General features: G+C 49.0%; 5 protein-coding genes, 1 non-coding gene and 1 pseudogene across 25 annotated transcripts in view; 3 read left to right on the top strand and 4 right to left on the bottom strand.

Annotated features, from left to right (window-relative positions):
- Positions 1-208, bottom strand: part of PPP5C (protein phosphatase 5 catalytic subunit) — a 22,150-nt gene extending 21,942 nt beyond the window's left edge. The window contains exon 1 of the mRNA XM_045987223.1: positions 1-208. This exon is cut by the window's left edge and continues 1,373 nt beyond it. The gene's annotated coding sequence lies outside the window, so the exon portion shown is untranslated.
- Positions 209-294: 86 nt separating this feature from the next.
- HIF3A (hypoxia inducible factor 3 subunit alpha) lies at positions 295-29,200 on the bottom strand. 11 transcript variants are annotated; one of them, XM_045987216.1, is made up of 16 exons: positions 29,155-29,200; positions 23,966-24,156; positions 22,795-22,940; positions 21,070-21,154; positions 20,667-20,779; positions 20,317-20,525; positions 18,509-18,615; positions 18,168-18,315; positions 14,599-14,717; positions 13,440-13,630; positions 12,403-12,507; positions 8,156-8,430; positions 7,112-7,229; positions 6,383-6,542; positions 5,995-6,076; positions 295-3,741 (listed from the first exon to the last, which is right to left on the bottom strand). In XM_045987216.1, the coding sequence occupies exons 1-15, from the start codon at positions 29,178-29,180 to the stop codon at positions 6,003-6,005; spliced, it is 2,067 nt and encodes a 688-aa protein (XP_045843172.1). In that variant the 5' UTR covers positions 29,181-29,200; the 3' UTR covers positions 295-3,741; positions 5,995-6,002. The 11 variants fall into 11 exon arrangements, 10 of the variants coding, with proteins under 10 accessions (XP_045843172.1, XP_045843170.1, XP_045843177.1 ...); XM_045987214.1 differs by lacking the exon at positions 29,155-29,200 and adding an exon at positions 25,912-26,156; XM_045987221.1 differs by lacking the exon at positions 22,795-22,940.
- A 10,513-nt stretch (positions 29,201-39,713) lies between these two features.
- Positions 39,714-40,074, bottom strand: LOC123931662 (annotated as a pseudogene).
- Positions 40,075-75,931: 35,857 nt separating this feature from the next.
- Positions 75,932-80,294, top strand: IGFL3 (IGF like family member 3). 5 transcript variants are annotated; one of them, XM_045988518.1, is made up of 4 exons: positions 75,932-75,982; positions 76,989-77,039; positions 77,127-77,406; positions 78,301-80,294. In XM_045988518.1, the coding sequence occupies exons 1-4, from the start codon at positions 75,958-75,960 to the stop codon at positions 78,323-78,325; spliced, it is 381 nt and encodes a 126-aa protein (XP_045844474.1). In that variant the 5' UTR covers positions 75,932-75,957; the 3' UTR covers positions 78,326-80,294. The 5 variants fall into 5 exon arrangements, with proteins under 5 accessions (XP_045844474.1, XP_045844472.1, XP_045844475.1 ...); XM_045988516.1 differs by having other exon boundaries at positions 78,226-80,294; XM_045988519.1 differs by having other exon boundaries at positions 75,933-75,982; positions 77,139-77,406.
- A 9,341-nt stretch (positions 80,295-89,635) lies between these two features.
- On the bottom strand, positions 89,636-139,955 carry CCDC61 (coiled-coil domain containing 61). 6 transcript variants are annotated; one of them, XR_006816208.1, is made up of 19 exons: positions 136,147-139,803; positions 132,814-132,972; positions 132,478-132,560; positions 127,372-127,529; positions 126,129-126,290; positions 120,540-120,750; positions 120,366-120,448; positions 119,551-119,720; positions 119,362-119,437; positions 118,909-119,048; positions 118,747-118,825; positions 118,514-118,568; positions 117,746-117,824; positions 117,424-117,648; positions 103,175-103,332; positions 101,445-101,707; positions 91,569-91,701; positions 90,452-90,702; positions 89,636-89,936 (listed from the first exon to the last, which is right to left on the bottom strand). XR_006816208.1 is itself a non-coding variant. In XM_045987682.1 (14 exons), exons 1-14 carry the CDS (start codon positions 136,277-136,279, stop codon positions 117,551-117,553), a joined length of 1,683 nt encoding a protein of 560 aa, XP_045843638.1. In that variant the 5' UTR covers positions 136,280-139,804; the 3' UTR covers positions 117,350-117,550. The 6 variants fall into 6 exon arrangements, 3 of the variants coding, with proteins under 3 accessions (XP_045843638.1, XP_045843639.1, XP_045843637.1); XR_006816207.1 differs by having other exon boundaries at positions 90,452-90,673; XR_006816209.1 differs by lacking the exons at positions 89,636-89,936; positions 90,452-90,702; positions 91,569-91,701 and adding an exon at positions 100,212-100,252.
- LOC123931933 lies at positions 95,788-95,891 on the top strand. Its single transcript, XR_006816353.1, has one exon. It is a non-coding gene; the product is annotated as a U6 spliceosomal RNA (small nuclear RNA).
- Positions 112,115-116,843, top strand: PGLYRP1 (peptidoglycan recognition protein 1). Its single transcript, XM_045987684.1, has 3 exons — positions 112,115-113,179; positions 115,615-115,736; positions 116,550-116,843. Exons 1-3 carry the CDS (start codon positions 112,890-112,892, stop codon positions 116,726-116,728), a joined length of 591 nt encoding a protein of 196 aa, XP_045843640.1. The 5' UTR covers positions 112,115-112,889; the 3' UTR covers positions 116,729-116,843.
- Positions 139,956-140,794: the final 839 nt, after the last annotated feature.

The following is a 140,794-nucleotide window of genomic DNA, read 5'->3' as shown; positions in this document are numbered from 1 at the left end:
ATAACTGTGCCTATTGTAGATGATTAGAGGAAGGTTTGATAAGATCATGAGAATAAAGTGTTTGGCAGAGGCCCTGACACAGAGTAAGTACTTTTTAAATACCCACTCCATTAAAAATACCCAGAGTGTTGGGGCGCCTGGGTGGCTCAGTGGGTTAAGCCTCTGCCTTCGGCTTAGGTCATGATCCCAGGGTCCTGGGATCAAGCCCCGCATCGGGCTCTCTGCTTGGCAGGGAGCGTGCTTCCCCTACCCCCCTGCCTGTCTCTCTGCCTACTTGTGATCTCTGTCAAATAAATAAATAAAAATCTAAAAAAAAAATTACCCAGAGTACCACTGACTGCCTGGAGCTTCAAGGGGAGGGGCTCACTCTGCTGGGTGGGCAGGGAAGGTTTCCTGGAGGAGGGGATATCTGAACCAAGATCTAACTTATGAGTAGATGATGACCAAGTGAGGAGGAAGGGAGAAAGGCATTGAAGGCAAGGGAACAGTGTCAAGGCTTGAAAGTGTTTCCTTTTTTTTGAAAAGATTCCTACATGACAGTATGCATGGCTGAGCCCATACAGCATGTGGCTTTTGACCTTGGGCTCATGAGTTCAAGCCCCACTTTGGGCACAGAGATTACTTAAAAATAAGAAAAATAACAACACAAAAAGATTCCTACATGGAACATAGGAGAGGGGTTATAAGAGTGATCTAGAGACAGGACGCAACCGGCACACCCATCTACACATGAATCTGTAGACACACGATCTTAAACACACAGGGAACATGTCACACAGATATCAGTACAGAATGATAGTGTCAAAACAATCCCATATGTGTAAGGATAATTGCGACACCACAAACCTCCCATACTCAGGAACACAGAAACCCAAAGTCACCAGAAACACACATAAAGCAGAATCATTTCACTCGGAGGATACCAACAACATACAGGTAGGCGGAATTATAACTCCCCACCCCCACAGGTTCATAGAATTATATCACAAAGACACTTATGTAGAATTACATCACCAGACCCACAATGTTACATAGACCCACGTAGGAACACAGAGTCACACGTACACACAGAATCACTGCCACACAGGACCCATACACCCTGAAGCGACCCCACAGATGAGTCAACACATAGAGCTCTGGTGCCTACCAAGGCGAGGTCTTTATGGTGGTGTAGAGATTAATGGGTTTCAGAGCCAGAGTGGCTGATCCGGTCCCTTTCCCTCCCAACCCAGCCCAGCTCTCTCCACTGAGGGCCCAGGTCACCCCCTGAGGGAAGGAGGGACCTGACCCTTCTTCCCCATAGCACCAATCTGGATAGGCCATCCCATGACAAAAGAGAGTGAGAAGTGCCTTCCAAAAAGGGGATGAATTGGGCTGGGGGGGGGGGTGCTTTCGTGTGGGAGACCCAAGAGTAGCACCATCGTAGAAACAGGGTTGGAGGGTAAGAGTGACACACAGGTGGTGGCAGGAGTACTGAGGAGTCCTGGCCTCTCTCCCCACCTGTGATATGCAGATCGGGCTGTGCGTGTGTCTGTGCGGCTGGGGAAGTCTCCCGGATTGTAAGGGAGCCCCAGGTCCCCCAGCTACCTGGGGTAAAGTAAAGGTAAGTGCATCCCTGGAGAGCTGAGGGTGGGGAGGAGGGGGATTCCAAGACAGTGAATCTGTAGGGATAGCGAGGCTTGAGCATGAGGTCCACTACTGGAGGGACCTGGAATGGGAAGACTACAGATAGAGGAGGAACTGGGGCAAGTGTAGGAAGCCCAGAATAAAGAGGAGGATGAGGTCTGGAATCAGAAAGTCAGAGGTCATAAGATTCTGAACCAGAGGAATCCACAGGGCGATGTCTAGATTCTAGAATCAGAAGCACCTGGAGGCTGAGTTCTTGGACCAAAAGAATTTGGATCTGAAATCAGAGACAGTTGGAGGCTGTGAGGCCTAGAATCAGAGGAATTTATAGAATAAGAATAGAATTTGAAAAATTGTGAGGAATGAGTTCTAGAACCAGAGAGATCTTGGGAGTCACCAGACCTAAAATCGGGAGCTGGGCATTGGAGGGTCGAGAACCAGAAAAATTTGTAAAGGCAAGCTCTATAATCAGAAGTCTGAATGCTGAGTTCTTAATCTAGAGTAATTTGGAGTCATAAGATCTGGAGAGCAAACTGGAGATTGTGAGGTCTAGAACCAAGGGAATTGATAAGGTAAGGTCTGGAATAGGAAGACTTCTGAAGCCAAGTTCAAGAATCAGAGAGAAGTGAGATCAGCAGATCGGGAATCAGAGGGTCCTGGGAACTGCAAGTTCTAAAGGCTGTGTGGTCTCGAACCAATGGATGGTGGAGGTCACGAGTTCTAGAGCAGAAGAGACCTAGAGCACGGAGTCTGGCCTGAAAGTACTATAATGGTTAGAAGATCTACATACCGCTCACTTTACTTCTTTTTGATGGGAAAAACAAGTCGTGAAGGTAAAAGTTGAAAACAAAGGAGCTGGGCATCATGACACGTACCACCAAAACGATTCAGAAATTAGGAAGTCTGGATTTGGAGCCAGGTGTATTCCAGATCAGGAAGACTAGACCCAATACGAAGCTTGGGTTTTGGGGTCCAGAGTCAGAGGCAGTTGCTGGTTGTAAGAGCTGGAATCAGCAGGAGTCAGAGCATGAGACATCTGGTACAAGGGAGACTTATTTACAGGGAAAGGTCTAGAACCAGAGGAAGTCCGAGTGAGTGCTAGAACCAGAGCTCTGAAGCCGTGAGACCTAGAACCAGACAACTTTGGAGATCGTGGAGGTACAAAAAGAGACAGTGCTGGAGGTGGGGAGGTCCAGAACAAGAAAGAGCTGGACGTTGTGAGGTCTGGAATCGGGTTTGGAGGATGTGTTGGGAGAGGGGCAGGCTAGAAGAGCAGGTCAGAAGTTGTGTGGTCTAGAACCACAGAGAGCAGGAGGTTGCCTGGTCTGGGAGCAGAGGAAGCTGGAGGCTACCCCCGGAAATGAAACCAGTGTCCAGGCAAGGTTGGGGCAGCGAAAGTCCCCACTGGAGGGGCAGGCAGAGAGGGTTGGCCACTTGGAAGGCTAAGAGACTGGTAAGAAGTTGCTAGGGGTGAGGTTTGCCCCAAAGCTCCCCCCACCACCGCATTAACACCTGAGGGAGGAGGGGAGATCAGAGTCCCGCATTCTTACGGACCCTAGGCCATTCATAGTGATTCAAAACCTATCATGAAATCAACAAAAAGAAAATAATAAAAGACGGATGGAAAAGAAATGTGACTATGGTTATCAATACTCCCCAGAGCCCAGAAACACAGATCTGAACCCCAATGTCCCCCACCCCGAGTCACCCAAAAATCAAGCCAGGAGAGTCGGAGAAAGGGATGAGGTCACCAGTATTGAGAACCCCAAGGGAAGTCCTGAGAGAAGGAGGAGGAGGGCTCCAGGGGCCCCCTCCCAGAGGTCACTGAGCTGAGACCACCCCAAAGTCCCCAGACATGGGGGGCAGAGGGGCTAGGGCTGAGGTAGGCCCACGGTGGGCAGGGGCCGCTGAGAGGAGAAAGGGAACCCCTCTCCCGGTACCCCCATCCTGTGCATTGGCTGCCGGCATGGAGTGTGGTTGAGGTCCTTTCTGGGGAGTAGAAGGGAGAGGGGCTGGCTCAGTTGGCCTGGGCCAAGCCTGCTGCTGGCTGGAAGTGGCTCCTGGGCTCGGCTGTGTCCTCATCCGGGTAGAGAGAGAGCAGCGAGGGGCCCAGGCCTGTGGGGGGAAGACGGAAGATCAACCAGTGGGGAATTACTACCCAAACCCATCTTCCCCTCCTGACCGTTAAAAGTGTGGGTGATAAGACAGGCATGCCTGGATTCAGATCATAGTAAAATCTTGGGCAAGTTCTATTCTCTGAACCTCAAGGTGCTTAGGATGTCTAAGGCAGTAGTTAAGAAGACTGGACCCACATGCGGCCTGAGTTTGAATCCAGGCTCTGCTCTTTACTTGCTGTGTGACCCTAGACAGGTGATTTCACCTCTCTGTGCCTGGGCTACCTCATATGTAAAAGGAGTCAAAAATACTTCCTTTCCAGGGCCGCTGTGGGAAGGAAATGAATGAATCCACGTAGAGTGCTTTGAACAATAGTATTGGTGAGCGCTCAGCAAGTGAGCTCTTACTATTTATCCAGGAAACAGGGAGACCTAGACCTACCCCACTCGTGAGAATTTACCCAGTCAGAAAATACTGAGCACCTGCTCTGTGCCAGGCACAGGGGCCACAGCAGTTAACAGGACAGACAAAACTCCCTGCCCTGGGTTCCAGGGAGGGGCATCAGTTCTGTCATGTACACGGTAGGTTTTGCACAAAACCTGGCACAGAGTGAGTGCTAAATAAATATTAGCTCTTCCTTTACAAATATGTACTGAGCCCCTGCTCTGTGCCCAACCACTGCCCTGCCTCCCAGAGACAGGAGAGTAGGGCTGTGACAAGACAAGCCTGATCCCTGCCCTCACATGGCTCATATCCACAGGGAGAGGACAGCCAAAAATAAAATAATGACATCAACACCCACATAAATATGTTCTAGGATGAGTGTTCTGAGCCATGAACTTAGGAAGTTAGGGAGGGCTTTATGGAAGGGGTAATATTTGATCTGAGATCTAAAGGATGCTGTAATTAAGCAAAGAATAGAAGGAAAAGCATTCAGGCAGAAGGATCAGCATATGCAAAGGTCCTGAGGCCGTCTCCTCTAGGGAGATTACATCAAAGTCAGCACAATGCCCTATAGAGTCCCCCCCACAATCAGCCCCTCACCCTTGTCCTCTCTGCTGCAGCTATCCTGGCCTTGTTGTCCCCCAACTAAGATATATTCCCACCTCAGGACCTTTGCATTTACTATTACCTCTGCCTGGAATGCTCCTCCCTCACTTCCTTCAGGTCTTTGCTCAAATGTCATCTTCTCAACGAGACCACTCTTAATTGCACTACTTAAAATTGAAATCCCCCACCCCAAGTTCCCTTTCCCTTTGCATGCATTATTATTTTCCCAGAAGCACTCATCTTCCTCTCTCGCACTCTTTCTTGTATTTGTGTCTTTATTCTGGACTGTGTCCCCACAATGTCAGCCCTGCAACAGCAGGGATTTCTGTTTTTGTTCACAGTTGTGTCTCCAGCTCCTAGGACAGTGCTTGGCATTGACTGTGTGTTCAGTAAATCTTTGTCACATGTATGAGGGACAGAATGAACCAGAAGACCGTAACTGTGGCTGGAACAGAGGATGTGGAACTGAGTGTAGTCTGAGGGAGGCAGTGATCAGACCCCCAGAGACTAGAGTATAAAGTGAGGAACTTGCTTGCTCTTTCTCAGAAGGGCACTAGGGACCCCTGGATGAGTTGGGAGCAGAGGGAGGCCAGGGTCAGAATCATGCTTTGGGAAGATCTCCTAGCTGACACTTGGGAGGTTTGGAGTGGAGCTCTGGCTACTGACGATTGTGCTGGAAGGGGAGGACAGGAAGCTAACTGAGCCCAGCAGTGGTCTCACTCTGTGGAGGGGCTGCCGCACCAGCGTCGCGTGAGGACAGACATTTCTCGAACATTTACTGCCAATCCGGTCTTGAGCTAAGCTCTCCTGTGCTGCCCCTCCACAGATCCTGAAAACATCTCCTTAAGGTAAGAACTACTATAATGGGTCCTAACTCTTTCCCAAAGCCACACAGCTGGGAATGACCAAGGCAGGGCAGGCCCAAAGCGAAATCAGACACAGACTTTGGGAGGCCCAGCGTGGGCCTGGGCTCAGCTCCCACCCCAAGGGACACCTCTGGCAAGCCCCTGCCTCCCTGGGGGCCTCTCTTCCCCCACCCTCAGTGCCGCTGAGAACAGAGAAGAGCTGTCTGTTTTTATACCAAGGTCACATCCAGCCACTGACAACGCCCCCCTCCCACCTTCTGGATTGTCCCACCCCTCGCCTCTCAACCATCTGGGGCACCTCCTTGGGGAGAGAGGGCCCCAGGGCCGTGCTACTCACGCAGGGGCTCACACAGTCCCAGGAGGTGGGTGCTGGTGTCCTGCCGGCTCCCTGGGGCTGGCCCTCCGGTCAGAAGGAAGCTCTGCAGGAGAGACACAAAGCTGCCACTATCACGGTCATGATCGTCAGTGTCCCTTTGCTGGTGGTCCTGCTTTCAAATGCTCCTCGTGCCCTGATGTGAGCGTGCTGCCTCCTGCCTGGACTCTGACCTGGGCAGCTGCTCGTCCTCTCGTGTGCAAATGTGAATGCAAAGCATAACGATCATGGCGACAATATCTTAAGAGCATTGGTGAGGATTCAGCAAAATGTAATCACGCAAGAAATACCGTGCATCGTCTGCCGCAGGGTAGGCACTCGGCAACTATCAGCTGTGGGTACTGCCACACACCTCTCGTGTTCAAACCCCTGCTCCGAGTGAGTCGCCGGAAAACCATGGAAGGTGCTGGGGGAGGCTGGTGGCAGGGGCGCAGCCTAGGCCGGGTTTTGGAAAGGGCGTCCTGGTCGCCGTCGTGCAGAAAGGACAGCAGGGGTGAGATGGAAGCAGGGAGCTGGGGGAAGGAGGCGGACGGGGGGTCGTGCCTTTGCTTCGTTGTTTTTATACTATTTATTGGCAGCCGCTAAGGATCGGCCTGTTTTCACTTGCCTCTCGTGAGTCCTGTGAGATATCACCATCCCACTTCCCAGATGAGGAAACTGAGGTTCATGGCAGTCCCATCACTTGCCCAAGGTCTCGCAGTTACGAGGTGGCAGACCTGGGACTTGACCCCAAGTCAGTCGGACTGTTGTCTGAACTCTTAATGCTACACTACTAATCCAAGGCCAAGAACTGTTCTGGGTTTGAGAGGGAGGCGCACGGGAGAAGTTCCTATACATACTAACCTTTGTCGTTTCTCCCCTTTACCCTGCGTCATTCTTCTGCTTAGAACTCACCACCAACTTACATAAATTTGCGGAGCCCTTTCATACCATGACCTGAGCTAGCAATCAGGGTCCTAGCCTCACCTGGATGACTGACCTTCTATTTGACCTTCAGTCAGCCCCTTCCCTTCTCTGGTCTTCCCACCCATAAAACACTAGGTTCTGAGGGCCAGAGACTCCCACGAATCCCCCAACATACCAGGCTGAGGGGAGGCAGCAGGAAGTTTTCGGCTTCTGCGCTGGGGGACCATTTGGGGGGTCTCACTCCTAGCAGCTCCACGCCCTCGGCTTCGTCCTCTGCGCTCCGAGCCAGGGTCCTGGAGGGAAACAGGTCAGAATCTCACCACACGACAAACCTGAGCAGGAGTGGGCCCCACTGTAAGCAGGTGATGAGTACTCGTTCACTCTCCCAAGTGCCTGTTTATTCCTTTACACACACATTCACCCATCCTTCTGCCCATCTTCCATTCATCCACCCATCAATCCGGCCACCCAGCCATCCACCAATCGTCCATCCACCCATCTACCCGTCCGTCCATCCAGCCATCCACCCACCCACTTACCATCCATCCATCCACCTACCATATTCATTCATTCCCTCCCTCCCTCATTCAATAAGTCTTTATTAGATACCAACTGTATATCCAGCATTGAGCTGAGAGCTTTGGGAAATAATGAGATGTATCCATAAAACCTCAAGCGGACAGTAAAGGGACCATTCTGGATACTAAATGGGCGCACGCCTGCCATGTGGAGAGCAGAAGTTTGAGCATTAGTAATTTAACGTCTCTGGAAAGAGGGCGTAGACCCTCTGAAATTATATGCAAAATTGTGCATGCGTATGTATGTGTAAATGTTCTTGGGAAAGAGTCCATAGCTTTCAACAGATTCTCGAAGGCGTTAGGAAACTTGGTTCTAGACAGTTTTTTTGACACTGTTGCAATGTCCTCTTAACTGTGACAAAAATTGTGATGAGGCCAGATATAAATATGTTCTAAAGGAGAGGGCCCCGGTGGACTGGTGGGATCTGGATCAACGAGAGGAGTGCAGGGCACTCCAGCCGGGCACAGCCAAGACAAAGACGGAGGTTGGAACAAACATGGCACGGGCAGCGGACACCGAGGGCCTGGCTGGAGCAGAGGTCAGAGGAGGAATAAAGCGGAATGTGGCTGATACAGGAGGCAGGAGCAAGACGGGGGTGGGGGGTTCACTCCCTTTATATCCTCCCTCTACTGTGGCTCACCTCTTCCGAGCCCCGGCCGTGGGGGAGGGCGCCAAGGGGTCCCCTCTGGAAGGGCTGGAGCAGCTCAGCCGGGGGTCACTCCCCCAGCGGGGCAGCAGGGAGGAGGGCTCGGGGGCTGGGGGTGACAGGCCATGGAAGCTCCGAGCACGGGGCCGGAGGACAGCGCCTGGAGGTCTGTGGAAGGGCCTGGGCCGCTGCTCGCTGGAGCTGAGCTGGAAGTCATCATCCATGGAGATGTAGGGGGCCAGCATCTCCAGATCCAGACCATCGACGTCCTGCGGGAGGCAGGAGGAGGTTAAGAGCAAGGGCCTCGGCCTCAGATGGGCCTGAGCTGGACTCCCAGCTCCGCCATCTCTGAGCCGGGCGCCAGAGGTCAAGAGTCTGAGCTTCGCTTTGCTCATCTGTAAAATGGGTGGAAGGACTCTGTGGCAACCAGTCACCAAGATGGCTCCCAAGGAGCCTCGCCTCTTGCTGTTTGCGCCCTCGTGTAGTCCCTACTGCAGGGACGAGGGTTGATCTGGGCACAATAGGATTTCGAGGGGATGACAATGTGGGACTCCCAACATCAGATTATAGAGACTGTGGCTTCTGTTTTTGCTGCAGTCTCTCTGGGGTCATGTGCTGTGGGGGAAGCCCTACAGAGAGACTCCCGTGGCAAGAAACTGAGATGTCCTGCCAGTGGACAAGCAGGCCATCTTGGAAGTGCATCCTCTGGTCCCTTTCGAGCCTTCCAGTGATGGGAGCCCTGGGTGATGACATCTTGACTGTGACCTCAGAGCAAAGGCCAGCCCGTTAAGTGGCCCCCAGGCCCCTAATCCCCAGAAATTCCTAAGGTTGTACATGCTCTAGGGGAATGGGTTACCCACAAACAAATGACAGTAAGATCTTCATCCTGAGAGTGGGGTGCTGCCCTAACAAAAGCCTGAAATGCAGGGCGGCTTTAGCACTGGGCAGTGGGCGGGGGCTGGAAGGGCTCTGAAGAGGCTGTTGGAGCCTAGACTGCCTGGAGCAAACAATTAGTGGACACGTGAGGCATGAGGAGCCAGCCAGGGAGGGCATAAAGGGATGTGAGGAACATAGGACCGGAAGCCCGAGGAAAGGGGGTTTTTGGGTGGTGGCTAGAGTTTAGTGTTGCCTGCGGTTTTGTGGAACTCGGAACAGGTAACTAGTGAGCTTGGCCATCCAGCTATGAGCGTCCCAGCCTCAGTGCTGAACGGCTGCCTGATTTCTTCTCGCCCTTGGAGTAAAGGCAAGAGGAGAAAGGAGCTAAAGGAGAAAGGCTACACATGAAGGAGCTGAAGGGAACTTGAAGGTCTGGAAGATTCTCAACCTCCCTGTGAAGTGAAGAATGAACTTTACCCAAAATGAGGTGTGGCCTTTGCCCTGGCTCCTCGGGATTTGCTGAGTGACAGAAGCATCCCTGTTCCTCATGGTGAGCCCCTGGGGCCACACCGCACACTGTATGCCAACGAGATGACTCAGGCTGGGGGCTGGCCGTGCCCAACGGCCAACCATGCGATGAGAGGGCCCCGCGAGATCAGCCTCACCTCCAGGGGAAGCGTGTGTGTGTTGGGGAGGTAGAGATGAAAATCAAGGTCAACTGCATGGGCAGTAATTCAGTCGCGCCTACATAATGCCCCTTCGGTGAAATCTCTGGACACCTGGGGCACCTGGCTGCCTCAGTAGGGTCGTGTCTGCCTCTTGGTTTCGGCTCAGGGGATGATCTCAGGGATTGAGCCCCATGTCAGGCTCCAAGTTCAGCGGAAGTCTGCTTGGATAGTCTCTCCCTCTGCCCCTCCCCCTGCTCACGCTCTCTCTCTCTCAAATAAATAATAAATCTTAAAAAAAAAACAAAACAACTCTAGACACCACAGCTCGGATGAGCTTGCTGGTGTGGCAATACGCCATGTGTGCTGCCAGGAGCATGACATGTCCCGGGTCATGAAAGCTTTGCATTTGGGACCCTCCTAGTCCCAGATTCCACACTATGCATCTCTTCATTTGGCTATAATATTCTTTTGAAGTAATAACTATCATCTTAAGTCCAGTGCTGTCCTAAGTTCTAGAGCTACTGCCAGCAAATTAACGGAGACTAAGGGACTCATGGGAATCTCTGAATTTGTAGGTGGCTGGTCTGTAGTGAGGGCGGCCCTGGGCACCATAGCCAACGAGCTTGCAGCTCCTGTTAGAAGTCTTGGACAGACTTGGCAGACAGGAGGACTGTGGCCTTCACCTTGGGTTTGGCTGAGCCTGGGAACTCCCCAGATGGCAAGGCATGCTAAAATTGAGCAGGGAAGAGCGCTCTTGGGAGGGCCTGGTCTAAAGATGAAGCCCAGGGTATGACTAAAAAATTCTTTGTTAAGACTTCAGAAAGATCAAAGGCGTTGCCTAGAATATCCCTCAGCCAGACAACAGCGCTCTGGAGTTTAAGGATGTGCCTCACAGATTTTCTCAGTCAGACAATGGGGCGTCTGTTAAATTTCTGGGCACTGTCACTCAACATCTCAGCAAATGCCCAAAGTAAAGAAGGGCTTATCTTGAAGAGATCGTGGGCTTTACTTTTGTCTAAAGGAGTGAACTCCAAAGAGATTCATGCAAGACCCACACATTTTTTTTTTAAAAAGATCATTATATAAACAGAAACGTTGTCAGCTTGGACTGGAGGGGATAGAGATGGAACTAAATGAAAAGAGACCTTTGGGCCACCAAAGTTCCTTAGCGAGAAAGCAGATCAGGAAAACCCTCTCAGCTGTAAACACATGTTACCCCTTATGAAACAGCAAGGGGGACTCCAAGTGAGGAGCCCAGCATCTACACAGCGGAGCCAAGAACCATGGAGAAGAGAAAGGCTCTAGGAAGTAGGAGGGATGAGTTCTGATCAAGGAACTTCTCACAGTTGCCCCACTGGATTTCAGAACTCCTGGGGACTAGTGACTCCTGTATGCGCTCCAGTCCTCTTCCTCTTTCTGAACAGGGAATACATGGCCTTACTCTGTGCCTGGCCCACCACTGTATGTGGGGCATAAGCTGGCAATCACTTGTCTCTTTGGTTCATGGGCCAACAGAGGGAGAGCTTCACCATGCCCAGACCCGATGCAGGTTGACAAGGTTCCAGATGTTGGGCTGATACTGGGAAGAGACTTTGGGGGCACTTGGGAGGGGGTGAGTGCATTTTCCATGAGGGAGGGGCCTGAATTATTGGGGTCCCCAATGATGTTTGCCTTCTGGTGTATGCGGATGCCTTCTGCATTGTATCAGGGTTGGTCTGTATGACCAATATAATCGTGAAGTGATGGTGTGTTGCTTCTGAGATTCGGTTATGAAAGACTGCATTTTCTGTCTTGGGCTCACTCTCATTATCTCTTGGGTTCCCTGCCTTTGGGGGAAGCCAGAGAGCCTACGTGGTAAGGAACTGAGGCCTCCAGCCAGCGCCAATGAGGGACCGATGCCTGTCAACAACGATGTGTGTGAGTTTGGATGTGGATCCCCTAGCCCCACACGACTGTACCCCTGATGGAAAGCTCGACTTCAGCCTCACAAAAGACTCATCAAAAACCACCCAGCTGAGCTGCTCCCAGATTCCTGAATCTCAGAAATGGTGTGACACGATAAATGTTAGTTGTCTCAAGGTACTCGGTTTGGTGATTTGTTTTGGAGCAACAGAGAACTACTACATCATATCACTGCCATTCATCTAGCCGCTCAATCATCCAAACATTATCCTTCCACCCACCATCTACCCAATGAACCAGTGGCCTATCTAACTACCCATCCAAACGTCCATTATCCATCCATCCATCTGTCTAACCATCACCCATCCATCTATCCCCCATCCTCCACCTAATGAATATAGTGGTCCGTCCATCCATCCATCCATCCATCCATCCATCCGTCTAACCATCACCCATCCATCTATCCCCCATCCTCCACCTAATGAATATAGTGGTCCGTCCATCCATCCATCCATCCATCCATCCATCCATCTATCCGTCTAACCATCACCCATCCACCTATCCCCCATAATCCACCTAATGAATATGGTGGTCCCTTCACCCATCCCTCTGTCTATCTGTCTAACCATCACCCATCCATCTATCCAACACCATTCACCTAAAGAATACAATGGTCTTTCTATCATCCATCCATCCAGTGGTCCCCTCAACCATGTTACCACCCTCTCTAAAGCTCAGTTATGTCAGCCCTCAGAGCACAGAGGTAAAGATTGTTCCTTCTAGGCCAGCCCTTACCTGAGCTACATCTAGATCCGACTCCACAGACTCAAGGTCCTTCCCTGAGGCCACGAGTTTGTGCGTGTTCTCCATGTTCAAGTGTGGTCCATCTGGGAGATCAGCCTGTGGGGAGAGAGCAGACGCTTAAGGAAATCTGGAGTCTAGGAAGTGTTAACAGCAAGAGAGTCTGGACATTTGAGAGCAGGGGCAGTGGTGAGGGTTAAATGTCACACAGCTAGGACACCAAGGGGGTCAAATGGCGAAAGCAAATGAATTCTGGACCTGGGTGTTTGGAAGGTGGAGGTGGCCAGGGATGGATTGACAGGGAAAACTCAGAGATTCAAAGACCAAAGCCCAAGGCCAAGATACTCAGGCCCTCTTGGGAGTCTGGAGTCTGGGTCAAATGATGCAGAGTCCGCTAGCCCAGGTGTAAAGGTCACAGGCCACAGTCTTATTTCTCTGGTGGAGAGAAGATCTTGGGGGAGGGGCAGCTGGGGAAGGATGAGGAGAGTCAACAGCAGATAACATGGGCCCCTGAGTCAACGGTCACGCTATCTGAACTCAAGTACACAAAAAGTAGCTTCTGTGGTATATATGGCATCTACAGGGTATCGGGGTCTACTAAGCGCTTCCTGTGAATGATCTCAATGAACCCTCCCAGCAACCAATGAGATGACTACTTGCTATGATCCTAGTTTTATAGATGAAGACACTCAGGGCCCACGTGTCCAGGGAAACACAGCTGGGAAGTGGCAGATTCAGGATTTGAATCCTGGTCTCTGTCATTTAAGACATCAGACATTCTTGACTCTTTGAGAGCCTGGATGATCAGTCACAAGCAAGGAGGGAGGGTCACCCATGCCAGTCCCAAATAGCCCAGGTTTTGGTCCAGATCACAGTTGAAGAATCTGGGATCTAGGTCTTAAAGGAACCCCATCTCACCCCAACCTTCCCACTGCACAGAGGGAGAAACTGAGGCCCAGAGAAGAACAAGATTCAAGCCAAAGGCCGAAGTAGCCTGAGTGTGGCTGGTTTACTTGGGAGGGACTGCTTACCGGAAGAGGGCTTTGGGGGCGCCGTGTGGCTGGGGGTGCACTGGGGGTGGTGGCTCCTGAAGTCCCGTCGAGGATGGGTGCCAGGAGGCGACGGAGGTCGGGGCTGCAGAAGCGCCGGGGGTCAGCGGCCAGGGTGGCCTCGCTCAGTGAGGGGGGGTGCAGGAAGGCCAGGATCCGGGGACCAGAGGCATCTACGGGACACACAGATGGGGAGGACACACAGGGCTGAGGGGCAGAGCCCTCCCCACCAACCCAGAGAGCCTCGCTGGCATTTTCCATAACCAATCAGGGTGGAGGCTGCTCACAGCACTGAGGAACTGAGTTCTGGGGAACCGCTGCTCTATCCCTTCAGTTGCTAGATTGTGGGAACACCCTGGAGGGTCCTACATGGGCCAATGTGGGGTGGGAGGCACACAGTAGGCTTGGGATAGTAGCAATTGCCCAAAGATGGGGAAATGTTTTAATATCTAAAATCAACACGGCTAGACCAAGGCACACGCCTGACCCGATTCTTCTCCAATGGCACAGAACAACAATCAGCCACTCTGCTCTGGGCGGGGGTGGGGGGGGGTGCGTGAGCTTGCATATTAGGAGAAAAGACAGGCCCCAGGCCCCCAGAGAGGTTCTAAGGTCCCTGGAGGTGAGTTCTGAGGCAGAAAAGTAAAGGCTATCAGTGACCCCACACCACACCCAGGAGCATGGGCTGCCAGCAACAGCTTGGAGAAGGAGACGGCTTTGAGGAGCCATTAGGAAGAAAAAGCTCACCCAGGATTGGGTGGGTCAGGTGGGGGAGAAGGAAGAGGGAGAAAGGAGCCCCAGGAGGATCAAGATTATTGGATGCCAGTGAGCAGTGAAGTGGGAGCAGGGAACCAGCTGAAGGGTGGGGGCAATGGGGAGCCACAGCAGGATTCGGAGCAGAGGAGCATCAACTGAAGCGATCATCCCAGGGACACAGGAGAAGTAGAAGGACCGAAGAAAGAAGAGTCTAGCATGTTCCAAGAACACTACGGGAGCTGGTGTGCTCAGAGGGTGTGAGAAGGGGAGGGAGGCAGGAGTCAGGTCACGTAGGGCCTGGTGAGCCCCATTCTTAAGGCATTTGGGCTCTTCCCTCAACCGTCCCGGGGCCACAATCCCTCCCAGCCCCAGCCCTGCCCCATACCAAGGCTGTCCCGGAAATTTGGGGCATCCTTCTGGGAGGGGGGGCCCCGCTGAATGGGTCTGCGAGAGTGTCTCTCCGTCTGCTCCAGGGACAGCACCACTCCGGTCTCTTCCACCCGGCTGGGGTACAGGGCAAAAAGGGGAGCAGAAGTCAGGGAAGGTCCTTGAGCCCTGGCCCAGGCAGCCCCCTTAGATGATGTCCCGTCACAGGAGGCGATCTCAATCAGGGCAGGAAGGCATTGTGCAAAAATAATTTGCCACATTTATGCATTTCTTTCATGGATTTAATTTTGGTTGAATGCTTTTTATCATAATAGCATTTAAAATAAAGTTATGTGTGTCTTCCCAAGCTCTCTCTGTGGAAGGAGACAGAAGAAAAAAAAAAAAGAGTTGGCATTTAGCACAGCTTGGGTAGAGAGGGGAAACGTGTGGGGGGAAAACAAGGGACAGAGAAGGGGAGAGTCAAAAGGCAAAGGAACAAAATATTCTCTTTATATTTACTTATAAACATATTCTTATAATGATTGATGAAATATATATATTTAACATTTTTACATTACCAAATATGAAAAATTCAGAGGGATATATTTTAATGAATAAGATTTTATTTATGAAGTCTCTATTCATAGACATTTTTCATATTCAAGGGAATGGATTTATAAATATATCCTTCTTATGTCCCCGGTGCCTCCCTTCCCCCCAGTCTCTAGCTGCTGAGACAACCCAAATGTTCTCAGTCCAATCAGCTTTTGGAGAATCAGTCAGGGGGACTGAAAACCAGCCCCCCAGGATGGCACATGGGTGGTCCTCCCACCAGCTCTTTGAGAAGCTATGCCCCTCCCCCACCCTCACCAAACCCCTTCTGGGCTGGACACACCCCAGTTTAGGCTGGACCAAAGCCACACCAACCCCTTTGAAAAACACAAGCCTGTCCATGTCCCACATGTATACGCACGGTTCACACGTGCACACACAGGAACACAGAAACAGGTATATATCCAGACAGATGTGCATGCACAATCTGTACTCTCGTGCTCACACGTGCATATTCTGCATTCGTTCATCCCATAAACATGTCCTAGACAACTAGTACTGTCTGGTGGCAAAGAGCAACAGCTCTGTAGTCAGCGGTCTAGGGTCAACCGGCCTTGCCACTCTCTGTAATTAAGAACACACAGATGAAGTGTGTGTGACCTCGAGTCTGTGGCTGAACCTCTCTGTGCCTCATTTTCCTCTTCTGTAACAGGCAATATAATAATACCTCCTCCTGGGTCCCTGCATGGCTCGGTCAGTTAAGCGCCTACCTTCAGCTCAGGTCATGATCCCTGGGTCCTGGGATCGAGTCCCGCATCGGGCTCCCCGCTCATCGGAAAGTCTACTTCTCCCCAGCCAGCCCCAACGCCTCCCCGCTGCTCATGTTCTCTCTCTCAGATAAATAGAATCAAAAAAATAATAATACCTCCTCCCCAGGTTGTTAGGAGGCTTAAGTGGGCTAATACACATAAAAGGCCTAGAACTGAGAAGGCACCTGGGGAGCGCTACCTAAGTATCTGCGATTCTGGTTTCCTGAACAATTACTAGGTGCCAGGCGCTGTTCTAGGTGCTGAAGATTCAGTAGTGCCCCACGTAAATGAGTTTTATTCTTTTTTTTTTTAGATTTATTTATTTATTTGACAGACAGAGATCACAAGTAGGCAGAGAGGCAGGCAGAGAGAGAGGAAGGGAAGCAGGCTCCCTGCTGAGCAGAGAGCCTGACGTGGGGCTCGATCCCAGGACTCTGGGATCATGACCTGAGCCAAAGGCAGAGGCTTTAACCCACTGAGCCACCCAGGCGCCCCATGAGTTTTATTCTTATAAAGCAATTGCTCACTGCAATGGAGGAAGGCTTGGGTCTGGGAGGGGAGGGTTTTTATACCACAAAGTATAAGCACCTGAGCACACAGCTGCACACCACACAACACCTACACAGAACAAGGACAATTAATACCATAAGCTCCTTATTTCACTGGAATTAAGCCATTCCTTTCTCTCCCATCTCTGCCAAGAAAAGTGAACTCTCCGGGCCTGCTCTTTGCTTAGAGTACAGAAGACTGAAACCACAGGGCCTGGCCATAGAAAGGCAAATCTTCACAATGAGCAAAAGGAGTTTCCAGAAGAGGGAGGGGCAGGTCCCTTCTCTTTCACAGTGACAATGGTGAGGCCTCTAGTCACATGGACAAGTTATTCAAAGGCTCTGATTTGGAAAGGTGTTAAAGTGAGAACATTCCACAGATAATTAGTCTTGTTTTCTCACGGGGCTTGAACTCCGGATTGTGAGATCGAGACCTGCGCTGAGATCAAGAGCCAGACACTTGACACTTAAGCGACTGGAGCCAACCAGGTGCCCCTCCCCACTTCCGTTTCCTAAGAGAATCTGTTCTCGATCAGAAAGACGTAGGGAAACCCCTAAGGCTTTAGAAATTGAGAGCATGTCCTGGAAGAGAATTTTCAAAGAAGACCTGTAATTCTCTCTGTCTTCTGTGCTAATTTGCTGCCCCTCGTCACAATGTTGTCATGGTGAAAACTTCTAATATGCTGAACTCAGTGGAGGAGAGCCTGTGATTTTACCCCGGCACATCCATTAGAATGGTTAAAATTAAAACCAAAGAAGACAAAAACAGAGGACACAGAATGCTGGCAGGCATGCAGGAACCCTTACTGACTATTGCTGGTGCAAAGGCAAAATGGTGCAGCCTTTTGGGAAAATGACCTGGGAGTTTCTTATGAAGTTAAATACACACAGACCATGCCTAGGTGTTTACCCAAGGGAAATGAAAACATGATCTCACAAAACTTCCATGAGAATGTTTACAGTAGCTTTTTTTGTCATCACCCGAAATAGGAACCAGTCCAAGTGTCCTCCAAAGGCAAATGGACAAACAGACCCTTGTCTGTTCATATTCATAGCAGAGGACACCACTCGGCATTAAAAAGGAGTGACCCACACACACAGCAGAGATATACTTTAAATATGTTGTGCTAAGTAAAAGAAGCCAGACTCAAAAGGCTCTATCCTGTGGGATTCTATGAACGGAACATTCTGGAAAGGGCAAAATGCTAAAGGTCAGAGGGCAGCTCAGTGGTTGCCAGGGACTGGGGTGGGGTGGGGTGCACTGGATTTCACTATGACAGAATGTTTTTGGGTGATTCTCTGTAGCTTGACTGTGGAAGTGACTCCACAATCCCACACCTTTGTCAAAACTCATAGTACCGTAGACCAAAAAGTGAATTTATTATATGTAGATTACACTTCAATCTTTTAAAAAGCAAAAGAGCCCCCACGATTCTGCTAGAATTCTTACTTTGAGTATGGAGCCCTTCTCAATTTCAGTGAACAGCACGCACACGTGCGTGGGTGTGCACATGCCCACGCCCGTGTGTGTACGTGCAGACACACCTGTGTGCATTCGGTCACACGTGGTCTGCAGACACAGACATGTGAGCACTTGTTCTCACCGTCATGTGCACACACACATGCCTCTCACACCCATGCAGACCAGACCCACGCACTGCACACCCCCTCCCACTTACCTGATCAGGAAGTGGACGCAGACGATACTCTCAGACTGGGGACCCCGGCCCCCTGAAACCACTGTGGCCTGGGTCTGGGTCCACAGATAGCCACCACTCCGGGCCAGGAAGCGATACTGCCCCGTTACTGCCTGGCCCTTGCTCAGCACTGGGGAAGGGGATGCAGGACGGGTCAGGGCCACAGAAGGGGCAAACGGGAAGAAAAGGCACTGGGGACAGGGGCTTGGGTAGAAAGGGACCGGGGAAGAGAAGGTTCCTTGGGACATGGGGTGTAGGGAGCTGGTGTCAGGGCATGGGAGGCTAGGGGGGCCTGTTTCAGAGTGCCAGGAGGTCCCACGTACAGGTGTGGATGCTCTGGCCAACGGCATCCGAGTCCAGAGCGTGAATGTATTCGTAGGCTGAGCAGCCGATCAGGTCACTGGGGCTGTAGCCGGCAACCTCCGCGATCCTGGGGTGGGTGCAGTGGGGCTTGGTCAGTTCGACTGGCTGAGGTGGAGAGTGGGGCTGGGGGACACGGGGATGAAGCCAGCAGGGCAGAGACAGATAAGGTGGTAACAGAGGGAAAGGGAGAGTAAGAAACAGAAAAGGGGGGGGCGCCTGGGTGGCTCAGTGGATTAAGCCGCTGCCTTCGGCTCAGGTCATGATCTCAGGGTCCTGGGATCGAGCCCCGCATCGGGCTCTCTGCTCTTCAGGAAGCCTGCTTCCTCCTCTCTCTCTGCCTGCCTCTCTGCCTACTTGTGATCTCTCTCTCTGTCAAATAAATAAATAAAATCTTAAAAAAAAAAAAAAAAAGAAACAGAAAAGGGATTATGATAGGCTGAATAACGGCCCCCAGAGAGGTCTGCCTCCTAATCCCAGGACCTGTGATGAATGCGACCTCACAGGGCAAAGGGGACCCCCGCAGGGCTGATTAAGGGCGGGGTCTTGAGATGTGAAACTTCACGTGGACAAGCCTGGTGGGCCCTGTGTGGCAATGGGGGCCCTTACAGAGGGATACGGAGAACAGGACAGCTTCTGTTCTGTTCTCACGGAGGCAGAGGGTGGGCCATGTGTTTTGAAGATGGAGAAAGGGGCTCCAAACCAAGGAATGTAGAAAGATTCCAGAAGTGTTTAAGGCAAGGTGACTCCAGAGGAATGCAGCCCCTGACTTTAGCTCCACCGGACTCATGTCAGGCTTCTGGCCTCCAGAGCTCTGAGATGGTGAATGTGTGCTGTGTCGACCCCCTTGGCTTGTGGAGCCGCAGCAGGATGGACGGGGGTGATGGGGATGGGATGAGTAAAGAAAAGGAGGAGAGAAAAGGACCAGGGAAGAGAAGGGAAGGAAGAAAATCAGAGAAAAAGAGATAGGAAGAAATGAATAAAATAAAATAAAATGTAATAATGATGATAATGATTAAAAATACACACTTCTGGGGCGCCTGGCCAGCTCAGTCAGTGGAGCATGTGACTCTTGATCTCACGGTTATGGGTTCAAGCCCCACTTAATACAAAAAATTTTCTTTCTTTCTTTCTTTTTTTTGTTTTGTTTTAACACACCTCTGTGGTGTTCTGCACCAGGTAATGCACTGGTGCATCGTCAGAACAGCTGCCCTAAGGAGGTTCTGGTACCACTCCCTAGGACAGACCAGGAGAGCACAGCACAGAGAGGTGCCCACGTTTGGCCAAGGGCACACAGCTAGGCTTTAAAACCGAGCCAATGGAGCCCAGACTTGCCATTCCCAAGCACAACATCAGGGCGAGGGAAGGAGGGAAGATGCAGGAACATGAAGGGCCGAAGAGAGAGAGAGGGAGAAAGGGAAGGGTGGGGGGCAATGAGTAAGGACCGTGTGCCGAGTGCTGCCTTCTATGTTGGGCACTGTGCTAACTGCTTTGGGTGCACTGACTCATTTAAGGAAAGCAACACAAGGACAGGGAGGGAGTAACAAAGACTCAAAGGGGACAGGAAGAGAACCCAAGGTAAAAAGACCCACAGAGAATGCCAAGATGGACAGCCACACAAGACAGAGATAGATGGCATCGGAGAGAGACGGAGATGGACCAGAGGAAGAACTGGGGGGCGAGAGAAAAACCGGGGAGGGACCCAGGGGCAGAAAGGAAGAGGAGGAGCTGAGCCAATGGAGGGGTGGGGTGCAGCGAGGCCCCGGCCCACCTCTCATCACAGTAGGTGAACTTCATGTCCAGGCTGTGGCGGCTGAGGAAGGCCCCCCGGCCCAGTGGGGGCTCCAGGCTGCCCGGGTGGGGGATGGCTTCACAGATGAGCACCAGGCATTGCAGGGGGGGCTCCAAGTTGGGGCTTCCTGCTGGGGACGTCTGTGCAGGGGGCTTGTAGGCCCTCATGTGTCCAGAGCAGTGCAGCACCTGGTTGGGGTGAGGGGGGACAAGGTGGGGAAGCACGTGGGCCTGGGGCTCCCGTGAGGCTGGGAGGTAGGTCTCTGGGGACCCCACCGGGAGCTGAGGAGGAAAAACCCGGAACCCTCCTCCAGGCCGGGCCTTGCCCACCTTCCAGGTGGCCGCCTTGAGGTTGAGAGTGCGCCCGCGGCCGGTGAGGGTGCTCTTCATACGCAAGGAGAAGCAGCGCTCGGTGGGGGCCTCCAGCTTCTTTTTGGACAGGCCTGGGGAAGGCCCCAGGGAGGGGGGGTGAGCAGGGCACCAGGTGGCTCTGGACAGCACCCAGTTCCCTCCAGCACCCCGCCAGCCTCATTCCCAGAGGGGAGACCTGGAACCCAGAGGGCCTTCGGGTGGGTGAGGTGGGGGCAACGCTCTTTCAGAGCCCCCAGGGCAGGACCACGGCCCCTCTTTCCAGCTTCCTCAGTCCAGTCCTCCAGAGGAGGAGGGGACACGCTGAGGGAAAGGGGGAGCCACAGCTTTTATAACCGGGGTCAGAGGCCTCCAAGGAACTCACTCTGCCGGGGGGTCAGGGCATCCTGTAGCTCCTCTTGGTCACAGGGATGGATGAAATCAAAGATACTGTGTCCAATAAGCTCAAGCTGCCAGGGAGGGAAGCAGGGGCAGTCTGGGGGTTAGAGCACTTTCACCGAGTCCTCCTTCCTCAGCCTCACCATCCCTGCCCTGGTTTATAAGCCTGGATTACTTCACTAGTTTGTTCGTTTGTTCGTTCATTCATTCATTCATTCGTTCACTTACACACTCACTAAGCAACCCTCTCTTTAGCACCTGCTATAGCCAGGCCCTCTTCCAGATGCGTGGGCAAAGCTATGACCACACAGGAAAAATCCCTGCCTCTCAGAGCTTACTGGCTGGCAGGGCAGGTGGTCAATAAGGAAACCAATTAAACAAAACACAGATATAAAATAATATGTACATAATAGGAAGAAAACTGGAATAAGGCCATGAAATGACAGCATGCTATCTTAGACACCATAGTAAGAGCCCATGTCTTGAGGGGACACTGAAACAAATCGCTGAACCAAGCCAGTGAGGTGGTCCTGTGGCTCTCTGGAGTGTTCCGAAAGAGGGAACAGCAAGTGCAAAGGTCCTGAGGTGAGACCCCATTCAAATCCCACCTGGTCGCCAAGCCAAAGATTTGACAAGTTATTTCAGTTCAGGAAATGGGCATGGTGCTGGCAGGAGGGGACTCCGATGGAAGGGGACCCACACAGCACCCAGTCCAGTAGTGGTGCTGACTCGGGGAAGAGGGCTCGCTCTCCTCTGAGAGCACTTCCTCCAGCTAGATTCAAATCTTGGTCTGCCACTTCCTAGCTTTGGGGCCTTGGGACATTCCTCTCTCTGAACCTGAGAAAAGCTCAAGCTAACAGAGAAATTGGTACCAGGAGTAGGATAACAAGGCGGGAGAAAGGAAGAGATGACAAAAAAGAACAGTAACTGTCCTGTGGGGCATGCTGTATGCGTTAGCTGAAATCAGTTCTCACCTGTGTGTCCTGCCTTCCCGTCCCCAGGCCCCTGCTCATTCTCCTCCCATCCAGGGCCCTGCACCTCTCCCTGTGGATGGACCCTCAGCCTCCAGTCTCATCCCTCCAACTCTATAACTCTGTGTGCACCAAGTGGGGGGGGGGGCTTTTCCAATGTAAATCCAATTCTGCCTCTCTCACAGCCTCTCCCCCGCCAAAAATCCATCTATGCTTCCCTAGTGCCCTGGCAATAAACCTAATTTGGCCCTAAATTATCCAGCTCTGTTGATCTCTCTAGACCTTTTTCTCTCACCTTTCCCACTGTACTCTGCACTTAGCCAGGATAAACATCTTTACACCCCTCCCCCCACTCCAATGCTCTGTTTTATCTCACCTCTGGGTCTTTGTATATTCTGTTCCCTCAGACATGTGCAGTCCCAGTCTTCACTGTTCCCATCCACTACCCAAACCTTCAGACTGGCTAAGTCCTTCATTAAGGTTTCGGCTCAGATATCTTCTTTTCTAGAAAGTCCTCGACACGCTCTGAGGCGGGCTCAGGCAACTCCCTTCCCCGGGCTCACATGGCCCCCCCTAGGTTGTTCCATCCCTGCCCTGACCCTTCTGCAGCTTCTGGTGACACATCTGTCTCCCCTCTGTGCTGGGAGCCCTGGAAAGACAGGGCTAGGCCAGTCTCCGTCACCTTCGTATCCCGGCATCACCTGCACGGGGCCAGGCACAAAGCAGGCAGCTCCTCTCACCTGACTGAGGCCCAGGTGTTTGCTGACATTCTCCGACAGGTAAGCCATGTCTCCCTCGGCAGTGAGCACCATGACGAAGCCCTCCAGGGCCTTCAGGTAGCAGGCATCCAGAGCTTCGCCCCCTGTTCCCACCTGGTTCCACTCCCCTGGTGTCCGGGCCAGGGCGGAGGGGGGTGTCTCTAGTCAGCCACGGGGCCACCCTGGCTAGCCTCCCTCTGCCTTCCCTCACTCTGAAGAACTTACAGGTGTCCCCAGGTGAGCAAGAATATATGCCCGTGGTTTGGGAGTCCCAAGAAAGGGGGCAGGGTTTTCCAAGGAGCACAGAATTCTAAGGAGGTGGGGGTCTCCCACAAGAATCGAATTCTAAGGGGGGGGGGTCTCCTAGGAGGACAGGCAGACTTCTAGAAGGATGGGATTCCTAGGGGTCAAAATTGAAGGTTAAAATTCTGACCAGAGGGAGTCAGAATTCTAAAGGGGGTGGGGAAGGCCTCCCAGGGCTTCAGAATTTCAGAATTCTTGGGGCAGGACCTTGTAGATGGGCAGAATTCTAAAGAAGCAGGGACTCCCAGGTGACAAGGATTCTAAAAGGGCAGAGCCTCCCAGAGAAGTAAAATTCTATGGGGCCGGGAAGTCTCATGGGCAGAGCCTGCCAGAAGATGGCTCCACATTCCTCATAAATAAAATCTTTTCCGGGTCCTGGAGATTCCAAGCGCGGGGGGTGGGTGGGTGGGTGGGTGTGTGTGTGTGTCTGTCTGTCTGTCTGTCTGTCTGTCTGTCTGTCTCAGAGCCTCCTGCAGAGTAGAATTCTAACTGGGTGGGAATTCAAGAGGACCGCCGTGAGGGGAGGGGCGACGGACCTAAGGAGCTAGGAAGGGCACGCTCTCAGGTGGTCATTAAAAATTGGGCAGCTAAGCCTCCCAGGAATATTTATCGCAAGAAAGTCTTCCTGGGGGGCCAAATCCTAACGGTTGAAGCACCCAAGGGAGTTAGCGGGCTTCCCATTCCTTAGACTTCCAACTCGAAGGAGGTGGGGCTTTTCAAGGGGCGGGGCCTCACACGTGTCCGACTCGGGAGGGGGCGGGGCCTCGTCCGGGAAGCGGGCCCCCTCCGCCGGGAAGACATTAGGGGTTGGGGCCTTGCCCAGGTGGGCGCTCCCGGGGGCGGGGCTCACCTGCAGCGCAGAGGCGGTGCATGCGCAGGTAGCTGATGGTGAGGCGCATGATGGAGGCCTTGTCCAAGTGGGCGCTGACTCCGCGCGCGAAAGGCAGCGTGTGCGCCAGCTGGTACAGCACCTCGGTCTCCTGGCTGCGCCGACTGCGGGCCGCATCCCGGGACTTTTCCTTGCGCAGCTCGGTGCTCGACCTGCGGGCATCGGCAGCGTTCACTGGCGGCGCCCCCGGAAGGGAAAGAGTTGGATGGGACATGCACGTGGGGCGCTGCCACATGGGGCCCCAGGCTCAAAGAGGGCAGGGCCGCGACCGTGCACGTCTCGCTGTGTGGCCCGGGTGAGTTCCCGGAGTTCTCTGGGCCTGCGAGAGTTATACTCTGGGGCAGCTCCTAGCCGCGGATTTTATCTGTCCCTGCGCCAGCCCATGCTGCCCCCAGCGCCTCACTCTCTGAGGCGTGCCCAGGGCCGCTGTCCCCTCCCTGACTTATCTGCTGTTTGTTCCCTGGGCTGGGGACGCCTGGGAGACCGGGAGGCCTCCTGCTGGGAGGGGGCTGGCAGAGCTGGCCCCAAGCCAGGGCAGGGAGGGATCATGAAGATGACAGCAGCCTCCCGGCCCCCTGCCCTCCAGCCTCCCTGAACCCCCTCTCCTGCCCTTTCCCCTCCTCAGCTGAGCTGAATCCTCAGAATCTTAGAACACAGATCTCAAAGTCCAACGACCCACCAACAGGGGCCCTGCTGATGGGACACAGCAAACCAACCCCAGTGTTCTGTCAGGCCAACAGCTAACCACTCACCCCTACCCTTCAATCCGCTTCAAATACCTGACTTCTACGGGTGGGATGGGGGGGTGGAGGTTGAAGGATGAGTATTGTTTTGTCAGAAATATCTGCCACGTATCCAGCTTCTTCCCTGTGCCAAGTGAGTAATGGACATTAAACCCACTAAGAGCTCAGACAACCCCAGCAAGAAGGTAATGACGTCATCCCCATTGAACATGTGAGGAAACCAAGGCACAGAGAGGTTGCAGTGTTTGCCCCTAAGGAGTGAGGCCACGTTTGGACTGTGGTCTGCCTGAACTCTTCAGCCTTCTCTGTCCTATGGCCCTGGGTTTATCCCCAGGTTAGTGCTTCTCCCTGTCTTAAATGTCTGAATACAAACAACACAGTTTTTGAAAGAAAAAACAATTGGAGTATATTATATATAGTACAGTATGCATCATCTTCTTTATATTTATCATATTGATAAAACCATTAATAACAAGTTATGATCTGCTGACCGTGCGTCTGGCACTGTTCTAAGTACTTCACCTATGTGCACTCACTCAATCCCAGGAGGCACCCTAAATTTCCACTTCACAAAGGGGACACCGGGGCTCTGAAAGGTAAAGTCCTTTGCACAAAAAGTCCCAAAGCTAGTAACTGGCAGAGCCAGGATGTGAACTCAGGCAGTGGGGTTCCAAAGCCTTTTCTCTGATTCCCTCCTTGTGACCCACCCCAGGGAAGCAGAACTCTAGGAAGAGAGGCTGTCCCTTCCAAAACCAGAGGCCACTCCTGGGGATGGCATCAACCTCGGGGCCCCAAGCGGGAGATCTGCAGCCCCACCCACGGGCACAATCTGGGAGAGCGAATGGGAGAGCGAGGGGCTGTCCTGTCAGGCCGCAGAGGGAAAAACTCCCCACATCCAGTGGGAGGCACAGAAGGGGGCAGGCTGGGTGGAGGGGTGGAGGGAGCCAGCAGTCACCCCCATCCCCTCCCTGCTAGCTGGTGGGAGGCAGGGGCCTCCAGTCGGGCTCTGCCCAGAGGACATTCCGTCCTGTCCTGTTCTGTTCCAGCCCTGTTTGTCTTCCTGCCCAGAGGGTGGGGGTGGGCGGGCCTCACGGAGCGGAGCCGGGGCCCCAGACAGAGGGAGAGGGAGTGGGAACGGGAATGGGGGTGGGGCCAGCCCCCCACCTCCCAGGCAGCTGGGCTCTGTAATCCTCTCCATGGCAGACTTCTTCCATAGAAGGAGCCAGCTGGTGGCTGCCGCGGGACCCTCCTTCCAGCTCCCAGCCTGATCTCGGGACGTTCTTCTGGCAGGAAGTGTGGGCCTCTCGCTGGCTTCAGCTGGCTTCAGAGACGCCTGGGTCTCCCGCCTTTCGTTAAATGAAGTAGGGACGAGTTCGACCGGAGCAGAGGTCCAGTCTCGGCTCCACTATGTATGAGCTGTTTAACTCTGGGACAAACTGCAGGCTCTCCCTGAGCATAAAAACACAACCCCATGGGGTTGTTGTAAAGATTACACAAATTCATATACGTCAAGGACTTAGAACAGGGCCTGGCCATCGATGAGTGCCATGAGAAGGCTCCACTTCTGATTACTCCCTCTTTGTCCACATCGGGAATGGAAGGCTTTGGAGTCTCCTGCACGCTGGAGAGACCCGTGGGCTTTGGTGGGAACCCCGTGGTGTGGTGTGTGTGCCATCACACACACGACCTTTACACAAGCACCTTGGAAGTAGACCAAAGTGTCATGAGAGTAATCACCATCGCTTTGCGGGACTGAGCACTCAAGGAGCCAGAGACCCCCTTAAATCCTCCCAATGGCCTGATGCAGCAGGAAAAATGATCTCCCTTCCACAGGGCCTGAACCTGAGGCTCTGCGCAATGGCCTCACTGGCCCAAGTTACCCCACTGGTAATCAGGGCCCCCACCACAGGGCAGCTGCGGTCCACCAATCTCAGTGAGTCCCACGGAGCATCTACTTCTACCCAGAACGTTGTCTGACTTGAACACAGTTTGTTGTGACCTGTGGGGTATCCTGCCCCCCGAAGATCAGTTCCCTCACTGCTCCTTATTTTGATGTGGTGCAGGGAAGGGGCGGTATGATTCCCACCCCTCCCCCCCACCATTTTCCAGGATATGTCACTGAGGCGCAGAGAGGCAGTCAGGGGCCCCAGGCTACACATTCCAGAAGCAGATGGATGAGCTGGGATCTGAACACAACTTTAGGGCCTGTGCGCTTAAATGCCATGCCTGGGAGGGCATGTTCCCCCCAGGAGCCCCTGCCCTGTCCCTCCTTTGCCCAGTAGCCTCAGTGCCTTCCCCCGTCCCACCTCTACTACCTCCGGATTTCCCCAGCTGGCCAGTCTCCCCGGCTGGCCCCATGCCCAGCCCTGGTCCAGCCCCCTGGCACACTGCCCAGGTTGGGACGTGCAGCTGGAACCCTGCCACCCTTCCCCTGTGTTCCAGCAGAGAACAGGGGGCGGGGCCGGGGCCTGGAGGCCCCAGGGTGAGGCCTGGGAATGGGGGCTGGGACCCAGTGGCCTGCCCCCCCAGCCCCGGCCAAACCAAGAGACAGAGAAGCCCACCTCTGCAGAAATTGCCACCCGAGAGCAAAGGCACGGAGAAAGTAGGAAGACGCAGAGCCATAGTCAGGGCTGCTCCTAGCCCTCTCTCTTCTGACACTGAGCTGGGTAGTGGGGGTCTTAAAAAAAGTGTAAAGGATCTAGGGGGCCTTAGGTTGTGTCTGAGCAGGGACCCCTCTGGGCACTGTGAGGCCAGAGGCAGGGTTTGGGAAAGGACTTGGGGTAGGGTCAGTCAGGAGGACTCTCTCTGCCTCTGCCTCTGCTCATTCCCAAGGACATGGTAACCCAGTGGGGTGCCTGTACCCTGAGTCCTATCTTCCCTTGGAACCCTCTGATCCGGGGGGCACCCAGGCCCTTACACCCATCAGGGACTTCCCAAGAACATCCCTGCCTGGGGTGGGATGGCGGAAGCCTGAGTTGGAAGAAGGGAAGGGGGTGAGGCAGTACGGGGGCCCACTCACCATCACCCAGGCCCCCTTTGGCCCAAGTGCCATCCTAGGGGTGCAGAAGGGGACGGAGCGCGGCCGGGATCCGGGTGCGAGTTATGAGTGGGTGGTGCGCAGCACTGGGATGACACCACAGGAAAGGGCTGGCCTTGGTGGGGAGGGGGGAGCGCCCCAGCTCAGCCAAGAGGGGCCCCCACCTAGCCAGGAGGGGGCGCTGGGAGGGGCTGGGCTGAGGCTGGCCCAGAAGGGGTGGGATGGAGTTCCCTGGCAGGCCCAGAGCCAGAGACTGGAATAGAACCGAAGGGGGGAACAGCAGTGCGGGGGGGGGGGGGGGCAAAAACATGAGGGTGTGGACAGATCCAATCAGACCTGGGAAGCCAGGGAGGAGGGAAGAGGTTTCCTGGATGCCTCAGATTGGACAAGGGAAACCAAGGGCCTGTAAGCTTTTTCTGGGGCCCCAAGAAAACATGGCCAGATAGACCCTTGGCCTTGGACCCAGAGCACTCAGCAGCTCTGCACCTGCTGGGCGGTGATCACAGAAACTACCCCCTGGCCAGGAGGACCCAGCTGAACACTTAGGCAGGGCGTGCTCCCATCAGAGCTTGCACTGAATCGAGTACAGCACCCTCCATGGGGATTCCCCAAATAAGGCTTGAATGGTGTGCCCCTGTCCACAGTCACAGGCACTGAGTGGGGGTGGAGAGGGAGATAAGGGGCTAGACGTTGGGAAGTCGGTCGGGCTTGTCTCTCTGTTATTGAAAGGGGTGACTCTACCTTTCAAAAGGGTACAGAAAGGTCCCTGGGAACGGTCCCAAGTAGCTGCTGAAAAGTGACCCCCTCTGCTTATTTCTAGGGAACCCAAGGTTTGAAAGTCTGTCAGGGACCATCCAATTATACCGGCTCTCTCTGCTCCTGAACTCAGAATCTGACTTCCCACTCCAAGGGACTCTCTGGATCTGTGAAGGCTTAGTCTGGGGGCACCCCATATACCCTAGGATCCCCGGGTCCCGTAGGAAGGAACAACCTCAATTCTGGCAATTCGGAGGCCGGTAGGTTCATACGTGGAAGGAGAATGCCCTCCGCAGAAGCCCGGGAACTACTCGAACACAAGCACTCCAATTCCGTAGGGGCCCTAACCTGGAGGGAAAGCGAGCCCGGAGCAGCAGGAAATTGGGGATCACCACCCCGAAGTCACTCCAGGCTAAAGGGGCGGGGCGGGACAGCCGGGGATTTGGGGAACCCCCCTCGCCTGCAATCGGGTAGGATGGTGGGTGCGGCGGACATGTGCCTCCAACCGCGCGGCCCGGGGCCTCCTCGGCTTCACCCGTGCATCTCCCCCAGCTCGGGGGTCCCTGCAAGGAGAGCCCCTCGCTTCCCATCATTCCTGCCCCGAACCCCAGTACCTGGCACGCTGTAGCCCCAGAGCCATGGCTCGCCGTCGTCGCTCCCGAGCCCTTCGAGGCCCCTAGCCCCCTCCCCTGGCCCTGCGAGCCCCCTCCCCAGCTCCGCCCCCCGCCGCGCCCGGCCCGCGGCTCCGGTTGGACGACGGGTGTGTCACTTCCGAGAAAGAGGCGGGACCAGGCGAGGACCTGAAACTCTCGGAGTGGGGGGATAACGCGGCATACACCGCCCCCCCCGCCACACCCCTAGCCGCGGACTTCCTCAGCAGTGTCGCCCGCAAGGTCCGCGGGTCGCGCCTCCTGGCCCAGCCTCTCTCGCCAAGTTCTGACACCAGCCCTCTCCCGAACCCACCGAGCTCACTCGACCCTGATACCGCACCCTCTAACCCTCACCTCCAGCCCACCTCTCCATTTTCCCACCCCCGGTCGGGCCCCTCAGACCACCAGGCCCACCCCTTGCAAGTCGCCCAACTCTGCCTTCTCCACGTCCTCCTCCTTATCCACTGTGAACTCCCGCTTCTCCCCACCCCCACCCCTGCGCTACAATCCCTCCCCCTCTGTACCCCACCATTCCCTCTCGGTCCGCAGCCCCTCTGCCCCCATATCTGCAGCAAGTACCCCTACCTGACCCCGGTCTTCCAGTCTGGCACTTTGTACCCCAGCCCTACTTCCTTGCCTCCCTAACTCCCTTTTCAAGTTCCCACCATTGAATGATTAAGTTTCTGTCAAGTAAATATGTAAAACCCAAACACACCCATTTTCTAAAAGAGCAGAGAAACGGTATCTTTCTACTAGTGAAGTAAGAAGAGAGAGGTACAAGGTCACCAAGGAGTGGCTAAAGCATTAGGATCGGCTAGGGAACAGAGAGAGAGAGAGAGAGAGAGAGAGAGAGAGAGAGAGAGAGAGTGTGTGTGTGTGTTGTGTGTGTGTGTGTGTGTGTGTGTGTGTGTGTGTGTAGGGGACGGTTTACTAACCCACAGGGGACAGGTATTCTAGATGCAGCTTTGGACAGGAAAAAGGATACTATAGCCAAAGTTTGTAGGATTTGCCCTCCCCAGCTTTGCCCTCACTCAGCTTTCTGGTGGGGAACCACTTCTTTCTGTTCACCCTCTATTTAATTTGAATAGGGCTGGTCATAGCCCTCCCCTCACCAGCTCCAGGCACAAAGGATCCAAACCTAACCAGTTTATTCTGTCTCCCTGGTCACAGTGATTGGTTCAGGGAAGACATGTGACCTAACCTAAGCCAGTGAGAACCAACCCTGAGACATTTGCTGCAACTAAAGAAAAAGGTTATTTCTGCTGGAGTTTCCCAGCTGGTAGGAGGTGAGCCCGTTACCAGGAAAGAAGTGGCTTTAAGAGATCAAAGTCAGTACAGAAGAAAGCAGAAATGAAAATCTGTGAAAGACACTCCTGACATCAGCACTTGGGTACCTGGATCCAGCCATACTTGAACTCCACTTTAATATCAGAATAATTATGGGTTTTTTTTTAGGCTGTTGCTAATTTTTTAAAAGATTTTATTTATCCATTTGACAGAGATCACAAGTAGGCAGAGAGGCAGGCAGAGAGAGAGGAGGAAGCAGGCTCCCTGCTGAGCAGAGAGCCCCATGTGGGGCTCGTTCCCAGGTTCTGGGATCATGACCTGAGCCGAAGGCAGAGGCTTTAACCCACTGAGCCACCCAGGTGCCCCTAGGCTGTTGCTATTGTTGTTAAATATTACTTTATTCATTTACTTTGTGCTTAGATTAGTGTGAATTGATTTCAGCTGCTTTCACTCAAAAGAATCTTGATAAGCAGTGAAAATATCTCCTACGCTCTAGTGTGGAGACAGTGGAGTATGAGAAAACAAGAGGCCTAAATTAGAAAGGGCTTCAGGGGAAGCAGTGTGCTCCATGAGGAAGGAGGGGCTATGCAAGACATAGCAGAGAGTCAATGCGAGGATTTATAGCACCTGAGGAAAACTGGCACTTCCGAAACACACACTGAAACAGAATTTACAAATACACACAGATGCACCAGGCACCTATGATCTAGGTTAGCATTAAGCTTCCCTCAGTGGTTCCTTGCAGCTAAGGCAAGAGGGGGAATGTGTTTGTTGAAATGGTTTTCATTTTTTGCTGAATGGATGTGTTGTTTGTTTCAAGAAACAAGATTTGTTCCTGAAACTCAACTTTAGCAGAGAACTTTTTGTTATTAAAAGGTAGAGTGATCAGAGTCACCAGGGACTGTGGGAGCTCCATGGAGTTGCCTCCCCTAGCCTCTCAAGAATAGGATAAGTAGCAGTGAGGAAGGTAAAGAGAGGGCTAGGGGAAACTATTCTGGACAGAGGGAAGAGAATATAACAATGTGGAGTCTTGGGACCGTGGGGGCACCTGAGTAGGAGACCGCCTGCAACCTGGATCGTAACGAGAAGAGGTGGGAGGTGATGGACTGGTGCATACAGGTGAGCCCCAAGCAGGTCTGAAAGGCATTAAAGAAGATAGGGCGACGTCCTGAGGGCACTAAGGAGCCATGTCAGAGTTTTGAGCAGGATAGAGACACAGTGGGTGCCTTATAAAAATCCTCTAGTTGCTCTGTGGAGAGTGGAGGCATGATGGAGTGAGACAGGAGGTCGGAGAGCAGGAAGGAGGCTGGGCATAAAGACTGGGGCCAGGGTGAAGGAGAGCAGATGGACGGAAGAATCGATGAGGTTCACATAGCAACACCTCACATATCAGTATCAATCAACTGTGGCACGCCCAGCTAGAGAAGGATGAACTACTGATAAACATACAGCATGGACGAATTTCAAGATCCTTATGCTGAATGAGAGAAGCCAGACACCAAACAAAGCACGCTATGTGATTTCAATTACATGAACTTCCAGAATGGGCAAGGCTGATCATGGAGGGTGGGGGGGGGGGGGGCGGGGTGGTGGAAATCAGGACAGTGGTTCCTTATCTTGATGGAGTTTGGGTTACAAAGGTATATGCATTTGTCAAAACCCAGCAAATTGTAGTCTTCAGATTTGTGCTTATTGTTGTCTGTAAGTTTTACCTCAAAATAGAAAAATATGAAGGGCAAACTAATATTGATAGACAAGTAGAACTCAGGGGACACGGTGCTAAATATATAGGAGGAGCTGTTGTAGGCACTAGGACTACCGTGGTGAACAAGACAGGTCAAGATCCCTGACCTGCCTTCATGGAACTTACACTCTATTTGGGCAGACAGACTATACACAGAAACATAAGTGAAATATATAGTACGTTTTATTGTGACAAGTGCTATAGAGAGATGTAACCCAGAGAATGGAGGGCATAGTGATTTTTGGCATTGGGAGCTATAATTTTAAACAGGTTGGTTATGGAAGAGCTTAATAAGAAGGTTTCATCTGAGCAAAGACTTGAAGATAAGGGGGAAACCCCGTGGATTTCTGGGAGAAGAGTGTGCTAAGCAAAGAGAAGAGCAAGTGCAAAGGTCCTGAGGTTGGACTGGCCCGGTAAGTTCAGGGATCAGCAAGGAGGCCAGTGTGGCTAGAGCAGGGGGATGTAGGAAATGAGTAGGAAATGAGGTCAGAAAAGGTGGTGTGGGGTCTGAGGTGGACAGTGGTGTGGAAGATCACGTAGGATGGGTTTTTAGGCTATGTGTGGACCTTGGCTTTCACTCTGAGGGATATGGGAGCATGGGAGGCTTTTAAACAGGGACACGGCATCTAAGTTAGGTTTGAATGAAGTTCTCGTTCCCTTCAGGTGGGAAAGAATTGGAAGCCCTCCCACTTACAACACAAACCACCCCACAGAGAGATTTATGTTGCTCATGAATTGCCATCTGACAGGGCTCAGTGCAGATAACCCATCTCCACTCCACTTGGCATCAGCAGGGGCAGACCAAGGGGGTGGGCTGGAATGATCTGCAGCTTCCCCACTCACTGGCCTGGCACTTGTTGCTGCTACTGGGGGGAGGGGGGGAGGGGACCTCACCTGTGGGCTATGGCTGGGACATCTACCTGTGACCTTTCCATGGGGTCGCTTGGACCTCCTCACATCATGGCAGCTGGGACCAAGGGAGACGAAGAGGGAGCAAGGAAACAGGCAGGAGCCGTGTCTCCTTTATGACCTGGATTTGGAAGCCATGCAGTGTCACCTGCATGCCCCTTTCTCAAGTCAGTCCCGAGGTCCTGCCCAGCTTCCAGAGGAGGGAAGAGACTCCACTTCCTGATGGGAAGGGGCCAGCTTGCACAGGGAAGAACAATGCAGAACTTGAAATATTCCTGTGGCCCTTTGGGGGAATATCTGCCAAACTCCTCATAAGACAGTATCTTGGAGCTCTGCCTAGAAGCAGCCCCATGGGGATGGAGTCTTGAGCCTTGAGATACCGGAGAAGGACGGGGGATAGGGTCCCTGAAACTGCGTACACACCCAAATCTGGTAAGTCAGTATCTCTAGCCACTCTCTTCCGTACATCTGCTCAGACATTTTATCCCTAGTGTTCACCTCCCTACGTTCACCCTCTCTGCTGCCAGGGATGGGAAGGAGTTGCTCCAAACCTCCTTTTTTTTTCTTTTTTAAGATTTTATTTATTTATTTTTTGACAGAGAGCAAGCGCACAAGTAGGGGGAGCAGCAGGCAGGGGGAGAAGGAGAAGCAGGCTCCCTGCTAAGCGGAGAGCCCAATGCGCAGCTCAATTCCGGGACTCATGACCCAAGCCGAAGGCAGACGCTCAACCGACTAAGCCACCCAGTCGCCCCTTTTCCTAACCTCTTTACAGCTACCTCTTGTGATCTGATTCTCTCTCCACTCTCCCTTCCCCAGGCTCTGACTCCTAATCACATGGGTTTATAAAGGCCAGCTGGCATTCTTGGAAAACTGCCAGGGGCAGAAAATCCCTCCAGACTCAAGCCAAGACTAACCTGGAATTAGGTGATGGAAATAAACAACATGAGCCATAAGTATCATGCAGGGCTCCTGTGCCGAGCGCTGTACTAAGCCCTCCACATTCCTGCTCTTACTAGAACATCACGGCAGCCCCATCAGGTATTTCCCTGTAGTGTAGCCTTATTGAACCCAGCCTGCCTGACCTGGGTTCAAATCTTGGATCTCTCACTTGTCAGCTGTGTGACTTGGGCTAGTTACTTAACTTCTCTGTGACACAGAGTCGTTTCTGAAAAAAATGCATTTGATTCAAAACCACACCGTTGCCCGGCGTAGATTAGATTATTGTCTCCTGATCTCCAGTTCCTCCTTGTTACAGAACCGCACATCCCTGATTTCACTATGTGCCCATGGAGGCCCTCCTGAGTAAATCACAGACACTCCTTGGCCCATTTGGTCATGTGACATCCATCGCTTGGCCAACCAAAGGAGGAAGATGCCGCTGTCATAACAGGCACACATCAGACTCCACCAAACGTGGCATGTCTCCTGTTGGGAGGACACAGCAGCGCCAATGAAATCCTTTCACCAAAATAACCGAACCTGAATCTGATCAAAGTTCCAGATTGTAACAATCCATTCATAGGAAAGACATTGGACAGAAGAACACATTAAATGACACCATGAAGAAACAGTCACCTGGATGGAGCCTGCGGAAACCCTATATCAGCACTGGCCAATAAATAGAATCTTTCATGATGACGGAAATGTTCTTTATCTGCACTGTTCGGTATGGTAGCCATTGGCCCCATAGGACTACTGAGCCCTTGAAATGTGTGCAGTAGGACCGAGGAACTGAATTTTTTATTTTTAGTTTCTGGGGTAGCTCCTTTTCTTTTTTTATTTTTCATTTTTAAAGATTTTATTTATTTATTTTTAAGATTTTATTTATTTGACAGATAGAAATCGCAAGTAGGCAGAGAGGCAGGCTCAGAGAGAGGGGGAGGCAGGCTCCCTGCCAAGCAGAGAGGCCGATGAGGGACTTGATTCCAGGACCCTGGGATCAAGACCTGAGCCGAAGGCAGAGGCTTTAACCCACTGAGCCACCCAGGCGCCCCTTCTTTCTTTTTTTTAAAGATTTATTTATTTTAGAAAGAGAGAGAGAGAGCAGGAGAGCAGGAGCGAGTGGGAGGAGGGGCAGAGGGAGAGAGTCTCAAGCAGACGCACCCCTCCCCCCTCCCTGAGTGCGGAGCCCCACCTGAGGATCGATCCACAACCGGAGATCACACTCTGAGCCTAAACCAAGAGTCGGCCCCTCAACAGACCAAGCCACACAGGTGCCTGGAGTAGCTCTTTATCTTTTTTTTTTTTTAGGTGAAATTCACATACTGTAAAATGAACCATTTTAAAGTATGTAATTCAGTGACCTTGAGTACGTTCATGATGTTGTGCACACATCACCTGTATCCAGCCCCAGAGCGCTTTCATCTGCCCAAAAGAACCCCCCCTCAGCCCCACCCCCTCCAGCCCTGGACAACCATCACCCTACTTTTTGTCTCGTGGATTCACGTATTTTATTTTTTTTTTATATTTTATTTATTTATTTGACAGAGAGAGAGGTCACAAGTAGGCAGAGAGGCAGGCAGAGAGAGAGGTCACAAGTAGGCAGAGAGGCAGGCAGAGAGAGAGGGAGAAACAGGCTCCTCACTGAGCAGAGAGCCTGATGCAAGGCTCAATCCCAGGACCCTGAGATCATGACCTGAGCCGAAGGCAGAGGCTTAAACCACTGAGCCACCCAGGTGCCCCGGATTCACGTATTTTAGACATCTCATGTAAATGCAGTCGTAGAATAGGTGTCCTTGTGTGTCCAGTTTCTTTCACTTAGCACAGCGTGTGCAAGTGCCGGGCAGTAACGCACAGGATGGCTTGGATCATGACTTCATTGCTCTGCGTGGGTATTACCATGTTATTCCACTGTCTGGCTCACCTACATTTTGCTTCTCCATTCATCAGCTGATAGACATTTGGATTTGCTTCTCTCTCGTGGTCATCATGAATGACGCTGCTGTGAACATTCATGGACAAGTATTTGCCTGAACACCTGTTTTCAATTCTTTGGGGGGTACCTGCTGCTACTTCTAACTTTTTGAGGAAATGCAAAACTGTTTCCCACAGTGACTATGCTGCTTTATATTCCCACTAGCAATGAACAAGGGTTCCAGTGCGTCCACACCATCACTAACGTGGTAAGGGCTATGGATCCATGATGATGGGGGAGGGAGAAGGACCCCCCTCTTCTGCTTGAAAGTTAATTGTCCACTAGACACCCCCCACACCCACACCCACACACACACACACGGCCAGGTGTTCCTGGATTAAATTGGATTAAACTGTGTCTACCTCTTTCATCTCTGAATTGATGACAGAAGGCTGCCCTCTGTTCTTCCAGCTTGCTGAGGGCCTGCCTTGGAAGGATGGCAGTGGATCCCAAGAATTCGGGGAGGGGATTGTCCCATCATAATCGGAACAGGCCAGGGGTACTCAGTTTGGAGTTTAAGAGGCCTGGATCAAATCCGGGGTCTACCAATTTTTTTTTTTTTTTTTGAGGGTGTGTGAGAGGGGAAGAGCAGAAGGAGAGGGAGAGAGAATCCCAAGCAGGCTCCATGCCCAGTGGAGCCTGGCGTGGGGCTCGATCTCACAACCCTGAGACCATGACCTGAGCTGAAGTCAAGAGTTGGATGCTTACCGGACTGAGCCACCCAGGCACCCTAAAGTTACATAGTGTCTTGATGACTCAGTTTTCCGTATGATGGAGATGTAAGAGTCCCTCCATCTCAGAGACCGTGGTGTGGATTTAATGAGAGCAGGCGTGTGTGTGCTTAGCACAGTGCCCCACGTGTGGTAAGCTCACAGGATCAGGGGCCATTCACTTGCTCATTCATTCCCGAGCTCATTCATTCCCGAGCTCGTTCACTCAGGCATTCACGATGCATCTATTCTCTGCCTGATGGAAAGGACACAGGAATTCACCAGAACCTCTCCTGCTGGTTGGGGGGCTCCAGCTTGGAGGGTGGACGGAAAAGGCTCAGACGGGCACTTTTGCTGCCCACCTGTCTGCAGGCATACACGTCACGTGCATGTCGATGTCACACACGTAGGTGTCACAAAACAGGCTGCCGATCACGCAGGCCAGTATCAACCACTGTGGGTTCTGACACACATACACGTGTCATACCTTCAGACTAAGCCCGGTGTCTTAGCCTTGGGCACACCTTGACATTAGCATGCCTGTCGATGTGGGCACGTGGAGACCTGCTGGCACCAGTGACTATCTGCGTTCTGTAAATAACAGCACCTATCAGCCAGGAAACAGGCGAAAGTTCACACTCCCGTCTAGGGTCCCACCACGTCATGGTTCCCTGTCCAGATGCTGATGCGTACGTTTGTGTTGGTATTGGTAAGCGCTGGGGGGCAGTGGGATGATGGGTGGATGTGGTGGCCCAAGTCCCTGCCCCTCCCCTCCCGCTGGCTTCCTCAGCGCTCTGGTGTCCCCAGCAAGAGAATCTGTCACTAGACTCTGCGAGGCTGGGGAGCCCCCTCCCCAGAGCCCTAGGCCCCATCTCACCTGCTCATACCTGTCAGAGCTCAGTGACCTCGGCAGCCAGGACGCCATCCCCAGGAGGTGTATGTAAATCTAAGGTTTCTGGCAACTGGTGGCTGGGACCAGGGACCCCAAGCCCCTTGTGATGCACTTCGCAGCCCTGATGAGGAGGGGTTTCCTGGGTCCTGCTGGAGTCTGCTTGTGCAGGAGGAATCCCTGCCTGTCAGAGGCTACAGAGGCTCCCATTCTGTATCTATACAGCAAGAACTCTGCACTATTTCCATCTGCTCTGAATTTTACAGAAAAGCAAGTCCATGGGGATCAAGGGAAGATCACACCCTGTTTGGGGCAGAAGTTGGTACTGGGAGTGTTCACCATTTCAGAGACTCCTATCATCGCCGTCTCCCCTCATCGTGGCATTTGATTCCCAATCTAGCTCCCACTCTGCTTTGCCTTCTCCTGGGGTCCACATGGACAGATCAATGTTCTTACTTAGCCCTTATTCCAAGACATCAACGACAAAGAAAAACAAACATCTGACTCTTGTTTTATTCACTTGAAAACCAAACGTATAATTCACCAACAGCAGGGACGCTGGATGTTGTGTCTGTGAGCACTGAGCGAACGGAGCACTTCGCATTCCTTATAAATTATAGGCTCTCCGTCAGCCACTCCTAATGCCAAGATCCAAACACTTCTGAAATAGGAAAGACTGTTGTTGAACTTGATGGCAAAGCCTGACCTGACACAGGCTTTTTTTGTAATCTGTGTTCACCCCACTTTGAGGTGAAGAGCCCACATTTTCCTGCAGAAATGCTCAAGTGTTTGATTCCAGGAGCCACCCAGACCCCAGCTGGACTGTTAAGCCTACGTGCCATGTGTGTGCACCAACTTTCTAAAACCTAACCACCGCCTCGATTCTTAAACGCACGTGTCTGGTGAAAGAGAGCAGATTGTATTTTTCCTTTGTTTCTTCTCTATATTACAGGCAACGCATCACAATGAACTTCAGGTAGAGATTATATGCACGGGTAAGGTGGGCTGTGTACGGATTTCATTTCACGATAATAAAAAATTTCATTTCACGATATTAAAAAAGTCTATTTTTTATTTTTTCTAAGAGGTTATTTATTTGACAGAGAGAGAGAGAGAGAGAGCGAGAGCACACAAGCAGGGGAAGCAGCCGCTAGAGGGAAAGGAAGAAGCAGGGTTCCCGCTGAGCAGGGAGCTCGGTGCAGAACTTGATCCCAGGACCCTGGGATGATGACCTGAGCTGAAGGCAGACACTTAACAGACTGAGCCATCCAGGCACCCCTATTTTTTTAAGGAGGGATACTGGATTGAATGGAACTGGATTGAATGGAGGTAAGAACTGAAATTCGAAGCGAGTGGTTCCGAAACCTCCGGGGGTTCCCAAGATCCATTCATGGGATCCACAAGGTCAAAACTATTCTCATAATAATTCTCAGATGTTATTTGCCTATTATTTTCCCCAGAGTGCAGTGAGGTTTCTCAGAGGCTGTGTGATACGTGATGGTGTCATTGCTTTGATAATGAAATGGATTTATTATTGCTATTTCAGAATGAATAAATACACCTTTAACAACTTTGTCTAAACTTCTGTAAGGTAAATATGGTTAGCCATCCAGTGGCTTGCTGGTGCCGGCCCTAGTGACCCACGGACCCGACTGTTAAAGTTTCGGGATCATGTGAGCCAGGTGTTAAATTCTGATAGCTTGAGGGGCTCCTGGGTGGCTCAGTCATTACACATCTGCCTTCAGCTCAGGTCATGATCCCAGGGTCCCGGGATCGAGTCCTGTATCAGGCTTCCTACTCAGCAAGGAGCCTGCTTCTCCCTCTCCCACGCCCCCTGCTTGTGTTTCTTCTTTCTTGCGGTATCTCTCTCTGTCAAATAAATAAATGAAATCTTTTTTAAAAGTAAAACTTCGGTAGTTTGAGTTGGGCCACGGTGGATGTATTTACACCGTGGAAACACCAGGTCACAGGGTTACTTTTCCTTCAGACAGCTGGCTTACCAGTACACCACCCTGTATACAGCCTGCGTAAATGAAAACTCTTTGGGGGTCCTCAATGATTTTTTTTTTGTTGTTACATAAATTAACCCATTTATTATAGGCTAGCAATGTTTCAAACGGTGGTGCTTCTACTGGTCTTTCAACTCCTTCAGTCTTCTGACGGCAGACTTTACTGTGACGGCAGAAGTGGTGTTGCAGGTCCAGGCGCCACCGGCGACGGTTTTCATGCAGGAGCCACAATGCCAGATCCCCACAGCTCGTCTTTTCATCTCGGTTTTGCCACAGAAGGAGCAAGTGTACTTGGCGTGCTGGCTCATCTCAATCTTCTTCACCATCTTCCTGAGGGAGGCACCATAACGGGTCCCGTGTTTGCCCACGATTCAGACCTTCTTGGTGCGTTTAGCCATGTCGCCTCAAACTAGGTCTGAGCCCCGAGAGCTCTTCAATGATTTTTTAAGAGTGTGAATGAGTTCAGAACCGCCAGTCTGTCTAAAAATCAGTCCCTCCCTAACCTAACCTGAGGTGCCCTCTGGTGGTAGCAACTAGCGTGGATGTGAGGAGCCGCACAGTCAAACCTACATCCCTGAAGAGAGAGAGAGAGAGAGAGTGTGTGTGTGTGTGTGTGTGTGTGTGTGTGTTTGGTTGTGAAGAAAGAGCAACATAGAAAGGTCACATCGGTTAAATATTTTTGGTGGCTTGATTTTACATTTTAAGATTTTTTTTTAAAGATTTTATTTATTTATTTGACAGACAGAGATCACAAGTAGGCAGAGAGGCAGACAGAGAGAGGAGGAAGCAGGCTCCCTGCTGAGCAGAGAGCCCGATGCGGGCCGATCCCAGGACCCTGAGATCATGACCTGAGCTGAAGGCAGAGGCTTTAACCCACTGAGCCACCCAGGTGCCCAGGCGCCCCACATTTTAAGATTTTTTTAAAGTAATCTCTACGCCCAGCGTAGGGCTCGAACTCACAAACCCGAGATCAAGAGTCACACACACTGCATGGACTGAGCCTGCCAGGTGCCCCTGGTATTCTATTGTAATTAATAATTCGTTGAAAGATGACACGCCAGGGACTCTTACAAGCTATTTCACATCACCTAACTCGATTCTCACGTCTATCCTGGGAGTAAATATTAGCACCTCACTTTTGTTTCCTGAGCCATTTGAGGGTGAGTGGCCGGCGTCACGCCTCGTCGCCTCACCTCTGCATCTCTGGCGTGTGACCGCTGGAAACACGGGCGCCGCTCCTACCATGTGTACTTGTGACTTGTCTCCTACCTCTTCTGCAGCTCAAGTCTCTTTCCACCCTAATCTTGCCCAGGCCGCTCTTTCTCTCAGCCTGTCCATCATAAAATACTCCACCGGAGCCCTTGCTCTCGCCTTTGGAATGGGCCAGCACAGCACAGCCCGGTTTAAAGACCTCAGGAGGAAGGGGCTATTAGAAACTTTGAACCCGGCAGGGGGAATCGCCTGTGTGTCCGTCCTCCCTCAGGAGCCCTCACCGTCCACTAGGACCTCAGTCTCTGTCTCTGGGTGGGCCTGGGATACTCTGATGATGAGATCTTCTTGCACTGTGATAAGCGGGCAGAGCCCCGTGCTTTAAAGACCCAGGAGTGGAGGGTCCCGGCTCTAGTTCTGGCCCCATTCACCCTGCCACTGGGGGAGCGGAGGGCGCAGCAAGGCTGGAATTGCACAGAGAGGTGAGGCCTCCCTGAGGTTGCACCAGGCACCCCACACTTGAGTGGAAGAGAGGACATCCCCTCTGAGCTGGAGTCTCATTGTGTTGAGAAGGTCAGGGACAGTGAGGTGACAGGTCACTGCCTGGGGAGGGCCAAACCTTTACTCCCACGAGGCAACACAGGGCTCTGGGGAGGCTCCAGTACTAGAGACTTTTAGCACTTGGGCTACAAGGGGAGGGACTTCCTCACCTCTGCCCTGGGGCCCCTCGTGTGGATGGTGGCCTTGCTTTCCTCCCAGAGCATCAGGAAGCTCTGGGAGACACACGGCCTCAGGGCTGATCTGGTTAAGGTTTTCCTGCTCGAGCCCTGTCCCGCCCAAATCCAGAGATACCTGGTCTCCAGCAGGGGCCTCCCAGAGAATACAGCACGGACAGGACAGTGGACCCAGGAGGAGGGTCCACGGAGTCTGCCCTGGTTCCTACAAGGACAGTAACCTTCCTGCTGTTCTGTGAGTGGCTGTCCTCCTCTGGCCCTAGGTTAGGGCCAGTTGCTGGACGCAGTCAGTGTAAGAGCCTCAGATGAAGAAGGGTCCCCTGGCTACAATCACAGCCCATTTCAACGCGGCCTCAGGGGCCCAAGCTCAGTGGGATGTCAGTGCGGCTCCAGCGGACACTGCTCTGGCTGAATGCACTCTTGCTGTCATATTATGTTCTGTGTTAGCTCACAGACGTGTTGGCCCCCTCACAGGGCCTCCAGCAAGGAGTTCAAACCGAGATGCCTCCCTGCCTTAAAGTCAACATCCCAGAAAATCAGGGTCTTGGAGAGAAAAGGTTTCTCTCTCCTGTTTACCTGTGGCCTGAGGTCTGAGACCCAGGCCCACCCCTGCAGACCCTCTGCTTCTCCAGTTGGAGAATCAGCAGTGGGTCTGGAAGACACCCCTCACCCACCTGCCCACATGGGTGTGCCCTTAGGCTGTGGCACCCTCCAACCATTCAGCCGGAACTCAGAGCCTAACCATTTGCTAGTAGTACCATCCATCTCCGTGTAATAAAGAGGAAGACTCCACTTTTGATGTTAGATCCTGACAGCTTCAGCCCCAAACCCCCTGCTTCTGCTGCACATGCGCAGACCTATCAGAGAGCCAACGCGCTCCCTCCCTGGGTACCAACAGGAGGTTCCAACCACAAAACCCACCCCACATCCAGGAACCCTCACTGACCCCAAGTCCCAGCCCAGAGGAAGACCAAAACCACCCTTCACCTCATCTCACGCCTGGATGGTTCAGTTGGTTAAGCATCTGCCTTTGATTCCGGTCATGATCCCAGAGTCCTGGATGGAGCCCCGAGTCTGCTTCTCCCTCTGCCCACTTGTGCTCTCTCACTCTCTCTTAAATAAATAAAACCCTGAAAAAAATATATATATAGCATGTAAAATATATTAAAAATATATATTGTGTGTATACATACAAATACATAAAACACATACATATTGTATGTATATATTATATGTATGTACGTATATAAAATTCTTGGGCAGGAGCTGTCCAGCCTCCCAACAGGAGACACTAGACACTCACAAAATATTTCACAACCAGCTGGCTCCTTGTCTCCCATCCTGGCCCTGACCCCCCTGGTTGTCACTGTCCAGGGACAAGTTGATCATCTGTACTGGTCCCAGAGCTCTGTGAAGACAAGGACTAGGGCTGCTGTGGCTAATGCCATGTGCCCAGTTGTTAGGGACACTTGTCTCTTTCCACTCAGGATGCTCAGCGTCTCAGAGGAACGAGGAGTATCTCCCAACCCCCATCCTGGGGTTAGGGTCTTCTCTCACCCTGGGTCCCAGGATATAAGGAAGACCCTGGCTGGAGGACCCACTGCAGGTCACAGACATGGGCTGGACTATCACTCCCAGCCCACCTCCCGAAGTGCAGCCCCTCTAGAAAGGACAGGAAGGTCTGACCCTCAGACACCCCTGGACAGGTCGCCAGTGAGTGTTCCCACAACTTCCGGGGATGGGTGTCAGATCTGTACTTTTGGAAGGTGAAACAGAAAAGGACATTTCCTTTCCTTCCATCACTGGCTTCCCCCCGGCTTCCCACTTTGTCCAGGAGGAAGTAGCCGACTCCCTCCTGGCACATGAAGGCATTATTTCCACCATCACTCACAAGGTCCTCTCTGCGCACCCCCCACCAAGGTGAAAAGCAGGAAGTACCTCTTCATACCCTCTTGTACAAGAATATTCATAGCAGAATTATTCCTAATAGGCTCAAACTGGAAACGACCTACATGTCTATCACCTCATGAACGGGTGTTGTGTGGGTCTCAGCCTCTGACAGTGATGGTACCTGCTAGGAATGCCTGAGGAGCTCACCTGGGCCCATACGTGGGGGGGGGGGTGAGCACCCACAGGCATTTCCCCAACTGAAGCCAATGTTGTGCCTGGACCCGCCTTTGTGATTCTTCTTACAATCACGGGGCACCCTTAGCAAAAACCACCAGGCGACTTTGAATAAGAATGATCACTTGCCAAGTCCTGGAGGGTACACGGCATGCCTGGGACCATAGAGTGAGGTCCCAGCTAGCGAGGGAGGGAAGGTGCATGCACCCAGGGGCTCTGCCTCTGTTAGGGGCTGAGGCTGGAGTGTCTAGGATTTCACTGGTTCACTCTTCATTGGCAAATTTAAAGCCTAAGAGCAGGAGGGCCACTCAAGCAACCAACCATCCCGGACTTTCCAAAGGGCAACTCCATGGTTGGGGGTAGTCTCATTTCTTATCTGGTCATTTTTTTCCTCTGAAATTCCGTATTTCTAATTCCATTCTCCCACACAGAAACCATGGCTCCTCCCAAGACATCAGTGGATGTCGCCATGTGCTCAGTCCTACACACAAAACGATTATGCCAGAGGAAGATTTTTGTTTGGACAGAGTCAGAATTGCTGACCTTTCTCATAGGTCATCATAAGGCAATTGCTACCACTTTGTTTTAAGCTTATTAGCCTGTATTTTCTAACACTTGTGTTGCTTTTCCTTTGGCATCATTCTCATCCAGCTCAATTAATGACTTTTTGAATGACGTAAGCTGGGATCTAAATATTTTCTTTCAATCACACTGGCCCATTGGACAACGCTTACTGGCCCGTGGGGCACAAGCAGTGAGGCCAGCCCTGGGTTTGGGATTCCAGGAGAGGCGAATTTTTTTTCTTCCTAGGGCAGGCGATTCCTGTCTGGTCCTCACTCAGTGCAGCCCCGCCCCACGCCCGATGCCTGCCCCCCACCCCGGGCAGGTGGAGACAGGTGGGACCCACGCTCAGCGCTGACACCTCCCTACCTGTGCGTTGTGCTGTCCCAGTTCCCTGTCCCACAGCCTGGTGAGGCTGATGCAAGAATCCCGAGCCTTGTGGTGAAGTAGGGGTCTTACTCAGTAAAACCAGGAGATCACGGTATCTTGAAGTTTGTTCGTGGGTGGGGAAAGGGTGCATACCTTGTCACCTCTGGAGCAGGGAAGGCACCATACGTCCACCATTTCTGACACTTCCCAAACCTTCAAGCTCCCAGGATGACAGTCTATGTAAAACTGCAAAATTTATGAGGGCCTTGTGTTTTGTATCTGCCAAGAAAAGGGCTTTAGTTGTGAAAAACGTGTCAGAGACGTGTCCTCAGTGCCAGCCTGGGGATTGTGCCTACTGAATTTGGCTGTAGGGGTAAGTGTCAGGGTCCTGGGCACCTCCCAGAGCAAACTCATCCCTCATGATTGTCCAAAACCATAGAAAAGGGACCTGTCACCCTACACAGGACAGAGTCAGGCTGAGTGTCTCTTGTCTCCAAACACCACACCATGTCCCGGATCTAAGTCAACAGCAGACCCCACTCGCCAGACTCATTTACGAAGCAGAATCCGGCAGGTCCTCCTGTCACCCAGTCCTCTGTCTGCTGACACTGAAGAAGGACAGAGAAAGTGAGCAAGAGAGAAGGAGAGAGACAGAGATGGAGGGAGAGACAGAAGGTAGGCAGGGCAGTGGAAGAGAGACCCAAGAAGGACACGCGCCCCTCCCGCCGCACATTGGCCTTTTCTGACCTGCTCTCTCCAGGCTCTCTACCCCAGAGCAGCCTTCTGCTGGCTGTGGATCTCCCCATGTCAGTCAGTGATAGCACCATTTGAGTTGGTCATGAGTGATACTGTTTTTATTTTTTTATTTTCTAAAGATTTTATTTTACTTATCTGAGAGAGAGCATGAGCTGGCGGGAAAGGCAGATGGAGAGGGAGAGGCAGGCTCCCTGCTGAGCACAGAGTCTGACATGGGGCTCCATCCCAGGACCCTGGCATCATGACCCGAGCTGAAGGCAGACGCTTAACCGACTGAGCCACCCAGGCTACTTTCTGACAAATTTTCAGAAAACCAATGACATGTGGAGGAGATAGACCCTGAACACAGTGCTTTCATCCGTCCGTCCATCCACTCACTATTCCCTGAGCACCTGCTCTGTCCCCAGCCCTGTGCTGGTTGGGGACACAGTAGTGACTTAGCCCCAGGCCCTGCCCTTCTGGTTCTTTTTTTTTTTTTTTAAGATTTTTTTTTTTACATATTTTATTTATTTGACAGACAGAGATCACAAGTAGCCAGAGAGGCAGGCAGAGAGAGAGGAGGAAGCAGGCTCCCTGTTGAGCAGAGAGCCCGATGCGGGGCTCAATCCCAGGATGCCGGGATCATGACCTGAGCCGAAGGCAGAGGCCTTAACCCACTGATACACCCAGGCGCCCCCACCCTTCTGGTTCTTATGTCCAGTGGGGGACATAAGACCAGCCCAGACAATAGTGACCCATAGTGAGTAGGGTTGGGAAGGAGGGCCAAAGGCATCCAGGATGGCTTCCTGGAGGAAGGGTCATCTGAGCTAGGACTTTAAGAATGAGCAAAGGGGCGCCTGGGTGGCTCAGTGTGTTAAAGCCTCTGCCTTCGGCTCAGGTCATGATCCCGGAGTCCTGGGATCGAGCCCCACATCGGGCTCTCTGCTCTGCAGGGAGCCTGCTTCCTCCTCTCTCTCTGCCTGCTCTCTGCCTAGTTGTGATTTCTCTCTGTCAAATAAATAAAATATTAAAAAAAAAAGAGTGAGTGAGCAAGAACCCTATTTCAGTGGGGTTCAGCCCTGGGAGGGCAGAGAGCAGGGCCAGCCACCGTCTGGGCCTCAGTGAGGATTTTGGACTTAACTTCACAGGGTTCTTAGCAGGGATGGAAGTGTGAGGTTTCAGACTGTGGAAGATCCCTGTGTCTGTCTCCTGTGAGCGGGGTGGACAGGAGGCAGGAAACCAGGGAGGAGGCTTCTGAAGCAGAAACAATGGTGCAGTTACCACAGTCCTCCCCAAGGGTGGGAGAAAGCACGTTCCCCTCCCAGTCCCACTCTCCCCTGCTCATCAGGCGTCCCCTCTCCTCAGCTTGCTGCAAGGTAAAGAAGTGTTCTAACTGTGGGTCAGGATGTAAAAGGAGTGAGTTTGTCATAATGGGTACTTTTAAAAGGTTAAGAGAATAGACTAGGAATAGAATTGTATGCACTGCAGAGAATCTTGACCATTACGGGGTAATGAAACTTTCTTTTGGACTGTAAGCCATGCAGTGATGTAGTGTCTATTTTTCCTAGTGAGTTGTACACAGATGGTTAAGAAGCGCAGGGACACCAGAGGCTCCCGGCACAAGCTTGCTCTCCTTTCCTTTTTTTTTTTTTTTTTTTTTTTTTAAGATTTTTTATTTATTTATTTGAGAGAGAGAGAGATCACAAGTAGGCAGAGAGGCAGACAGAGAGTGAGAGGGAAGCAGGCCCCCCGCCGAGCAGAGAGCCCGATGCGGGACTCGATCCCAGAACCCCGAGATCACGACCCGAGCCGAAAGCAGCAGCCCAAACCACTGAGCCACCCAGGCTGCCCCATCGCTTCCAAAAAAATGCATTCAGCTCTCAGAGTCCTGGTCCCAGGTGTTTCCTGGGGAGGCTGAAGGTAGGCTCAACATGACTGTGGGTCTTCATACCCCTCCCCTTTTAGCAGCTCAGCCTCCTCTGTTGTCATGTGAGTCCAGTAGGTTCCCTAGGTGGGGTAAGGGTGTCTATCAGAGTCCCAATATAAAGTCCCAGTCCCAGCTCTGTGGCTGCTCTGCCCACAACTGCTCTGGAGCCGAGATTCGAGAACCATGGTGCCCAGAATCTTTGGTAAGGATCCACGGGGCACTCCCCCCAAGCTTCTCTCTTGTCGCATCCCGAATGGACCCCTGAACCTCAAACATAATGCCCTCTCGCCTGTTCGATTCTTGGTTTCCTGCTTGGTCATCACCCCCAGGCGAGCTCTGGCTGCAGCTCAGGCTCCCCCTGACCGGCAACTATTAGACCCGACCCTTCCCCGACCCCTTCCTGCCACCCTGAGTCCATGTCAACACCCACTCCGAGCTGCGGCCCACGCTGAATGCAGCTCAGTGACGTCATCTGGTGTACCCCAGTGCTGACCGGATGCTTATGCTCTCTCCATCGTTCTCATGTCCCTCTGCTCCTCGGCTGCTGCCTCCCATGCTGAACTCCTGGGCTCAGGCTCAGAAGGAATCACAGGTGGAGTGTGGAGGGAGGAGATGGTACCGTGGATGGAGGTGGGGGCTCCAGAGATCTAGGCCAATCCTTGGAATCCAACCCAGCTCTGACTCCCCCAGATACTGGACTGTGGATGTAGCTGCTGGTGCTCAGGTATAGAGAGGCCGACAAACCTCCTGGAGCGGAGGTGAGGGGCCTGCCTCTGTGGTTCCAACTGCACCTTCTGCCTCTGCTTCCCCAAGTCCTTGAGCTCTCAGCTCGGGCTGCTGGGAAGTGTCAGATCCCAGGCATGAAGCTCAACTGCGCCAGGATCTGTGTCCAAGTGAGGGACCCCGTCCAGTCCAGGCTCAGGGAGGAAGGAGAAGTGGATGGAGTTTTGTCATCTATAGTCCATTCAGATGAGCAAGGCTGCTGCGTTCATAACATTTCCTTTTGGGCAACTATGTCTCTCTCACCTCCTTCCCTGCACTCCCTTCCCCTCCTCCCTCTCATCTTCTTCCAGAATTGCTTTTTATCTGAGCCACTCTAGGATTGGAGCCAGAGGCCACACCATACCCATTTAATAGCTGCCCCTCCTCCCCTCCTACACCAACCCTAGCAACCTCCAATCTGCATTCCGTTTCCGTGGATTTCCTATTATTTTAGACATTTCGTATGAAGGGAATCAGTCCTACCATATGTGACCTTTTACATTACCTGACTTCCTTCCCTCGCAGAGCTGAATAATATTCCATGGTGCGTATATCCCACAACTGGTTTATCCACTCGTCTGTTAATGGATCTTGGGGCTGTTCCCATCTTTTGGTCACTGGGAACAGTGCTGTTATGAACATGTGTATACCTGCACTTGAGTACCTGTTCTCAGTTCTAAGGGGTACGGACCTAGCAGAATTGCTGAGTCAAATGGTAATTCTATGTTTAACTCTTTGTGGAACTGCCCAACTATTTTCCACTGCTGCTAAACCACATGTTTTAAAAGATTTTATTTATTTATTTGACAGAGAGAGAGAGAGAGATCACAAGTAGGCAAAGAGGCAGGCAGAGAGAGAGGGAAGCAGGCTCCTCGATGAGCAGAGAACCCAAAGTGGGGCTCGATCCCAGGACCCTGAGATCACGACCTGAGCCGAAGGCAGAGGCTTTACCCCACTGAGCCACCCAGGCGCTCCCTGCTAAACCACTTTATGTTCCTGTCGGCAACATATGAGGCTCAGATTTCTCCACCTCCTGTCCAGTCCTTGCTATTTTCCACTTTTCTTTTTATTACAGTCATCCTAGGGTCTGTGAAGTGCTATCTTGTAGTTTTAATTTGCATTCCCTTAGTGAACAATGACGAGCATCTCTTCATGTGCTGACTGGCTGTCTCTACATCCTTTTTGGAGAAGCGTCTACTCAGAAACTTTTCCACTTTTAAATTGGAGTGTTCTTTTGTTATTGAGTTGTAAGAGTTTTTCAACATATTCTGGATACTCATCCCTTCTCATATAGTGATGTGTAAATATCTTCTCCCACGACATGACTGTCTTTTCCTGTCCTTGATATTTTTGTGTGTGGTACATAGGTTTTTAATTTTGATAAATTCTATTTTTTCCTTTGTCTCTTGTGCTTTTGATGTCATAGCTAAGAAAACACTTGCCTAAACCGAGGTCCTTACTATTTATTCCACTGTTTTCTGCCAAGAGTTTTATAGCATTAACTCTTATATTTAGTTCTATGATCAATTTGAAGTTGATCTTTGTGTACGGTATGTGCAAGGGATGCCTCTTTTTCTCCTTCTTTCCTTCCTTCTCTATGTCCTTCTTAGTCTCCTTTTGCATACAGACACCCAGTTTTCCCAGCACCATTTGTTGAAAAGATTATTCTTTTCTCTATTTAATTGTCATAGCACTTTTGTTGGAATTCAATTGACCATAAATATACAGATTATCCCTGAACTGTTGATTCTGTCCGTTGATCTATATGTGTGCATCTCTTGGGTCAATACTACACTGAATTAACTACTGAGGCTTTGTAGTAAGCTTTGGAATCATGGAGCATCAGTTCAACAACTTTGTTCCTCTTTGCCTTGGCTATCCTGGGTCCCTTGCATTCCAGCATGAATTTTAGGATCACTTGTTAATTTCTGCAGAGAAACCAGCTGGAATTTTGATAGGGATGGCCTTGAATTTGTAGGTCAACTTGAGGGTACCAGCATCTTCACAATATTGCTTTTTAATTTATGGATATGGACTTCGTTCAATTTATTTACATGTTCTTTAAATCCTTTCAACAGTTTCATTGTTTTCCGTGTATGCATTCTGCGCTTCCTCTGTTAAACTTGTTAACAAGTATTTTATTATTGTTGATACTGTTGTAAGTAGAATTATTTTCTTAATTTCAATGCCAGATGGTTCTTTGCTAGTGCATACAGTGGATTTTTATAGGTTGGTCTTGCATCTTGCAAGCTTGCTTACTTTGTTAGGTCTATGGTGGTCTTAGTAGCTTCCTTAAGCATTTTTAATGTACAAGATGATCAATCATTTGCAAATAGAAATAGTTTTACATCTTCTTTTCCAATCCAATTTTTTTTTCTTTTCTTGACCCATTTCTCTGGCTTCAACCTCCATTGCTGTGTTAAATCAAGTGGTGAGAGTGGATGTACTTTCCCTCTTCCAGATGTTAGGGGGGAGCACCCAGTCTTTTGCCATTACAGTAAGCTGTGGGTTTTCTTTTCTTTATTTTTTAAAATATATATATATACATATATATATTTTAAAGATTTTCTTTATTTACTTGAAAGAGAGAGAATGAGAGAGAAAATAAAGACAGGAGAAGGTCAGAGGGAGAAGCAGACTCCCTGTAGAGCAGGGAGCCCGATGCGGGACTCAGGGATCATGATCTGAGCTGAAGGCAGAGGCTTAACCCACTGAGCCATCCAGGCACCCAGCTGTGGGTTTTCTTGTAGATACCTTTGATCAGGTTGAGTCTCTTGATTCCCAGTTTATTCCTTGTTGTTCCCAGTTTGTTCCTTGTTGTTGTTTTAATCATGGAAGAATAGAGACTTTGTCAAATGCATTTTCTGTATCATTTGATGCAGAATCATAATCATATGTTTCCCCTAGCATATTCTACTAATAAGGTTTATTACATTGATTAATTTCATATGTTGAACCAACCTTGCATTCCTGGGATAAATCCCACTTGGTTGTGGTGCAGAATTCTTTATATAAACTGTTGGATTTTGTTTGCTAGTATTTTTTTTTTAGAATTTTTTAGTTTCTATTCATAAGAGATGTTGGTCTATAGTTCTCTTTTCTTGTAATATCTTTGTCTGGTTTTGATACTAGGGTAATATTGGCCTCATAATGTGAGTTGGAAAGTTCTGTTGTTCTTTTTTTTTTTAAGTTTATGAATGCTTGGCATTAATTTAAGGATTCTTTTCTCTTGGTCACTTTCACTAAAGTTTTGCCAATTTTGTTAATCTTTTCAAAGAACACACTTTTCATTTTATTGATTTTTTTGGATCTTTTTTCTACTCTCCCATTTCATTTATTTTCTTTGATATCTTCACTATTTCCCTAGTTCTGCTCCTCTGGATTTATTTGCTCTTATTTTTCCAGTCAGAAGACTAAATTATTACTTGGAGAGGTTTCTTCTTCTATCACATAGATGTTTATGTCTACAGAGTTCTCTGTCATCACTGCTGTAAGCTGCGTGCCATATGTTTTGATACACTGTGGTTTCATTTTCATCTGTCTCAAACTATTTTTGAATTTCCTTTGTGATTTTTTTTCTTGACCCACTGGTTATTTTACTTAGGAGCTGGGTTTTGAACTGCCACATATTTGTGAATCTCCCGAATTTCTTTCTGTTATTTCTCATTTAGTTCCACTGTGGTCAGAGAACATACTTTGTAGAACTCCAATCCTTTTACGTTATCAAGACTTTACAAATGGCCTAGAATATGGCATATCTTGTAGAATGTTTCATGCGGATTTAGAAAGAATGTCCATTTTGCTATTTTGAAGTGTTCTACAGATGTTTGTTGGTTTTAGTGGGTTTCTAGTGATTTTTCAAGTATTCTATATTCTTTTTTTTTTTAAGATTTTATTTATTTATTTGACAGAGAGAGAGAGATCACAAGTAGGCAGAGAGCCAGGCAGAGAGACAGGAGGAAGCAGGCTCCCTGCTGAGCAGAGACCCTGAGATCATGACCTGAGCTGAGGGCAGAGGCTTAACACACTGAGCCACCCAGGCACCCCAAGTATTCTATATTCTTGATGACCATCTATCTGCCTTATCGCTCTCTTACTGAAAATGGGGGTGGCGAAGTCTCCAGCTATTATTGCTGAATTGTCTATCTTTTTTGTTTGTTTAGAACTCAAAACCCTTATTTGTGCTATAAAGGGGAAGAAAAGTGATTAGTAATCACGGATATGATGCAAGAGGGCTAATTCTTACAATTTCCCAACAGCAGACCCAAACATATTTCCCCATATGCGCATGACTAATACTCACTAAATTCCAATGACAATACTGTATTATGCCTAAGTCACTGGTAAAGAACTGAACTATTGTGCCAAGTATTTTTAAATATTAAAAAAAAAAAAAAAGCCCAGAAGCCAGAAAAATCCCAAAGGCAGAAAGTATTAGGGATTTTAAGTGAAGTTTAAGGGGGAGTGGGACATGATGAAAAGCCACTGGTATTACTTTATCAATTCAATAGATGCATGTCAGAAACAGCTATTATCATAAAAGGTTTTCAGATCTTTCCCTTAATTTTTATAAGCAGACCACATCTAGTAAAAGTCCCTCCTCCCCTTTGCTTTTATTCCCCAAATTGATTTTGGCTGGTAGTTTCCCCTCTAGTACTGGATCATTTTTTAAAAAGATTGTATTTATTGGGGTGCCTGGGTGGCTCAGTGGGTTAAAGCCTCTGCCTTTGGTTTGGGTCATGATCCCAGGGCCACGGAATTGAGCCCCGCATCTGGCTCTCTACTCGGCAGGGAGCCTGCTTCCCCCTCTCTCTCTGCCTGCCTCTCTGCCTACTTGTGATCTCTGCCTGTCAAATAATAAACAAAATCTTTAAAAAAATAAAAATAATAAAAAATAAAAAGACTGTATTTATTTATTTGAGTGAGAAAGAGAAAAATAGAGAGGGTGCAAGTCAGGAGAGAGGCAGAGGGGAAAGGAGAGGGACAAGCAGACTCCATGATGAGCATGGAGACCGATGCGTGGCTCCATGTGATAACCCACGAGATATGACCCGAGCTGAAACCAAGAGTTGGACACTTAACTGACTGCGCCACCCAGGAGCCCTGCTATTTATTATTATCATTAAATATTTTATTTATTTTAGAGAGAGAGAGAGTGGTGGGAGGAGCAGAGGGAGAGGGACAAGCAGACCTCATGCTGAGCATAGAGCCCGAGGTGGGGCTTGATCTCACAACCCTGAGATCATAACCTAAGCTGAAATCAAGAGTCAGATGCTTAAATGATTGAGCACCCAGGCACCCTGTTATTATTAACATTATTATGTTCTGCCCTCTAGAAGCATGTGCTCTTTGGGTCCTCACAACAACCCCCTGAAAAGAAATTGCAACTGTTGTTCTCCTTTGGTTCTCTTCTGACAGATCATGGGGCAGCAGTGAGGATGATTCCAAATAGTTTTCCACAGAGTAAACAAGGTGGTTTGGGACAGAATCTCTTGAAACATCTAAGGATAAGGTACCTGGGAAATAGAGAAATACCAGGTGTTTCTCAGGGTGAAAGCCTGAAATAAACAGAGAGAGCCCCCGTCTCTGACTGCACCATAACTGATAATGCCCAGTTGTGCCGAAGGCCAGGAGCATTCCAGAGCCACAGTATGGAGTGACGCTCACACCTGCCTTCACTATCTGATTTGCAGTAACCCAAGAGGGGACTAAGGTTATGGAGTAAGGAGACATTTTCCATTTGCAAGGGCAGAAGTTGAAACCATACCTTTGGCTCCTGTTTTACCCTCAAAATCCCATTGTTACCTGCCTCTCTACCTGCTTTCAAAATAAGGACAACGTGGAATACATGAACTTGGGTGAATCACTACCCCAGTCATATGACTGCATCATACAAACCCTGCATGCTCCACTCCTCCTTTCCCATCTCCTGTGTCTCTCCAACTCCATCCGTAGTCACGGGGGCCCAGAAGCTACAACACAGATAAGGGGAGCTCCACCTCCAACACGCATTCAAGCCCAATCATATCCCCAAAGCAGTTCTGCACCCAAATTCTCTCCTTGTCAATCTCACCTCAGCTTCCTTCCTCTTCCTCTTCACCCTCTAGATATCTTCAACACCTGCCCCATCCCCTTTCCCAACTGGGAAACTCCACTGCATTCCTAGAATCCTAATCTATGGCATCCCAAGAGTTTTCCCTGCATTCTCTGCCCTTCAAGAGTCCAGGCTGCTCAGGCCTGGTGGTCTGGACTCTCACCTGCATCAGGAACTAGAGGCTATGCTGAGATGGCCCCAAACCCAAGCCTATAGAGCAAATCTGGGTGTAAGCCTTCCCCATCCCAGCCTGTCCTTCCTGAGCTCAGTTAGACCAGTGGCCGCACTCCAGCCCCATCTCAAACTCTTTTCCCTCTCCTCCAGCTCCTGTCTGCGTGTTAGTCTTCCTTCTCCTCTGGTGCTCAAGGACAGTCACACACAGGTGAGTACGAGGATGGGGGAAGAGTGAAGAGGGATAAGGTTGCCCTTGGGAAGTGGCTCATGGCTCACAGAGGCCATGGAGAGTCAGCGCCTGGTCCTCCTTGGGCTTGCACCAGCAATGTCTGCTCAGACGCCCCTACTGGCCCAGGGGCATGGCTGTGCCATCAGGCACCCAGGTGTGAGGACAAGATCTACAACCCCTTGGAGCACTGCTGTCATGAAGACACCATCCTGCCCCTGAATCGGACCAACCTCTGTGGCCCCAACTGCATCTTCTGGCCCTGCTTTGAGCTCTGCTGTTGTGATTCCTTTGAGGAGGAGAAGTATGTTATAAAGTTGAAGGTTCTGGGTATAAATGCTCGATGCTATTCCTCCCCCATCTCTGGGGACTGTGAGAGGTAAAGACCTTGCCCCTGGCTACAGAATGGGGGTGGGGTGGGGAGAGAGAAAGGAGAAGGGGAGTTTGGGTGTCCAGGCCACTCCCCTTGGAGAAACCCTGCCCACTTAATCTCCAGCAGTGACTCAACTCTTACATTTGTCTCCTTGCCTAAGCTTCGTTAATTTCTTGGTTCCTCCTTTGCAGCAGAAAGATGTTTTCTCATTGGGAAAGATACCGAAGAAAATAAATTCCATATAAATTCCAAAATAAATTCCTGGCAGCTCAGAAAGGAAGACTGGGGCAGGCCTGAATTCACACCTTTGAGAGGTCTTGTCTGCCTGCCACTGGATGTTCCCAGCAGGCTCCATTTTATGGTCTGCCCATTGTCTCAGTCATTGCTCCTTGTCCTCCTGTCTTTCCGCCCTCATTCTCCACCCTTGCTGATATGCGTTAGCCCATCACCTCGGGGAGGTGCTCTGTATCAGAGGTACCCTGATTCTTGACTTGCTCTATGAAACCCCTTTGCAATTAAGTATCCACAGGCTTTTGTTGCAAAGATAATACATTCTTCAGACTCTAACTTATCCAGAAAAGATCTTCTAGCAGTTACCAGACTTGCTTGTACTCCTGTATGGCCTCCCTAACTTAAGAGAGATGACAGATGGCAGTAGGCCCTGTGGGGCAACCCCTAGTTGCTGAGTTCATTACTGCTTCAAATCACTAATGACCTGTCAGTATTTGCTTTGTACATCTGGGTGCTCTGGTGTTAGGTGCACAGCTATTCACGACAGTTCTATATTCTTGATGAAGTGACTCTTATCCTTATAGTATGACCTTCTTTGCCTCTTGTTAGTTTTGGGGGGATTTGGGGGGGCTTTTTGGTCTCTTCTACAGTTGACTTAAAGTCAAAATAGTCTGATATAAGTATAGTCACTCCTGCTCTCTGTCAGCTTTATTTGCATGAAATTATCTGTTTCTGGGGCACCTGGGTGGCTCAGTCAGCTGAGTGTCTGACTCTTCTTCTAGCTTGGGTCATGATCTTGGGGTTATGAGGTTGAGCCCCGCATTGGGCTCCATGCTCAGCACAGAGTCTGCTTGAGATTCTGTCTCTCCTTCTGCCCCTCCCCTTACTCATCCTCATGGACTCTCTCTCTCCCTCAAAATAAAATCATAATAAAAAATTATCTTTTGGGGGGTGCCTGGGTGGCTCAGTAGGTCAAAGCCTCTGCCTTCGGCTCAGGTCATGATCTCAGGGCCCTGGGATCAAGCCCCACATTGGGCTCTGTGCTCAGCAGGAAGCCTGCTTCTTCCCTCTCTCTCTGCCTGCCTCTCTGCGTACTTGTGATATCTCTATCAAGTAAATAAATATTTTTTAAAAAATTATCTTTTTATGTGCCTCCACTTTGAGCCTGCATGTATCCTTAAAGTTATTTTTAATACTTTCGTCCATCAACCTTTACACTAGAGTTAAGTATTTTCTTGATAGCATATAGTTGGGTCTGGTTTTATATCCATTCATCCACTCCACGCCTTTTGATTTCAAAATTAATCTCTTTACACTTAAAGTAATTCTTGACTACTCTGCCATCTTACTGTTTCATGGCTGATTTCTGGTTCCCTTGTTCCTTTCTTCCTCTTACTGTTTTACTTCTGAATTGATGATTTCCCATAGTGGTATGCTATGATTCCCTTTCTTTATCTTGTGTGAATCTACTTTAGGTTTTTAATTTGTGATAGCGATGAAGCTTACATAAGATGTTTTATAGAAGTAACAGTCTATTTAAAGCTGGTAAAAACTGAACTTTGATGACATATAAAAATTCTACCATTTTACTCCCCCTCCAACATTTTGTGTTTTTGATGACATAGCTTACCTCTTTTCCTATACTGCATCCATTAACAAATTATTGTAGCTATGGTATCTTTAACACTTCTGTCTTTTGACCTTAAACTAGAGTTAAGAAAGGACTCAAATAACAAAAGTATAAGTGAATGAGGAGTCATTACAACTGACACCAGAGAAATACAGTGGCTCTTAAAAGACTCCTGGGAACAAGTATACACCAAGAATTTGAATAAACTAAAAGAAATTAATACGTTTCTAGAAACATACAATTTACCAAGACTTACTCATGAAGAAACAGAAATGATGAACAGACCAATAATGACCTGATGGTTTCACTGGTGAATCCTATCACACATACATACATACATATATACATACATATATACATACATACATACATACATACATACATACATACATACATTTTAAGTAGGCTCCATGCAGGGCTTGAACTCATGACCCTGAGATCAGGACCTGAGCTGAGATCAAGAGTCCAACGCTTAACTGACTGAGCCACCCAGGTGCCCTCATCAATGATTTAAAGAATTAAAACCCAACCCTCTCAAACTCTTCCAAAAATTGGAAGGGGAAGGAATTATTTCCAAACTAATTTTACAAAACCGGCATGACCCGGGTACCAAAGCCAGATAAGGACACAAAGAAAATATAGATCAATATCCCTGATGTAATAGATGAAGAAATCCTTAAAAAAAAGCATCAACTTGAATTCAACAACATATAAAAAGGATCATACATTATGATCAGATGGGATTTTTTTTTAAGTTTTATTTATTTAAGTAATCTCTACACCCAACGTGGGGTTCAAACTCATGACCCTGAGATCAAGAGTTGCATGTCCTTCCAACTAAGCCAGCCAGGTGTCCCCCAGTTGGGATTTATTTTTGCAATGCAAAGATGGTTCAACATATGCAAATCAAAAATGTGACACACCCACATTAACAAAATGAAGAATAAAAAAATACACACACACACACACACACACACACACACACACACGAGAGATTTCTAAGAAACCTTCTGGTGGAAATGATGGTTCAACAGAAACACAGGTATCAAGATAGTGTGGAGGTCCTTTCTTGGAAGAGGTAAGAGGACAGTTCTAAAAATATCTGTTTCAAAGTCTTGCAAAATACCATGCATTGGTTTCCAGAGCCACGAGAATGAGACAGCCACCCACGGAATACGTTTGTGAAATGTCGTCTTAATTTTCTGTGGCTCTTTCCTATTATGATCACGGGAAATGTATTTGTGGTAGAATTCTCCGTAGGGAAAATGCAGGCAGTTCATTGACTCAACACATTTATTGATCTGCCAGCAGTGTGGAATGCTAAGTAAATGACAAAGAGCTTGTTTGCTTTCCAAAAGGCAACGATGGGCCTCTAGTAAAAGGGCCTGGGGGGATGAAATGGCCATTCTGGCTGCAATGTTGGGTGAAGTCAGAGGAAGTATGAGGAATAGGGTAATGTCAGTGGAGAGATAGGTGTGGATGGGTTCAAAGGGTCTTTGGAATTGTTTAGGCGTTGTGCATGGCTTGTCCGAATCCGGTAACAGAAGTCACCAGTAGGAAGTGGGAGGGGACTCAGAAAAATTAGCATTGAAAAAACCAGGGACTGATGTTGCAGCTTAACTTAAAAGGAAATCTGAAGTATGTGAAGGTTATCACAATCTTTGTTTGTTTGCTATAACTGCAGCAAACATTTACCAAACCACTAGGATCCTGGCTGCAGGAGTCCTCGTTATCAGAGTTCATCATCTGGGTCTTGCAATTACAAGGCTTTGTGGGGAAATAAAAGCTGCTCTCACAAAAATATTAAACTGACCATTGATGTGGTAGTCCCCACCAAGCGTGTCCCTGCTTACTTCTAGTGTGACTCCTCTCTCGTTACAGAAACTTCCTTGTAGGCCAGGCTCTTTGTGACCCTCTGATGCAAGGTGAAACTGCAGATCTTACAAAACATGCTTGGTTACAGAAAGTCGTTGTCAGTGAAGGTGGGGCGGGGGGAGTGACGGAATCCCATCCAAATCTCTTGAACAATTGGAATCTGAGACATTGTTAACTCTGGAAGAAATTAATATCCACAAAGATAATGGCACAATGAGCCTTCACAATGAGCCTTCAAAAAAGTATAAGGTGAATATTTAAGGAGTTAAGAGAGAGGCCTTTGGGGACATCGTTGGCATCCTAGAATAATTCTGCAAAAATTAACTTTATGTCTTAGGTTAGAAAAGTCAAATGTGAAATAATTTTGTAGAAAAAATTCTAATCCTTTCACCTTCCTTCCCCACCAACAAACAAACAAACACCCCCCAAAAAACCATCATTTGATTCGTTCTTTTTTATTCAAAGAATGAATCACATATTGCTATTATGATCTAAATTTTATTGAATTAAAGATAGCCCTATTTTCAAAATAAACTTTTTCCCCCAATTTTTTTTATTGTGGTAAATTACAGATAACAGACAATTTCCAGATAATTTACCATCTTAACCATTTAGAAGTATGCAGGTCAGTGACATTAAGTACATTCGTACTGTTGTGCAACCATCACCCACCTCCCAAAACGGATAAAGTCATATGATCATCTCAACAGGTAACAGAAAAGGCATCTGACAAAATTCAGCGCTTCCATGGTTAAAAAAAAAAAAAACAAACTCTCAACATATTAGGTATCAAGGGAATGTGCCCCAACATAATGAAGGCCGTGTATGGCCCAGGGATAACACCATATCCAATAGTGAAAGGCTGAAAGCTTCGAAGGTCAAGAGCATGGCAAGGAGACCCACTCCTGCCGCTTTTATTCAACACAGAACTGGAAGTCTGAGCCAGAGCAATTAGGCAAGAAAAAGAAATAAAGGGTGTCCAAACTAGAAAAGAATAAGTACAATGGAATATAAGTAAAAAGGAATAAGTAAAATGAATATAGATGCCAGGAACTTGTCTACAGAAAACCCTTCTTCATTTCTACCAAGGCAACTTACCACGACACGTCGATCTCGTGCACTGCAAGTTATCTGTAGCTGACCCTTCAACCACTGCAGGTCTACGAACTCAGTACAGAATACACTGAGCACAGAACACATGTGCTGACGGACTGTTTATGTTATCCATGAGGCTTCTCGTCAACAGCAGGCTATTAGCAGTGAAGTTTTGGGGGAGTCAACATTATATGTGAATTTTTGACTACACAGGGGGTTGGTGTCTCACCCCGTGTTGTTCAAGGGTCAACTGTAGTTACATTCTGAGTTCTAAGAGGCCAGTCTTCAGCATTTTATTTTATTTTATTATTTTTAAAAGATTTTATTTATTTATCTGACAGACAGAGATCACAAGTAGGCAGAGAGGCAGGCAGAGAGAGGGGGATGCAGGCTCCCCACTGAGCAGAGAGCCTGATGCGGGGCTCGATCCCAGGACCCCAAGACCCCAAGATCACGACCTTAGCCAAAGGCAGAGGCTTAACCCACTGAGCCACCCAGGCGCTCCAATCTTCAGCATTTTATTTTTTTAAAGATTTTATTTATTTATTTGACAGAGATCACAAGCAGGCAGAGAGAGGAAGGGAAGCAGGCTCCCTGCCAAGAGAGAGCCGGATGTGGGGCTCGATCCCAGGACCTGATCATGACCTGAGCCGAAGGCAGAGGCTTTAACCCACTGAGCCACCCAGGCTCCCCAGTCTTCAGCATTTTAAAAGCAAGAGGCAACGAAAGAGGCGGAGCACAGGGGAAAAGAGAGAATCCTGCAACAGACATCTGTTAAAAATCTCATTTGATAAGGCGATTATCTTCTTTGTTTATTTATTCTATCATTGCAGTGTTTTTTTCACAAAGTGGTCCCAAACATATTCCGAGAATGTAGGAACTGCTGCTATGCCCTGTTTCAGAGAGAAACTTGTAATTCTGCTTAGCTTGTTTTCTTTTATATCTTATTGCTTTGGCAGTAAATGGTGAAAAAAAAGTTCTGCATTCTTAAGTACCATAAATGTTTTAGGGAAAAAATTTCCACATAATGAAATACAAAGCCCACGTTTCTGGGGGTATTCTCATCTGAACCAATATATTGAGGCCTGCTTCATTTACATGTGCAAACAGGGAAGGCTGGCTGGCTTGGTTGGTAGAGCATGCAACTCCTGAGCTCAGGGTAGTGAGTTCGAGCTCCACGCTGGGTGTAGAGATTACTTTAAAAAATAAAATCTTGAAAAAATTCAGCCCAAGATGACTTAAATAAATTATTACTAAGTAAATAAATGCACACACACACAAATGGGGCCATGAGTCAGCCAACTAAACTGATCTGGGGGCTGAGGACAGACGTCTGTGGCCCTAGGTCAGTGGCTCAGAGACACTTGATGGAGAGGTGAAGGCGACCCACCTGCCTGTAGGCCAGAAGAGGCCTGCCCTTGCCAGCTTCATTCACCTTGAAGTAACACCCACTGAGGAGGCATTCTGCCGAACAAATCTGAGAGAAGCTGTGAAAGAAAATATATATACGGGTTCTTTTCTATTGTCTCACAATCCAGGGATCAGAGTCTGTGTTCTGTGGAGGCTGATACAGATTAATGTGGATTCTTAATCAGTCACCACCACCAGCGTCTGGGCAGGAGAGCTAGAAACCCTCATCTCCAGAAATAAGCCTGGTGAGGTTCCTGTTTTAAACAGTGAGACCCAAAGGGGCTCAGGGTGTCCCTCCATCCTCTGCACAGTAGATGGCGCCCAAGTCAAACGCTTCGTAGACACCGCGCCTACCTCTGAAGCCTCCTCCAACGGAATTGTTCTGTCTTACCTTTCCCCCCTGTTTGCCCTTATCTTGGCACCAATCTCAGAGCTGCCTGTATTTCTCTCAGCCTTTCCCCCTCTTGTCAGCCTTTTGAGTAAAGATCTTTGCAAAACAGGGTTACCATGGATTACATACTAGATAGGCTCTTCCTGGAATGAAAATATTTTCTTTGAGAAGCCCTGCCAGAGGCACCCGATGCTAAATGCTGTTATTGCAGTTATTATCTTGCTAACCCGCAAGAGATTCCGCAAGAAATTCCTGCCGCTGTGCCTTTCCCCCTTTGCTCACAACATGTTAACAAGGGGCTGTTGTTGGTTAAAATTAAGCTAAACCCAGGGGCGCCTGGGTGACTCAGTGGGTTAAAGCCTCTGCCTTAGACTTGGGTCATGATCCCAGGGTCCTGGGATTGAGCCCCGCTTCATCGGGCTCTCTGCTGGGAGGGGAGCCTGCTTCCCTTCCTTTCTCTCTGCCTGCCTCTCTGCCTACTTGTGATCTCTGTCTGTCAAATAAATAAATAAAGTCTTTTTTAAAAAGTTAAGCTAAACTCAGATAAATTCTTCCAAAGTTGCCCCAAGAACCATTGCAAAAGGAGTGTGTCTGTCACAAAATGAAATCTGCCCCGCAAAAAAGACTGACTTTTTGCCAAAGGTCCTTGCAGTAGCTTAATTCAGGCATTCAAAGAGCTATCCAATATTTCCCACCAAAGAGCTCCAAGTGATCAGGCCACACACTACTGCCTTCCTGTGGGTGTTCCTAATCTAGCCACAATTCTACCTACTATGCCAATGAGTGCTAAATATGGCACTGTAGGGGCGCCTGGGGGGCTCAGTCAGTTAAGCATCTGACTTGGGCTCAGGTCATGATCCTGGGATCCCAGGATCAAACCCTGAGCCCTGCAGTCCTAGCTGAATTGGATTCCACGATCAGCGGGGAGTCTGCTTCTCCCTCCGCCCTCCCCCTGCTCTCGCACACCCTCTCTCTTTCTCTCAAATAAATAAAATATTTTTTAAAAAAATATGGCACTGTATGCTCTTCCTTCTCAATTCTCCTTCATTCAAGCAGCTACTACTCTCTTATCTCAAGGTCTCCAGTATCCCAAGACCAGGAGTCCTGAGGCACAGTCTGATAGATCCCTGTCTGTTCTCTTGTGTTCTCTAACTTTTGATATTGTTGAGTTTCTTAGCCCTGTACTTCTGGTTTTTGTCTCTGGCTTACGGTGGCTGGCAAGCTTCTAAACAAAATGATAATATTTACCTTGACTCCATTCTCTAAAATACATGTCATTCTTAATTCTGTCACCACACCTGCCAGTTTCACCATCTGTGGCATTCTAGAGATCTGTTTCAGTCAAGGTCTCTCCAGGAAAACAGGAATCACTCTGAGGTTTTACGACAGAGGAATTTGACACAGAGACCTGGCTAAGCAGGGGACGGGGGAGCTGAGCGTCAAGCAGGGCACCGTGCGGTGACCCAGCAGGGGACGGGGGAGCTGAGCGTCAAGCAGGGCACCGTGCGGTGACCCAGCTCAGCAGCACAGGGTAGCCCTGCCCACCCTTCACTGGAAAGAAAAAGAAAGAGGTGGCGCTCTCAGAGCCCAGGGACGGAGTCGCCAGTGAAAACTGCAGTCGGTGGGTCTGACAGGGTGGGCTAAGGCTGGGGAGGGGGAGATGCAGCTGCTGTCACAGGTGCCGGCCGCGGCAGGGGAAAGACATACCCATAGAGGCTGCTTTTATGCAACAGGCTTGAGCAATGGAAACCTGAGCCCCAAGTGACCACTGAGCCAACACACAGAGGCTCATTAAGCCACAGATCCTAACTGACCAGTTACGACCAGGTACAATCCCTAAGATTACCGAAAAATTCCATATGTCCCCAAATCCCCTCACTCTACCCTATAACTGTAGCCCCTCGCCACCACCACGTGGTGGCACACGGTCTCTCCTCTGCTCTCCGGCCTGCTGCTCCCGTGCGGTGTATTCGGTACACTTCTCTCGCCTTTGTCCTGCCTCAGATGAACTCTTTCACCACTGATTACCAGCCCCCACCCCTTTGGGACGCCCCACAATACCCTGGTCTCTCTTCTCCTCTTCCAATCTCCTGCCCAGGTCCCCCCATCCCACCCTCTCCAAAGTCAGCTGACCCTGGAGACTGGGAAATGGTCTGCAGGCATCAGTCCCCCTAAGTATAGAGCAGAGGAGGGGAGAGAGGATGGCTGAGCCCCGGTTCCTCCCACCCGCCCCATCCTACCCGACCTCAGTTCACGGATCAGGTGTCCTATGATATGCATAATACATCAAAGTACTTATTCAGGGGGCCCTTGGGATTTGTACCTTGGTAGCTGGCTCCAGTGGAAGAAAACTCCAGGGGCTTCCTGTTCCAGTCTACTCCACGAGGGGTGGGGTCCTGTCTTTGTTCTCAATGCTGCTTGGAACTATGGAGCTGTCCCGACCCCCAAGCTGAAGCTTAGCCACCAGCTGGCAGAGCCCCTTTCCTTTACCGCCGCTTACTGCAAGGTGGACAGGACCTGCTTCCCCAGAGAATCCCTGAGGTCATTTGGCTGCTCGCAGGCAATTCTACAATCTGCAGCATTGCTCACTCCTTCATCCAAAAGGTAAGGCCGGGAAATCCTGTTCTTTGAGGAGGGCCATCCGCTTCACCCAGTCTACCTATTCCAACGCTAATGTCTTCCAGAGACACCCTCCCACACACACTGGGAATAACGTTTAAGCAGACCCTGGCATTCCTGGACCCAGTCAGGTTGATGTAAAGATAACCATCCCAGGGGCACCTGGTTGGCTCAGTGGGTTAAAGCCTCTGCCTTCGGCTCTGGTCATGATCCCAGGGTCCTGGGATTGAGCCCTGCACTGGGCTCTCTGCTCAGCGGGGAGCCTGCTTCCCCCCCCCCCTGCCTGCCTCTCTGTCTGTTAAATAAATTAATGTGATCTCTGTCTGTTAAATAAATTAATAAATAAATAATCTTAAAAAAAAAAAAGATAACCATCCCACCAGCAAAGAATCTAACTCATGAAATTGACTTAACAGGCATAATTAAACTTACCTGGTGATGGAAAAGTACGTAACTTTACAGGAAGAAACCTGGACACCAAACACCAAATTGTGATTACGCCTAACACCAACATCACAAGCCCTTTGACATGATGCACAGGGAAAGACACACCAAAAATTCAGAATCTCAGTCCCCACACTAAGAGCCACTCTATTAAAGAAGAGATGACTTACCTACTCTTCAAAATGTCGGAGTCCCAGGAGACAGGAAAGTCCGAGATGCTGACAGTCTGGAAGAGACCAAGGACACGTAATAAGGAAGTGCAGCATTCTGAATCCTGGGACAAAAAAAGGGATACAAGCAGAAAAACCCCGAAAAATGGGGAAAAGGCTTAGAGTTTATTTAATCATATTACGCCAGTGTTAACTTCCCAGTTCTGATCATTGTACTGTGGTTAGGCAAGAGGATCATATTAGGGGAGGTGCAAGGGTGAAGGGTATATGGGAACTCTGCTTTTGAAACTCTAAGTCTAAATTTATTTCAAAATTAATTTAAAAAAATACGGAACGCTTCCTGAATATGTGCTCATGCTCCCGTCCTCACGCGTAGGGGCTATAGGTGCTGCCGAAGCAGGCACTCAGGATACATTTGTTTTAAAAAAGCTCACACTCAGGTGGTCCCCATGTTGGCATGTGAGCTAACCAACGGGAAAAGGCTGCAGTAGAACATCAAGGTATGGTTTCTGCCTTAGGCTTTGCTGAGGAACGTATGCTTTTTCTTTTTCTTTTTTTTTTTTAAAGACTTTACTTATTCATTTGAGAGAGAGAAAATGAGCAGGGAGAGAGGCAGAGGGAGAGGGAGAAGCAGGCTCCCCACTGAGCCAGGAGCCTGACATGGGGCTCAATCCAGGATCCCAGGACCCCAAGATCATGACCTGAGCTGAAGGGGGACATTTAACCATCTGAGCCACCCAAGCGCCCCAAAAGACTACAGCCTTGAAAGCTTCTGGAAGCCACTTGTGAATGCGGCCTACACTGTAGTCTACACAGCAGTCCAGTCTACACTGCAGAGAAGAGAGCACTGACAAAAAGAAACCCTTCCTAGTGAAAGCTTCTAGACCACTGTGTTCTGCTTGACCCGAAGCCTGTCTCCTTCCAGTGTTCTCTCTCCAGTCCAGGTGAACGATGTTCCTGTACCAATATCCTTTTTAATGACCCAATCATTTTTTAGGCAGAGTTTTTTTAAAGTCTTGTTACACTTTTGGTTTTTTACCTAATTGTAAAGGGGAATTGGGTTTTGTATTTATAAACACTTTCAGATTAGGGACTTGTTAGTGTTTGGAAGAGTTTCTTCAGGAATTGGGACTCGGCAAACTGAAGCACTTCCTTTCCCCCATTTGAAAATTATAGCTTTGATTTATACATTAAATATTAATGTCGTTGGGTTTGGTTTGCTTTATATTGCATTTACCCCAGATAACTATATTTATACCTATGTATTCAGCTTTCTTTGTGTGTTTATCTTTTTAAAAAGATTTTAATTAATTAATTAATTTAAGAGCGCAAGCTTTGGAGGGCGTGGGAGGGAGAGGGAGAGGGAGAGAGAGAATCTTTCAAGTGGGCTCCACGCTGAGCACGGAAGGCCAAGTCGGGGCTAGATCTCACGACCCTGAGATCATGACCTGAGCCAAAACTAAGAGGTGGAAACTCAACAGACTGAGCCACCCAGGTGCCCCCTCTCTGGTTGTTGGTTTTTTTGTTTGTTTTTTTAAAGACACACAGGAACTCATGGCCCTAAGATCAAGACCGGCAAGAGCCGGACGTTTAACCCAGGCACCCCTTGAATTTCTTTTTGAACATCTAATGATCTACACATTGATATTCTACAACCCATCACCATCCAACCCCATGTTAAACTGGGGTCAATTCTCAGCTTCAAGGATTGCTTACCATTAGATAGTTTTTTTTTTTAAGATTTTATTTATTTATTTGACAGAGAAAGATCACAAGTAGACAGAGAGGCAGGCAGAGAGAGAGAGAGAGAGAGAAGCAGGCTCACTGCTGAGCAGAGAGCCCGATGCGGGACTTGATCCCAGGACCCTGAGATCATGACCTGAGCCGAAGGCAGCGGCTTAACCCACTGAGCCACCCAGGCGCCCGATAGTTTTTTTTTTTTTTTAAGATTTTATTTTTTAAGAAATCTCTACACCCAACGTGAGGCTCAAACTCACAACCCTGAGATCAAGAGTCGCACACTTCACTGAATGAGCAAGCCGGGCGCCCCTGACTCTAGGTTTCTTAATTCACACAACTGAAAAGGGGCTTGGCTTGGAGTCCTAAGGCAAGACAGGCAGGGAACTGGCCTCCCATCCTAACTTCCTGAAGGCTCGCAGCAACTTGTAGAATCCAAAACAATTCTGTGAAACAGCAGGAATGTGTGAGATTAGAGTAATAATAAGATGAACCAAACTGTGGAAATAAAATGAACCGTCCATCCCCCACCTCCAGTACCCTGGTCTAGGTATGATATAGGGAAGAATATTAGGGTCCAAAGCTGATGGCCAAGAAAGAATTCTAGAAAAGTCTTTGGTGCAAAAAGCTGACTTTATTAAAGCATGGGGACAGGATCCGTGGGCTGAATGAGCTGTACTGGTGACAGGAGTGGCCCATGATATACTTTCAAGTTGGGAGGGGTTTAGGGATGGTGTGAGTCTCTAAGGAATTTTGGAAGCAAGGTTTCCAGGACCTTGAGGGGGCTAGCTATTGTTGGGAAAAGGTCATTTATTACCGTTTTTGTTTGTTTGTTTGTTTTTATTCATTTGACAGACAGAGATCACAAGTAGGCAGAGAGGCAGGCAGAGAGAGAGAGGAGGAAGCAGGCTCCCTGCTGAGCAGAGAGCCCGACGTGGGGCTCGATCCCAGGACCCTAGGATCATGACCTGAGCTGAAGGCAGAAGCTTTAACCCACTGAGCCACCCAGGCGCCCCCCCATTTATTACCATTTAACTAAACCTTCGTCATGAGACCCTTCAGATGTGTATCTGTGGGCTGTATACTTGGGGGATGATTACCAACATGTATCTTGGGGATTTTGAGATAAAGGAAGTTTCCAAAGGAATTTTTTTTTAAAGATTCTATTTATTTATTTGACAGACAGAGATCACAAGTAGGCAGAGAGAGAGGGAGGGGGAAGCAGGTTCTCCGCTGAGCAGAGAGCCCGATGCGGGGCTCGATCCCAGGACCCTGGGATCATGACCAGAGCCGAAGGCAGAGGCTTTAACCCACTGAGCCACCCAGGCACCCCTCCAAAGGAATTTTTATACATTAAAGTAGACTTATAGGATTGGGGGTGGGAGGGAGGGTCAGGCTAGGATTGCCTTTTGCCCTTAGCAAAGTATTAACATCGAGGTAGTTGAGTCCCTAGAAGAATGTTACTCTGTGTGTGTCAAGAACTTATCAATGGGCTGTAGGTAGTAAGGAAATTTAATAATTTTCCTTCTGCCTTTGTTTCCCACATCAGGTACACTCCTCAAAGTACAACATGAGCTTTTTCTGGTTTTAGGCCTTGTAAATGATATACCTGATTCTTGGTTTGTCTGTAGGACTCCCTTCTTCCTTCTCATCTTTATGAGTTATAATTTGTAAATTTTTGAGAAGTAATGAATGGCACTGATGATTATTTTTTTTTCTACCTTAATTTTTCCTCTATTTTTTCACCCAAGCAAAGCAATACAACTCCCTATGCCTTGGATAGTTTCACTCATAAGTCAGTTTGGAAAAACTCACAATTTTTATTTAACAAGATAATTCTTTTTTTAAGCCCTCTGTAAACATTAGCAGACTAGTTCTATCATTTTGACAGAGGTTTACTCATCTGGCTACTTGCTGATGTTGAACTGTGAGCTTTCCTTGCCATTTGCTCCCTCATTTAGATAAAAATAAGCTCTGATTAATTTTTCCCTGGGGTATGACATTTCTTTCTCAATAGTCTTTGCAGAACGCTTGTCCTGGGAATAATCCATCATCAACTACCTTCTATTTCTGAGCAGTCTTGAATTTCTGGCTCATCACTGTTATTTTCTGTCTTGGATTTTGAAACATCTGCTCTGGTTTGTTTGCGCTTGTGGACCAATGCACTACTGCGCACCAGTGGAGCGCATCTCTGAGCACAGGGAGGGACGGCAGCGTCCAGACACGAGAGGGATGAGGAACACAGCCAGGACCTGGGGAGCCGGCATCTCTCCCCCAGGTCTTGGCCCCTCCCTGAACGATGCTCCTGGCAAACCAGGGCCACATCTGAAAACTCCAGGTTACTTTAGGTTTTCTGGTTTCATTTTGGGTTTTTTTCCCCCTCTCCATCTTTTCTTTTTCCCTTTTCTTGTTGGAACTTAATGTTCTCTCTCTTTTTAAAAAAATTTTATTTATTTATTTGACACGGAGAGAGAGATCACAAGTAGGCAGAGAGGCAGGCAGACAGAGGGGGAAGCAGGCTCCCCGCTGAGCAGAGTCCGATGCAGGCCTCCATCCCAGGACCCTGAGATGATGACCTGAGCTGAAGGCAGAGGCTTAATCCATTGAGCCACCCAAGCGCCCATATTCTTTTTAAAAAAAAAAAAAAATTATTTATTTGAGAAAGAGAGAAAAAAAAAAAACACGAGGCGGTTGGCAGTGGCAGATAGAGAGGAAGAAGCAGATTCCCGGGTAAACCAGGAGCCTGACATGGGGCTGGATCTCAGGACCCTGGGATCATGACCTGAGCCAAAGGCAGATGTTTAACCGACTGAGTCACCCAGGAGCCCCTGAACTTAATATTTTCTTAAAGGAAAATAATCTTAAATTTGTTGTTGTTCTTCCCCTGTAAATTTCCAGCTTCCAGACACGGGATGGATGGTAGTAATTCCAGTTGTGTCCCGGGAAATGTTGAATGAGGACCAGTGTGAGGGCAATAAGAGGAGTTCGAGGCCAGCCATGACAAATGAGAGCAATTTATACACGTGGAGTAGGAGACACTTTCTAGCCTTTGCCAGAAACGACTTAAGCAGGATAGAAAAACTTCCACTGAGAAACTCTGTTTTAGGCAATTATCCTGTGTAACAGAATGCAGAAATCCTACAGAAAATATCACAAACAAAAACTACGGTGGTTTACAATACATGCACAAAAAAATTACTGCTAAATAACAGACAGAAAGGATTATTCAGTGTTAAAGGAAACCTGAACTTTTAATTTGCACAATTAAGGAGCTCTTCCCAGAAGTAACTTAAGGGGGGAAACCACGGGCAACACATTCAAGGAGCCTGTTCCCTCCCTAACACCCTCTCATCTGAACCTACCAGAAAGTTCTCTAAGGCAGACATAATGCATAGCCTGTGCTAACACAAGAACCAGAACAGGACTGAATTGTACAAACTAAAAAGGAGACCTTTTTAGGTCTCCCCCATTTCCTGGCACCATTATTCCTGGTTTATTCCTGCTCGGTTTCCAACTCTACCAACAATATGGATTTATTTCCTCATGTACCCACTTTGAAATTATCTACTTACTTTCTCCCTCCACTTTCTGCTTTTGAAATCATTTATTTGTTTTGTGTTTAGAGGTGGTGGCCTTTACTTACTTTGTAGTTCTATGGATGTGGCATTGAAATGAAACAGTATTGATTGCTCTCCGTCTTCAGGTTAATCCACTAAATTCAACTTACTGAAATCCAATCTGTATTGGATTGGATGATTTGGGGGTAATTTTTTAAGTTTTGAAGATTTCCGCCAATTTGTATCTTACCAAAGTTTATCTTGTAGGTGACCTAGCCATCGGGCAATTGTTTTCGCTCTGCTATCCACCTTGTTGTTGCTATACCGAGATGAGACCATTAGTGTTATTTTATTAGTTTCTAGCCCTATTTCCTAATATCCCCGTGTCATTTAAGCTAGTTGCACTTAGAACTCCATGTATCTTCATACATAACTTAATGACTGAGATGGCTTTCATGGCGTCCCTGGGTGGCTCAGTCGGTTAAGCACCTTCGGCTCAGATCATGATTTCTGAGTCCTGAGATCGAGTCCCATGTTGGGCTCCCTGCTCAGCGGGGAGTCTGCTTCTGCTTCTGCCCCTCCCCGCTGCTTGTGCTCTCTCTCTCACACATAAATAAAATCTTTTTTTTTAAGAGTTTTTTTTTAATTTTTTTCCTTAAGATTTATTTATTTATTTGACAGACAGAGATCACAAGCAGGCAGAGAGGCAAGCAGAGAGAAAGGAAGGGAAGCAGGCTCTCTGCTGAGGAGAGAGCCTGATATGGGGCTCGATCCCAGGACCCTGGGATCATGACCTGAGGTGAAGGCAGAGGCTTTAACCCACTGAGCCACCCAGGCGCCCCACACATAAATAAAATCTTAAAAAAAAAAAACAACCCTCAGTAGGCGTGGACCTCTAGAAATGTAAAGATGGAAAACGTGCACCTTTCCCTATTTCTTCCCTTTGGTATGGCTGTAAAAGCAAATATAAGAAGACTCAGAAAGATAGGGAGAAGAGGCAGACCAAACGGGACCCTGGGGCCTGAGAAATGGCAGAGTAGTGAGTTTGCCAGAGTTTTTCTTGTGCTTTATTTTTCCCGTGGGGAGCCCGCTTCTCCCTCTCCCTCTGCCTACCACTCCCGCTTGTGCTTGCTCTGTCAAATAAATAAACAAAATCTTTAAAAAATTAAGTTAAAAAAACCATGCACAATACCAAGAACCAGTAAAACCTCCACCTGAATGAGGAAAGACAATCACCAGATGCCAATACTGAGGAGTCACAGATGAAAGAATGACTTGGCAAGGATCTGGAAGCTGTAAAAATATTTATAGACGCAATCACAAGAATGCTGATACTGGTAATTAAAGAGTCCCCGGAAAGAAGGAAAGAAGATGTTAAGAGGAACCAAATGGAAATTGTAGGATTGGAAAATGTGGCAACAACACACCTCTGGGATCAGCAACAGAACGAAGACTACAGAGCGAAGACGCCTTCAACCCACAGACAGAACAATTACCCAGAGCGAGCCACGGTGGGAAAACAGACTGGGGGAACAAAATGACACAGCCTCTGGGAACTTTGGACCTATAACTGAAGATCTAACGTCAGTGTCACTGGAGTACTGGAAGGACAGGAGAAAGAAGAAAACTGACAAAGATTCTGATGAAATAATGACTGGAGATTTCCCATACTTGGCAAAAGCCATAAACTTATAGACTGCAGAATGTATCTGCCTAAAGACAGAGCCTGCAGAAGGAATTCGTGTTAGAAATCCCCTGCCCAGGAATTTCATCAACCAGGAAAGATGGACTTTCATCGCAGGAGAGGAGATGAGAAGTCGATACCAAACCCAGAAAGACATTGTCACAAACTATCATACCTTCCACCTATCCTTCTAAGGGCCCATTCATCTTTTCTAAAAGTCATTTACTCTCGGGGCACCTGGGTGGCTTAGTCAGTTGCGCGTCTCTTGATTTCAGCTCAGGTCATGATCTCATGGTTGTGAGATCAAGCCCTGAGCCAGGCTCTGTGCTCAGTGCAGTTTGCTTGGGATTCTCTCTCCTTCTCTCCCTACCCCCACTCCTCCTCTTTGTCTCTCTCTCTAAAATAAATAAATACATCTTTTTAAAAACCATGTACTCTTCCCTAACAGGTCTACCTCCCTCCTCCACTTTCCCTATTAGGATGGCATTTAATTCTGAAATCTCTGTCACTTTGGGGAGTTACCGATTTTCCCTTGGGTATCTCCTATGCAGATATGAAGTGTAAGGGATCTCAGCTCAGAACTCAGAAGGATAGACGGAAAATTATTTTCTCCTCCCCATCACAGAATGGGTAAATATTAAACTTCATCCCACAAAAAGTATTTGTAAACTTTGCTGTGTGTACATTGTGTGTTAATAAAAATCACATATATTATAAACCAGTATTTTTCCCCAAAATGATGTTAGGATTTTTTGCTCCTTCCAGCTCCTGTAAAAGGCCTGAAATTTTATCTGGGGAGTATCATGGCCCCCGTTCTGCCGCCGCCACCTCCTGATCCTCCCCGTTGACTTCCTTATCCACTCATACTCTCCACGCAGCCCTCCCCTGAGGGTCCAGCCTTTCATGAAGGTGTTGTATGGGGCGGCAACTCGTGGACCTGATTCTAAGCTGAATGAGGAACTGTCCCTACACCTCACTCCAGGAGCAGGTAGACTGCAAAACTTTCCAAGCTAACTATGGGTTTTTCTTTTTGCTTCCTCTCTTCGCTCTAAGGCTTCCTGAAAAAGAAGACAATGAACTTGTCGCCAGCTTTGGAGTGAAAACTCCTCACATTCTCCTCTTAGTTTATAACACGCATCTAATAGCCGTCTCCTTATTGCTTGACTTCCTCCTGTGGCTGGGTAATTTCTACTTCCGTTAAGGTAACTACTCCCTTAAATCTCTGCCCATGTTTCCAGAAAGGAGCAAGTCATTTTTGTATTTTTATGCCTCAGTATTTCTTGCAGGGCAGAAAGCAGAAGCTCTCTTACCTTTTCTCGTCCTATGGGAAAGTCCAAGTTCTCCAAACACTGTGCACTAGATCCAACTGTTCTAAGTGTTGGGGACAGCAGGGTGACCAAACTATAAGCCATAACCCTCCTGAGGTTTGAGGCTATTGTAACCAAGAGGGGGAGTCCTAAAGATTTAGCATAAATCCCAGCTTTGCCACGTCATCACTGTGATGATGTGGGCAAATTATTTAAGCCCAAGTCTCTGTTACCTCCTCTTTAAATTTCAGGTAGAATACGACCCTTATAGCGGTTGCGAGCATCCAATGAAGCAACGCAGGTAAAATGCTTGGGGCAGGGCCAGGAGTGCAAATACTCCAGCATCGTAATTATTACTCCTTCCTGTGGGTACATAGCTCTGCGGCCCTCCTGCCTCCTCCCGCCTTCACTCCAGGCTCCCCCACCCGCTGCCATCCCAACACGGCCAAACCAGACCTTGGGACTTTGTACTTGCTCTTCTGTTCCCTCCATCCGGAACTCCCTTTCCACTGCTGGCTTCTTCAGATCTCGCTGAGGTGACGCCTCCTCTGGGTCTTCCTCTACCATGTCAGCTTCCCAGGTCTTCCCCACTGCTCCTTCTCCACACTCAGTGTGATTTCTTAGCTTCTATTACAATCTCTGATTGTTTTAATCATTTGCTTGTCTGGTTTTGCTTCTTTTGTTTGTTCTTGGGATTCTCCCCCATTGGTGAGTGACCTCCGTTTCAGCAGGGACTGGGGCTGGCAGGCTTGGTCACAGCCCACGACCCCACCACATGCCCCAGAGCCTGAGTGTTCGGTTCACGGGTAACCTATGACCCTGTGCAACACCTTTGAGTCCTATCTCAAAGTCCCCTTCACTCTATCCCCAGGCCTTCACTTTTGCCGATCCCATGGCTCTTCCAGAAAGTCCTCCCTGACCCTTTGGACACCCCCATGGTACCCACCTGGGGCTGTCACTGTCCTGGGATGGGTCTGTCTTCCCCATGTACTGTGAGCCCCAGAAAGACAGGACCAAGGATGTCATGATCCCTGCCGGGCCCCCAGCACAGAACAGGACACAGAGGGAGTTGTCATTGGATAAGTATTAATCCTGCCAAGTGCGGGTATTGTTGGAATCCATAATGAAAACTTACTGGCCAATTCCAGGGGCAGAGAAGCTGGCATTTCAGGCAGAGGGGCTGGCTAGGACAAATCAAGAAGAAAGAGTATGGCATGAGTGGGAACTATCAGAAGGGGAGAGATCAGCAGGGATCAGATGACAAAGAGCTGACAAGCCATGGTGAGGGGTCTGGATGCCAACCTAAAGCCCTGGGAATCCTGGACAGAGATAAGCTGGAATGGAACTGGTTTGTATGGGTACTTCAGAAGATCCCACTATCTGCCTTGTTGGGGAGATGGGGAGGCCCTGTATGTCCCCAGGTGAGTGATGACTGGTAAGTGATGATAATGAAGGGGCCGGGAGGAGCTAGACCAGAGCAGGATAGTGACATCCCAGAATGAAGAGGATCGGGTACCTGTCTTCAGAGTAGCCAGGCTGGTTTAGACTCCTGCATGTCTACCACCTGCATGACAGTGGGAACACATTTTACCTCCTTTTCCTCCTCTGTAAAATGAAATTAATACAAACATAGTGATCCAAAGGGGCACCTGCACCCCAATGTTTATAGCAGCAATGTCCACAACAGCCAAACACTATGGAAAGAGACCAGATGCCTACTGACAGACAAATGGATAAAGAAAATGTGTAAATATGCACAGTGGAATATTACTCAGCCATCAAAAAATGAAATCTTGGGATGCCTGGGTGGCTCAGTTGGTTGAGCAGCTGCCTTTGGCTCAGGTCATGATCCCAGAGTCCTGGGATTGAGTCCCACACTGGGCTCCTTGCTCGGCAGGGAGCCTGCTTCTCCCTCTGCCTCTGCCTGCCACTCTGCCTGCTTGTGCTCTCTCGCTCTCTGACAAATAAATAAAATCTTCAAAACAGAAAAACAAACAAACAAAAACCCAAAATCTTGCCATTTGTAACAACATGGATGGAACTAGAAGGGATTATGCTAAGTGAAATAAATCAGAGAAAGACATATATCATATGTCTTCATTCATATGTGGAATATAAGAAACAAAACAGAGGAGCTTAAGGGAAGGGAGGGAAAAATAAAATCAGATGAAATGAGAGGGAGACAAACCATGAGAGACTCAACTCTAGGAAACAAACAGGGTTTCTGGAGGAGGCGGGGGGGCTGGGGTAAATGGGCAACGTGCATTAATGAGCACCGGGTGTTGTATGCAACTGATGAATCACTGAACCCTATCTCTTAAAATGAATAATGCACTGTATGTTAATCAATTGCATTTAAATAAAATAAAATTAAAAATTAAAAAACATTTTAGAGAATTAGGTTTGGAGCGGGAACCAAGATGTGTACGGCACTGGGCATGAGCTGGGAAAGTGAGTCAGGGATGTGGATGGGCCTGAGTCTGGGGATGTGGAACGGGTGTCGCTGTGATGAAGTCTTCATTCCCCCTCAGTGCCCAGGATACATGATGCTGACCAGACTAACTAGTATCCAGTATCCCAACCCTGCAGGGCCATGCTGCAGGCAGGTGAAGCCTGGAGTAGTCCCGGATGCAGCAGTGAGTCAGTCTGTGAACTGTTTTTAGGAGCTCACACTTAAGGACAGACCAAGTAGTCTCCTTTTAAAACAACTATGTGCTGGTGATTCCTATGGTAAGTGCTGGAGAGCTGGGAGTGGCCTGATCTGAATGGCTCAATCAGAAACTGGTGACAGAAGTCTGGCCACAGGGTACAATAAAGTTCCAGACTTGACCGGCCTCCTTCACTGTCCTAGCACCTCTTCAGAAGTGATGACACCACGAAGCTCCGTCTCAGGTAAGCAGGACCCCCAAAGGCTAGCACCATCCCACACCAGCCCCAGCGCAGCCCCCACACCTCAGCATCAGCCCCGGCTCCTCCCCACCCCTAGTCAGAGGCATCTGTGACAAACAGCTCCATCCTTCCATTCTTTAACAAACCAGATGCCTTCTATCTGGGAGCCAAGGCTGACTGAGGACTCAGTCTTCCCTGAATGCCCTCCCTGGAGAGCCCCAGCTACTCGGGGCCTGCCAGAGCTAACACCCTTGCGGAGGTGGCCCCAAATCCAAATCCACACCTGTAGATCCCCCTGACCTGCGGCTTCTTCCATACTCACCTTCCTGAGGATCCCACTGCCACTTTCTCTGCCCCATGGTCCATCCTGAGATATAATGATTTCTAAGAAATATATACCTGATTCAGATAACCAAAATATATTCCTCAGGTAGAGTTGGGCTTCACTGATTGTGAAAATGATTCAGAAGTGTAAAGGTGAAACGGGTGTCTTGTGATCAAAGGTGACTGTTGGACCACACCCCAGAATGGGAGCCGGCAGCCAGCAGCACCAACCCTGTGAATGAATGAAGGGATGGAACTTTCACTCCCACCTTCCCTAGCTCCTGGGAGGGGAGAGGGGCTAGAGACCCATCCGGCCAATGGCCAGTGACTTTGTCAGTCACGATCATGCAATGAAGCCCCACCGTAAAAACCCAAAAGGACTGGTTTGGAGGGCTTCCAGTCTGGTGAGTCTACAGGCGATGGGGAGAGCAGCGAGCCAGGTAGGTGCGCCACCACCCTTCCCCAGACTCCACCTGTGATCTCTTCACCTGGCTATTGAAAAAAAAAAAAGAACAAAACCTGTTAGAATCTGATTCTATCTCTGCGTAGCAGCCGCAGAATAGAGTCGAATTCTCAGACACCCTGCTGGTGTCTCAGAATTGTTTGGCATTGTGTGTACAGGAAGCCCCACATGCTGGAACTAACTCCGGGAACCCTAAAAGAGCTCCCCTTCTTTCTCCCATAGTTTCTGTCTGCATAATAATCTTCTTCCTCCAGTGTGCAAAAATAGTCACAGGTAAGGACAAGGATGGGGAAGAAAGGGGAGGGAGAAGGGTGCCCTTGGGGAGTGGGTATCTAGTCCTTCTTGAACCCACAGCATCAGTGTCTCCGCCAGATGCCCCCATGGCCTCAGGGCTGTGGCTGTGCCAGCCTGCCCCCAGGTGTGGGGACCAGCTCTATAACCCCTTGGAGCAATGCTGTGATGATGACACCATCCTGCCTCTGAATCGGACTCGCCTTTGCGGCCCAAACTGCACCTTCTGGCCCTGCTTTGAACTCTGCTGTCCTGAGTCCTTTGGCCCCCAGAAGTTTGTCGTGAAGTTGAAGGTCCTGGGCGTCAAGTCCCGGTGCTTCTCATCCCCAATCTCCAGAAATTGCCCCAGGTAAGGGCATCTAACTGCTCATGGCTGAGGGAAGGAAGGAGGGATGAGGGACACAGGTTACAAGAGGATCTCCTGTCATGCTGTTGTTCTTTAATTTATTTTTAAGTTTATTTAAACAATTTCTACATACAACACAGGGTTCAAATTCATGATCCTCAGACCAAGAGCCGCACACTCTAATGACTGAGCCAGTCAGACACGTCCCCACCATGTCCTATTGTTTTATCTCTGGCCATTTCTGGAAACTTCCCACTCTTCCTCACCTGTGTCTCATAATTTCCTAATTTTTCTTTCTCTGTGGCTGAAGGAAACCTTTCTAGACAAGCTCCTTATGAAAATGTGGTATTTCCCACATGCCAGGAAAGACCCCAACCTGCGTCATAGCTTCCCCCCCCAACCTGCCCAGTTCCTGTGGGGCAGCAGGAAAACAGAGAAGCTGACCCTGTGCTGGGTCCTGTGTTGCCCATCTTGGGACACTCAGAGACTCCCCATGACCTTCATCTCCTTGTGCCTCAGTCCCTCATCTATAAAACAGGGGTAATACCCATCTCCCTGAGCCACTGAGGCATTGTAAGGAAGATTTTCAGGATTTGAGTATTAGGGGGGAGCAGAATGAGATGAAAACCCTTTTCTTGAAAACTGTGCAAGGGTCTTTTAAAATGTAAACAAACAAGTAAATAAAGAATGTACATCAACCAAAGACGTGTGAAACTGAGAAAGCAGCTTCTAGGATATCTACCTGATGGCTTCATGTTAAATGAATTTATAAAACTGAAACTTCTCTTTTCTTATTGTCTTAATCTCTGAAACTGCATAAAGCAAACCTCACTTAACATGGAGTCAGGAGCCCAGAAGGGGAAGCTTTCTCGGTATGACACATACAACCCTTTGCAGAACCAACCAGAAGAAGCCTACATGACTGCCTCAGCAAGAGGAAGATTCTGTCCTTGGCAAGAAGAAGCCATTACAATGAGAAGCCATTACACGCAGAACTCCCAGTGGACGCCAATGGGCTTTTCCTTTATAACAATCCCCACCTCCCTGCGTTCCTCTGTAAAAGATGGGTTTCTTGGAGGAATACAAGAGAACTGCCAATGCCAGACAAACAAGTTATGACTGAAACACAGGCACGTTGGAATTGCAAGTGTGGTGGCTTCTCAATGAGGGAGCGGTTGCCTGGAGGGATGTGGAAAGCTGCTTCTTTCCCCACATGACAGGTATCCTTTGTTTTCTGGACTTGCCTGTGGTTTTGCCAAGGCTTGAGTGTGTCAGATTCCAAGTCTCTGCTATTTCTTAAAAAAAAAAATTTTTTTTGAGGGCGGGGAGGCGCTGGTAAAACATTTCTATTGCTAACGTTGGCACTACATACCCAAATGAGATGAAATCACTATCTCGAAGAAGCGGTGGCACAGCCTTGTTTGCTCTGGTATTACTCATAGTAGCCAAGACACGCATACCCGACAACCTAAATACCCACTCACAGAAGAGCAGATAAAGAAAATGTGGGAGACACTATAAATACAACGGACTATTGTTCAGCTGTAAGAGGAATCTTGCCACTTGTGACAACATTGGTGAACCAGGAAGGCATTATGCTAAGTGAAGGAAGCCAAACAGAAAGATAGTGCATAATATCACTTATATGTAGAATATACAACACAAAGCTGATTTCATAGGAACAGCACATAGGTAGAATGGTGGGTGCCATGGGCTGGGAGGAGGTTTGAAATGAACAGAGAGGTCAAAGACCACACACTTCCTCCTGTAAGTTCTGGGGCTCCAGGTGGCTCACTTGGTTAAGCGTCTGACGTCCTGAGGTCCTGGGATTGAGCCCTACATTGGGGGTTCCCTGCTCAGCGGGGAGCCTGCTTCTCCCTCTCCCTCTGCCCTTTGCCCCACTGGTGAGTGCTCTTTTGCTTTTTCTCTTGAATAAATAAAATCTTTTTTTAAAAAGATTTTATTTATTTATTTGACACACAGAGAGAGATCACAAGTAGGCAGAGAGTCAGACAGAGAGAATTCTAAAACACAAGGACAGAACCCGTGGGCAGAAAGAGCTTCACTGGGGTTCTGACAGGAAACTGATTATACGCAGTTGGAAGGGGGTTACCAACAGCACAAACTTCCAAGGTATTTTGTAAACAAAGTTTCCAGGACCCTGAGGAGGCTAACTATTGTTAGGAAAAGGTCATTTATTACTGTTTGGTAAATTCAATCATGAGACCCTTCTAAGGGACATAGGGGCCAATGTTTGGGAGTATCATTGTCAACCGGCATCTTGGTGGGGAGGGCAGTAAGGAAATTTCATTTTTTCTTTTACTTTTGTTTCCCACGTCAACAACACAAAAAAAATTAATTTCATAAGGTGATGAATGCTTTCATTATCTTGATCTTGGTAATAATTCCACAAAATAAATGCATGCGAACTCATCACATTGAATAAACATCACAGTTACTTCTGTCAATTACCCCTTAATAAAGCTGATAAAAATCTTAAATGGAATCATTTCAATGAACCAATCATGGCTTATAGAATATAATTACATCGGGCTCTCTGCTCAGCGGGGAGCCTGCTTCTCTTCCTCTCTCTCTGCCTGCCTCTCTGCCTACTTGTGATCTCTGTCAACTAAATAAATAAAATCTTAAAAAAAAAAAGAATATAATTACAAAGCAGCTTTTATCTTCACACCTCTTTCCTTTTACATATTTTTCTGTATTGCTAGTTCTTCCCCTGCCCCTGGATAAAAAGATCAAATCCCATAATATTTCCTGGTCCCTTTTATTTAATAAATATCCTCTGACCAGTCTAAAATGTCTAGGGGTACCTGGGTGGCTCAGTTAGTTAAGCATCCAACTCTTGCTTTCGGCTCAGGATATGATCTCAGTGTTGTGAGCCTGCTTAGGGGCGTGGAGCCTGCTTAGGATACTCTCTCTCCCTCTCCCTCTGCCCCTCAACCCCACTCTGGCCCACCGCAGGCTCTCTCTCCAAAAAAAAGTAAAATGTCCCCTCACCCTGCTTGTTCTCTCTCGCAAATAAATAAAATATTTTTTTAAAAAAGTTAACTGTCCAGAAGTATATAAAAGTGAAAACCACCATCTTTCTTTCTTTCTTTCTTTTTTTTAAGATTCTATTTATTTATTTGAGAGAGCGAAAGAACAAGAGCGGGAGGGGCAGCGGGGGGAAGCAGGTTCCCCGCTGTGCAGGGAGCCCGACCTGGGGTTCCATCCCAGGACCCAGGATCATGACCTGAGCCAAAGGCAGACAGTTAACCAAGCGACCCGGGCGTCCCTAAAACCAACCACCTGGATTGAAAGCTACATTTTCTCCTTCCTAGCTCTGGCCCGCAGGAAGAGTGGAAGCCCGAGCCCGAGGAAGGAATGTGGGCACATTTTACTTTACTTTTGCTCTCCCCCGCGCACTTTTATGAATCTTCTCCCCATCTGCTGACTTAGTTTCTGAACCCAACGCTGAAGGAGCTTTGGGAGGGATGACAGTACCGCTCAGGGAGTTCCGACACGGGGGGCGCTAAAGTTCCTCCTCCAGCCCGACCATCAGGGTGATCCAGCACTGACACCCCCTGGGCTCGGCAAATATTTAAAGCTGCTTCTTTCCCCCTGGGGGTGCGTTTTGGCTTCCACACAGACACATCTTTCTCACCTGACCTTCTTTTGCGGAGGGCAACCGTCTCAGTTCCTTTTGCGTATCTACGTTCCTTATCAACCTCGGAAAGTCAGCAACCCTAACCCAGCGGCAGCCAGGCTGGCGGACGTCACGCACATGTCCGTGCAGCTGCAGCAGGTGGGCCCCCTGCCAGCCACGGAGGGGCCACGGCTTTTCCAGAGCGCAGGCTACTGCCTGGGGACACTGGGGCCTCGACGGGGCAGACGCGGGTTATGGGGGTTTCGGCCCCACGTGTGTGACTTGGGATCTCTGTCTGGATAAAGGGATGCACGCTGGCTCCTGCGCCGTGGAAGATGCACCTGTGTAACCTGCCCAGGTGCGCTGCGCGAGGCACAACTCTTGGACTCCATTCCACAGACATGGAACTTGGAGGCCTTGGCACCCCAAAGGCGGCGGAGACCTGACAGAGTCCCGGGGCCGCCAAAAGAAACCATTAAGGAGGATCGCAGTCCCATGCAGGGGTGGTTCTAGCCATGAACTCAGCGGTGTCCCGGATTTCGGGACGCTCCAAGCACGCTAAAACCACGACACAGAGACCACAGCACACCTACGTCGCTGGAAACATGGCGACCCCTCCGCCGCAGCAGTGCGCATGCGCGAGCTCTGCTAGAGCGCTTGCGCACTGCATGGCTGTTGCGCACTGCACGGCTGTTCCACACTACCTCTGTCTCCTACCACGTGGGAGGAAGGTTGGGGTTGCTGGCTGGGAGATCCAGGAGAGTGGCCTGCACGCCTTTTAAGCGACGTGTAAATGCCATATGCCGCTATGTTTGGTACCTTTTAAACCCGTCTTTGATCCCGTATTAGATGATGTTATAACCTCTATAAAAACTAAATGATCAAAAACCGGACCAATCCTTTAGGGAGTGAAGAGTCCATTAATGCCTCTTTTGGATCACGAGGTGCTGGTGGTCTGTGTTAAACTTGTTCTTGCAGGCTCATGGTTGGAGGGGGTGGGCGGTGAGTGAAAAAAGATTCAGGATAAGTTTTAGCCCCTTCTTTCTGGGAAGCTGACCTCAGGTGATCTTCTCTCCATACAGTTTCTGTGGAACCATCCTGGGTTAAGATAAATGTGGTGTGTCAACTGTGTTATCAGGCAACATTGTTTATCATTAAGAGGATGCCTGATCTGGACTCAAAAAAACTGTGAATGTGTGACCAGAAAGAGTTAGAGATCCTTGGAAAAAGAAAGACAGACAAAGCTTTCTTGATATAAGAAAGTTACTTTAACTGCCCCTGCCCCCCATCTCGTGAAAGAACGTAAGAACAAACGGCCTGGAGGTTGACTAATCATATTAGAATGATGAATCAGTATTAAAACTCCCAGTGCTCATTCATAAGTGCAGACAGCCTTACACACACTAGTAAGTTATCTGGCAGGATCTAAACCCCCTTTGAGCGCTCAGAGACTGGACCAAAAGGAGCCAGAGAATTCATGATGCTAACCCTTGCCAACCCTGGTGACTTTGACATGGACTCAGTCACTTCAAGATGATTTTTGCCCCAAGTCCATTCTGTATTCCCCATTGAGCAAGCCCCTTCATGACTATGGATGTACCCTTGGCTTAAAATTTCTCCAATTTTGTTCAATTGTGTTCTCCTTTATTTGTTCCAAATAAAATCCTTTCTTTTCCTATTCTTTGACTTGGTTGTGTCTTTCGGTTCAGCACACACCAAGAGGCCAAAAGGTGAACCCAGTTTTGGGTAACAAATGGCACAGAGCCAGACAGAGGATTTCATCATCTGGGCCTCAAAGTACAGTTTAAGAGCTAAGCCTTGGTTTTCTTTTCTTTTTAAAGATTTTATTTATTTATTTTACAGAGAGAGAGACCACAAGTAGGCAGAGAGTCAGGCAGAGAGAGAGGGGGAAGCAGGCTCCCCGCTGAGCAGAGAGCCCGATGTGGGTGGGGCTCAATCCCAGGACCTCGAGATCATGACCTGAGTCAAAGGCTTAATCCACTGAGTCACCCAGGCGCCCCATGCCTTGGTTTTCTTGAGTGAAGTTTCTTGTTTCTGAGCATAGTTTCCCTATTCTATGTCTGTTTTCTGTTTATAACCACCATGTATGACGAGTAGCAGGTTTCTTCAGTTCAGGTTGACATTCACATATGCGAGCCACAGTGGGGCTGTATGTAACTGAGGGTAGCAGAGTTAAAAAGACATGGGAGGGAAACCCAACATGCACCATGACAGCATCACACATATCTTTATTGGGATGGCTTGGAACCATTTATGTGGTGCTTTCCAGCACCCAAAATAGGCAGTTCAGCTGAAAGGGGTAAGCCCTGGGGTTGTAATTGTCACCTTGATCAATTCGATGTGGTTGGGATAACAAAATCGCTCCTCGAAAGTCAGAGCGTACCCCCCACTCCATGAGACTAACTATGAATTTGCAGAGCTAAAGGATTGGCCCCACCATCTTTATAATTGGATTGGAGAATGCACTTGGGGATGCCCTTAGCTCCCAAGACAAGTCATCTCCCACTTGACAGTGATTCCTCATAATTAGGATATTGTTATGCCTAGACAACAGGCAAAGAGGGCTTTTTTTAAAAAGATTTTATTTATTTATTTGACAGAGATCACAAGTAGGCAGAGAGGCAAGCAGAGAGAGGAGAGAGGAGGAAGCAGGCTCCCTGCTGAGCAGGGAGCCCCATGCGGGGCTCAATCCCAGGACCCTAGGATCATGACCTGAGCTGAAGGCAGAGGCTTTAACCCACTGAGCCACCCAGGCGCGCCCAAAGAGGGCTTTAAAAAAAAGATATATTTGTTTATTTTAGAGAAAAAGAGGGTCTCAAGCAGACTCTGAGCTGAACACAGAGCCTGGCATGGGGCTCCATCTCAAGACCCTGAGATCACGACCTGAACTGAAACCCAGAGTTGGGACACTGGACTCACTATACCACCCAGGCAGCCTGCAGAGAGGGCTTCTTTATGGTTTTACCCCTTAGCCTTATTTGTCCCGAGACCCACCTCTATAGTTGTAAGATTACAAATAGAGGCTTTAGCCAAGCATACAGCAGCCACGTTTTAACCCAACCCAACAGGGAGTCACCCACAAATTCAAAAAGTGGCCCTCCAAAACCTAATCCTGACTGCAAGTCAAAGGGGGGACTTATTATGATAATACTGAAACTAAATGTGGTGTATGTATCCCAAAAGACTCTACCAATGTATCTGAAGTTTTAGCAGACATACCCACTGGAATTAAGGCAACATCTCATTCCTCTAGTTCTCCCAATGATGGGATTTTTTCCTGGTTTAGCAGAGATGGATTTCACGATGATAATAATATTTTTGTATGTATCATTATGTAAAATGATATGTAAAATATGTAACTTGTAATATGTAAATATGCAAAATATAATTATGTAATTATGTAAATATGTAAAATATTTGCTAACTTACTATATTGAAAATTTTAGACTTACAAAAAAGTTGCAAAGACAATAGTTATCTCTCATAACATTGACATTTTACATGATTCTAATACAATTATTGAAACCAGGAAATTAACACTGACATGATACTATTAACTAATCTATAGATCTTATTTTAATTTTCCCTGATGTCTGCTACCTGCTCAGGATCCAATCCGGAATCCCACATTACAGTTTGATCGATGTGACTCCTTTGTGCCCTTCCATCTGGAATAATATTCTGTGTTTTCTTTTTTTTTATTTTTTTTATTTATTTGACAGAGAGGTCACAAGTAGGCAGAGAGGCAGGCAGAGAGAGAGGGAGAAACAGGCTCCCCACTGAGCAGAGAGCCCGATGTGGGGCTCGATCCCAGGACCCTGAGATCATGACCTGAGCTGAAGGCAGAGGCTTAAACCGCTGAGCCACCCAGGCGCCCCTATTCTGTGTTTTCTTAGAGTCTGTATTTATCTATTTAATTTAGCATCCATTGTAGGACCAAACTAAAGGTCCTATCTTCCCTGTGATCTGTGTTCATGCTCTGGCCCACCCCCTTTGTCTACTCTTGCATACAAAGCCAATATTGTCCCCGCCCTTAATCAACCCAGAGGAAGGTACCAGACAAGTAGAGATCACCGCAAAAGTCCAGAGCCCAGCAACATCATCTAACTAGACGATGCCAAACTGTTTGCCGTGCCCTGCTTTGCCTTTCCCTTGGAAAACACAGTAGGTCTCTGGCCTATGATTTCCCCTCTCTCCTGCTTCTTCCTCACGACCAAACCTGGTGCTTCCTCATGTGACCCTGCATGGCATGTCTCGTTTCTAGGGAAACTGTCAGTAACATTAAACTCTTTCCAATGGCATTAGCCTGTGTCATCACTCAATAATCTTCATGCGTTGGGTACAAATGAATCAGATACTTTCTTCCTTAAACTTTCCCTCTCTGGTCAGCTTTGGGAGGTCTTGCCTGTGTATGCACAGCCTGGCCCTCTCTGCCCATGTGGATTTCTGGGGCTCACTCTCTGCCCTTTCTCTTTGACACCAAGCACCTGAGGTTCCAGTTCCATCCAGTTTCCAGAACAAACTCATTTCTAAAGGATGACTGTGCTCTACTCAGATCCCTGCTGCTTGCACAACTAAGTCAGTGAAAATGTCCCTGAGCAGAAAACGTAATTAGCTAGGTACTTACCTTATGAGTTTCCTTTCTTTCAGAAGTCAAAGCCTCATGCTGCCTTTATCCACTACACAAAATCATTGGCTTCAGTTTTATACTTGTTATCAGAAAAACTAGCCTGGTGTCAGTTAGCACCCTCATGACTGTAAATGGGAGAACCCTCACATTCATTTCAGAAGGGATTTTAGCAAGGCATACAATTTTAGATTGACTGTTATTTTCTTTTTTAAATTTTTTTCTTTTTTGAGAAAGAGAGAGAGTGTGAGCAGTGAGGGAGGCAGAGGGAGAGGAGAGAGAGAGAACCCCAACAAGGCTCCACACTCAGTTCAACACAAAGCCCAACATGGGGCTCAGTCTCACAACCATGAGATCATAACCTGAACCAAAACCAAGAGTAGATTCATTGTTATTTTCTTTTACCTCTTTAAAAATGCTATTTTGTCACTTCTCTGGTTCACTAGAAAACCCCGAATTAGTTCCGTTCCTGTGCTTGGTCAACAGACCAGGCTTGCACCACAAGGACTCCTGATTTCTCATTGCCTTCTCTCATGCAAGTCACCATTATCTTCCTCTTCTACTGCTCCATCCCCATTCAATACAGATCATTTCTTTATTTATTTTATGCTCTATTCGGTGTGAAACTCCCCTGGGTCTCTAGGTGGCAAAGAAGCTGAACCAACTAGACAGATAAGAGGGAACTGGAAACCAGAAAGGGGGTGGTTTGGGGGTGAAAGAATATCATTCTTCCAGAGAAACGATAATGTCCCTTCCTTCACAGATGGTGCAAAGGAGAGATGAATGTGACTGGTGCCATAGTTCAGTTCATACAGAAACCCTGAGCTCGCCAACTTGTTTGTGCACCACTGGAGTGAGGGAAAGCAAACTGGGAAGAAATGATGAACTCACAGACATGGGCAGAGAAAGAACCAGATCTCGTGCTTGAGTCCCTGGATTCTCCATTTGTGAACAGATCGCAGAGTTGGACCTGTAAGGAGCAGAGTGGATTGAGGGCTGCAGGCCTGGTGGGGGCTCTACTTTGTTGGGCAGGTATCACAGACTGAGGGGAGTACAGGGGAATACCATCACCTGGGGACCACGTGGGAGATTTAGGCAATTGAACCCATTGAAGAGGACTTGTTTCTTCCCGAGATACAATAACATGAAGAAAAAATAACAACTTCAACGCAAAACACATACCCAGAATAAATCCAATCCCACCACCTTGATAAAGAATACTTTAGGCTCAGCCATGGAAGAGAGGGAGTAGAAGGAGGAATGTCTAGTTCCCTAAACTGGGTCTCAATTTTTTTTTTAAAGACTTTATCTATTTGACAGATAGAGATCACAAGTAGGGAGAGAGGCAGGCAGAGAGAGAGAGAGGAGGAAGCAGGCTCCCTGCCAAGCAGAGAGCCCGATGCGGGGCTCGATCCCAGGACCCTGGGATCATGACCTGAGCGAAAGGCAGAGGCTTCAACCCACTGAGCCACCCAGGCGCCCCTGGGTCTCAATTTTTGAGAGGAACTTCATTTTAATAAAATGCAGGTGAGCTGGGAAGCCGACAGATGTGATCTCTGATGGGAGTTAGGAAGGATGCTTCTCCATTGACAAACTCTACAGAATAAAGTCTAGCTCCCTAGGAGAGGATTGGGAATTTTGACCCGGGTGTGGGATAGTTATATCAGAAGTTCTCTGTGACCTGAGCAATTGCGCAACAATGAGTGACATCTCCAGAAGTAAAATCTCCAACAAACATGACTATCTCCTGTTCAGAGGGCTTGGAATTGGTGCAAATTGTGTTGGAGGCAATCCAAAAAAAAAAAAAAACAAAAAAACAAACAAACAAACAAACAAAACATGCTTAAATACTTGGAACTAAACCCTGGGTCCAGCCTAGTCGTATTTCTTATTATGTGGCACATAATCAATTGGTATGTTGTTTTTGTTCCCATTACATATGACTCAGTGCGTCGTACCCAAGTTGCTTTAGAATTTCTTGTTCTAGGGGCGCCTGGGTGTCTCAGTGGGTTGAGTCCCTGCCTTCAGCTTAGGTCATGATCTCAGGGTCCTGGGATCAAGCCCTGCGTTGGGCTCTCTGCTCAGTGGGGAGCCTACTTCTCCCTCTCCCTCTGCCTGCCTCTCTGCCTACTTGTGATCGATCTCTCTCTCTCTCTCTCTCTCTGTCAAATAAATAAATAAAATCTTAAAAGAAAAAGGACTTCTCCTTCTAATGCTGTTACCAGCAAAATATTTTACTATGTGCCCAAAGACTTAAGTACAAGAATATTTATTGCCACATTTTTAGGGTAAGACTGAGAAATTGGGGAAACCTTAGGTAACTTTCAAAAGGAGACAGATGAAATAAATTATAATTTATTTGTAGAATGAAAATCTAGGCAGCCATAAAAAGAATACCTTGTGTGCTTTTGGGATTTTAAAGGGTGTATGTATAATATTGTCCTATTTTACAAATGGAAAAGTGTGGTATATATGTGCACATATTTACAGGTATGTGTGTATACATAGATATGTAAATTTATAGAAAAATACAAACAGTACATTGTAAATGCCATTACCATGTGGGAGGGGAAGGGGTGTAATGAAGAAGGTTATCATCTCTCACTGTATAATTTCTAGTTCTCAACAAATGGAACATTTTTCAATAAAATATATTCCCATTTTCCATATTGTTAGTTTAAGCGATATTTCAAGATTAAGAAAGAAGGCGCCTGGGTGGCTCAGTCATTGAGTGTCTGCCTTCAGCTCAGGTCATGATCCCAGGGTCCTGGGATCAAGCCCCGCATCCGGCTCCTTGCTCTGCGGGAAGCCTGCTTCTCCCTCTCCCCCTCCCCCTGCTTGTGTTCCCTCTCTCACTGTGTTTCTCTCTGTCAAATAGATAAATAAAATCTTTAACAACAACAAAAAGAGCTGAAGAAAGATAGGCAAAGAGGGGCACCTGGCTCGTTCAGTCTGTAGAGCTTACGACTCTTAAGGATTTATTTCATTGATTTGAAAAAGAGAGAGAGGGAGAGCACAAGTATGTTGGGGCAGGTCAGGGGAGGACAGAGGGAGAGGATCTCAAGCAGACTCCGCACTGAGAGTGAAGTCTGATGTGGGCCTCGATATCGTGACCCTGAGATCATGACCCTGAGGTGATGGCCTGAGCCAAAATCAAGAATCCTATGCTTAACTGACTGAGGAAGGAAGGGAGGGAGGGAGGGAGGGATGGGATGACAGGAGAGAAGAGTCACAGAGGATGGAAAGAGACAAAGCAATGGAAAATCCGGATGGAGAGAAAGGTGGGGGCGGGGGGAGAAGAGACAGGAGCTTTCATTTTTAGCATCGGCAGTGGCTCGTCTGGCCCCTGGGGTGGGCCCTGGAACAAAGCTCTCTGTCCCCACTCCTTGCTGGGGACAGTCAGTAATAGGAATGGATATTCTCAGTCCAGGAGCCTTTTGCCCCTGACCACCTGCTCTATGCAGAGCTGACTGGACGGCTTTGCATTTGCTGCCTGCTGTCGTGGAGCCAGAACCCAGCACGACCCTCAGCCAGAATCCAGGAACGCAGAGGGAAGCTAGTTCCTTCCATCCTAATCACTAGTGAAACTGTCCCTAGATGAGGACCTAGCTTGAATGGGCCCTTAAGTCAGTCCGACAAAATGATGTAGGTCCCCAGAGCTCAGAGTTGACGGGCCTTCCCGAGCACCACCCTGATGGGCCCTGAGGCCGGCTGGGCCCGGGGTCGCCTGAGCTGATGGAAAGCCTTCCTCTTACAACACACATTGCCTCTAACCGCAGTCACAAAGAACTAGACTGTTTGTCAGGAGTCTTCCCAACAGTCTCCCAGGAGGAATGTCATAGGCAAGACAGGCCATGCAGAGGCAGCCCTCCGCCCCCTAAAAAGGACCAAACACCCTTGCTCCAAAAACCAGCAAAGCAGGAGGACAATTAAGGAAAGAGTTCGGATCTGGTTACCTTATTCCAAACATGGCAAGCAAAACAAAAAACAAAAAACAAACAAACAAACAAAAATCTAGCAAGAAGGGTTCTTTGCAATTCCGCCCATGATTCAGCATGACGTTCGCATTCAGCCTTGATTTCGGGTGGTATCGCGATGAGATAGTGCGTGGAGGGCTGTGGTTTCCAAAGCCTTTGGTGTGCCCTGCACACCGGGTTACCCCAGGCCAGGCTGACCCCACGCTCCATTTTCAGCTGCTGCAGGAAACATCAGCTCCAGTCCCTCTGGCAAGGCGCTCTTCAGCTGGAAAGAGGAAGAAAGGCACGTTTGAGACCAGGGATGACAAGCATCTAGGATAAGAGGTGGAGAGAGGGAGGATGAACCAGGATGCCCTATCAGAAGACCCACACATGGAAATTCCCTCCCCTGCTCTCTCCACTCCTGCCTCCAGCCCAGAGGTACCTGTCATTTCTTGGTGGCAGGAACAGACATACAGTCAGAGGTTCCAACTGGCACCTTTCACCTCAAAGTCACCTTCCCCAAGAAAGCAACGATCTCAAGGCACGAGGCCAGAAACAGGGCCAGTATTTGCGACAAAGGGCACTAGGGTCTCTTTGATACAGCCGTTCTCCGTGGTGGCATGGATCTAGCTCCCACACCTGGCTAGCTGGCATGGCCCAGGCCCAGAGTTCGAGGGGAAGCCTCAGCCTGAGCAGCTGGGGGCCCCGGGAAGCACTAAACCTGGTTCCCACGTGGGGTCATATAGACGCCCACCCCACCACCCCATGAATTGCTTCTTCCCGCCTCCTTATCCTCACCTAGACTCCAGGTCTCAGCATGTGCAAGAGGACGCGGACCAACTTGTGGGACAGGACCGAGGTTGGCAATGGAGACGATCTATTTTTATTTCCTGCCTGGGGTAGGCTCTGCGGAGAGTTTGGCTTCTGGCTCCAGTGTTAGTTTGAAGCAGATTCTTTGGGATCTGGTTCTGGCAGGAAGTGGGCAGTGTCCCCAGAGCTGGCCTTGGGCTCCCTGGGATCCTGAAAGAATTCCCAACTCCCAAGTCCGTCTGAAGAGAACCAGATTGGACAGGGGGAAAGCTCATGTGGGCTCTCTAGAGGGTGGGAGGGGCTGGGATGGTGCACCCCATCAAGATACAGCTGGTCCGAACAACTTCTGGGGGCTACCAAATGTTCCAGGGATCAAGTCTGCTCAACTGTCTCCGTTTCACCCCTGTAAACCCTATTATTTATATAGATAGATAGATAGATAGATAGATAGATAGATAGATATAGATATAGATATAGATATTAAGTGATACCGGTATTTGTATCCACAAGCACATAGCATGACAAATGTGTCTAATTTGTGAGACACTCAGAATAATGCCTCCTGCTAAATATCCAAGTGTTTGCAAAACACTGGAAAGCAATCTTCTCAGGGCTATAACTTTATATATCCTCTACATCAGTGAGGAGTCCAGATTTCAATCAGGATAAACACACTCGGAGTAATTCAGTTAGAAAAGGAATTTATCAAAAGGGTACAAGGGAGCCCCAAGAATCAACTGGGAGGCTGAAAAAATGGGCGCAGAGCCTAGCTGTCCTAGCTCTTTTCAAAACCAAGCTATGGGGGCGCCTGGGTGGCTCAGTGGGTTAAGCCTCTGCCTTCGGCTCAGGTCATGATCTCAGGATCCTGGGATTGAGCCCTGCATTGGGCTCTCTGCTCAGCAGGGAGCCTGCTTCCTCCTACTCTCTGTCTGTCAAATAAATAAATAAAAATCTTTAAAAAAAAAACAGGCTATGGATCAAAAACCAGGAATGACTGCTACCCCCAATGTATGTGCCTGAAATGGGGGTCTCACTGCAGTTGCTACCGCCCACCCCCCACCAGAAACACTGTGTTTTCTGGCCCCAGAGTGCCCTGCTCGCCCACCAGAAACAGGGTCAGCTGCAGCCTTCAAGTAGCCAGAGAGACGGCAGCCCGGAGTGAATTGCTGGAAGCCAGAGCTCTCCCAGGACCGGCTGATGTCAGGTCATATCTCAGATGTCTTCCAGGTGAGGAAATCCTGGAGAACATTGGAGCCTGGTCACAAATCTTGAGGGTCCCTCCCAAGCCACAGTGTTGACATTTTTTTCCCCAAGAACTATGATCTCCAATATGGGAGCCACTGGTCACAGCAGTTTTTTTAATCAATTAAAATTAAATAAAATATTGGGTTTCTTTCCTCGATTTCCAGCGCAATGGAGAACGTGTTCGCCACGGCAGAAAGTTCTGTTGGACGGTGCTGAACGAAATGCTTTGAGAGTAGAATTCAAAGAGCCTCTCAGTGATGAAGTGCATAAAACCAGCAAAATGAATAAAGATTCCAATTTACAAACGCTTGTGGGTTTTCTCGCACAATGTAACCCACTGTGGTTGGGTTGCCTGGGCGGCTTCCCACTGCCCAGTAGGAATTGTCTTCTCCCAGAACATGTTCCTGGAAAGTCTCTGACTGTGCCCTTAGACACAAAACGGAAAATCTCAAAATGCAGTCTGCAAAAACATCACCAAATCATATACACTTGCAACTGGTAAACTTCATGACCTGTAAACTAGATCCCAATAAAGTTGTTCCAAAGTAGGATAAATTCGGTGCAAAAGACAAAATCACTTATGTAGAGTTTGTCTTTCTTTTTTGTTTCTAAAGATTTTATTTTATTTCTTTCTTTGAGATAGAAAGAGAGAGAGATACACCCTAGCAGCGGGGAGGTGCAGAGGGAGAAGCAGGCTTCCCGCTGAGCAGGAAGACTGATGCGGGGCTCGATCCCAGGGCCCTCGGGTCATGACCTGAGCCCAAGGCAGACACTCAACAGAGTGAGCCACCCAGGAGCCCCGAGTCTGTCTATCTTTCCCCGTGATGGCCAACAGCAGCACAGTACATATAAGGCTCTTCAGAAATGGCAAGGTAAAATAAAGACAAACATGAAAAAAACCACTTGTCAGAAACTGGGAAGGGATCGAGATGTTAACCTCACTGCATCCTGCCACATTCTACGGTTCCTCTCAGAAGACACAAGACTTCTGGGTCAGAGACAAAGGACAGATTTGCTCCCAGGAGTAGAGAGTAACCAGGTACCAGCATTTGCACCTGTCCCCTGAGCCACAGCACCTACAGGGCAAGGGAGGAGGTCCGGGGGACGGCAGCGCACACAGTGGGTTGCATTACAGGAGATGAACTTGTATCTTAAGTAAGGAAATCTGAATTTTTCATTATGGGTGGTAAGCCTGCCTGGCTTTTGTTCTGGAAGATCTTACCACTATTACACAGGACACTGAACAAATCCATCCTCCCCCTGGAAGGAGATACTCCCTCTTATCTTTCAAGGCTCTTCACACTACAAATATTCTTTTTAAAAAGATCTTATTTATTTATTTGACAGACAGAGATCACAAGTAGGCAGAGAGGCAGGCAGAGAGAGAGGGAGAGGCAGGCTCCCTGCTGAGCAGAGCCCGATGTGGGGCTCAATCCCAGGACCCTGAGATCATGATCTGAGCCGAAGGCAGAGGTTTAACCCACTGAGCCACCCAGGCGCCCCTCTTTTATTTTTTTAAAAGAAGTTTTCACACTACTTGAAGGAACTTGGAAGAAAGAACAGTCAATACCTCCTGGCAAGACAGGCAAAAACGCAAGAGACGCACGGAGAATGGTCACCAACACCAACAAACAATATTAAAACAAAGAAACACCTACAGTAGTCCCCCCTCCTTTCCCTTATCCATGGTGGGATATTTCCAAGATCCCCAGTGGATGCCTGAAACCGTGGATAGTACCCGATCCTATAAATACTATGTTTTTTCCTATAGACCATAGGTGTCCACAAATACCTATGATAAATTGTAATTTATAAATCAGGCACAGTAATAGATTAACAGCAACAACTAATAATAAAAGGAGAATTATAATAATACGCTGTACTAAAAGCTATATGAGTGTGGACTCTCTCTCTCAAAATATCTTAGTGTAGTGCACTCATCCTTCCGGGATGACCCGGGAGGAAGTGATGAGATGGCGTGAGCGGAGTGACAGGCATTAGGACACAGTTTAGGCTACTATCGACCCAGAGACAATCCTTCAGAATGAGGATTCTCCACCCCCACCCATGGCAGGTAAAGTGGGGCTGCTGTAAATAAACGAGTTAAGAATAGGGAGCAGGCCTGTGGTCTGGGAAGTTGTTGTCTTTGCTAAGATGTTGTGACAGCCCTGAGCAGGGGGGAAGACACTAGGATCACAGAAATGTGACCTGGTTTCCATCTTCAAGGTTGCTTAAAATCAGGGAGCGACTCCCCACCATCTCCAGGATGAAACCCAACCCACGTCCAACAGGGTCCTTCCTGATCTGTCCTGCTTGTTCTACAGCCCCTTCTCCTCCAGCACTGCTGGCCTCCGCCATGCACCCCAACACTCGCTCCCCATAGTTCCCAAACAGGCTCCCAAACCTGGTTCACCTGTAGGTCTCTGTGGATTGTCCTCCTGGCCCTTCACAGGAGTCATTGGATTTTCTTGCAGGGCTTCGCTCAGGCCGCCCCTCCTCCCCACCCTCCCAGCACTGCCAATTCCACCCACTGATAATCAATAAGGATCTAGGAGTGCATATTTATTTATTTGACAGAGAGAAATCACAAGCAGGCTGAGAGAGGCAGGCGGGGGGGGGGGGGGGGGGGAAGCAGGCTCCTCACTGAGCAGAGAGCCTGATGAGGAGCTTGATCCCAGGACCCTGAGATCATGACCTGTGCGGAAGGCAGAGGCTTAACCCACTGAACCACCCAGGCATCCAGCAACCAACTCTTGATTTAGGTTCAGGTCAGGATCTCAGGAACCTGAGATGGAGCTCCTGCCTGGGGCTCTATGCTGGTATGGAGCCTGCTTAAGATTCTTTCTCTTCCTCTTCCTCTGCCCCCGCCCTTCCCACCCCAGCTCTGGCACACTGGGCAGGTACTTGCTTGCTCTTTCTTAAAAAAAAAAAAAAACATAAATAAAAGAACCCATTCTATCTGTGCCCCATAGCACCCGTGCTTATTAACACTATCACTGGCTTATGGGCCATGTGGAGACTGCCCAAACCTAGGCTCCTTTTAAATTTGCAAAGGCATGCATAGATAGGGTAAAACTTCCATCTCATGTTTTTTTAAAAATTAAAAATAAAAATTGCACTCCCTTCCTTTGACCTTCCTCCCCATCAGCACTCCTGAGTCCCATGCTTTTACCAGTTTCTGGCATTAGCCCCTTCATGGCTTTAAATAATATGCTTGCAATTCTCTTTGATGATTTTAGGGACCTGACTCTACCATCTCCAAGCAGTGGGATTTTTTTGTGCAATGACTTAGCGTCTCGGACCTTCGGTGTGCTCTTTGCATACAATGAAATAACCACACTTCCCCTGGCTGGTACTAAGTACAATATAAAGCAAATGCCGTTGTAATTACCATGGACACTGGAGACTCCAGCATACTCCTTATGATCCAAATTGAGTCCATTTCTGGAAGCATTTTTGGATAGAAATGTTTTAGGACATAAGAATTTGGATTCTATTTTTTTTTAAGATTTTTTTTGGGGGGTGGGGAGCTGGCTTGGTGGCTGAGTCAGTGGAACGTCCAACTCTTGACCTCAGCTCAGGTCTTGATCTCAGAGTCGTGTGTTCAAGCCTTGCATTGGGCTCAAAATGTGGGACTTGAACTTACAACCTCGAGATCAAGACTTGCATGCTGCCTGGACTGAACCAGTTGGGCCCTCCAGCTTTTGGGGGGTTTCTACTGGCTGAATCTACCAGCCTTGCTTCTTGCTTGACAAGAGGTTTCATGAGGTTTCTATGAAGATAACTTAATTATATGGAAATTAATTCTTCTACTAATAACTTTTATGATTTGACTTTATAGTTTGTTGTACTGTTTATCTACAGCGTTCTCCTTCGTGAGGCCAGGAATTCCTCGTTGTAGGTTCAGAATTATGGATGAATTATTAATTCATTCATAAGCTAATTAATTTAGAAGACAGGAACACAGTTCTTCAGGTCTGTGATCCTATCAGCAGAGGGGCGGGTTGGGTCTCCTGTTGGGCTGCCTTGGGCATGAGGAGACAGTGTGGAAATCTGCTATGTCAATACCAACCCACACAGTGCCTGCTGGGACAGCACACACAGTAAAACTGGAAGGTTGCAGAAATTAGCACGGCCCCTGTACAAGGAGGACACGCAAATTTGCAAAGCGCTCCCTTTTAAAATAAACAAACAAAAGCAGAAATATACACCAACTCACACAGACTCCTGCCAAATTAGGGGAGGAGGGCTCATTTATATGCAAGCATCCTCAGACTCTAACAGCCCTCCAGGCCATCCTAACTTGCTTCGAGTAACACACTCATTATTCGCATTGTTCGCTGACTTTTAGTCTTTGGTTTCTAACAGAAATAACTTGCCTTCTTTGAAATTTACAGACAACTGGCCTTGGGCAATAAGGGATCAGAACTTCTGCAGGCCACAGAGGCGGGCAGGTCCACTTGAAGTTCCCTGGGCTTTCTGACTCTCTAAAAACTCTTTTATTTTATTTTTTAAAATGTTTTATTTATTTATTTGACAGAGAGAGGTCACAAGTAGGCAGAGAGGCAGGCAGAGAGAGAGGGAGAAACAGGCTCCCCACTGAGCAGAGAGCCCGATGCGGGGCTCGATCCCAGGACCCTGAGATCATGACCTGAGCCGAAGGCAGAGGCTTAAACCACTGAGCCACCCAGGTGCCCCTCTAAAAACTCTTTTAGCAAATGAGTCTAAGGTCATGCACCACATTACCAACCTCCCTTTGCACATCTGTAAAACTTGTCCTCCTTGGCAGAAAGAACAGAATACTCTTGCACAACAACAGGGTACAAAAATATCAGACTTCTTGTGCACCCCACCCAAACCCAAGGCAACAAAGAACTGGAATTTCTGGTACAATCAATCACCCAGCACGGAGATAACTCAGGAGCTGGCACCAGCAGAAAGGTCACTGATCCCAGCACTACCTTAACGGATTCAACCCCTTTGAAAAATCTCCAGGCCAGGCAGAAACTTCGGAGTTGGCCTTTGGACAAAAGCCCACCCTCTCCCCGGGTGGCCAGCCTCCTGAGCAAAGCTCCTCTCCCCAGTCAAAACTCATCTCTTAAGCACTGACCTTTCCAGGGAAAGGCTGCTGAACTTGGGTTTGAGGAACAAGACCACTCCTACTCAAAATTATTCAGGCACTTAGAGAGGAGAGGGAGGAGTCCCTTCCACCAACAATGCACTTTTACAAGGATGTGAATAAAGCCTCTGCTTTCTCTTTCTCATGCCTTTCCCATCTTTTTCTTGTGCTGTGGGAAGGAAGCCACCAGAAGACAGAGGGGCACAACTAGTATATCCCATGTGCTTATCTCCTCACACAATTAACGTTCATGGTGACAGTAAAATCCTAGGAAGGAGCATGGGTGGATTGTTCCTTTGGACAAGGCACTCTGTAGTCTGCCGCCTTGCAGTCTGTTTTATGAACTCCGGAAGCCTATCCCGTGGTTGCCTATTCCTTTCTGGTTCACTCCAGTGGAGTTTCTGCAGCCCCACTTCTTCTTCTAGATCATTCTGCAGCTCCATCATTTCCCACAAATGAGTCTGAAGAAGACGCACAGGGTGGGTCTGGTGTTGTCTTGCAGGGGAGGGGAGAACGGGGACCCCTTGAAGCCACCAGGGCAGGAGAACATGGAAAGTCTAGAAAAAGTGGGCCTCTGGCCGATCACTTGACAAGCGATAATTTCCAGGTGGGCTTCCCCTGGAGGCCTTCAGGGAAAGGCACTTGCCAAAGTCACCACTTTGAGAGTATCCTCGGTCATACTGACCCTGAGGTTTTTGGCAAGCGTGTCTGTCAGAGTCCCAGGATAAAGTCCCAGCCCCAGCTCTGTGGCTCCTTTGCCCACAACTGCTCTGGAGCTGAGGTTCGAGAACTATGGAGCTCAGGATCTTTGTTTGGTAAGGATCCGCGGGGCACTCCCCCCAAGCTTCTGTCTTGTCGCATCCCGAATGGACCCCTGAACCTCAAACATAATGCCCTCTTGCCTGTTCGATTCTTGGCTTCCTGCTTGGTCATCACCCCCAGGCGAGCTCTGGCTGCAGCTCAGGCTCCCCCTGACCGGCAACTATTAGACCCGACCCTTCCCCGACCCCTTCCTGCCACCCTGAGTCCGTGTCAACACCCACTCTGAGCTGCGGCCCACGCTGAATGCAGCTCAGTGACGTCATCTGGTGTACCCCAGTGCTGACCGGATGCTTATGCTCTCTCCATCGTTCTCATGTCCCTCTGCTCCTCGGCTGCTGCCTCCCATGCTGAACTCCTGGGCTCAGGCTCAGAAGGAATCACAGGTGGAGTGTGGAGGGAGGAGGTGGTACCGTGGATGGAGGTGGGGGCTCCAGAGATCCTAGTCTGGTCCTTGGAGCCCATGCTGCAGTGACTCCCCCAGACATAGGACTTTGTCTGTGCCAGCCAGCGCCCACATGTGGGGACCAGATCTACAACCCCTTGCAGGAGTGCTGCGATAAGGGGACCATCCTGCCTTGGACGAGACCCACCTCTGTGGCTCCAACTGCCGCTTCCAGCCCTGCTTTGAGCTCTGGGGTCCTGAGTCCTTGGGGTCTCAGGCCCAGGCTGTCAGGGCGCCTGGGTGGCTCAGTCTGTTAAGCACCTGTCTTCAGCTGGGGTCATGATCGCAGGGTCCTGGGATCGAGCGCCACACAGGGCTCCCTGGTCAGCGGGAAGCCTGCTTGTGTTCCCTCTATCACCGTGTCTTTCTGTGTCAAGTAAATAAATAAAATTTCTGGGGAAAAAAGTACAAAATAAAGGTTTTTCCTTTAAAATTATTTCTTTATTTATTAAACATCAAAGAGGAACTTCTGCTTCAAGAAAATGGAGTAGACACAGTTTTCTCTATTGTTCTTGCCAGATAAAGCTAACAGTCCCAGGCATTACACAGAAAGTAAACACAAGAAGACTCCACAAGGCAAAGAGAAGAAGGCACGGCACAATCATAAATTCACGGGGCTTCCTTTAAGCATCATGCGCCCCAGAGAGGCTACTGAAGAAGCCAGCAACCCGGAAATACCAATGAAAAGAGATAGAGTCACACACTTTTGGCCAAAGAACTGGGGCCCTGCCCCAAACCTGGCGGCAAAGGCCAAGCAAAGAACCAAGAGTTTCATTTCACCTGCTTGTAAGAAGGAACTCCAACTCCCCCTCAGGGATTCTGTTGCACAATACGAAGGGGAAGCCCCCGCCCCCGTTATGGTGTCAAGATTTTATCTAATTTAACCAAAAAAATTTGTATTCAGGTGACAGCTTGGTTGATTATAAGATCTTCCTAGCTCGCTCATCTGAAAATTGCTGACATTCTTAAAATGTATATTTGAGGGGCGCCTGGGTGGCTCAGTTGTTAACCTGTCTGCCTTTCGCTCAGGTTATGATCCCAGCATCCTGGGATCGAATCCTGCATTGGGCTCCCAGCTCATCAGGAAGCCTGCTTCTCCCTCTCCCACTCCCCTGCTGTTTTTCCTCTCTCGCTATCTCTCTGTCAAATAAATAAATGGAATCCTTTATTTGATTTGAGCAACTTCATTTTTGATTTATATAAAAACACAGGGTTACACACTGTTGTGATAATATTTAATTTTTAGGGATGTCTGGATGGCTCAGTGGGTTAAGCGTCTGCCTTCGGCTCAGGTCGTGATCTCAGGGTCCTGGGATCGAGCCCCGCATTGAGCCCGGCATCAGGCTCTCTGCTTGGCCGAGCAGAGAGCCTGCTTCCCCTCTCTCTCTGTCTGCCTCTCGGCCTACTTGTGATCTCTCTCCCTCTCTCTCTCTCTCTGTCAAATAAATAAATAAATAAAATCTTTAAAAAATATTTAATTTTTAGAATTATCTTCCTGCTGTTCCAACTGTATGAGGCTCCTGTCAGGATTTTGCAGACCCTGACATCATTGTAAATTTCGGGTAAGTCCATTCTGAATGTAAATTTCAGTAGTTCTGGAGCTGATGATTCTCTCAAGACAAGTTCTCTAAAAATATTTAACTTTACAAATCAGTTCTGTATAGCGTGGATTTATTTAAATGCAAATATATCTAAGGGTATTTTGCTGTCTCATTTGACATTTCTTGTATTTGTGAAGTTGTCTAAGAAACAAAACGGGGCTTCATAATCTGTATGTAATTCAAACATTTTGTGTTTCATCACTGTATCTTCAACTATAAGGAAAAATGACTTTTAAAATTACCTTCCTGGGGCGCTTGGGTGGCTCAGTGGGTTAAGCCTTAGCCTTCGGCTCAGGTCATGATCTCAGGGTCCTGGGATCGAGCCCCACATCGGGTTTTCTGCTCAGCGGGGAGCCTGCTTCCCCTTCTCTCTCTGCCTGCCTCTCTGCCTACTTGTGATCTCTCCCTCTGTCAAATAAATAAATAAAATCTTAAAAAAAAATAAAATTACCTTCCTGGAGGGGTGCCTAGATGGCTCAGTTGGTGAAGCATCCAGCTCTTAATCTTAGGGTTGTAAGTTCAAGCCCCACACTAGGCTCCATGCTGGGCGTGGAGCCTCCCTTTAAAAAAAGAAAAAAAAAGAATTATTAAACATTTTCTGAAGGCAGAAGTTTGGATAGGATCATTTGAATATAATTTTCCTTGGGTTTTGTCTTTCGGGCTTTTTGGTAGGGGAGGAAGGGTCTGTGTTCCATAATTCCTGGTACCCTAACCACAAGCATGGTGGACCCATTCATTGGTCACTCACCACTTGAGGAATTTTCCTTTGTTTTCTGATGATTTTTTTTCTTAATATATAGCAAACTTTGTCAAGTACCTTTCTGCGTCTATTGAAATGACCATACAGGATCTTCCTTATTCTGACACCATGGCAAACTATACAGATCTTTTTTTTTCTTATGATAAATAAAGTCATTGCACTTAATGTTATTTTCTTAGAAACCAAATCATCATATTCCTTAGTGCTGTATCAAACACCAACGACATCAGTTCAAATTAGAGGAAATACATGCCAATACCAGCTCCTGACAATAAAACTGAGGAAGTTTCAAGTCCCAAAGTTTGGCTACTTGAGGTCAAGAAATCATGGAAAACTTCCAGAGTATATTTTATCGTTCTGCACATTGAAGGAGGGCAGGAAAGACAGCGGTGTTCTCTTGTACCACAAGATCACGTCTTCCCCTTTATTTCTAGAAGCACTAGCTTGAAGAGGTCCTGGCGCATTCCAGTTATAATAATTTTTCTCCCACGGACAATTGTCTCATGTTTGCAGTATGTTGAAGAAAATGTCATCTTGTAAGTCTTTTCTTTTCTTTTGAGTCTCAACCACTAAGACTCCCAGGTACTTTGGGAGAATCCTGATGGGTTGGGTGGCTTGCTGAATGCGTCAAAAATCAAATTTGTGGGGGCACCTGCCTGGCTCTGTCAGTGGAGAATGAGGCTCGATCTTGGGGTTCTGAGTTTGAGCCCCACATTGGTTGTAGAGATTACTTAAAAATATTTATTTTTATTTATTTATTTATTTGACAGAGAGAGATCACAAGTAGATAGAGAGGCAGGCAGAGAGAGAGAGAGGGAAGCAGGCTCCCTGCTGAGCAGAGAGCCCGATGCGGGACTCGATCCCAGGACCCCGAGATCATGACCTGAGCCGAAGGCAGCAGCTTAACCCACTGAGCCACCCAGGTGCCCCCAAAATATTTATTTTTTAAATCAAGTTTTGTATTCTGAAAATACTCTTAAATACATACGCACACCAGGGACATGGAGCTCAGATCTCTCTCACTGGAACTTTGACATCTGAGGAAACGTGTGTGATGGAAGTTGCACGTTAATTCTGGTTTGTTCCTTCTCCCTGAGCCGCTGGGCTTCCTTTTCCATGTTCTTTGTTGTTCTGTTGCTCTCTTTTCTCCCTTTGCTATTTTCTGCTGCCTCAGAACGTCTGCCGGCCAGCTCACATCCTCTTGCCATGCCCTGGTACTTTCTTGCTACGTGTCTCTGTCACCTAATTCAGGAAACTGATGGGAAAAAGCCAAATTTGCAGAGATGCCAATCAACCACAGAAACCATCTGGAAGACCAAAACCTAATGGCCCATTTCCCTCCTCCTCCTCCTTTTCCTCCTCCAGCTGCTGCCTCTCCTCCTCCTGCCCCTTCTCCCCACCTACCCTCTCCCTCCTCCTCCCTCTCTCTCTCCTCCTCTCCCTCCTCCTGCCTCCTCCTTCTCCTCCTTCTTCCTCTTCTTTCTCCTCCTCCTTCTTCTCTTCCCCTTTCTCCTTCCTCTTCCTCCTTCCTCCCCCTCCTCCTACTTTTTTTTTTTAAGTTATCTCTATACCTAACATGGGGGTTCAAATTCAAAACCCTAAGATCAAGTCACGTGCTCTGCTGACTGAGCCAGCCAGGAACTGCGTGACACACTCTTCTTAATAATAACTTCCTGAAAAAAAAATAGTTTCCTGAACTTTCCTTACAGTTGCTGTCTTGTCCTTAAAACAGCTGGATCCCAATTGTTTCAAAATGTTTTGTGCTGTGGCCACATTCCCACCTCGCCCTGGGTCTTTACCCCTGTGGGTGCCTCTCCCTCTCAAGCAGCCCACTCTTTGTCATGCATCTGCTTAGGAACTGATGAACTATCGGCTCTGGTTGCAAAATTATCTGATGACCAGGTGACTTCTGTCCTCTGCCAGATCTGCAACCTCCATCTCCTTAGGAACAAGAATCCTGCCTCCAAGCAGTTTTAAGCTTTAAGTCACTGACTCCCTGATGGCCAGTGGGGAAAATCACAACTTGCCCTTCCCCTCCACTCTGCTGCAGGCTGCCCCGGACACAGGACACCAGGGCTCGTGCTTCACTGACTGGGTTTTGAATGTTAAGCGCACGGAGAGCTGCTGGGTTAAACCTCATTTGCTCTCGTTACATATTTGTTGGATTCTGTCTTTTTGTACTTTGTTAGAGAGTTTTGTATCCAGGTTCTTTTTTTTTTTTTTAAGATTTTCTTTTTTTTTTTTTTTTTTTTTTTTTTTAAAGATTTTATTTATTTATTTGACAGAGAGAGAGATTACAAGTAGGCAGAGAGGCAGACAGAGAGAGGAGGAAGCAGGCTCCCTGCGGAGCAGAGAGCCCGATGCGGGGCTCGATCCCAGGACCCTGAGATCATGACCTGAGCCGAAGGCAGCGGCTTAATCCACTGAGCCACCCAGGCGCCCCTAAGATTTTCTTTATTTGTCAGACAGAGAGAGCAAGGGGAGCAGGAGGTGGAGGGAGAAGCAGGCTCCCCTCTGAGCGGAACCCTAACCCAGGACCCCGGGATCATGACCTGAGCCGAAGACAGTCGATTAACCGACTGAGCCCCACTAGGCGTCCCATTGCATCCATTTTCATGAGGGATATTGGTCTGTGATTTTTCTTCTTCTGGAATATCTTTCTTTCTGGCATTGATATCAGGATTACACTGATGTCATAAATGAGTTAGGGAGTACTTCTTACCTTGATTTTCAGAAAGAGTTTGTAGGAAACTGTCCTTTATTCCTTGAATGTTTGAATCCACCAATAGAACTGTCAGGGTCTGGGATTTCACTCTCCTTTATAGGTCAACAAATTATTCTGTAATTGTTGCATAAAAGTTGGCAGAAAGCTCAAAACACCTGAGTCGGAGAAAAAGGACTTTGGTATTCAGAGCGTATCAAAAGGAAGAGGATTAGCGTGTCCATATTGATGCATCTCCCCCCACCACCACCCCTGCAAGTACCATGGGGCCTGCAGGGGGAGTCAGAGCCTGGCCTGCTTGCCTGCAGTTACATCACAACATGGAGCTTCAGGAATCTGAGCAGTAAGCAAGTCTCCTCTTCATCTGGGAAGAAATGTTACCTTACCCTTTGGGGCTGCTGGCCGGAACCATGATCTTAAGAAATACATAAACAGCCATCTGAGCTTGGATTCCTTTCTCGCCCAACAAGAATGTTCAGGGATGCTCAGTTCCTTCTGTGGATTGCCTCTCTCTGGGGGCTCAAAGGGAGAATTCTTTCTGTGTGTTCTATTCATTCTTGCGGCTTCTGGTGGAAGCTGGTAACTGTGGCTGTGCCTGCATTGTTCCAATCTCTGCCTCTGTCTCTGCACAGCTTTCCCTTCTGTCTCTAGTCAAACATCCCTCTCTTTCCCCCTTCTAAGTGTGATTGTATTTAGAGCCTACCTGGGTAATCCGGGATAATCTCCCCATCTCAAGACCCTGAGTATAATCACACCTGCAAAGATTTGGGGGGAGGGGGTCTTTTTGCCAAGTAAAGTAACACTCACAGGTTCCAGCATTAGGATTTGGGTCTCTTTGAGGAGGACCACTTTTGAGCCTACCACAGCCATTATATTACACAACCTTTCAAAGACACAGTAAACACAACAGCCCTAATTGAGAGGTTGAAACAAGGAATTAGTAAAAATCTCTCTAATTTATGGAGCATCAAAGGGCAGAAGAATTTAGTAAGAGGGATGATCTTAGGTGAGGCTCAGCAATATTATCACAGATACAGATTCTCTGTATCTTCTCTGCCTTCCAAAGAGTTGACCACACTAATTGTGGCTTCCCTCATGGTTGAAATCAGGCTTCCAGAAGTTTCCGTGGGTATAGTTACAGACCTCCAAGAAGGTCTGCTATCTTTCACTCCCTCTCCCTCTCTGCTCCTCAAAATGACCTCTTAAAAATGCAAAGTGGTGAGCAGTGGCCAGCTGGCTCAGTCACTGGAGCAGAGGTTGAAACTCTTGATCTTAGGGTTGTGAGTTCTAGCCCCATGGTGGGTGTGGAGATTATTTAAAAATTTAAAAAAAATTTTTAATTAAAAATAAAAATGCAAAGTGGGTTAGCATCACTCCTTACATGCTCTTTCGTGGCTTCCCAGTGCTCAGAGTGCAAATCCAGGCCCTTACCAAGCCAGACAAGCCCCAGAAGAATCTGGTTCCACTGAGCTGGCTCCCCACACACTCTGGTCCTTTCCAGTCCAGCAACAGCAACCTTCTTATAGCTCTAGAACATTACCCTGCAGCTTCCCTTCGCCATACCTCTACTCCCGCTGATTCCTCTGACACAACAGCTCTCTCTCTGGACCCTGGCTGATTGTGCCTATAGGTGCTTTTGATCAAGACGAAACTCAGTAACTCTGGGCTCTAGTTCTTCATGGCATGGTTGCCATTGCTGTTATTAGGAGCAAACCACTCCCTGGGACAGACAGACCCCCAGGAAAATCACAGAACTATACCCTCGAGAGGCTAAGAGGCTGTTAAGACCGGGAAAAGCGCGCCAGGGAGAGTAGGGACAGATGGGGACGGCGCGCCCTCTGGCGGTAGAAGGAGGGAACAGCGGAGAAGGATGCTTTTCCCCCTCACTGAAACCAAGCCCAAGGTCAGAGTTGATGATGATGTTCTTTGGAGGCCTGCTACCTGCCACGCCTAACGGTAGCCAGCCGCGCCACCCATGTGACATATAGTATATGTGGAGTTATTTTAAATAGTTAAGAGATTCTTTGTTTCTGTGTGTCTTCCCCACTAGAAAGTGCATAAAGGGACGCCTGGTTTTGTTTTCTTTTTTTTTAAAGATTTTATTTATTCATTTGACTGGGGGGGGGGGGGAGCAGGGGGAGCGGCAGGCAGAGGCAGAGGGAGAAGCAGACTTCCTGCCCAGCAGAAGGGCTTGATCCCAGGACCCTGGGATCACAACCCCAGCAGAAGACAGACGCTCAACCAACTGAGCCACCCAGGCACCCCAGGACTCCTGTTTTATTTATTTATTTATTTTTTAAATTTTTATTTTTTTATTATTATTATTTTTTTATTTATTTGACAGAGAGAAATCACAACTAGGCAGAGAGGCAGGCAGAGAGAGAGAGGAGGAAGCAGGCTCCCCGTGGAGCAGAGAGCCCGACATGGGGCTCGATCCCAGGACCCCGGGATCATGACCTGAGCCAAAGGCAGAGGCTTTAACCCACTGAGCCACTCAGGCGCCCCGGACTCCTGTTTTATTTACCATTGAATCCCCAGGACCTACAATAAGTAGAACAGGGCGCCTGCTTCTCCCTCTGCCTGCCATTCCCCCTGCTTGTACTCTCATGCTCTCTCGCTCTCTCCTGTTCTTGCTTTCTCTCTCTCCCTCTCTCTCTGGCAAATAAGTAAATAAATAAAAAATTTTTATTTATTTACTTGACAGACAGAGATCACAACTAGGCAGAGAGGCAGGCGGGGGCGGGGGTGGGGGTGGCGGTGGCGGGCAGGCTCCCTGCTGAGCAGAGAGTCCAATGTGGGACTCAATCCCAGGACGCTGAGACCATGACCTGAGCCGAAGGCAGAGGCTTAACCCACTGAGCCACCCAGGCACCCCAAATAAAATTTTTTAAAATAAAAATAAATAATTTTTTAAAAAGAGGAACAACAACAAAAAAAGATATTAATCGCATGACTTAATGTCAACTGACTGAGAGATTCAACAAATGTGTGAGAAAGCTGTCCCCTTCCCTCTCCTCCCCTCCTCCCCTCCAATGGCCCCGAGTGAACCATGGTCTCTGGCAGAGGAAAAAAAATCCATTTTGAAAGTGCACAGTCACACTTGGTGTGGACTGTTGCTTTGCACATAGCTTTCTATGTTGTCTTTCTGAAGGTGTTTTTGCAAAGAGGCAAGACCATATTTTGCCCAGCAGCTGTTTGCTTAATGTATAACTTTTCAATATTTAGCAATAGGGTATGTAGACGTCTATCTGTACTTTTTAAAAAGATTTTATTTATTTATTTGAGAGAAAGAGCACAAGTCAGGGGAAGGGCAGAGAGAGGGAAGAGGAGACTCTGCTGAGCATGGAAACCAAAGCAGGGCTCGATCCCAGGACCCTGCGACCATGACCTGAGCCAAAGGCAGAGCTTAACCCACTGAGCCACCCAGGCACCCTGGGTCTCCATCTGTACTCTTGTCCAGGAACATTCGTCTGAGGGGTAGTCCTGATGCTTACGACAGCTTTCTGAGGGCAGAACTGTACTTAAACACATTCACAGATGGAGAAACTGAAGGTAGCTTTGAATGTGATCGTCACTCGTATCTGCTACCAGCTGTATGCAAGTAACTGGGGATATAATAGTATGTAAGAGGGGGAAAATGATAGCCCCTTCCTCATCTTTAAGTCGGGTGGTGACACGTCCTCAACTGTTTGGGACAGTCCATGTTTGCCTGCTGACCCAGCAAAACTATCAGTAGCTCGCTCTTTCTCTCTCAAGTGCCGCGGTCTGGACAACACTTATAGACCCCACTGTATACAAGAGACAGAAATTCATCAGAAAATTGCCCAGGTAAGTTAATAACTATGTTTGTGATAAACATGAAGGAAAGGAAATGATGTGGGGAAAGCAACGGGGGTGGGGGGGGGGGGATTCGTCACCTCTCAGGAGGTGACACGGAAAGAAGAGTGACAGAATGGGACGAGTGAGGGCAGTAAACATTCCAGGCTGGGAATGTCAAGGAAAAGAAAACGAAGATTTTGCATTGTGCTTTAACTTTGTTTGCTACAATCAGCATTTAGTTTGACTTTCTCTCATTGTTGAGATGACAAAGAAAACCAGTGTTTTTTGCTAACTGCAAGAGAATCTGAGGAGTTTTTATAATGGCTGGCTTAATTATAACGAGATCAAAGAAAAGCAGTTGATGAATTAAATATTGAAAAAAATCCAACTTCCTAAAACATACAGGGAGTAGATCTAATTTCCTATTTAGAAAAATACACCAATAATACAGTCCTCAGGATTAAAGGTAATACAACAATTACCCATTGAAACTCTTGTAAATGTTCACAAGGGTATGTCTCTATTTTAGGCTGACAAGATACAGAATAAAGAAAATTCTAACAAGGGAAGACTTCACACCACCTGGCTAATGATGCTGTTCTTAGTACCCGCAAGCAGTCCGATGTGTAAATATCCCTGTCTTCTTACAAAAGGCAAGCTGAATGTTTTGTAATCTTAAAGATAAGGTACAAAGTTCCCGCATTTTTAAAGCTTCCTCTATTTAAAACTTGTAGGTAGTGTGAAGAAAGTCCCCTGGGGACAAGGCAACAAGAAGGGCAGGGAAGCTTGATGTCTCGGGAGTGAGCCAAACAAGGTTAGGCTGATGTCAGGTTATGGTGAGGTGCTTGGGACCCATCCTAAGGGTCATGAGAAGCCACAGAAAACTGTGACTCACTTTTGAGAGTGACCTGATCAGATCTGAGCTGTGGTCTCACAGGAGCCATGGTGCATGCTGGGAAGTCACAGAGGAGGTGGGAGCAAAATCCAGGAGCAAGACTATGGTGACTGGACAAAGGTGGGGAGAGGGGCAGTAGCCAGGACCAGCTTAATTCATAGGACATTTAGGAGATAAAAGCAACATGACTTGGGGGCAAACTGGATATTTATCAGTCATTCAGGATTTACTGAGCACCTGCTATGTGCCGGGTGTTTTTCTGGGGAGTGCTGGAAACAAGAGGAGACATAGGAGAGGTTGGTCAAGGATGGTAAGCTCATACATGGCTTTTGTAACTGGAAGACCATCACGGCATTCCTTTAGATGGGGACTCTTGGAAGAGGGCTGATTACGGAGGAGCAAATCCTAAGCCATTTTGGGAACCTTGCATTTGAGTTCCTTATGGGACATCCAATTAGCGATGTCAAGTAGGCAGGTGGATATACAGATGCAGAAGTCATCTGAAAGCTCCAGGCTGGACATAAAAGTCTGGAAGTCAGCTGCATTTCAAGGACAGCTGAAGCCATCGCATGGATGAAATTGCCCAGTAGAACAAGTATAGTAAGATGGTCAAGGAAGGAAGACTGAGTCAAAAAGGAAGAGAAAAACACCAACTAGAGAAGCAGAAGGAAAATCAAGACAGTCTTGTGCCACAGAGGCTGAGGAAAGTGAACGTTTGAAAAGGGATGTGGTCGACTCTGTCAAATGCTGCCTAATTGCCCAAGGCAATCCAGCTAAGGTGTGGCAGGACTGAAATTTAAAAATCAGGTGTAACTATTTAATAAACAGTGCCAGGCCAAATGGCTAGCCATTTGGAAACAAAATTAAACCCTTACCTCACACTGTATGCAATTACAAATTCTTGCCAAGGTAGAAGTCTAAAAGTAAAAACACAAGATAACAATATTTTTTTAAATAGAAAAAGTTTCACAATCTTGGTGTGTTAAGGTCTTCTTAAGGCAAGACAGGAAACACAGCAACCGTAAAAGAAAGAAACAGATTTTTCTTTTTAATAAACTAGAGGAAAATGTTTGCAGCACATTTGGCAGCGTTAATACTCTCCATATACAACAACCCAACAGCAAAACTGAGAGACTCAAAGAGATGAGCAGACAGTTCGCAGAAAATGGATGCAAATAGCCATAGATGACCACCTCTCTGATGCTTGAAGAAGTGCAAATAAAACAACGAGACACCATTCCTTGGATTAAAAATTTTAATGAAGGGGCACCGGGGTGGCTCAGTGGATTAAAGCCTCTGCCTTTGGCTCAGGTCATGATCCCGGGTCCTGGGATCAAGCCCCGAGTCCAGCTCTCTACTCAGCAGGGAGCCTGCTTCCCCCTCTCTCTCTCTGCCTGCCTCTCTGCCTACTTGTGATCTCTGTCTGTCAAATAAATAAATAAACAAAATCTTTAAAAAATTTTTTAATGTAGCTCTATTTCCTGATCTGGTGTATTTGTGGTGTGAAATTAACACAGTTCTTCACTCTATTAATTCTAATAACCCTATTTAAAAAGTACAATTTTCTGGGGCACCTGAGTGGCTCAGTGGGTTAAAGCCTCTGCTTTCAGCTCAGGTCATGATCCCAGAACCTGGGATCGAGCCCCGCATTGGCTCTCTGCTCAGCAGGGAGCCTGCTTCCTCCTCTCTGCCTGTCTCTCTGCCTACTTGTGATCTCTGTCAAATAAATAAATAAAATCTTTAAAAAAAAAAAGGTACAATTTTCTATATGTATGTTATTTCTGAATGCCTTCAAAAAGACCGCAGACACAAAACGTACAGACCCAACAACTCAACAGTCCCACTTATGGGATTCTTTCCTTCATTTTGCAAATTGATAACGAAAAGATAAACAACCCAATTTATTTTATTTCTTTAAGATTTTTTTTCCTTAAGGCATCTCTACACCCAACGTGGGGCTTGAACTCATAACTCTGAGATCTAGAGGTGTGTGTTCCACTGACTGAGCCAACCAGGTGCCCCCAGCCCAATTTATTTCAAAAATGGACAATGGACTTAACAGCCCATCGACAGAAGACGATTCCCAGCAGGCAGAAAACACAGGGAACAAAATGTCCTGAGTGGTCATAAAAATTCCATTTAAAGTTAAAAAGAGATCTCTATTGCTTTACACTCATAAATTTAATAATTGATAACATCCACCTCTGGGGTACAAGGGGGTTCCAATACTGTACTGGTAGAAATGGGAATTGTTAACAGTCTCCAGGGGAAAACCATTGGGTAATAACTACTAAATATGTAGAGTCTTTGACCTAGAAAGCCTATATTTTATCAGTTATCAGTATGTATGGCTGGATGTCTGATAATATTTTGTGCATTGGGGTGGGGTGTGGAATGAAGAACAGCAAAGCTTAAAAAAAAGAAAAAGCAATGATTCTCTCCAAGTGGCAAGCCTATACCATGAAATACTATGAGACTATTACAAAGATTCCATTAGAATTATCTGTGTTCACCTAGAGAGAGGGACATGGGATAGGCGGTCACAAAAGGCAGTGACGTGCGTGATTTGATTTTGTTATTTTTTTAAGGCTTTATTTATTTATTTGATAGAGATCACAAGTAGGCAGAGAGGCAGGTAGAGGGAGAGAGGGGGAAACAGGGTCCCCGCTGAGCAGAGAGCCCAGTGTGGGGCTTGATCCCAGGACCCTGAGATCATGACCTGAGCGGAAGGCAGAGGCTTTAACCCACTGAGCCACTGAGGAGCCCCTTGATTTTGTTATTTTAAAAAAATACATATAGGGGCACCTGGCTGGTTCAGTCGATAGGACATAAGGCTCTTGATCTTGGGGGTTGTGAATTCGAGCCCCATGTTGGGTGTAGGGATTCCTTAAAAATAAAAAAATCTTGAAAAAGATAATAAAATACTTAAAAACTAAAACACATACACACACACACACACACACACACACACACACACACACACACACACACATGATCTTACATATGTTTGTAGGAAGCAGACCACGGTCTAGAACTCCATCTCTAGGGTCCTAGAAGCCTGTGGCTAAACCCCAGCATTCTTGTCTTCTCCCCATACGTGATAACCTCTCTGGGCCTCAGTTTTCTTGACTGTAAAAGAGGTTAATTATAATATCTATCTCCCAGATCCGTTGGAAGAAAGTGAAGTGGAAAAAAATGCTTAGCGATGCCTGGTGGGCCAGTCCAGATCACAGAGGTAAGCAGGCTCTCCGGAACACTGACAACACCATGGAGGAAATCCTACCACACTGTGAGGGAGTTCTGGCGGACAGAGCAGGAGGGGAGTGAGACACAGGGGATTAACATTTTGTATCAGTTTGACTGGTTACAGCCAGCATGGGTTACTTGTAATATTTTTTTTAATCCACTAAAGTGGAAGGAAAGGAGGAAGAGCAAAGGAGGGAGTCAGCCCTGAATTTACCAGCTCTCTGAGTAGTGGTGGGAAAGGGGGCTTGGGCAGGGCAGAGGCCCCAAGACACCCCAAAAGGTGATTTAAGCCATCGAGTGGCCCTGGGCAAATGGCTGTTCCTCTCTTGACTTCAAGAGTCCCTTCTGGGCAGAATGGAGCTGCCAGCATTACCCAATGCAAAACATGCTGCTGACTACCAAGGACAGGTTTGAGTTTGAGTCCCAGTATCCCTTATGTGACACTAGGAGCTGGACCTCTTGTAAGGGCTCCACTCTTATCCACCCACTTGCTTCCTTAGTTCACATCAATTTTCTGAGTCAGGTACTTTATATTATCCCCATTTTGTAGGTGGGGGAAACTGAGGCACAGAAAGCTCACTTGCAGGACTTCACACACTGAAATGTGGCCAGAATTCAAATGCAGGCAGCCTGGTTCTGAATCCAGCCTGTGGAGCACCAAGCCCTCCTATGTCCCCCTCTCCCAGCCTCAGTTTACTCAACTGCAAAATAGGCTTCTCGACACTCAACATCTTCAGTTCATTGCAAGGGTTAAATAACCACAGGATTGGGCCTAGGAGAAGTGTTTTTTAAAATGGGAGCTTTTGGGGGGACATGGGTGGCTCAGTGGGTTAAGCCTCTGCCTTTGCTCAGGTCATGATCTCAGGGTCCTGGGATCGAGCCCCACATCAGGCTCTCAGGGAGCCTGCTTCCCACCCGCTCCCCCCACACACCCCCCCCCCCCGCCTCTCTGCCTACTTGTGATCTCTGTGTGTTAAATAAATAAATAAAATCTTTATAAAATAAAATAAAATGGGAGTTTTTGATTCTTAAATACAGAGATTAAATGGGCAAGAGAAGGTTGGGGGGGTGAGATGTGGGTGAAACAGACAAGAGGTATTAAGAGATACAAACTTCTAGTTATAAAATAAATCACAGGGATGAAAAGTACAGCTTAGGGAATGTGGTCAACAAGATTGTTATTGCATAGTTTGGGGACAGATGGGGGCCACACTTATCACCAGGAGCACTGAGTAAGGTACAGAACTGTCCAACCACTATGCTGTACACCTGAAACTAACATAAACTTGTATGTTAATTGCACCTCAATTTTAAAAAAGGGGGGGAGCCTTTGTTACCCAGGACCCTCCAGGAGGAAGACAAAGGCGCACAGGCCTCCAGCTCCTGTGTTAATGTTCCTGGTGAGTATTCAAAAATCCACTGAGAAGGGAAACAAAGGTGGGCAGGGTGCCAGGCCCTTGCTCTTCCAGAAACCACAGGGCGAGGTGACCAGAAGCCTGTGCACCCCTCCCCACGCTCTCAGCCAGGAGACAGGCCCCTTGGCTTTGCCACGGGCTCCCCACTTCCCTCACCTCACCACAAGGCATCCTGTTGCGGTCGGTCGTGCCAGAGAAGGTAGTGGAATCTGGGGTGTAGTGAGACCCGCCTGTTCCACCAGGGTGTGAAGCAAGGCCCTCCCCGCTGCCGGGCCCCAGCAGATAAAGGTGGCCTGGGCCAGCCTTGAGCTCCTAGCCGTGCCTGCATGCCTCACCTGCCATGTCCGCCCCCTGTGCGCTGCTCACCTGGGCCCTCCTGGCTCTCTTCGGCCTCGGGCTCGGGGTGCCTGGAGAAGACTTTCCATGCTCCTGCTGCCCCATAGTGCCCCGGAGAGAGTGGAAGGCCCCGGCATCCAAGTGCGTGGATAAGTTGAAACTGCCCGCACGCTACGTGGTGGTGTCACACACAGCCGGCAGCCCCTGCGACAGCCCGGCCTCGTGCCTGAAGCAGGTCCAGAACGTGCACAGCTACCACGCAGGAACGCTGAACTGGTGTGACGTGGGCTACAAGTGAGTGCGGAGCGGGGGCAAAGGCCGGAGCCGGGGCGGATGGAGGGAAAGGTGCGCTGGCCCGAGGGACCCGCCTTGGCCGGCGGTTCCAGACTCCCCCTGGCTGAAGGGCAGGCTTGCTTTCTCCCCAGGGCGGGCACACAAGACTGCACATGTGCGCGTGGCATGCAGGTGCTAAGAGGAGAAAGGGCTGAAATCTATGCTCTGCTCCCCCCGTGGGAGGGACAGCCTTTGCCAACACAAAAGAAAGTGTCCTCTACACTGCAGTCATTTCATAAAGACCGCCGCCTCTGCTGGGAGGCAGACAAGCAGGCTGGTTCAGCGCAGAGGACAGGGGACGGCGGTGGGGGGCAGGGGGTGGTGTCACCAACGCTTTCCCCATTTTGGTTTTCTCTCCTTCCTCTGCAAAGTCAGCTTGTGGCCCCCACCGGCTCACTAAAGCAGCCAATACATACATGCAAAGCCCTTAGGACACCACCCGGCATGCACTACGAGTTCATGGGCTCTTGCCCTTAGGCACTTACTATGTGCTAGGCCCTGCCCAGCTGCTGGGACGGGGCACACATGAACAGTGCAAATCTGGCCCAATGGGATTTAAAGACCAACAGGGAGGAACAAGTGGGAAACAAAGGCAACCAGATGAATTCAGCTGGTGATGGAAGCAATAAGGCCGGGTGGGAGTGGCGGGGAGACTGAGGAGGCTCTGGGATGGGGGGCTGCAGGGAGAGTGGTAAGCTGCAAGTCCAACAGGGGTAAAGGCTATGAGGACAAGTGAGAGGGTCATGCCTGGAGGACAGAGGTCAGGATGGCTGGAGGGAGCTGGGAGGAATGACATGAAACAAACGGGGAAGACCAGGTGGGCGGCGCCTTGTGGACCACCCTAAGAAAGATTGGAGCCATGGGAGGGGCGTGAGCCCGCTGGGTGTAGGAGCTCCCTCTGGCGGCTGTGGGGAGAAGAGAATGCAGGTGGGTGACAGCAGAAACAGACTGCTAAGATCTCAGTCTGGAGCCCGTGCCCCTCCCTGCACTGCAGCGAATAACTTTGAACCCTACAGGTTCTCAGACCTTGGTAAGCAGCAGTCACGGTACTGGAAATCCAGGTTCCTGGCTTCCAATACGGCTGGGGTGAGGCTAGGAAACCTGACGTCACTGGAAGTCTAGCCGCCAAGGGTATCCCCAGCAACTCGGCTCAAGCTTTTACAATCCCAAGGCTTCATCTTCCAGGATTTGTCTCCAAGACTCAGGGACTCCGATCCTAAGTGTTTCCATGAGGTAGTGAAAGCTTGGCTCCCCAGACTCTAGCCTAAATCGCCTCACAGAAAAGCAGACTGAAGTCTGTTTCTGAGATTTTAGGATTTAGAGTCTGATTCCAACATTCTGGATCTCTCTTCTTGTCACACATCACATTCTTTGGGTCTCAGTGTCTTTACTGAGAAAAAGGGCTCCTCACTCGACCCAGCTGGTGGTGGTGCTGGAGGTTTAAACTAGACACTTCCATTTCACAAACACACAGGGAGTCCCAATTGCCCGTGCCAGGTGCTAAGGCTGTGGCAAGGCCAAAAGCAGCCCAGTCCTGGAGGCCAGCATCACCCTGGAATTTCTAGTCTCTCTGGAGCCAGATTCTTCTGCACCTGGCTTCCTGCATGAGAGGTTCAGGACCCAAAGATTCTGAACATCCAACATTCTTTACATCATTGGTGACTGTGAGAGCAAGAGGGCGGAGGCAGCGATCTCACAACTCCAAAATGCTGATCTTCTAGCTAATTCCAATGTGCCAAAATCAGACTCGCTCCATCAAGATGTGTCAGATGAGTCTTGAGGATCTGATGCCAGGACTGGAAACTTCCAAGAGCCAGATGCCAGGACTCCAGGGTCTGTATCTGGTTTTGATGCCAATCCTTGAGTCTCAGATCCTGTCACTCAGTGTACCCCAGCAGGGAACAGAAAGCAGGAAGCAGGCTGGGCCAAGGGGAGAAAAGCTTCTTGAAGGGGAGTTCTGAGAGGCAGGTGTCTATGGGGCATGACCTTGGGGCTGACAGTGTACCTGCCTCAGAGGATTGCATGTGAGGACTCAGCAAATCAGGAGTTCAACAAATCCTCCTGGGAGGCTGGAGGAAGCAAGGAATCACCTGGGTGGGAGTCCCAGGGACCCGGATGAGAATCTGGACTCCCCTGTCTGGCTGTGTGATTGCAGGCAGATATCCCTACCTCTCTGATTCTCCAGCTGCAGAATGGAGGCAGTACTGGCTCACGGTTGGCTATGAGGGTGTAGTGTGGTGCCTAGCACATGGCAGGGGCCAGAGGCATTGGATTTCAGGAGAAGAGGGAGGTGTTGGGGGGAATCGTGTGTAAGTAGCATGGGGCAGGGGGGGAAGGGGAGAAGGAGGCCCTCCCTTACTCATCAAGTCCATACCTCCCCCACCCCAAACACATAGCTTCCTGATTGGAGAAGATGGGCTCGTGTATGAAGGCCGGGGCTGGGACACCAAGGGCGACCACACAGGCAAGATCTGGAACCCTATCTCCATTGGCATCTCCTTCATGGGTAACTATATGGGTGAGTGTCCAGCTGATGGCATGGCGGGCCGGCCTGGGATCTGGGGGATGATGCCGCATGGTATGTAGTCCTTGGGAAGTTCTGCTACCTCCAAGCTCTGTGACCTTGGGCAAGTGAGTCGGCCTCTCCAAGCCTCACCATTTCCTTTGGAGAATGACCGTTTCTTTGCAACCGCATGGTCTGGGCCAGGATGAGTTAATCTGTATAAAAGTTCTTCGGCCAGTCTGTGGCTCATAGGAATATGAGCCTGAGACACAGCCACCGTCATGGGGAGGACTCAGAGGTCTGGGGGCAGAGGAGGTAGGATAAGCTCTCATCTTGACACTTGCTGAGGGGGCACCTGGGTGGCTCAGTGGGTTAAAGCCTCTGCCTTCGGCTCAGGTCATGATCCCAGGGTCCTGGGATCAAGCCCCACATCAGGCTCTCTGCCCAGCAGGGAGCCTGCTTCCCTTCCTCTCTCTCTGCCTACTTGTGATCTCTCTCTGTGAAATAAATAAATAAAATCTTAAAAAAAAAAAAAAGAACTGACACTTGCTGAGGGTTTAACCTGTGCCAGGCACTGTTCTGTGAGGGCTTTACATTAAAAAAAAAAAAACCTCATTTTCTTGTCCCACAGCCTCACGGGCACGTGGCATCATTCTCTCCTTTTACCACGGAGGAAACTGAGGCACAGCAGGATTAAGTTCCTGTTAGGGGACTGGCAGACCCCGTTCTGGGCGCTATTGGGGCAGGGTGCACATTGGAACCACTGCCCCACACTACCTCTGCCCCTCAAGGAAGCCCCAACCTAAGTCCTGCTTCTGTCTCCCCCAGAGCGGTCACCTCCACCCCGGGCCCTCAGGGCAGCCCAAAGTCTGCTGGTTTGCGGTGTGACTCAGGGAAAGCTGAGCCCCACGTATGAGGTCAAAGGACACCGGGATGTGCAGCGGACACTCTCTCCAGGCGACCAACTCTATGAGATCATCCAGACTTGGCCACACTACCACGAGTGAGACCCTGTCTCCTCCACACCCAGAAACCCCACCACCGACCCTCCAATAAAGGTGCAGCTCGAATTGCATTCCTGCGTCTCACCACATGCCTCCCGTCCTTCTCAACCTCCCACAAGACCCCCAGCCGTTCCCACCCGCCCTGGGGCCCAGCACTCTGTCCTCGCTGGTGCTCAGAACCCAGAGGCCCCGACCCTGAACCAAGACCCCAGAGATCCCAGCTTGGAAAGAACATCACAGCTCAGAACCCAGAGGTCTCAGGTCAGAGCGCAGGAATCAGCACCAAGTTGGCCCAGATGTCACTGACGGCAGCTCGGGGGTCCCGTGGGACCACAAACCATGCTCCACGACACCCCTCCTCCAGCACTCAGTCAAAGATACCCTGTGCAACATCTCTGCTTGGACCCCTTTGGGGACGAGCTGCTCACTACCACCCCTCAGGTCCACACCCTTCGTTACTTTAGAGAGTCAGCAAGTTTTTCCTGACTCTGAACCCCAAAGTGCCTCCCAGAGACATACCCAGAAAGACACCAGGCCCCATTTACAGCCACCGCCCAATCCTTATGTCTTCCCCACTCCAGCCCCACCCTCCAGTATAAGCTGAAGGATCCCAAAGGCAAATACGTTTATTTACAAAATGCACATACCCTCCCTCCCAGCATGCAGTGCGTGGGCGGGGGAGTCAAGGCTTCACACACCTGAAACCCCCTGTGAGCACCAGCAGGGGAGGAGCCTGAGCGGGGCTGGAAGGACACACCTCCGATGGCGCCCCCACTCGGAATCCAGCGTGGGTGGGGGATGGAGGGGCGGTACTCCCTGTGGGGGTCACGACCGTGTGTCCAGTCGGTTCATATATTCCTGCAAGGCCTTCAGGCGCGCGTCTATTTCGGCCATGTCCGCTGCCTGGTGGTCAGAGCTGTATTCTGTGAGAGTGGGTGTGGGTGCAGTGGCCGTGAGGGCCCAGCACGCTTCCCTTGGGCTGGGAGGCCAGGGAGGGAGAGATGGGGAGTCCGGACTCACCTTTCATAGGGACCCAGCCTCCTGAACTTGTCAGGCGTCTCTGATGGTGGCCGCGTTCCAGAGGGGTGGACTTCTGCTGCTGGGGGAGACGGGAAAGAGGGGTTAGGTATCCTCCCTCCATTCCCGTCCCCCAGATCCCACTGGAAATTTTGAACCTAAGGGCCTCGAAGGACTGGGGCTGACACCGACTGGGCACTTACTAGATACAAAATCGCCTCCTGGTATCTCCACCAGAGCCCCCTGGGATGAATACTACTACCATTCCCTTTGAACAATTTACAAAACTGAGGCTGAGGGGCACCTGGATGGCTCAGCGGGTTAAAGCCTCTGCCTTCTTCAGGTCATGATCCCAGGGTCCTGGGATCCAGCTGAATCGGGCTCTCTGCTCAGCAGGGAGCCTGCTTCCCCCTCTCTCTCTGCCTGCCTCTCTGCCTACTTGTGATCTGTGTCTGTCAAATAAATAAATAAAATCTTAAAAAAAAGAAAAAGAAAAGAAACTGATGATAACTACCAGGAGTCACACAGGTGACAGGAAGGTGGGGCCAGGTTTTAAGAGCTGGTCACTTGAGGCCAGGTGCCATCAGTGGGTATCATCTCCCCCACCCCAACCCCACACTCCCCTCCAATCCAATGGTCTCAAAACATTCTGCGCCCAGACACATTTCAAAAGACCCCTTGGCAACGTGACTGCCCCAGAATGGTAATGATGGGCTTCTGGTGTTTTCCTGCTACCCCCACCTCCTTCAGGATCTGGGGAAAGACACTCACCTTGTTGGGCCCACCCCAGGTTGTGGGGCTGGGAGGCTTCCCGCGGCGGCGCCCGCTTGACAGGAAGAGAGTATTCAGGCACAGCCGGGAGGAGCCTTGGGCACCTCCCACCTTGCCCGCCCAGGTGGTTTCAAGGCTCCCGCCCCCATCACCCAATCTCCCCGCAAAAGGCTGTTTCCAGACTCCCCAGACTCCCTTTTGGAGGCGGTCCTTTCCCTGGGCCCAAGTTTTACCCTCTAGGAAGGGATTCGGAGAAATCCTCCAACTCGCTGCAGGAGCTGGCGGACGAGCAGCGGCTGCGGAAACTGTCCACTAGAGCGGGGAGCAGAGAGTGAGCCTCCCGCGCTCACCTGCCTGGGGCGCCCAGCCCACCCCGTGCACTGCAGCCCAGTTACCCGAGGAGCTGCGGTTTCTAGAGCGGTGAGGCGCGTCCCCTCGGCCGCTCACAGCAGCGGGGGGCCGAGTCTGGCGAGACCAGGAGAGGGATGGACCGTCCCCGCTTCCTCCGCTGCCCAGTCGGTTCCGCTGCTGCTGCCTGGGAAGCGGAGGAGGAGACACCACCTTGTGTGCCCAACTGATGCTAGGAATGGTGTCGCTGGGACCCTCTGGGTCACAGCCAAAGCCAGTTATCCCAGCTGAGGTCACGCAGGAAAGGGAAGGAAAAGGCATGCGGACACACAGACCTGGTGGCGGGGGTCAGGAGAGGAGGTGGAGGTTAGGTGGAAAGCAGGAGCAGGTAAAGGGAAGGGGAGAGATGGAGCGGGTGACAGATGATGGCGACAGATGGGAGACCGGGATGGACAAGCACACAGGCCCGGGGGCCAGGTAAGGAGGAAATGGGCGCTAACTTCATTTTGATCTCTCTCTGCTTCTTCTCTTTGGCTTTCACAAAGGCTGTAGGGTCGAAACGTGGCACGCGACTACCTAGGATGGGGTGGGAGAGCGTGGAGAGAAGAGGCTGGGGTCACAGCACCACGTCTCCACAGCGCCAGCCCATCCGCCACCCTCCCACGGGCAGGGCAGGGCAGGGCAGAGACCTGTGGGTGAGGGTGAGGGGCGGGCAGGGCGGCCTCTACCCCGGCCCCCCCGGCCACTCTCCCGGGAAGAAGAGCGGGTGGCACCGCGACCACGCGATGTGGAGCGCTCCCGCGACGATGAAGCCCGATCCTCCCGTGCCCGGGGCGGCGGCACCGGCGGAGTCCGTCTCCTGCGGGCACAGGGCCCAGCGTCCGTTTCCCGCCCGCCAGCTCCTATGTCAACTCCTATCTCAAGCCTCTTCTCGGGTCACACAATCTCCGAACCTTCAGGTCCATCCCCATCAACACAGACCCTCACAGATACCTTGTCCCAGGCTCCGCCCCTCTCGGAGCCACAGAGAACCCCTCCAAAAGAACCTGTCACTTCCCTACATCCGAACAAACCCCCTTCACCGGACCCTTCTTCCTGAGGTCTCCCACAGCTCCCTAGAAATCCTTTCCAATACTCCATCACCCATCGCAATAAATAACATCGGACATCAACCAGATCCCCACCAGCTGGGCCACGCCCTTTCCCTCCACAAGCTCCATAGGCCCCACCCCTTCCCCACCCCCTTATCTCCAGCCCCAGCCTCCCGACTGATCCTTCAAGCCCTGTCCATCTCTTCAGTCTCATCCTGCCATATCCAACTTTCCACCCCACGCAGTCCATCAGATTCCTTCCAACCCTCTATCCTCCCCTACTCTAAGCCTCCCCTTCACTCAGGCCCGGACCCCAAGGCCTGAGCCCCGCCCTCCCACCCACAGACTGCCCCTGCTCCCCAGGCCCCACCCATCCAGTCCCTGGCCCCGCCCCTCCAGACCTCCTCTCTCACCCCCTCTTGTACACAGCCAGCTCAGTGTTCACCGTCCTAAGGCGGGCGCGCAGGCTCCGCTCCGAAGCCTTCACCTCCTCGAGCTGCCAGGAGTGAACAGGGGCGTAGAAGACCACACTGAAGCCGAGGTCCACACCCCACCGGTCACCCCCGCCGGGCGCCACACCCCCTCACCTCCTTGGCCAGGCGCCGGCAATCCTGGCTGCGGCGGCCAACCCCGCGGTGTCCGAGGCCCCGCTCTTGCCGCAGCTCCAACTCCAAACCCCTGACGAGCCCACGCAGGGCTTCAGCCTCCTGGCGCGCCGCCCTCCCGGCCAGAGCCTCCTCGCGCGATTGGCCCAGCTGGGCCTCCAGTTCTCGCTTCTCAGATGCCAGGCGTGAAACCCTGGGGAGGACAAGAGGGAAGACAAGACAAGAGTCGGGAGGGGGACTCAAAGAATCCCATCATTCTCATTTCTCCATGGGGCTGGGCACGAACCATTTCACCTACTCCAGGAAGGCAGGCAGGCAGCCCCACCACTCCAGCTGCCCCCACGGTCCCATCATCTCTCCTCCTCCGCCTCCCCCACATGAGGAACACTGCCACATCACTCCCACTCATCCCACGGGAGGACACAGCCCTGTGAGTTCCAATGCCAAAATAAGTCATTGATCTGTCCTTCTCTATTCCCTGAAAGCCTAGCCCTGCGGTAGGTCCTGACCTTGGACTTCCTCCAGGCCTCTCAGTGAGCTCTCACTGCCTCCTATTCACCAGAAGACGCTTTCTAAAATGTAAATCCAATGGGGCACCTGGCTGGCTCAGTTGGTTGGGCTTCCAATTCTTATTTCAACTCGGGTCATGATCTCAGGGTCCTCAGACAGAGCCCCGCATGGAGCCCCTCATCTGGCTCCATGCTTAGCCTGGGGTCTGCTTGTCCTTCTCCCTCCCCTGCTTGCACTCTCACACACACACACTCTCCCTCTCTCTCTCTCTAAAACAAATAAATAAAATTTGAAAAATGCAAATCCAATCAGGTCATTACTGTGCTCAAAACCTTCCTTGAGAAAAAGACATACACATAAGGCTATTCATTGCAGAACTCTTTGTAATAGCAAAAAGAGTAGAAATAACCAAAATGTACACCAACAGAAAATAAGCTGAATTTCTACCGTATATCCACTCAATGTCCTAGCCAGTGTAATAAGGCAAGAAAAAGAAATCAAAGGTAAGGATTAAGAAAGAAAGAAGAAAACAGTCATTTGCAGATGAAATGATTATAAGTATTGAAAATCAAAGGAAATCTATAAATTATAAAAATAAGAAAACTGACCAAAGTTACTAGATACAAAATTAACATATAAATACAATTATAGGGGTGTCTAGGTGGCTCCATTAACCAACTGAGCATCTGCCATTGGCTCAAGTCAAGATCTCAGGGCCCTGGGATCCACTCCCCCGGCTCCCTGCTCAGCAGGGAGTCTGCTTCTCCCTCTCCCACTTCCCCCCACTCCTGCTCTCTCTCTGTCTCTCAAATAGCATCAACATGATTTATATTTAAAGTAAAGAAAACTTTAGCAAAATCATCCAAACATGGAAAAATCTAACAAAAGTACAGACCTACATAAACACATAGGTAAACTGTTTACATATTAGAATATACACTATTTATACAGATTTCAGCTTCCCCTAAATATTCTATAGATTCAATGCAATACCAATAAAAATCCCAACAAGTTTTGGGGCACCTGGCTGGCTCAGTCAGTGGAACATCCAACTCTTGGTCTTAGGGCCATGAGTTCAAGCCCCATGTTGGGTGTAGAGATTATTTAAAAAGAATATCTCAAGCCTATTATTAAAAAGAAATCCAAAAAGTTTTACGTTTTAGTATTGAAAAACCTATTGATTCTAAAATTCATAAAGAAATGTAAATTTCCAGGGCGCCTGGGTGGCTCAGTCATTAAGCGTCTGCCTTCAGCTCAGGTCATGATCCTGGGGTCCTGGGATAGAGCCCCACGTTGGGCTCCCGGCTCAGCGGGAAGTCTGCTTCTCCCTCTTGTACTCCCCCTGCTTGTATTCCCACTTTCACTGTCTCTCTCTCTGTCAAATAAATAAATAAAATCTTAAAAAAAAAAAAAAGAAAGAAAAGAAAGAAATGTAAATTTCTGGGAAGCCTGGGTGGCTCAGTTGGTTTGAGTGTCTGCATTCAGCTCAGGTCATGATCCAAGGGTCCTGGGATCAAGTCCCACATTGGGCTCCTTGCTCAGCTGGAAGCTTGCTTCTTTCTTTACTCTGCCTGCTTGTGCTCTCTTTCTCTCTCTCTTTGACAAATAAATAAAATCTTAAAAAAAAAAAAAAAAAAGAAATGTAAATTTCCAAAAATAAAAGAAAAATTCTTAAAATGGAAAAACAAAAGTCAGAAGACTTGTTCTACCCACTATCAGCCTAATTATAAAGCTACAATAATTTTAACAGTATGGTGCTGGCAAAAGGATAGATAAAAAATGGACTACAGAGCAGAGAACCTCACCTGATGTGTGATACATATATAAACATTATTGGTGATAAAGGTGAAAATGGCTAGGCAGTAAGGAAAGGATACTCTTTTCAATAAATGTCATTGGGATGACTGCCTGGTCATGTGAAAAAACCATGAAAGGACTCCTACCTCCCCAAAAATCAATTTCATGTAGATTATAGACATAAATGTAAAAAGCAAAAGACAAAGAATTATAGAAGATGATACAGGACAATAGCTTCATGATACCGAGAGAAAAGGATTCTAAAAACAGACATAAAAATCACTAACTTCAGAGAAAAAATTTATAAATTAGTCTTCATAAAATTAAGAACTACATAAAGGTGCCTGTTTATCAAAAGGCACTATTAAGAGAGTGAAAAGGCCAGCTAAGGAGGGCAAGAAGGTTTCTGAAATACATAAAATTAATAAAGGGCTCATATCCTGACTATATAAAGAATTCCTGGAAATCAATAACAAATAGATGACAGAAGAAAAATAGGCAGCTCACAAAAGAGGAAATCCAAATGGCTACTAAATATATGAAAAACTGTTCAATCTCACTGGTAATTAGCAAATGAAAAGTACCAAGAGATGTTAGGCTGATGGGAACTTAATAAGAAGGAACCAAGTCTCCGCATCCAAACTCATCAGCCCCAACACCACCTGACGATAGGCAAGCACACAGCACCACCACGGAAGGCGTCTTGCCAGAAACCTAAATCTGGCGAGCCTATAGGTTTAACAACGACTTCACAGGAAATACAGGGGATGGGGAATGCATTAACCATAGAGACGGAATGAAGTATTTACAGAGGAGATATGATGTCTGGGATTTGCTTCTGAGGGAGAGGGGAGTACACAGATCAAACAAGATGAGCAAAATGTAGATAACCATTGAATCAGAGGCAAAGGATGTGGGCATCATACTATTGTCTACTTTTGCGTGTTTTGGGAATTTTTCCTAATAAAACACTTCTTGGTGCCTGGGTGGCTCTGTCAGTTAAGCGAATGCCTTCAGCTCAGGTCATGATCCCAGAGTCCTGGGATCCAGTCCTGCTCCGCTGAGCAGGGAGCCTGCTTCTCCCTCTGCCTGCTGCTTCCCCACTTGTGCTCTCTCTCTGTGTCAAATAAATAAATAAAAATCTTAGAAAAACAAAAAAAGTTCTTAAAATTTGTGGCTCCCCTATATTCTCCAAGGAGCTTCCCATTCAGCCCCACCTATATGACGTCCCCCTTCCCTTCCTCTCCTCCCACCTCCCCCCTCCAGCCAAGCTCCTCTTTGCAGATACAAGTCTTCATTCTGGAACTCTCTCTCACCTTCAAACGTCACATCCCCTGCTCGCCTCACATCCCCTGCTCGCCGCCAGGCTAGGTCACATCCCTCTCTTCTCTGCTTTTGTGGTTCTCTGTACATTTCCTTCCTAAAGCTGACATTTATCAGTGTGATTATCTGTTTTCTCTCTGGATCCTCACTCCAGCCGTCTGGTCACTGTGAGGGACCCGAGTTCTGCCGGCAGGCTGACTACGTTTGACTCTACCCCACCTATTACAAACTGGGTGACCTTAGGCAGTTTGACCTCACATCTTCGCTAAGTGGGATGATAAAAATAATAATACCCACCAATAAGGTTGTAAGAATCTATGAAGAGTGCTTGCCACCATGTCTGACACTGAGTAAGGGCTCAAGAAGCATTAACTAGGGCTGGGCAGCGTGCCTGCCACACAGTAGGAACCCGGGGAAATGTCCGATGGATAAATGAATGAATTTGGAGTCTTCCCAAACTCCCTCACTCCAGTTAGGAAGAGGAAGTTGGGAAGAGGAAGATAAGTGCCTGGGTGGCTCGGTGGGTTAAGCCGCTGCCTTCAGCTCGGGTCATGATCTCGGGGTCCTGGGATCGAGTCCCGCATCGGGCTCTTTGCTCAGCAGGGAGCCTGCTTCCCTCTCTCTCTGCCTGCCTCTCTGTCTACCTGTGATCTCTCTCTGTCAAATAAATAAATAAAATCTTTAAAAAAAAAAAATAGTTTAAAAAAAAAAAAAAAAGAAGACTTTGACCAGCTATGGGATCTCAAGCTACCCTTGCTAGTTCTGGCTGGTTCTGAAGGGCAAAGGGCACCACGCTGTGGCCAGTCTGGGAAACACATACATCCACACAAACCAGAGTCCTGAGGCTGAACTGAGGACAAAGCTTATGCTGCTTCCCAGCAACGCACAGCCAAGTTCTTCCAGGAGGACCCACAAGGCTCTCCAGCTCCGTAATCTCCCACTCCTCCCCGTCAGCCCCAACACTCAGTCCTGGCCGAGCAGCCTAGCAGCTGCCAACAGAATAGAGCGCAGCAGCTAAAGGAAACAAAGGAGGCTTGGTGCTGGCAGCTGGGATTCAAGGTCTAGCCTGGCCATATTACTCACTGTGACTGAGACAAATTCTCTAACCTCTCTGGGCCTCAGCGTTCCTCCCCGGCGAAATGGGGATAACAGCAATGCCCACCTTGCAAGGATGAAAGGAATGAAGTCGTAAACCACTGAGCATAATCCCTGGCACACAATGAAATCCTCAATAAACGTTAGCTGCTGTAATAATTATTGTTATTTCTAAAAATATGGGGGCGCCTGGGCGGCTCAGTCGGTGCAATGTCTGACTCTTGATCTCAGCTCAGGTCTTAATCTTAGAGTTGTGAGTTCAAGCTCCGTGTTGGGCTCCATGCTGCGTGGGGAGCCTGACTTTAAAAAATAAAAAAGATAAACAAATAAAAATATTATTTGCCCTACCCAATGGATGGGGCCCCCTCCAAGTGGGGATGGAGTCCCTGATTCAGCATCCCACGAGGCACAGCACGTGGTAGGTATTCGGTAAACATGCCAAAAAGCCTTTGCTTTCTTCAGTTTACTCTTCTAGTCCCCTTGTTCTCACCACACCTACCAAATACAGTGCCTTTGCACATGTTGTTCCTTCTGCCTAGAACACCCCTCCCTTACTGGGCAGGCTCCAGTCTCCCCTCTGGGCTTCCCACATTCCACCCAGTGTGAATCGTAACTGTCTGCAGACAGAGCTATCTCCCCCCACTGGACTGGGAGTCCCAGAAGGGCAGGGCCAGGACTGTCTCAGTCATTGCTGTATCCCCAGCACCAGCCAGCATGAGGCAGGCACAGAGGAGGGGCTCAGAATAAATACCTGGGGAATGAGGGCCCACCATCCTCCCAGTAGCACGGAGCACGGGGCCCTGCGGCGCCCACCCAGCCCCAGCCACCCTCCCCTCCCAGACTCACTGCTCCCTCAGGTGCCAGATCTCCGTCTCCCGAGTGTCCCGAGCATCCGGGCCGTCCAGCCCTCGAAGGCGGCCCAGCTCCTCCTTCAGTGAGCGGATGATGCCCTGCAGGACCACAGGGTCTGGCTTGCCCTGGTACGGGAGGGGCAGCGGGTAGTGAATCCTGGGGAGGATTAGAACCGTGGCAGCTCAGAGGCCAAGAATCCACCCGAGGGCAACTATCAGAACCTGAGAGCCTTCGAGTATGAAAATCCCCAATTCCAAAAACCTCACATTCCTAGAGGCTTAAGTTCCAAATGCAGCTTCGAGCCCGCTCCCTGTTCCCCCGCCCCTCCACCCACCTGCCGGCCCTCCGACTCCCTTATCTAGCAGTCTTGGAACCACTGGCACTGACAGGCCTGGTGGAGTCTGAGCTGACTTCCCTGTCATTCACTGCTGATGGAGTGAACTTGCCGCCAAGCACAGTCCTAATTCAGATTCCACTGGGGTAGGTTCTAAATGGCCCGACCTGCATCACCTCCTGGCTGAGGAAAGGTAAGTCACCTCAATCTACTAACCCACCAGTTGCTATGCATCTGGGACTGACGACCTCCCGCTAGAAAATCCAGGAGCTATTATCAGATGCGGCAGACACCATCCCCTGGCTCCCCAAGGGCCATTCCCAGCACCCTTTTGCCTTGTTGCCTCCCACTATACAGGCTAAAAAGGCAAGCTTATCATTATCCTAGCATCCCCTGCATGTGACTGCTTGTGGCCAGGTATTAAGGAAAGGCCACAGGACCATTTCTGGTCAAATACAGGAAATCTGTTGGGCATCTTCTAAGAACACTTTTGCTTTCCTGATAAAAATGGTAGATGCCATTAGCAAGTACAGCCCTGTTCTCTTCCTGCTTTGATATAGAGTAAGTGCCTGGAGGGCCAGCAGCCATTTTGTGACCATGAAGAGGTAAGTCTGGAGATCAAAAAGTCAACACGTCAGGGATGATAAAAGGAGACAAAACAAAACACTGGGAGCCTGAGTCCCTAATGAAACTTTTTGTTGTGTCATAAACTATTGTTTGTTTCAAGCACTAATAATAGTTATTCTGCTATTTATAGCCCAACACAATACTAAGTGATACAAATCTCAACCCTGAAGATTCCAAAGGCAACATCCCCCTCCCTTTCCCTCAGGGGTTCCTGAGTTCTAACCACATCCCCACCTGCCCACCAGCCTGAGCCTAGAGCCAGTCCCTTATCCCCACCTGTCAAACTCCACAGAGTAGATGAGGATCAGGTAGCGCTTGGAGTTAAGCTGGGCCGATCTGGAGGCCAAGGGGCCTGGGCGGCCCCCCATCTTGCGATTCCGCAGGGACTCCAGATCTGTGTAGGTCAGTAGGTCAAGGGTGACCGACTCACTGCTCTGTTGGAAGAGGACCAGGATGGGAGGAAATGCTGGGAGACCCGACAGGGCCATACCCAGAGCACACAACTCATCTACCCAGGCCACACCCCATCCATTCTTGCTGGGCTTTTCCTACACTGAGGAGGATGATCAAGATGGTCCTGCCTTAGGGCTGGCACAAGGATGTCAGAGAGAGAAACGGGAAAGAACCTAAATGCTCACCCATGGGAGACAGCTTAGTGCTGTGGCTCTCCAAGCACTGCCTGAAGACCCCTGGGGGTCCCCAAGATGCTTTCAGGGAATCCATGAGGTCAAAACAATTTCCATAATAATACTAAGATGTCATGTGCCTTTTTTTGCTTTGCTGACATTTATACCAATGGTGCAAAACAATCAGGTAAAAGCGATGGTGCCCATCAGCACAAATCAAGCCAGCGGCATCAATGTAGTAGTAGTCACTGTATTCTCTGTTGCCCCATAGTCCCAGTGGGGGGCTGGGAAGGAAGAAGAAAGGAACGAACATAACTCAGGAAATCAAACCTAGAATGTTCTTTTTTTTTTTTTTTTTTTTAAGATTTTGTTTATTGGGTGCCTGGGTGGCTCAGTGGTTTAAGCCGCTGCCTTCGGCTCAGGTCATGATCTCAGGGTCCTGGGATCGAGTCCCGCATCGGGCTCTCTGCTCCACGAGGAGCCTGCTTCCCTCTCATTCTCTCTCTGCCTGCCTCTCTGCCTACTTGTGATCTCTCTCTGTCAAATAAATAAAATCTTTAAAAAAAAAAAAAAGATTTTGTTTATTTATTTGACATAGAAAGAGACCGCACAAGCAGGGGGAGCAGCAGGCAGAGAGAGAGGGAGAAGCAGGTTCCCTGCTGAGCAGAGAGCCCGATGTGGGGCTCGATCCCAGGACCTCGGGATCATGATCTAAGCCAAAGGCAGACACTTAACCAATTCAGCCACCCTGGTGCCCCAAATCTAGAATGTTCTTGGTGAAGCAGTAAAAATCATTAATTTTATTGAATCTCCATCCTTGAGAACATGGCATTTTACTACTCTGTGACACCATGGGAAGCACACATTCTGTGGCATTCCAAAGTATGACAGTTGTCTCAGGAAGAACACTTCTGTAATCGAGCTTGGCTCTAAATTAGCCACTTTTTCATGGAAAACTATTTTTACTTGAAACAACGACTGACAGACATAACTACGGTTATTCAGACTTGGGTGTCTGGCAGACATTTTCTCAAAAATGAACAAAGTCAGCTTGTCACTTCAAGAAAAACAGCTACCGGTATTTGTTGCCAATGGTAAAATTCAAACTTCACAGCAAAAATTAGAATTTTGGAAAACTTGGATCTGACACTGGGTGCTTGATAGTTTCTTGATGTTGAAAGACTTCCCTGGTGAGATCAGGGAGGATATTAACAAATGTGACTTCCTGATATTGTATTAAAAAATGTGTCAACATTTGGAAGATCTGTATAACTCAGTGAACCATAGTTTAAGATTTTATTTATTTGACAGAGATCACAAGTAGGCAGAGAGGAAGGCAGACAGAGGAAGGGAAGCAGGCTCCCCGCTGAGCAGAGAGCCCCATGTGGGGCTCAATCCCAGAACCCTGAGACCATGACCTGAGCCGAAGGCAGAGGCCTTAACCCACTGAGCCATCCAGGCGTCCCTGAACCATAGTTTCTAAATGACCATCGCATGACATCATTAAGATGGGTAAAAGGTCCAAGTAAAGTTCAAGATACATCCATAGATTTTAATGTAACATGATCATGTTCATGGATAGGCTTTTGGACTCCACACTGCAACAAATCTTTAAGAAATTACCACCTGCCCACTTTTAATATGTTAGCAAAGAAAGATTTGCACAATTCCCTGATTAAGGGGCTCCCTTTTCCAACTACATAGCTATGTGAGGGAAATTTTTCTGCATATACTTTAACCAAAACAAATCACAACAGACTGAATGCAGAAACACATAAGAATCTAGAAGTTTTGGGGGTGCCTGAGTGGCTCAGTTGGTTAAGTGTCTGGTTTTGGCTCAGGTCATAATCTCTGAGTCCTGGGATTGAGCCCCACCTCGGGCTCCCTGCCTGCTTCCTCCCTCTCCCTCTCCCTGTGGCTCCCCTGCTTGTACTCTCTTCTCTGTGTGTGTGTGTGTGTGTGTGTGTGTGTGTGCACATGCGCACGTCAAATAAGTAAAAATCTTTTAAAAAATAAAAAGGATCTAGTTTTCTATTAAGCAAGACATTAAAGAGATTTGCAGAAATGTAAAATAACGCTGTATTTCCCACTAATTTATTTTGTTTTAGAAAATGTCTTTTTGGGGTGCCTGGGTGGCTCAGTTGGTTGAGCGACTGCCTTCGGCTCAGGTCATGATCCTGGAGTCGAGGGATCGAGACCCGCATCAGACACCCTGCTCAGCAGGGGGTATGCTTCTCCCTCTGACCTTCCCCCTCTGTGTTCCCTCACTCTTTCTCTCTCAAATAAATAAAATCTTTTAAAAAAAAATGTATTTTTCTGGGGCACCTGGGTAGCTCAGTGGGTTAAGCTTCTGCCTTCGGCTCAGGTCATGACCTCAGGGTCCTGGGATGGAGCCCCACATCAAGCTCTCTGCTTGGCAGGGAGCTGACTCTCCCCCCACTCTCTCTGCCTGCCTCTCTGCCTCCTTGTGATCTCTCTCTCTGTCAAATAAATAAATAAAATCTTAAAAGAAAATGTATTTTTCATTAGAATATTCTTTTTTTTTTTTTTTCAAAATATTTTATTTATTTGACAGAGAGAGAGATTACAAGTAGGCAGAGAGGCAGACAGAGAGAGAGAAGGAAGCAGGCTCCCTGCGGAGCAGAGAACCCGATGCGGGGCTCGATCCCAGGACCCTGAGATCATGACCCGAGCCGAAGGCAGCGGCCCAATCCACTGAGCCACCCTTTAATATGTAACTGGTTTATTATGGTGATTTCTAAGTGAATTCATAAATATCTTTAAGTTATTCTCAGTTTTAGTTTATAAGACAACTTAATCTATAATATAGTAAATATTGATAGGTAAAACCTGCATAAACAAAAGCTCTTTGATGTCCTCAATAATTTTTTTTTTAAGATTTTATTTATTTATTTGACAGAGAGAGACACAGCAAGAGAGAGAACACAGCAGGGGAGCAGGAGAGGGAGAAGCAGGCTTCCCGTGGAGCAAGGAGCCCAACATGGAGCTCGATCCCAGGACCCTGGGATTATGACCTAAGCCAAAGGCAGATGCTTAGTGACTGAGCCACCCAGGCGCCCCTCAACAATTTTTAAGAGCATAAAGAGATCATGACACCAAAAATCTTGAGAACCATTGGGTTAAACAAATCAGGCCACCTGGGTATAATGGAATACTAAGCAACCACTAATAAGGATAACAAACTCAAAAGTTGAAGACAACAATAAAAAAACAGTATCGGGGCGCCTGGGTGGCTCAGTGGGTTAAGCCTCTGTCTTTGGCTCAGGTCATGATCCCAGAGTCCTGGGATCAAACCTCACATCAGGCTCTCCGCTCAGCAGGGAGCCTGCTTCCCCCTCCCTCTCTGCTACTTGTGATCTCTGTCAAATAAATAAATAAAATCTTTAAAAAAAAAAAACAAAAAAATAAAAAGACAGTATCTGTAAAACACTTATGAGCCAGATGCCATTCTAAGCTTTTTATAAAGAGATCATTTAATCTTTACCACATTGTGAAATAGGGACTACTGTTATCCCCACATTACAGTTAAGAAAATTAAGGCACGGGGTGCCCAGGCAGCTCAGTCAGTTAAGCATCTGACTCTTGACTTCAGCTCAGGTCAAGATCTGAATTGAGCCCTACATTGGGCTCCGCACTGAGTGTGGAGCCTGCTTACGATTCTTTCTCTCCCACTGCCCACCCCCCTGCCCCTGTTTGTGCACTCTCTCTCTCCCCATCTCTCTAGGAAAAAAAAAAGAAAAGAAAAGAAAAAGAAAGGGGAAAAAAAAGAAAAGGAAAGGAAAGAAAAAAGAATACTAAGGCATGGCGGGAAGTAACTGGCCCAAGGCTCCCAGCTAGTAAGTAGCAGTGATGAGTATGAGTTCAGAATTCATGTTCTTGGCCATTATGCTACACTGCCTACACATGCTAAAATGTTAACAGTCTAAAGTAGGGGATAGACGGGACTGTAAGAGACTGTCACTTTCTAACTCACACACTATTTCACTGTCATAATTTTATGAGTGCGAATTCTCTCTATAATCAGAGAAATAATGTAGCTCAGTTTTAAAATGATGTCTAAGTAGCATCCCTACCTCTCTAACTTCCAGCCTGTTTTTTTTATTCCTATTAATACTTTTAACTACTTGCCATTATATATTTTTTCAATTTTTTTATTTCTCCCACTAGAACGTCAGCTTCATAAGGACAGGAATTTTATCTCTTCTGTTCACTGCTATATCCCAATGTCTACCACAGTGCCTGACACACTGAAAATACTCAGTAAAAATGACAGGAATGAATACTTATATTCATTGATGTGACTAAATGTTTATGAAATATTGTTGAATCTTTTAAAACAGGTTAAAGAATACTTTGGGAAGTATATCCACTATATAAAATTACACATCTACACATACACACACTTTCACAAGTAAAGAAACAGAGAAATGACTGAAGCGATTTTCACCAAAATATTAATAAAATATCATGAGGAATGAGTATTAGGAGTAAAGTGATTTTTACTTTCTTCCTTACATTTCTTTGTGACATGATTTTTACTTTTTTCTTTACATTTCTCTGTGACATGAATTTTCTACATGAGAGTATCTATTACTTACATTTGGGAATGAAAAAGATAGCCCTGTCCCTTTAAGGAAAGACAAGGTAGAGGGTCTTGCATACATCACTTGGGCATCTACCTCCCCAGGGATCCAGAAAACAGAAACCTCCCCTGGCCCCCAGCCCTGGCCCCTACCTGGGTGAGAGCCGACTCTAGCATGTTACAGAAGATGTTGAACTGTTTGAAGTTCCCCGTCTTGTGAGTCAGATCTTCGATGACTGGGTAGAGAGAAAAGCCCTTCCTGAAGTCTGACCACTTGCCCAGTCCAAGAGCAATGCATCCAAGCTTTTCAACTTTCTCCACCTCCCGTGCCTCTGGCCAGAGGGTTGAGCCCTCTACCCCCTCCCCACCTTAGAAAGTCTCTGGTCAGGTAGAAGAGGCAGATGGGCAGGTTCCTGGTTGGCCTCATCTTCAGAGAGAAGGTGATCCTGAGGAAGGACAGGTGAACCCACCCCAGGCAGGCACACTCACAGCTGGCATCGAACTCGCCCCGCCACTGGTCAGCGGTCATCCGGTCCTCCACTTCCAGCTCTAGCACCTGCCCAGACACCACCACCCGCACGGCATGCTCCACACCCCGGAAGACGTAGTCCACCTGCAGGCCAGCTGGCTGGTCCATGGCCAGTGTCACTGGGGAGAGGGATGAGACAGAGACCCAGAGGGGCTGAGAGCCCAGGCTCTGAAGCTGGAAGGCCAGAATTCATATCCTGGCTCTGCCATTCACCAGCTTCGGCACCTTAGGAAAAAGACTCCCTCTCTGTGCCTCATTGTCCTCATCTGGAAAATGGGTATAATAATGGCATCGACCTCATAGAGCGGTCATGAGGATTAAACTGGACAATACACATAAAAGCATGTAGAACTGTGTCCATAACCAACACATGCTGGCTAACAGAATGCATGGTTTCTGACAAGAGAACCATGATTAATATTATTATTAATTTATTAATCCTCATACTCATTATATATTAATTAGTCATTCATTCATTCATTCATTCAAACATTTATGGAAAAAAATCAAGCTGCAAAGGGAGACAGAGAGTACTGAGGTCAGGAAGGGCAGATTTTAAGTCAGGCGTCAGGGCCAGCCTCCCTGAGGAGGTAACCTATGGCCAGAGAACTGAAGGAAGTCAGGCAGCATGCCATATGGCTATCTAGCGAAAAGTAGTTCAAGTCGAGAGAACAGCAGCACTGTATATTATCAATGACACACTTAAATCATGTCTAGTGAACTCATAATCGACTTTATTAATTGGTCTGTTCTAAGCCTAAGTCCCTTCCTTCTCTTAGCCAATGAGTTACCACTTGCTGTTAGTTCTATGAGGTGGAAGAGAGGGGCAGATCTCTGCCTTCAGCCTGCATTTTAGGGGCTGGTGCAGAATGAGAGCCCCGGGCTGCCTGGGTTCACATGTAGCTTCAGCTATGTGCACATACGCAGGCAAGTTACTTCAACTCTCTTGGTGCCAGATTCCTTATCTTTAAAGCACATGCCATCCTGGGTGCTGGGGATATGATGACAAACCAGACTATGCCCCACTCTCAAGAGGGCAGCAACAGTCGGAGGTATAAAAATGTCCGGAAAAGGGAGGGGAAGTAGTGGAAAAAGGAGATGCGGGGGTAAGGGTTGTTCTTTTAGCTAAGGAGCCAGGGAAGGCCTCTCTGAGCAGAGGCCTGGAGACGGGTAAAGCAATGGGTTATTATCTCGGAGAAGAGTATCCAGGCAAAGGGAACAGCCAGGCAAGGGCTCCAAGATGGGATGTTCCTGATTTATTCCAAGAACAGGAGGTCAGCATGAGGGAGGGACAGAGATGAGATCTAATGGGCCATATGGCGCTCACGCAAGCCTTTGTAAACCCACAGAAGGATAATAGTGCTCATCTCCTTGGACTGATGTTAAGGATTAAAAGAGTTAATCACATTAAAATCCTTGGACAAACTAAGCAATGTCCAACACACAGCAATCACTCATACACATACTGGCATCATCATCATTATTATTTGTTGTTGCTGTGTCTTGTAAGGCAGTACAGAAACAAGGCAAGCCCGTTTTTCTTGCTGCTGTACAGATGGGGAAATTGAGGCTCAGCGGAGTCCCACAGCTGCCCCCAAAACAGAGCTACCCAGGGCTGCCCCAACAAAGATCATGGGGACCCCTCCAAAGCCTGGTCTTCTCTCCCCAACATCTTTTGCTCCTCACACTTTCCCCAAGAAGTCCTAAAGGCTGATACAGAAAATATTGTGAGGCCAGAAAATGATGAGCCCCCAAACTCTAATAAATCAGTGGTTTATAACCTTTTAAGAGTCTTTGCACCTTTGATAGTCTAATGAGATCTCTGAACCCTCCCCAGATAAATGAATAGACCCATAACCCTTTGCAAGTAATTTCAGGGGCTCCCAGAACACCACCCCGAGGCCCATCTACAGATCCCCTTTCTCAAAAGCCCAAGGACAACCACCAAAGCCCCAGACATTCTGGTAGGCTCCTCTGTCTCTAGACCTAAGCTCTTAAATTTCTTCGGGGGAGGGGTCTCTCGTCTTTGGAAACAGCTGATGAAATCGAGAGACCTCTTCCCCTTGCAAATCCACTCTCACAATTCGCCACTCACAATTAGCCACTCTCACATTCCCTGAAGGCGCAGAGGTGGGGTTAATAATCTTTGACCTATGGGCCAACAAATGGCTACACGTTTCAATACATCCTGCATCCCCCGTCCTCAGTGCGGGTGCCAGGCAGCGCTGGCCCCGCCCCACCGGGTGTCCTAGACCTCGCCCCCGACCCCGCCCCTCCAGCTCCGAGGGCCAATCAATGGTTGCGCCCTTGTGGTTACCAAGGCGTTGGAGGTACCCGCAGAACGCTGAGGAGCCGCACAGCTTCACTTGCCCAATTCACCACCCCACTCATGGTACCCAACTCCGGGGGGTGACAGAGGAATAAAGGGGCCCGTCCTACCCCATCTCCACCACCAACCCACCCCTGCTCTCCTCCTTCCCCACTCCCCCGCATACGCTCCCCATTCTCTTCCAGAGAATAGCAGCCCTTCACTAAATCACAGGGCCTTTCCGTATCCAACTGCCTGATGTCATCCGCCTCCACCTCAGTCCCCAGATATTAAGCCCCTGAATAGGCTCGCTGAATTCCACTGTCCCCTTACATACACCTGCCTCCCACACTTCCACAAACTTCGCCCGCTCCCCTCCCTGCATCCCTTCTTCTCGGCTGCTTGTCGTGAGCGCCCAACAATTGCTGATGAAATAAACCCACACCCCTGCCAGCTCCCCGTCGCTCACGCCCCAGCGGGCCTGGAGATTCTGGACTCCCCTCGTCTCCCCGCTGCAGAACCTCCCTCCTTCCCTCCATATCTCAGCCTCACCCCTTCTACCACATTCGTGAAACCAGCCCTCTCCACTCCCTTCCCCAAGTCCCTTACTGCCATTCTGCTCTCCCAGATGGGGGAGGGGGGGCACATTCCCCTTCTCCGTACACCAGCCCCCATGTTCTCCGGGGATTTCCCCATATTCCACCTAAATTTTGCTCCCTCCTATTTTTCTACCTGGATTCTGCATATTTGCCCAAAGTCCTACTCCACAGTGGGGATCTACCCCATTTTCAGCCTGTCTTACATTATCCCCACATTTCACCTGGATTCTGTTCCCTCCCAAATTCTATGTAAACCCCAATATTTTCTACCTCTCTTCTCTGGAGAGCCTTCCCAGAACACCCCTCCCTGCTCCCCCCCCAATTTGGGGGGGTTCCCCAGGCCCCACGTCCCTCCCCCTTCCAATCTCCCCACCGTGTCCTTCTACCTGCATCCTCCGTCCTTGCTCTGTGACCAGTGGCCCATCCTGGTTGCTGGTTTCGTTCCAGTCCCAAGACTCTCCTAGCTCTTCGCCTCAGCTTCCAGACCCTGCATTCGAGGCCCCGCCCTCGCCAACCCATGACGTCAGCCCTTCAACCTTGAGCGCTCTGCGTGCACACCCCAGCACTCCACTCTGGCCCACACACCTGACCCCATTTCTCGGGCCCTGTGACATCATGGCTTCAGCGCACACGCGCATACACGTACGCACACGCACGCAAGCACACACGCACAAGCACACTCAGCTTTCCGACCCCCGGGGCCTTTCCCTCTCATCTTTCACTAAGGTGACTCCCCTCCCGGTTTCCAGGGTTACATCACTGTCCCTGGCTCCTCCTCCTCCCAATAGCGCTCCCTGGATATCTCCGATTTCACAGTCCTCGCCCTAGGGTGGAAGCTGAGAATCCTCCACGCTGGGCTCCCCCAAAACAAATCCACATCACCATCTCCCACACAGGACACAGGCAAATCCCCACCTCTGTCAGCCCCCAACCCCGATGGCTATTTCGCACTGTCTGCAGCACCGTCTTCCGCCAACATCACACATTCCGGCCTGGCCAGGACCTAGCTGGCCTGTCCTATACAGTATATGCCCCCCCACACCTCTCATACACACACTGGCTTGGCCTGAGTGACCACTCCCCGCCAGGTGAGTTTTAGCTGGCTAGAATCCCCCTCCCTTCACCCTGCACTCCCCCAGAATACAGACAAAAGCCTTCCACCCTGTCCCCCTGGAATATATAAACACAAAAGCCTTTAAGGACTCCCCACGACCTGCCCCTCCATAGTGTACACTGCAGCCCACTACTCCCCCGGCCCCCAGAATATCCAAATACCCTCCCCTACTATTCCTCAAACGCTTTTTGCCTTAGATGAGGACTATACGCACCCATCAGTGACTTGCCCTTAATTCTGCTGTCAGGTAGATGCTGTAACCATCCCCCATTTCACGAAGGATGAAACTGAGGTTTGCCTAGAACCCTGCAGTGAGGGGCTGGCACATTGGTTCCCCTCCCCATTATCCAGCTACGCTTGTTTCCTCCCATAACTCTCTGCTCCTTTCCCTCCAGGCACCAATCCTTATGTGTGGCCTGGTACCTTAAGCATGACACACACCACAGGACAGGGACTCCTGGGTTTAGCTCCTGCTCCTTCACTTACCCACAATATGGCCCAGGGCAAGGCACTTCACCTCTCTGGGCCTTCTCCCATCAGTAAAGTGGAGATGATAAGAGCTCCCATCTCACATAGGATGATTGTGGGGATTAGAGTAATTAATACATTTACGGAGCTTCAAACAGTGACTGGCACCTGGTCAACTGTCCACCATCTGTGCAACTAGCTGACGATTAGTTGACAGACCAGAAGCCCAAGAAGGCAGAGCCATTTTGATCGTTCTTGCACCTTCAGCACCCTGGACCTGGCACAGATTGGGGACTACTTGTGAATTTATGCGAGAGGCCAGGAAACGGGGTTCTAGGCACTGGAGATAGAGACAAAGTCCTCTCCCCTCAGTTCATTGCTGTGTCACCAGGTCCCAGCTCCAATGTCCATTCCTGTCAGATGCCCTCTCTGACTCCCAGGATGTCTCAATCACCAGTGTCCCCAGCACACTGGGGACCCAGTGGAGGGGTAGCCCCAGAGGGGGAGTTTAATGATGAAAGAGCTCCAGCCCAAGCTCCAAACTGGTCTGTTACTTCAAGTGAGGACTGCAGACTTTCAGCATGAACACGGGTGCTTGATAAAAATTAAAAATTAAAAAATGCAGGATCTTGGGCATGATCCCAAATTTACAGAAGTAGAACTTCAGGAGGGGGCAGGAATCTGCATTTTCCCCCAGCACTGAGATCTGAGAGCTTCTGCCCCTGGATATCACAGTCTGCCCAGTTTATCACCCCATCCTGACCCCACGGCCCCACACAAGACTCTCCCAGCTCAACAACCCTGCCCTATACCACAGGGAGCCTCTCCTCCCCACCAAGAAATGGTGATGATGATGATATAATACAAGTAACACTTTTTTAGGGCCCTATGGGCCCTTCCAGGGACTATATTCTCATGGAGTCAACACTCTAGTGGGGGTTGGGAATCTAAGAAGCCAGGGGATATCAACAAACCCTAACATATTTTGGGTAAGTGGTGTTAACTGAAGAAAACCAAAACCAGGTGATAAAAGGCCAGGGAGTAACAGGAGCTATTTTAGCTTGGGTGGTCAGCGAGGGCGGGTCTGTGGATTTGACATTTGAACAGAGACCTGAAGGAAGTGAGGGAGAAGCCATGTAGACATCAAGAGGGAACACTGTCCAGACAGAGGGCACAGCAAGGACATTCCCCAGCTGGGAATGTTATTTGCTACATCTGAAGGACAAGGAGGCCAGGGTGGCTGAAGCAGTGTCAAGGAGGGAGCAGGCTGGAGGGAGAACCGAATCAGGTGGTGTCCTGTGGGCTTGGCAAGGTCTTATACTGTGCAAAGTAGAAGCAAGTGTGGGAGTGCCTGGACCAGGGAGCAACGTGATCTGATTTTTGTTTCAACAGGAACCCCCGACTATGGGCTCCAGGTGAGAGGCAAGGAGCCCAGCGAGGAGGCCACTGCAACAGACCAGGTAAGGGCAGGTGATGGCATGAATCAGAGTAGTAGCAAGGGAGGCGGTGAGATAGGGCTGGATTCTGGAAGTGTCCTGAAGATAGACGCATGAGATTGGCTGATTGGCAGATGACACACAGGCAAGGGAAAAGCAGAGTCAAGGACAACTCCAAGGTTTTTGCCCTGAGTACCTGGAAGAATGGAAGTGCCATCAGCTGGGTTTGGAGGTTGAAAGGGGAAGCTACAGGTTTGGTTTGGGACAAGTTTTTAAAGTATGGATGTCAGTCGGACTTCCAAGTACAGAAGAGTCGCCATTGGACAAATGAGTCTGGAGTTCAAAGAAGAGATCCACACTGCAGACAGGCACCTGGGAGTTATCATTATACAAAGAGCATGTGAGGCCAAGAGACTGTATGAGGACAGTAGGTGAGTGGTACAGAGAAGAGATGAGGTCATTCTAATGATGCTAAAGCTCAGGCACAGAGGGTTAAAGAATTCGCCCGAAGCCACCCTGACATTCAGCGGCAGGGCCAGTGGCAAAGCCAGCATTTAAACTCAGGCAACCCAACTCCAGATCCCACAGTCTTAACCACCTGGAGGGGTGTTGGGAAGTTTAAGAGTCATTCATACAAAACCTGGCACATACTAAGCCCTAAATAAACGCTCCATGTATCATATGGCTTCACACCTCGCCAAAGCACACCTCCATCCTCGAAGTCCTCGCTCATTCTCTCCCTCCGCGTAGCTTCACCTGCCCTGCACCCAAATCAAGGCTTGTAACTCATCTCAAGGACCTCCGCTCCTCCACACCGCGCTAAAATAACCCCTCGCCTCAATCCCCCCCATTAAATCACAAGGCTATATTATAAGAGAATTTCCGTATTCGACCACCTGTTGTCTCCAGCTTTACACTTTTCCCATTGAAGACCCTCCTGCGAGAAACAAAACATACCCCCCCCCCATCAGACGCTGCCCTCTGCCTCACAAACCCTCGTCAAAGCGCCTACCCGTGTTAAACGTCACCCCCTCCCGATTCCTACACTGCGGGGTCAGCTGCCCGCCTCAGCCCACCCTCCCCCAAAGCATCCCCTCCCCCCAGGATCGCCACCGTGGCCCGCGCACCCGCCACTCTCGCCGCCTCTCACCTTCTCCACAAACACCCCTCCTCGCGAGCGGCTCAACCGCCGAAGCTCCAGCCCCGCCCCAGGATCCGGCCTTCTCTCTTCTGACTGGCCCTGGCTCACTCGAAGCCGAGTTCTCATTAGGCAAAACAGACGCCCGTCACTCCGTGTCCCGCCTCAGAGACGAACCCACCCTCCAAAGTTTGCCATTGGCCAACTCGGAGGAGAGATTCCTAAATGGGCCTAGTCCTCGGTCTTCGCTCCAATCATTACTGGCTAATTCCTACTGCCAGTCATGCAAAGAGGGTTGTTCCTCGGAGGGGGAGGAAATCCAGGAAGTAGCCCCTTGACTCCGCCCATCACCCCAGCGCGGTCTAGACGCGCCCGCGAGGAGGGGCGGGCTGGAGGAGAGTTGGGAGCACATGCGCACAGGAGGGTCTTGGCTGCGGGTCATCGGGGAGCTGCGGAGAGTTCTCTGCGTAAAGTGGGACAGGGGTTTATCGTTGTTCACTCCGTTCCAAGCCAGCATTAAGCGCTTTGCAGGCCTTGGCTTGTTGAAACTTAACAACCGCGGTGTAGGGGCTACTATGATCCCCATTTTGCTATTAAGGAAACAATCGCAAAGAGGTACAGCCACTGCCCAGGGATCGCACGGCTTGGGAACGTATATCTATTCTGAGCCAATGAGTCATCAACGGGGCTGATAGAACTTGCGGAGTTTGGTGGGGGAGTAGGGGAAGGGGGCGTTCCCGAAGAAAAGAAATACAAAATTACTAACACAAAATTGGGGTACGAGGGGTGCCTGGGTGGCTCAGTAGGTTAAGCGTCTCCCTTCAGCTCAGGTCATGGTCCCAAGATCTTGAGATCGAACCCCCCCCATCAGGCTTCCT

Source organism: Meles meles, chromosome 19, assembly GCF_922984935.1.
Source record: "Meles meles chromosome 19, mMelMel3.1 paternal haplotype, whole genome shotgun sequence".
Classification (NCBI taxonomy): Eukaryota; Metazoa; Chordata; class Mammalia; order Carnivora; family Mustelidae; genus Meles; species Meles meles.
This window is presented reverse-complemented; position numbering and strand designations above follow the sequence as displayed.

What these genes read in the sequence shown, in the direction of transcription:
- PGLYRP1 (XM_045987684.1), top strand. Translation starts at nt 112,890, where the DNA reads ATGTCCGCCCCCTGTGCGCTGCTCACCTGGGCCCTCCTGGCTCTCTTC. An exon ending in TGGTGTGACGTGGGCTACAA is followed by an intron (nt 113,180 to 115,614) that starts GTGAGTGCGGAG and finishes CCAAACACATAG; the next exon opens with CTTCCTGATTGGAGAAGATG. An exon ending in CTTCATGGGTAACTATATGG is followed by an intron (nt 115,737 to 116,549) that starts GTGAGTGTCCAG and finishes TGTCTCCCCCAG; the next exon opens with AGCGGTCACCTCCACCCCGG.
- CCDC61 (XM_045987681.1), bottom strand. Translation starts at nt 136,279, where the DNA reads ATGGGTTGGCGAGGGCGGGGCCTCGAATGCAGGGTCTGGAAGCTGAGG. An exon ending in CAGAGAGAGATCAAAATGAA is followed by an intron (nt 119,049 to 119,361) that starts GTTAGCGCCCAT and finishes TCCGCTTCCCAG; the next exon opens with GCAGCAGCAGCGGAACCGAC. An exon ending in TAGAAACCGCAGCTCCTCGG is followed by an intron (nt 118,826 to 118,908) that starts GTAACTGGGCTG and finishes TCCCCGCTCTAG; the next exon opens with TGGACAGTTTCCGCAGCCGC.
- HIF3A (XM_045987212.1), bottom strand. Translation starts at nt 24,239, where the DNA reads ATGTGGCAGCGCCCCACGTGCATGTCCCATCCAACTCTTTCCCTTCCG. An exon ending in AAATTTCCGGGACAGCCTTG is followed by an intron (nt 13,631 to 14,598) that starts GTATGGGGCAGG and finishes TGTGTCCCGTAG; the next exon opens with ATGCCTCTGGTCCCCGGATC. An exon ending in GCCCCCAAAGCCCTCTTCCG is followed by an intron (nt 12,508 to 13,439) that starts GTAAGCAGTCCC and finishes CTCTCCCCACAG; the next exon opens with GCTGATCTCCCAGATGGACC.
- IGFL3 (XM_045988516.1), top strand. Translation starts at nt 75,958, where the DNA reads ATGACACCACGAAGCTCCGTCTCAG. An exon ending in ACCACGAAGCTCCGTCTCAG is followed by an intron (nt 75,983 to 76,988) that starts GTAAGCAGGACC and finishes TTTCTCCCATAG; the next exon opens with TTTCTGTCTGCATAATAATC. An exon ending in ATCTCCAGAAATTGCCCCAG is followed by an intron (nt 77,407 to 78,225) that starts GTAAGGGCATCT and finishes AACTGCATAAAG; the next exon opens with CAAACCTCACTTAACATGGA.